Genomic DNA, 141,693 nt, shown 5'->3' on the forward strand with positions numbered 1-141,693 from the left:
TGTTTTGACGTTTCACAGTTTGTTTACATATGCCCATTTTGCCCCAGGGCTATGCCCATTTTACCCCGCGTGTCAAAATAGCTTCTCGTAAAACATCAACTTTTATTTTACTCTGTTTTCATGATTTTAAGTTGTTTTCATTCTATGTGGCAATTTAAATCCATAGATAAATAGTGGAGGCATACAATAATGCATGAATAATTGTGTTTTGTGGCATATTCAATGGAATATTCAGTAAACTGCTAAACATGCCCATTTTGCCCCGCTTTCCCCTAATTTCAATGCACGATCGACACACTGGGAGTTAATTTTTGGAAATTCTATTTCAACATTCATTGTCTTAGTGGAGTTTGCGACAAAGATAAGATGGAACTGAACTGAAATCTAGATGATAGTCACAATGTTTTTTTTTCAGAATTTCATAAAAAGGAATAATTATTATTAATAATAATTATTAGGCGATCAATGAAATTAATCGAAAATTTAATGAATTAAAACCAAGATTTGCATGAATATTTAAAAAAAACAATGAAAAGGCACAAATGAGATGTAAAATATCTGAAAATAGTAATTAAGATTATGAAACATAATAAGACTTGAGTTACGCTGTTTGTTATACTTATTGGTGATAACAAACAGTTTGGAATATGTTTATTGATACTGTAAATAATTCAAATAGTAGAACCATTATAAAATGTGTGGCAAGCAGTCACGAATGTTGGGGATTGTTTGTACAATACATAATTTTGTGCTTCTGCATGTTAAAATATTTTTTTGCCATCTAAATCAATTGTAGAGAAACGTTAATCAATGCTACGGTTGCTCAAAATAATTGATAATTCTTTCGAAATGTAAATTGTAACATTACATGTAAATGTAATTGTGTACAATTACACCAATTTTCAAATCAAATAAAAATCAATGGAACAGTGCGATTTCAAAATTATGCTTACGTATTTGAAATTATGCTAACAACTTGAAGCTGGGACTTACACAGCCAACAACAAAAAAATAGATGTGTTGATACTATAATTTGAAGTACAAAACCACAACTTTTCGCTGCTGATTGTATGATTTGATGTTAAACCAAAGCGTTACAGAAAACAAAACAAAACATCTCCTTGAAGAAATACCACTTTCATTTAAAATTAAAAAATATGAACTATCATGCCATAAAAGAAGCCAATGAAGAAATACTTCCAATATATAATAACGGTCCCCACTATCTCGTCTGATTCAGTAAGCCTCGTATTGAATTGATGAGAAAAGAAAAAAAACTTGTTGCGGTGAATCTATTATCATACCCTATTGTTTATAATTGTGTTGTCTTTACATAACTCTCGAAAACATCAAAAGTTACTCACTTCAATAGGCTAATTGAGTGTAGTGACAATTCTACAATATATTACGATAGGAGGCTAGTTGAAAAATTGTTCTCCCATCTCACATTACAAAACCACACATCATCACTAATTTCCGGTTTGTTTGTCCAACTGTTTGCTTCTAGTTGTTTTAGTATGCGTGTTTATTGTAGCGCTATGATTGGTATGTTTATTATAACTTTGTGATCTAGCTTTGTTTTGTACTCTTCGTATTTTTTTCATATGATAATTTGTGTTACTATCGTTACTAGAGCTATCATTTTTGCTATCAACGTTACTACTAAAGCTACTGCTATTGTTTTTGCTATCACTATTCTGAATCAAAGTTTCATTATTATTAGATTGGTGAATGGCTTTTGTGTTACTAAAAAACGGATTTTCAGAGGCGATGGGTAAGCTTGTTCCATTAGAACCAACGTCATGGTTTGTGCTAGAACAACTTTGCATTTCACTCATCTGATCCAGTCCCTCTGCACTACTATACTCTAATCCGACATTGCCGGACTTTTCAGTAGTACTAATTCCGCTTTTGTCCTTTAGTTGGTTTGTAGTCGATATAAGCAAATTTCCATCAGTTGATTGAGATGGCGTTACCAATGCATGCATTGCTGATGGCAACGATGATGATGAATATGACGCTGTGAGTGATGCGGATGCAAACGGAGGATTAAGACAAGCTAGTCCGTCTAGTTGGACTGGTTCATTACCGCAAGCACCATCACTATTGCTGCTATCTGTCCCCACAGTTACGCATTCTAATTTTCTCTTCAGCACTGGCTTTGTCAAGATTGCAGGAGGAGAATCGGCAGATTCTATTAGCACCGAAGAATCTCCGGCTAATTTAACCAATTGTAAATTGTGTTCTACTTTTTCCTTGCTGTGTCCGGAATCGTCCTTTTTCCTAGTTTCCTCTGTATTTGCGTTACGAGTAATTCCCATGGATAACAATTCAATGTCATACGGTACCGTACTTTGATTTCCCAGATTCTGTCCCAGATCATACGAAGACACAATTTGACCGTATGGACTGCAGATCGTTGTTGCTGGACTTTTAGAACGCCAATATTGTAGTTCTGTTTTACATTTATTCAATTCCTGCGGGTTTAAAAAACGATCAAATTAATTTCAAAGAGGAAAGTATTAAACGATTTCTACGCACTAACACTCTAAATCCCAATGCAAATTCAATGAGAAGTGAAGTACTGTTTGAATGACTCACAAAGCAAGTAAAAACAAAGGGTTTGGATTTAGCTATAAATTATTTTTAATATTGCTATATACATAATAGTTGTAGATTACAGTGTGTTAAGAATAGTTAAGATAACAGTAATTAATTACTTTATTACGTCTTCAATATTGAATTGAAACAGAGACTCTATAAATACAACATTCATCTATAATACATTACCTGTAGAACAGTAGAAAATTTTCTAGATAGTTCATCATTCTTTTTATCCGTTTCATCAAGGCGATTAGCAAATTCAAGTGTCTGTTTTTGTTGCTCTGCCAAAAGCTTTTGTTGTTCCGTTATTGTTTTGGCCTGCTCGGTCGCCTTCCGTTTAAATGTTCGCAATTCACTACGTAAAACAGTTAGCTGATTATTGTACCTAGAATGACAAAATAATTTTACAATATCAGTTAAACTACAATTCTAGTTTCAACACGTTTTCAGTCTTACCGTTTCATGCCTTGCTTTATTTTACGTATGCCCTTACGCAGCACCATATTGCTTTGAGGGGGAGACGAAGAAGAAGAATGTGATGTATCGCGGGAAAGGATAGACGATGATGTTTCCAGGGCCGCAAATGACTTTGTACTGTTAGCTAAAATTTCGAATATAACGTTTAGATTTCCGATTTATACTGAATTAACAAAAACTTACTAAAATACGCAATATCAGGTAAATTAGGTTCTATATGTTCCTTAAAATATTCCATAGCCATTGTAGACAGATCAAATAACTCGTCGGTCACTTTGAAGGGTCGATCCAAGGACGGTGACGTGCGGATATAGTTTAACACTGAATATACCTCATCCAGGATCTATAATATTACAAAAACGATTATGTTTAGTGTGATATTATACATAACAACATAAATGATAGACATGATTAACTTACCCCTCCTGGAAAAAAACAGCAGTGTTTCCTTTCGATATGTTTGCCAAATGTCATCTGTAATAATGATAGGCGCATGTAACACGTCTCTAGGATATCACATTCACAAGCTAAAGGATGATTCCGGCGGGCAGATTCTCTGTAAAAAAGAATTTAAAATTTGTATTGCAGTGAAAGAAAACGAATCAATAACATTTACACCATTTTGTTCTTTTTTGAAAATCGTTAAAATATACATGGAGTATTATCTAATTCAGTGCTCTCCAACAGGACGACGTACCACTCGTGTTTGAAAATACATTTCCCGTGGCCCAGGGCATATATATTTTTAGACTAAATTCAAAGCTTTTTGGCAATAATATGTTTTAATATTATTTTAGACATAACTGTTGTAAATTTAATCAGGATTTTGAGAAAATTTTCAATATACGTGTTGTAATAAGCTTTACTAAAAAAAAATTAAATCTTTCGAGGACTACGCCTGTCCACACCACGGATTTGAGACCACTGATATAATTCAATAAGCATCCATGAATCATGCGTATTATACACATCCCACAAAAATACTATGGCGACCCGATGAATATGGACTCGGTGGCAGTCATAAGAAGGACGTTTGTGAGTGTTAGGCCTGGGTCTATGTACATGTTGCGGCAACATTCGTTCAATGGCAACATTTCCGGATTTTCCTATTTATTTAAAAAAAAACAGTGCACATATTCACTCACAAAAAACATTTTAAAATTAAGTTTCAATTATTTTTTATCCGTTTTGGTGTACAAACAAGTCCAAAAATGTTCATGCAATGTTCATGCAACAAATCGATTTGTTTCTCCCGCAACATGAGTTTGACAATTCGTCCATACGATTTGGCAACAAATGTTCCGGCAACATTTTCATATACCCGGGCTTTAGGCATGTTGCTCCGTATTTTACGGTTTGTTCATATTGTCAGTCGATGCTCTCAAGTTCAGTAACACAAAATGCAACCTATTCTTGAACCAATTCTTCAGCATATCTGGCAATAGCTCCTACTGGTTAACAAAGACAGCTAGCCACAGATAGACCAAAATATGATACTCTGACCTTTCCATATATCTGGCCTTTCCAAGGCTGTTACATGCCAAATTATGAATATCCGGAGAGGAGGAGGCTATATTATGGTGCGCATTCAGAGAAAAAGATGATTATGAGAATAATTTTCAACACGTTCCGTTACACATGAGCTGGCTGTTTTTGTCATGGGAATTGTAAGTTAAGTGATAACGTTTTCCATATGCATGCGTTAATTCTCCAAAAGTATAATTATAAAACTTCGTTACAAATGCACGATTGGTCTTCTCACCTGCGGGGCATTTTAGCTTTTACAGTTTGAAACCTTGAGTGCATCTGATTTTGTAGTTTTTGAAAAGTTGAGTTTAGTATAGAAGAGCACACTTTATTCATTTGACGAGATATCTGAAATTTAAAAATATATATCAGAATATAATAATTCAATAACCATCCTACACCGCTAGACTAATGTTTATACTTTCAATATAACATTTGCGATGCGATACTTACCACCCTCATATGGGCAATTTTTTTATAGCCTACATAGGAAAATATGTGCCCCAATAGCTCAGTTGGCAGATCCATAAGGTTTATTTCTTGATGCTGATGTTCCTGTTGATCACTCATCACCATTCCCAAAGAGATGTCATCCGCTCTTAATACAAAATTACTTGAAACATTTCCAGATAACGTTGGTAGCGATCCACCGGGCGATGATGCAGAATGTAATCCAGTCGCTGTTTTAGTGCTGATAGATGACGAAATGGATACAACGTTCGAGGATGTGTAAGAAGTCGTAGATGACGAAGTTGGTACGGCACGGCAAACGTTTAGATTTGCTTCTTCGGACGTAGCACCAGTCATCTGACGAGTCGACACCATTTTACAATGTTGTCTGTCATTCAAAAGAAATTAAAGATCATGTTAGTTAAGAAAATTAGTTAAAATGGATTGCTATTAAATTTATAAATAAAACAGAATATATGTTCTGACTAAAAAGACTGAATAAACATGACACTGTACTACTGTTTGCCGTTCCGGTTCGAACCTGGTAAAATAGTTTCAATAACAGAGCCAATTTGATCCTTTTTTTTAATTTGCTATGTTTCTATACCATCGTTCCGATCGGATTAAATTCTTCGGACCCGTTACTTTAACAGATTTGATCCGATCCGATCAGTTTCGTTTGGTATTCTTTTGTTCCGATGGTAAAAGTAAGGCTCAGCCCTCTACGTTACGCTAGCGTTACGCGTAACGTCTGTTTATCGCAAACCCAAGCAGCTTATTTGAACGCCTGTTTTTACCGCCGTGGGTGAGCAAATTGATAAATAATCATGCCTTAATATTGATTATCTTTACATGATAATTATAAAAGACATAATTTTTAGAATAATTATATAAAAAGTACAGCAATCGCAAATAAACATAAAATTTATTGATAATTCATGAGTATAAAACAGTTATAATATTATTATTACGCTATTATTTTTAACAGCAATCAGAGTTGTAACAACTTGAAGAATTACTGTTATAACAATTTTAAACAAAAAAAAAAGGTTTTATAATAAAAAAAGATTATTTATTTACCCAGCTACAGGTGTCCCCCGACACACGACTGTATTTGGGACCGAAAAAATGCCCTAAAGTAAGGCGTAAGTCGAAATAGTCGTATGTCGAATATTTGTGAACATAGAGTTTATAACCGAAATTGATGACTCTAAAAATGTCGAAATCTATGAAATCGTGTATTTTATTTAAAGTAATACATGGTAATGTATTACCTATCCTCCAGAAGCCGTTTAAACAATATAGATATTCAAGACTAGGTAGTTGTGGAATTTGAGGAAATGTGTTTGAAACGGTTATGAGCTCAGAAATTCAAAAAAAAAAATACATCAATTTCTTCTCAATGACATTTTAAATTGTCAAAATTAAAATCGTATCTGCGAATCGTCGTAACTCGAGGGGGTCGTAACTCGGGGGACGCCTGTATTGGTAAAACAGGATAACGAAATGTATAAAAGTATTTATTAACCTCATTAATCGCTTTAAAACAGAACCATGAACCGTTCAGGTAATTTTTATTCATAATGGCCGGAAACATATATTGAATAGGTAATAATTATACTTCATATATTTCATTTATTTATAATTTTTTTCAGTATTTTATGTTTTACACATATTGGAAATGTTATTCTAATTGAATGCTTTAAGGGTGTTTAAGAACGTCATACTTTCAGACAATTTTTCATAAACCATAGTGCAACAATGACAAATATTAAATTAATATGCTGTTTGGGAATATTTTAAGGAATGTAACGCTTCTCCAATGTAACGTAGAGGGCTGAACCTTACTTTTACCAAATTTTATACAGCTATCTAGTGTCTAGCGATATTTTCGATCTTCATTTTTGTCCATGAACAGTTGGTAAACTTATAGCTATTAATTAAAATAAGTTACTACTAGTGATTTGTTAGTAAAACTAGTGATTAGTTTTATATGACGATTAGACCGGCTAATGGTACAGTCGTCAACTCGAACGACTTAACAACTCGCCCGTCATGGGTTCAAGCCCCGAATAGACCGTGCCCCCATACGTAGGACTGACTATCCTGTTATGGTAACAATAAGTCATTGAAAGCTAAGCTCACCTCACTAGTGGGTACTGGCAGGCCTTGACCGGCAGCGGTTGTTGTGCCAAAAAGAAGAAGAAGATATGACAATGTCATTTCTTGGTCCAAATCTTCGATTAACTGGCAACCGTCCGGTTCCAACTTTCCCTGATAATCGACGTTTTACTGTATGCGTAAACACGGTTGTTGCCCCAAAGTAGAAGAAGCATAACAAACTAATATTGCAATGATTTAATAAACCAAACAGATGTCTGACCAAATATATACTAACAAATTTGGAAGAAATACACCCATCAGTGGATATGGTGTCCACCTAAATGGTGTACCAAGATTGACCTGGGTAAGTTTTGCATGTTTATTTCGTAATAACTTAGCGTGAAGACGTCGTCCACTTCAAAACTTGAATGCCTCAGAAAATTATCTTGAAAAACTTGAATGTGTTTTTTAATGATCTGCAAAAAATATCCAAATGCCTGCTAGGCCGTAACTTGTGAGTGGATAATTGTGTCATTTTCAATTGTTTTACGCACTTATTTTCCCTCAAACGTTGTATGGCAGTAAAATTATATCGATATTTGTATACAACTTAACAACATGCCCGTCATGGGTTCAAGCCCCGAATGGACCATGCCTGAACCCCTGAGGACTGAATATACTGCTATTAATAATCAATAAGTCACTGATAGGTAAGCCCATTGCACTATGGGGCGACCTCGAACAAACCGCGGTCATAAGTCATTTTTGTACTAATTACAATATATATCACATCGATTCTTGTCTAAACTTGTCAATTTACTTGTAAAACATTATTTTAGGCGTTGGAAATCCAGATGGCGCCAGTGTACAGCGTTTTTACAGGGATTTTCACATGTTAGAAATACTTTGGCACACAATATATAGACATTTGGCCCAATAACGATTGCTTCATACTCTTGAGAAAGTCTTTATTACTTACTTACTTATCCAGCGCTACAACCGCTTTGCGGTCTTGGCCTGCCTCAGGAGTGTCCGAAACCGCTCACGGTCTCGCGCCTTCGTCTGCCAGTCCGTTATCCCGGCCTTAATGGCGGACGCCTCCACGCCATCTTGCCACCTCAATTTGGGCCTACCACGCCTCCTCTGTCCTTGTGGACGGCCTAAAAAGACTTTACGGGCTGGGAAAGTCTTTATATTGGGTGCCAAAGTCTTTCTAACGAGCGAAAACCGTGTATCCCTTTGCTGTACATCGCCACAGACACATATTTCAATCGATGACTACAATCGTCACCAACATAGTTTTATATTTGAGAATAATTGTATTGGGTTTAATAATAAAACATTCAAAATAACCTACACCAAATTTTAAAAATATAAACCAGATAATTTAAAATAAATTGGTATTATCTATTTTCTAAGTGCTCATAGTACCCTACATAAGACAATTCATTATGTAAAAAATAAAAGAAAATAATGATTTAGGCAACTAGTTGATCTTGGTCGGTATTTTTAAAGAAAACAAAATATTAGAAGTACCTGCTTTATTTTACATTAAAGCATAATTTTCCGAGATCTATTTGTAGTCTGTTCTCGAGATAATCCGCACTTTTGACAATCAAATTCATGAGGTAAACAGTGTTCGGTCAAAAGTAGTGAACTATGCTTAAAAAGATAAATATCTTTCTATTTTTTTAAATATAAACTTTCTTTGAAGAACTTTTAATGTATCAATTAACTCATGAACCGCGACAAAAATAAGAAAACATATCAAAATGTCACTCAATAATACTGTATTTGTAACTACAGATTTCGCAGTCGAGGTTGGGTTATTTCACGAACGTTAAAAATCATAGTTTACATGTGTTGTTGCGTCATAAAAATGTAAAATCATTGGAAAAATAAATAAGACACAAATATACAGTGGGACGCCGTTTATCCGTGCATCTTTTAACCGGCTGTCGGTTTATTTGTGCTGCTGACTGCTGATTAATTTAACTGTCATTTAAATTCAAATTTAAATAAAGAGGACATTGTGTGCTGAGGAAGATATTTGAAAAAATCGTCAGAGCACATTGTCACAACAAAAAACGCTAAAAGTCATGGCAAATTCGAAATATTCTCATTGAAAAAACATGAAGTTAATAAAACTGGCTAGGTTTAACCAAAATATAATAAAAATTAAAAAAAAAAAACTTCAAGAATTGGGACTGACAGCGTCACAGTGGCGGCATGTGGAAAAGTTTAGAGTTTGTGTGAAAGTCCCCGCTTATGCTTTCTCGCACCTACTGATTATCCCGGACGACCCATACTCACTGCAACCACGGGCCATAATGAACCTTCCTTGGCCCGACCGTCGTTGCACCAACGGGTCGCTTATGTTTTCTTGCATCTACCGGAATCGTTGCATCTACTTGTACTTTTCGGATAGACCTCAAGCACTTCTGGTCGCCTGCTGATGGCTCCGACCTGGTAGGTTCGGGTCGACACTCCCATCACTACTCCTTGTGAAGATATTGAAATCACTAGCGACCAGAACAAAAAGTTTAACAGTGGTAACTAAGGTCCGTGTCTATGCTTAGTTAGATGCGATTTAATCGGACGTGCTGTACAAATTGTACATGGAACTTGACAGATATCGTCGGACGTGTGACTTCGTTGTATGATGGAATAAAAAATGAGTTGATCTGTCAATGTAATTATGTAGGATTTGTGCGAACAATCTCAAATTTTATTGTTTTTTTTTATTAAAAAACTATAACTAATCGAAATAATCTCAATTTCTATCGAAATAGCTAAATAGCGCAATTTAAATCGAAATTGTCAATCGAAATAGTCCATCGATAATCGATTGAGAGCTCGTCCAATAAAATCGCAGTCGATGGAACACTGTCACAGCCTTAAGTGGCCGCGTGGAGCCCCTAGAAAAGGAACTCACCACCGCTCAGAATAAAATGTGCATCTCAATACTTCGTTGACTTAGAATCCCTAGTACAATTTTCAGATCGACACTTGAGAAAGTCCTACATTCGTGTGACCGCTATGAACCCAATCTTAAACTATTAAAACAGTGGTTTTCAACCTTTTGCTGCTTTTCCGCCCATGTAATGTTTATGTAGGAATTCATTCCCCACTCACAAGTTCAAGAGCGGGGGGAGAGCGTGGCATCCCATGGTATTTAGCGAAATTTTTATTAAAATTTTCCCCTTAAAAAGTCAAGGTTCTCCTTGGGGGGGGGTTGAAACCCGCTGCATTATACAAATAAAGGAAGCATTTTCTCGTGATATATACGGCTTTCGACACTAGATTTCAACAATTTACCAAATTTTCAAACACTTGAAATTCATAAAATCCTGCTTGATTGTTCATAAACACAATGCAAATTTTTAAAACAATATAAACTAATAATTAATTAAATTAATAAATAAACCTAGTATCACACAATTTTGTTATAACATGCTCGTCCTGAGTTTAAACCTTGTATGCACCCCCTCCCCCCGCCTCGACACAATATCACGAGCACCTATTACTCGTGTTATCAGAATATTTGTTCAAGGTTTTCTAAATTCATGTATTTATTTCTGTCCATATTTTCCTGTTGCCTGACATACCGAACTATTGCGAGATGTCAATTAGAAAGTAACCCAACCAAACAATGCGGTCCGACTGTAATTTCCCATTTTAAGAATGCTTTCAATGCTTAGCAAAATTATCTATCGAGTGTCATGAGTGGCTGTATTAAGCAGAGAAAATCAAAGGGTCGAAAATCAAAGGAACCTGCTGTACCAACAATTTCGTGAGCCACTGTATACACACATGTATGGTACAGCAATTATCCGATATACGCAATTGAATCGGATCACAGAGTATTTAGTTTTAATATGCGTCAGTGAGTATTTTAAAATACAAAATAACTTATTACAATACAGCAACAATAGCACATGTTTTTAAATATTACTCTTTAAAGTTGTGCACTGCTATCATTATGAGCAAGATTGTCTGCAGACGCTATTACGTATTGATTCACTATTCATGAAAAAAATTAAAAAAACATAATAAGTATCTGAAAATACACTCCAAGAACAGCAATTACTACAGCGATTGAAGGAAATAACAACGGTAATGGTGTATCAAGAGCCATTATAATTCGTTTGAATTTGTTTGTTATGAGAAATAAGAAAAACAATCACAGAGCTGAAGCAGTTTCGTTACGCTTTTTTCAACGGTGCAAGTGAAAAATGTTTAATTTAAAATATAGCAGTAATAACAGTAAACAAAAGAAACAGACAAAATGAAGTAAAACCTGCGGACAACAAACACCACACACAGTTCTTCCTGTAGTTGAAATTTAAATGAGTTGGACTAGCACGAGCTATAACTAATTGTAAGAATTGTACGTATTGTAAGAAACAGGCACAATCTAACTGGCTTGGTGTGTTGCAATTGATCGTTCTCTGCAACTTGTTTCCCTCTCTCCTCTAATGTGTAATTTCTCCTGGACATCTTATCCATTCCTTTGCAAAGTATGCCTTGCTGAATTAAGTGAGATACAATGCTGGGATATTTTTTTATTCCTAAAACGATGATCCAATAATGCTACAAGCGTTCATTTCACAAAGTTTTCTTGAATTGTAAGACCACTTTGAAGAACACTTTAAAACGGAACAAAGTTCTATCGTTCCATCGCGTTAATATTGGTTGCGTTCTGTTGCTGCTAAATGCACCGAAGATAGTAGCACTTGCTTTCAATTTGCACTGTATTTTCTTTAATAAGTTGCTCAAACAACAACTGAAGAATCCAACAAAAAACACATTGTTAATTCAGCAGTAATTGGAATGGACTTGGGCAAGATACCTATCGTTGGCGAGTGTGGGTAACACTTTTGGTACACGTACGATGAGCGTGTAAAGAATGCATGTAAAGGGAATAACTACAATTATTAATTCACTTCCGCATTTCGCAGATCGTTTTGTTAACATTAGACAAAAAAAAACTCTTCTATCTGTGAAACTATTACCAAACAAACAACCATTGCTTAACTTGACTATTGTATGGCTCTTTGTGGTCGTCACGGAAAATAAACGATAGCAAAACTTACAGCAAAGCGAACCTTGGCGATATCTGCTGCAAAGGGGCACCGTCCGGGAAGGAGTTGGAAATGATTTGGCAAACCCGTAGTTGGATTGGAAAACCGATGTACGGATGCCCAGCAATTGTAGCAACGAATTTTCCGGATTTCACGCACGGCGATTAGATCCACTGCGAATTGGTTGCCACACGTATGGAAAAATTGTCCCGATCCAAAATTTTGTTTCTTGTCTATTTCCCCGTTCAATCGCGTAAGAAAAAAAAATAACTCAACAGTTTGACAGTTCCATCTGCCAAATACACTGAAGGCTGCAGAAATGAAAATGACATTCGATTCGACTGGCTTTCTCAGTTTGCTTTCAGTTTGAAATTATTTAGCTAGCACATTTTTATTTCAATAAGATTTGAAGTACTACAGTTCTATTGAAATTCCATTAGATTATGCAAAAGAGAAACTAATTCATTGGCCTTTTTCGTTTTTCGCTGCTTGTCTTCTTGCGGATTTCTGTCGGTGATATGGATAATAACTTTACATCAAAATGTGTAGCATAATTCCCTTTTTCTTATTATATTTTGATGTTTTATCAGAAAAAAGTACTTATTACGTTCCAACGATGTAATAGAAAACTTTTGAGCGTTGCTTTTGACTTGAGGTGACAGTAATGCTTCTCCAAGATTCAAACTGAAGTCTTTCAAAATCAATCAACCAATATGGAGTTTGAATACAAAAGTACACACGTCCCTCATTTTTATGCAAAATCTGTACGTTTCGCCACGCTAATTTTAAGTCAAAACTAAATGTATATTTATATTAACGTCCGAGTTTCATTAGGCCCAACATTGCGGCCAAATAACAAGGGGGCAGTCCCGTGGTACAGTCGTCAACTCGTACGACTTAATAACATGCCCATTAATGGGTTCAAGCCTAGAATCGACCGTCCTCCCGTAGCAAGGATTGACTATTATCTGGCTGCGTGGTAAGGAATTAAGTCTCGAAAGCCTGTAAAAGCAAGCATGTTCCGCGTAGGACGTTACGCCAAATAAAAGAAGAAAGAAACAGATGAGTAGATATATTTTGTGTTACACATAATTTTATTTACTATAATTTCACATACGCAAGCATGCAAAGCGATCTTTACAACTCAAATTTACTTTAAGCTAAACTCTAATATGGTTTTGTTTCAATTAAAGACTAATCAAATGTTTCTCCCTTTGCTTATTAGTTTAACCTAGGTACCGCTGCATGAACGTTCCTACAACTCGCACGACAATGGCACTATCGCACTTTCACTGTTGAAGGATTTTTTTTTTGTCTAAACTACTTCAATTTGTAAACTACTATTTTACACTGAGAGCCACTAGCGTGTTGTTTCCATGTTTTCTTTTCCGGCACGATTCAAAATTGTAGATAGAAAAAATAGAACGGGCAACACATATACGCTGTTGATGGTGGCTTTTAGTTTTGTTATTTTTATTAATATTGTTTATGGGACGTATTAAATGAGTTTATTTTATCATCATAATTTAATGTAAGAAAATCTTATTTGAAATAAGATAAAAAATCTAGGAAACTCAAACAGTATTTTTGTATTACGATGGAATACGATTAGTTTTCCGTGTTGAAAGCAAATTCCTTAATCTCTAATAAACAGCGACCATATTCTTCCAAAATCATTAGTTCTGAGGTACGCATACTGCAGCCACGTTTCAAGCATTCGTCTGCTTGGGCTACCATGCACTGGACAGTAGCTTCTATCACGTCCATCGTCATAAAATTGTGAGGTTGCTTAGCCGGCGGTAATTGGGACAAATCTGCATCCAGAATGGATGATGACCGTTTCAGTCCAACGGAGTTCATGCTAGAATGTGCTACTCCTGTATCAGAATCAATTTTGTCCGGTACGATCAAAGAAACATGTCTGTGTCCATCATCAATTGATTTTCTCGATGCATCATTTGAGGAGTAGTAGTCATAATCCAAAGTAAATTGGTCGGTGTTGCGGCATCCTGTAGAAGGACGAAAAATTGGAAATATTGACAGCATTGAGTTTCCATGAAATATGAAATAGGTGACTTTTTAAAAGATGAAAAGACGGCGTACCAACACATTTACAATTGCTAGAGCAAGCAATTTTACCCTCGTAACACTCGCAGTAATTTTTTAAGCATCCAGACCGCTTACAATTGCACCCCTTTGTGTGTAGCCTTGTACCATCGTCTGTCGAGCCGATTGAACCAATCTTTGGCCTTGAGTATAAAAAGAGAGGATTTTTTTAAATAAATATTTACCATATCAAGGGATAGAGAATGAACTTGTGCATACTTAAAGGCATTTGGATTGCGCTCCAGAGTTGAACGAATTGCTTTCTGTCGCTCGTTGTCATGATCAAACGTGTTGAAGCAATCTTTGCAGTTACAGTTGTAGCAATACTCGCCATTGGCAAAACAATCGCAATAAAGTTTTAAGCACTGCGACTTTGTGCAGTTGCATGGACGCTTTTTATACGCTTCGTCGGGAAATCCATACACAGTAGTCGTTAGTGCCCTCGGTGAATCCTTGGAAGTATCTGCTCCCTTTATGTTACTACCGCTCGAGCTCCCAGAATTATTCGAATTTGCTTTGACAGTTTCGATAACATATTGATCTTGTTTGCGCACATCCGCTTTCACAACGACCTTTTCAGGCGCAGCACCACCGTTTGACACTGCTAGTGGCTTCTGAGAGACAAGTTGAAGATTATCCTTGCTGTCCATGTGTTTACTATCTTCCTTCGATAGCACAATGCGTGCTGTTCCACTATTGCTGTCGGAGTTTAGGATAATTTTCCTGTTTGTTGATACCACTGATGGTTTACCGAGACTTGACGTCGTTGGCATCGCCGCTAAATTTCCAGCACCATTCCGCACAACGAACGTTCTATTATTTTGCATTATAATTTTAGGTGAACTGGTTTGAATGGCGCCACTGATTCCAGTTGAGGAAACTGCAGTGCCTGTGGTAGCAGCGACAGAGCTGGAAGCGCTGTTGTGTATTTTGCTTGGTGATTTCAATACAATTTTCTGTACTGTGCCACCGCTAGTCGTTGGTCTCTGATTTAACAATCGTACATATTGTACCCCTTTGCCACCGGGTAAGGTGACCGCGTGTAATCCACTTGACGGAGCGATTATTTTTTTCGTCGCCGTATTTCCAACACCTGGCTTAAGAATAACTTTCTGTACGTCGGTTCCTCCAATGGTAACATTTTGCTTCGTTACACTCGACGTTCCTGCCAGTGGACCTGGTTGAGCTACAGCCGGTTTTGCCACACGTACCACTGTTCCTGATGTTAATGGCGTTGTTTGCGATGCCATTTTTATGGCACCACCAGCAATCGTTTTCATTGTGATTGTTTTACCAACAGTCATCGTTTTCAATCCCGCTCCTGTCGATGCGGACATGTTTTGAGGCTGAATATGCATCACTCGTGCATTTGTATTCAGCACCACTCTGTTAGTTTGATTTGGCGGATTTGCCACAGGACTAGAGACAGAGATTACTTTCTTCGTCGGTCCTGATTTGTTAGACACGTTCACGATCATCGTACCGTCCGAATTCAACAACCGATAGGATGTAGTTGCCGCCGTTGAAGGTAGGGAGGGCCGTGCAGCGTTCAGTAATTTCATTGGCGCAGTCGTTGCAGTAGATGATTGTGGTACCATCATTACTTTGGACGTAGATCGTTCTATCCCAGAGTTGTTGCCGACTTTTTGAAGCCCCGAAAGCGATACCACATGTTGAAACGTTTGCACTGTATTGCTGTTATCGGGCAATAGAGTCCGGCTTGGTTTTTCATCATCTTCGTAATTTTCGTATTCCTTTCAAATAGAAAAACAAACATGAAAATATCAGTTAGTATTAGATGGTGAAGTGATCTATAAAAATGAAAAATAAAACTTTTTTTCCGAAATTACTAACCTCATCAGTGGACACTTCGGGGTGATTAGTTTCTTCTACTAAATCTTCTAAATCAACATCCATAGTACCATGTTCCACCTCTTCCTGCTCGTCCTCCTGTTCCTCTGATGTATATTCCACCATGTCCTGCGAGTCAGCATAGGACTCGTCCTCGATGTCTCTTAAATCCTCCATATTCTGCAATGGTTAGACCACAAACTATATCAAAACAATAACAAAAAAAGACCATCATAATGTCAGTCGGCTATAGTGTCCATGTGCAAATTTATAATGGTGTAATCTTTGTTACAGTTTCCATGAAGGCAGGCAACCACACGTTTCACATTGCAGAAGTGTGCCCCACACTTATGTTCTGTTTTTTTCTCGGACGGATGTAAATAGGAACATTTCGCCCAACATCCACACCAAGATCCATTTTGAATCTTTGAATTCAAATTCAAAACAAAAACAGCTTCTTTGCCCTGTGTCGTCGAAGCAGGGAGCTGTCCAAATGTATGATTGAAAGTTTACGGGTACCATTATTTTTGAGTGCGTCGTTGTGCGATTTTGCGATGGTGATTAAAATGATAATTTGTACTTACCATCAAACGAGAGATTGCTTAAAATCTGTAAATGTAGCACGGATTTCAATACACGCGGTAAGCTGTATCCACCATATATAAACCTGTATCCGTCAACTTTATCAATAGCACGTACCCGTGCAATGTTTTTCTCTACACTCGATTATGCAGTATCAATGTCCAAACTTACGCCAAACCTATTAATACACAACCATTTTTAAATGTGCACAATATCAACAACGTCAACTTATTGTAATAATGTGCATAATCATCACACGGAAGGAAATGTTTCGATTAAGAGCACTGCTTTTGCGCTTAGTCGGTTTTTCTTCGCGATTTCTCACCCAAAACGACGCGTATTTATTTACGAACGAATCGGTTTATTTCACGCACTATTCGGACACGTTCGATGATGTGCCGTGCTTAGTACAAGTTACAGTTTACTCCTCTGGCTCAAAAGTGTGTTTATAATTCAATAGGCGAAATAATTTTTAAAAATAAATTTGTTTTCTCCGTTTTTATTCACTCTGTATCATTTTCTTCCGATGCTGTGTGTCGTGATGTCAAAATGCTCCGTCGAATTCGATCACTGGTTCGAGCACGACGCTGCTGCTGCCATCGAGCTGCCGTTGTCAAGATTGTTAGATGTGATGTAGTCCATAGCCTCACCATTTTCTTGTAAAGCATTATTTGTTTCGCTTGTTTTTAATACAATTGTTGGGATAATTTAATACATGTTCAAATTTCCAAACCCCTCACCGTTACCATAAACAGATATTACTTGTAAATGTTTGCATTTTGCATTTGTAAACAGCCATGGTGATGTTTCTATGTTTGTGTGTGTATGTTTTTTTACAATAGTCCTATTGTGATTAATTAAGTCCCGTCGAGTGCACATATTTTGGATATGACAGGCGGAACAAACAAAAAATCGCTACTTGAAATACCAGGCAGAAAAGCAGCTCGAAAGCTCGAATTTTAAAATTAAACATGTATAAACCTTGAATTAAATATTCAATTTTGCGACCACAGCCCATAGTCTTCACTGTTCGAGCAGATCGACTTATTTAGACGGAAGTCGATCTAATTCAAACCCCGTTTCTGAGAAAATTATGGTACGATATGTCGAACAGATTTGAATTTTTTTAGTTTTAATTAGAAGCTGCATTTGTGTCCACCTATTCTTGAAACACAAATACCCCAAACCACCGTATAATTCTCGAATGAATGTTCAATTTCAAGTGCATTCGATTTCTCATTTGTTTATTGCTTACCTCACATATCCATCAAAATCTTCTTTTTTTTGCGTAACGACCTACGCGGATATGCCGGCCTATATGCATACAGGCTTTTGGAATTCAAAAGTACCACGCATCCGGATAGTCAGTCCAGCGAGGGAAGCTCCATGCGAGACTTTAACCCACGACGGGCATGATGTTAAGCCACACGAGATAACGAATGTACCACGGGATCACCCCCATCCTTTCTAACTTTGTGCACAAATAATTGGACCAGTCAAAAAAATACATAAATATAGACTAAAATATACGATTTCCGAAAAACTTAGCTCAGCACGCATGCGCAAGTCAATTACCAATTAGATGTCAACATTGTTGCATCATTAGCAAAAAGTTTGCTCTGGTGTGAAGATCAACTTGGCCACACGTGGATAGGAAATTAGTAAATTGATTAAAGTGTAATACGGACCATCCGTAAGATATGGAAGCTAATTGTGGATATTGTGGTGTACCAGCGAAGTTAAAATGTGCTGGTTGCCAACAAGTGTATTATTGTAATCCTGATCATCAAAAGAAACATTGGAAAGCTAAACATAAGCATGAATGCGTAAAACCATATGAGGTGATTTATATTTTACGTTTGCTGTCCATATCAGAACAACAATATTTTCTCATTGCTCGATAACTAATATACACATTGCGACCAGCCACTTTGAGATACGAACGATATTGATGGGAATCGTAAAAATTCGTTCCATCCATCTATGCAGCATGTGGCATTTTTTTAACTAAGTTTAAAAATAGAATGACCGGTTCTTTTAACCTAGTTCGTATGAATGTATTGCCATGTATATGAGAACCTTTAATAATGTGCATCATAGATATCCGGCAGTTGGGCTTCGCATTAAACGCGACAAGAAATGAATAGAAGTGAAATTTATAAATAATTTAAATTATTTCTTGCTACGTATGATGCTATTTTTAATAACTACTGCCTACAAAATACAACCATTATTCGGTATTATTTGTCTAGATTGGTTACTGTTATAAATCTATATCCAATAAATGTTCAATATCGAAGCAGTTCCTTCGGAATAAAAAGAGAATCTAATTAACTGTTTCTATTTCATGTATGCTCTTCTCTTTCATTGAGTTGACAGTTGACTAAGAGTGATGAAATCGGACGACACTTTGTGGCGACCAAGACAATTGAAAAGGATACCATACTCTTTTCCGAGAATCCGCTAGTTATAGGTCCGAAATGGAATTTGGCCGACTACGAACAACGATCGACGGTAGTACCATGCGTTGGATGTTTTACGGACTGTCCGCTGGGCCAGTTCTACTGTGAATTTTGCCGCTGGCCAGCCTGCAAACCAGACTGTCCCGGATTAGGAAACTCCAACTTGCATGGGCTCGAGTGCGGTGTGTTACGTTTTGGTCGACCTCCAAATCCTGGGGATGATCCGGAAATGTTCTTCGATTATTATAGGTATGATGCATTATTGGTGCTGAAATGTTTGGCCCTACAAATTCGTAATGCAGACTTATTCGACCAGCTAATCAACCTTGAGAGTCATTACAATGCGCGTAAAAATTCCCGCTATTACGCGGATACTGACGAGCGTGTCGTTTCGTATCTGTTTCGAAATTTTCTCGATCCCCTGCAAAAGCTGGAGCGTAAAGAGGGCAAAGTTGTTCTCAAAATGTGCGATCGCAAAACGCTGCACATGATTGGAGGCATACTAGAAGTTAATGCCATGATTATTCCACTGTCAAATGGAAGAGAAATTTGTGGCCTATACCCGATGGGTTGCCTGCTCGAGCACAATTGTATGCCAAACTCGTTTTACACGTTTGATTGCTCTAAAGGAATGAAACTAACCTTCAAAGCTGGTAGGGACATACAAAAAGGTAAAATATAACACACTATCGTATGTTTTAGGTGTTCAATGATTGGCTGTTGTTTTTGTTTACAGGTGAACATATAACCACTACCTATACCCATTCGCTATGGGGAACGCAGCTTCGCAGAGAGCATCTGAAAACGAACAAATACTTTGCTTGCAAATGCAGCCGGTGCTCTGATCCGACTGAATTTGGCACTTTCTTGAGTGCGTTGCGGTGCATGGGTATAGAGAATGAGCCATGCGGAGGCTTTCAACTGCCAATTAATCCACTTGCTGAGGACAGCGACTGGAAGTGCAACAGATGTCCGGTACAAATTACACACGATCAAGTTAACTTCCTGATGTCCAAGATAGGCGAGGAGGTAGATGACGTGATGAGTCGTAAGTCTTCTGTAAAAGAGTTTGAGAATCTAATCCATAAATTGCAAAACTTCCTGCATCCAAATCACTTTCATCTACAAACACTGAAACATTCATTGATCCAAATGTATGGACGCTTTCCCGGGCATCGTTTGAGCGAGCTTTCCGATGAGATATTACGCACAAAATTAAAAATGTGTCATGAAATGTTAACAATAATCGAAGTGCTCGATCCAGAATCTTTCCGATTAAGTCTATACGCCAGTGTGATTTTACTAGAACAACATGCAGCCCTCATTGAGCTACACAAGCGCCAAAATTCTCTCACTGCGTCTAATGTGAAGGATGCGCTCAGTGAAGCTTTGCAGAGTCTGGTACGTGCTAAAAATATTTTGCGGAACGAAATGGGAACATTGCAAGGTAAAAAATTAATGGAACAAATAGAGAGCGCTTTAGAAAATGTAAAGGCGCAATCTGGCACTAAATAAGCGTTTCTTTAAATTCATTTCTTTTTATAAAATCTAAAACACGACCCATTTCAATAAACGCGTTAAAATGCTATTATTAAACGTTGTTTTGGATTCATTCTAATTTTAAAATTTTAATCTAATTTTTTTCATTTCTAATTTGGATTCATTATAATTTCTAATTTTTTCTAATTCTAATTTCTAATTCATTTCTAATTTTAATTTTTTTATTAGTCCATTTTATTCATTTTCCTTCGTTACAAATATCGGTTCATTCAGTTTCGCCCACAACAATGCACTATTTTGCATTTATGCTATTATAAATGAGAAAGATTACTTGAATTGATTGATTTCCTGTCTACACTCTCATACATACAGTAGCGGAATAATATCCGTAATATGTTAGGTGAAAAATTAATGAAAAATGTACGGAATACATTTATGCTTTTGTTTTAAATATTGTCGATGGCGGTAAGTAATTCTTTTATAAAAACTCATCAGGTTCGCGAGGAGCATCTAGATCCCGATAATGAATTACTGGTCGGTAGTCAGGACCTCCCATCCTAAAACAAAAAGAAAAAAAAATAGTTGTTTGTGCTCATTAGAAAGAAATAGAGGAATATATGTTAGATTTGTGTCTGTGTGTGTGTGGGAGAGAGAGCGAGGAGGAAATGCCTTGAAGGTAATTAGGGGAAAAGTATTGCTTTAGTTGTATGAGAATCTAGTTGTATCTATCTGTATTCTAGTTGTATGAGTAACTTTATGTTAATCAGTTGTACTCTCAATACAGTACAACAAAGCAGAAAAGGTGGTGAGAATTGCACTTCCTGTTTGATTTTTGTTCAATTTATCGTTTTTATATTTATTGCATGAATACCTTCTCACAGGAAGACATGAGAATAAACACAAACAACAACAGTTTATTGTATGTTGGAAAGTATCGCTTGCTTACCTAGCGAATTCGGACCATATTACATGGGATCATCAAAAAGAGTCTTATTCAGCTGCAATGTATAATTAGTGTGTTGGATGAATTCTACACATCAATCATGTCTAGAAAAAGCTGTCATTGAAATTCGGCATATCCAAGTCACTATATGCTACGATCGGTCGTCGAGGGTCCGCTCCCGTGTCTCTGTGAGCAAGCCGCAAAATCAATGTCAACCACAAGAGCAGCGCAAAAAAGGTGGCAAGTTGGCCGTTGGTAGAAGGTTTTATGACCAATGGAACAATTGTCATTTTACGTATCGTAATCCAAAAAGGGGAAAAGAATAAAAAGAAAAAAAAAACGTATATGCACAATCAGTGATGATGGCGGAAAAGCTTAATTTTAAGATGTTTTTAAATTAAATTAGGATGTGCCGATGATACTCCCTAAGATTGAAAAAAAAATGCAAAAAAGCAATTTAAACTAACCTTCCTCCACGGCCAAATCCTGCTCGTCCACGAGGATTTGGGGCCATCATTGATGCGGCAGCGTATGAAGCATACATGGGTGCATAGCTATGGGACATTCCAAAGGGTTGGTTGCGATATCTATAAAAGGAGGATGTATTTTAGAAAGCCAGTGACAAATAACAACTAACATATGTTTACACTTCAAAACACTACTTACCCTCCTGCACCGACGCTTGCATTAGCAGTAGCCGATGTTGCACCCTCAGATCCAGGTTTCTTGGCATTACCTGGATGTTCTGGCAGCTGAGGTCGCTTTGAATCTTTGAGATAGTTGTTGAAGTATTCTACTTCCTTGCGCACTTCTTCTACCTTTTCCGCGTGTTTGTTGAAAATGTGTTTACGTACAAAATCTGGACCTTTGAATTTTTTCCCTGACAAAGGACATAACCACTTATCCTTCGCTAACTCCTGAGTGTTTGCAGTGATAAACTTTTCCACTTCCGCTTCGGCATCCTTTGCACCGAGCTTTTTCATATCGGTCTCGTCTATATCGACCATTCTGGTAAGGAAGGAAGCCATTTTACCTTCAAATGTGCGAATATATTCCTGAATTTCGTTGCTCATCACTTTGCTCTGTGAGGGTGGTCCACGGGCGTGAATAATTCCGCATCGATTAGGCATTTCGTCTTCGTACGGATATTCACAATGGTTGTAGAAATCGACCGAATGCACAATCCGCAAATACAAGATCAATCGATCGAGCACTTCTATCAACTGAGGATCGCGCTCAATTAACTCGCCCTCCGAAACCTTTTTGCTGTCTTCCGACAAACCTAGCAGCTCCTCTTCTTCTGCCGATGCTTCTTCGATCAAATAATCGGTAATGTTTTGCAGTACTGGATTTTTTGATTGCAAACCAAATGATTCTTCAGGCTGAACTTCTGATCCATTTTTATCTCCAGCTTCTCCAGTGCCAGATGCAGCTGTCGGAGTTTCTTTCCACAATCCCCATTTGTCGTCCAGGTTGTGAGCTATCTTTGCACCGAGCTTAATATCACTGCGCACAACAGTTTTGTGACAGGTGATACCGTTTACCGGGCGCACTCGTCGACTTAGATCTTTGTTGACTATTGCGCCCAGTTCACAATCTCTTAGACGAATGTTGTTCAAGTTCCAACAAATTTCCTTGATGTTTACTTCGCGCTTGAACGTTACCCAACCTCGTCGGAACCAGCGACGTTCCAGCAGAGGATCTGCGATTGCTACGCGAAGAAATCCGTTGTAGCGACGACACATAGCCTCCACTTCCGCCTTCGTGATGGACGGAGCCAAATTTCGTAGGAAAATTGAACTCGTGCGATGCAGTGCTCGCGATCCACCATCTGCAGGATCTTTCGCCAAATCAATAGTTTCTGCTTTAGAATCGCCTTCCTGTTGTGATTTTTTATCACTATTCTCTTTGTTTTCATCGTTTACGGGGTCAGAACTATTCTTGTCTTTCGTGGTTTCTTCAAACTCATTCTGTTCCTTGTTCTGGTCGGCATTATCATCTCTATCATCAGCCGTGTTTAGATCTTCCGCGTCGCATACTGGTTTGCCTTCATCTACTTCCTTATCTCGATTAATGTTATCCATCGTATCTGCCGAATCTGATTTTTTTTCCTCTTCTGGGATTCGCATAATTTCTTCATCTTCATTATCCTCTTTGTTCATACGCTCATCTTTTTCTTCCTCCGATTCACTGGAAGACGATGAAGACGATGATGATGAACTTGAACCAGAATCAGACCGACTTCGTTTCTTACGATCTTCAGATTCATGTTTGTGTGCTTCATGTTCCACTTCGTCAATTTCTTTCTCGCTTTTTTGTGCATCATTCGATTTGCTCTTGTCACCATTTTCATTTCCATCGTCCATGGATTTGGATAGTTCCTCTTTGATTTTAGAATTGCCATTTCTTGCATCTTCTTCAGACTGTGGCACACTGAGCTCATCTGTTTCTGTCTCTTGTTTAGAAGAGTCTTCCTCCATTTTGACGGCTAATTCTTTAGCCGTTGCATCCACCTTCGATTCGGTTTTAACTTTTTCCTCGTTTAGTGTAGCGGGCGTTCGAGCTGCCGCTTCAACTACCGAAGGCTTTATATCCAGCACTTTTAAATCTTCTTCAGTGCCTCCCTCCAGTTTAATAACCACCGTATCAAGCAAACGAAGCAACGCGTCGGTATTGGAAGCATCGACAGAAACTTTTCCGATTTCTTTAGACTTGAGTAATTCTAAGAATACTTCACACCGACGCTGATGAGTAAACATAATCGTTAGTGTTATGAATTCCATCATACGGTACAAGAATAAAATTACCTTCAAAAATGACAGCTGTTCTTCCTTTCGCTTTTGCGATTCTTCTGGATGATATTTGATCTTAAACCTGTAAAAAGTCGTGATATAAACATATAAATATAAGCGCAATTCCAAGATCATCAATATACATAAAATATAGTTCCAGAATAGAAATGCATTTGTAGATATACTGTAAATGCAAATGCTATTATGTATAACGACAAAAATACCTAAATCTCAGCGAAAAACGTCATACTAAAAATATCCTAGTTGACGTATCTCACGCATGTATCTCATTTCAATATTCAAAAGTGAAAAAGAATAAATATATTGAAATTTAAGTGCTATCACCATAATGAGATTCGCGATATTTTGAACGAAACAATCAAAACACGCCCTGAACCGCAGTGGATACATATCAATGTTTTTTTTTCGCGAAATTCATTCAAGCAAGATGCTGATTGTGTTTATTTAATTATCGTTTGTAGAAATAGAAGATGCATAATAAAGCCAACTCTTCCTTATTTTTCTTCTTTTTAGTACGGGTTTCCAGCATTTCATTGCTGGGTATGAGTTATTAATGAAGTAGCTGTTTGTTTCATACACATAATGTTAAAATAGTAAATACCTCTTTTCGTTCGAATTTGTTTTGCTTATATCATTTGTTTGCAGTTATCCACGTAGCAGTAGAATTATTGAACGCGTAGTTATTCGGCGTTATACATATATTGATTTCGAGATTTGCATTGTAATTCGCGGAGGTATGAAGCTAATGTAGTCAAAAAAGAACACCGGCATTGCTCGCCTGTGTTAGATCGCATATTTCGGAACCCTATATCATATCGAAAGCCATACTTTGACGAGTTTAAATCATTCGCGGCGGCGGAACAAACGTAATCTACTTGCTGAACTGATAACTAGAGCATTCGCACTTGCGATTTAGGTTGAAGGATGAAGACAACGATTACGCTGGTCGAAAGTTATGTGCAATACAAGCCACTGCATAGTTTCCCGAGATTGAGCATTACTTTGGATAGATTGCTGCATGCAATCCACAAAGAAGATTGTTAAATTATTGCCTCATTCAAGTAATGGCCAATTCCTTACAGAAAACTATGCATTGCATGCCTGATGCACTCACTATCGATGACCAATAATCAACGCTGTTAAGGAAAAAATATGATTAGAAATATATATATCCATGTATATATATACAAGTAAATATTACAAACATTTAATATTTAGCAGCACATAATTAACACATTAATGCAATTGACATTTTTCATCATGGTAAATCGTATGGAGCATAACACGCCGATTGTAAAAATGTATGAAGCAATCGAAGGTTACACTACCAATTGATCAAATATGAGACACCTGAAAGTATAGCATACCATTCTTCGTCCTTGTGTGCAACGAAAAATTCGTTCATCTGCTGTCGCCTAAACTCAAGTTTATACTCGTTGTACTTTGTTATTGCGTCAGAGTCGGAGATCGAATCATCCTGTGTGGCGAGGAACTGCTTCAACGTCATCATGCACGGCTGTGTTTGCATATCTCCTGATACTACCGGTTCCCTGCAATTTAATACACATTACTGTACACATTTTGCAAAACTGGTCGAATTTGCACGATTACCTTTGATGTGTAGCATGTTGATGGCCATAAGGACCGACAGTTGGATGCATTCCAAAGTGATCATGTGCGTAACCGTACATTCCATAGCCGTCATGTGCTAAAATAAAATAGAAAATAACAACAAGAACAATTGCTCAAGTCAGTTGTGTCCGTCGAAACAAATCGTTTGATAGCACACAATACTACACAGATCTAATGATATTAAATTGATAGGATAATCAATACATGGTTTGAATATTTAACTAAGTGGGAAGGTTATTAGACGAATCTTCCTAGACTGTTGGTTAGATCCGTGCTGCCGTAACGATTGTGGATGATAATCGTTTCTTCATATGCCATGAGCATAATCTTTTCTTTTAGCCAGCTTTAATATTTTGATTTTTTTTTCTTCTACATATTAGCAAATATGCCTCACGATTCGCGAAATTTTAATTTTACCTCCAAATCTATGTCGACCTTCGTCACCCCATGTATCGCCACGCATACGTTTTACCGTGGGCCCTTCTCGAGCTGGCGAATAACCCCTATCTCTAGGTGGAGGTCTGTAGTCCCGGTAATCCTGTCGGGGCCGAACACTAAAAAAAGGCAAGTAGGTAATAATTGATTCTGTAACCAATGCGACAGTTTACTATACCGATCAGGCCAATCGTCTCTGCCTCTTGAACGATCTGGTCGGTCGGCACCGCGTCCGTAGCTATCTCCGCCACCACCAGCGCTGCGTTCGCCGCGAAACTTGTCACGACGTTTCCGGTCGTATTCATCATCTGAGTCTCCCATTTTGTTGAGATGATGTAGTTGTTACACCGAGTTGGCTTTCGCTACAGCGAAATTGGGCGCAAATGCTGTAAAGATAGTATAGAAGGTTCAAGAACACAACACATAACCTCAAAAACAATGCATTACACCATGTATTTATAGCTCGCACACAAAGATAGACAATTGGCATTTTAATTTCATCTAAATCGTGTTTGCCAGATGCGATAAAAAAACGTAAACATTATCAACAAAGACTGAGCATTTATAAATTCTGTTCAGTATATAGAATCAAATAGAAAGTGTATGTCAAACACAGCGTCGCTAAGTTGGGCTTCAACTCTCCATTTTTCCGACTCTACGGTTCAACATGTTAATCAAGGAAAAAACTTACACAAGAAATTCTTCACACCGTTGGTCGATTTTTTAAAACAAAAAAACGAGTTATACGCGGGCTTGGATAAAAAATTAATATTCCCAAAGTGAGTCAAAATTCACCGGCGTCACCACATACCACAAAATACACAGACAGATGGAATGACAGGGCATTGAAGCAGGTATTTTCCAAATAACAAAAAAAAAACTCTTTTTGACCAAGATAAACAGGGTACGCGGTACCGTCTCTACAGGCAGAGTGACCAGAACTTAATATTTTTTTGTCTAACACTTCATACACTTTGGAATATCAGGTGGTCTCGTCCAAGGTGTTATAAATGACAACATTATCTAAATACATTATCCTTGGTCTCGTCCCATACAAATTGACAACTAATTTCGAAATCAAAAAAATCTCCTTTTGACAGAATGGGTGAAGTGAATTTCCATAGGAACCGTTCGCTTTGTTCTTAGCAATACATACGTAGTACACATTGGTGTCCTCATCGACGGCATTATTTTGATCCAAAAATGGAGTTTAATTAGTTCAGATTTGGTTTAGCTTACAGTAACATATATTTTGAGTGCTTTTTAAGGTATTTCAGTGCAAATAACGAAGGTTCTAAGATTGTTTGTGTGTAAGGCAAGTCGTCAGAAAGCTTGTTTGGGGAAATGTTTTCACCCATGCTGTCAAAAAGTGACGTTCAACTTTTGCTATAAAAAACAGGCTATGAGACCACCTGATATTCATACACTTTGCTCTGCTCCATCGGCTGCGATTTTATCCAAGGTGGATTTAAAAATACCAGGTGGTGGACACTAGTGCATTTTGACAAATCGTCACTTGACGTAAGGTCCCCAGGATTCAAACTTTGTTTACATTTAATAAATTTGTTCAAATAATTTATCTACCCCATTTTTCGATTAAATACCCAAGTGCCACAAATCCACTAAACGACCACTAAACGGCTTCTAAACGACTCAAGCACTCTACCTAAATATAGAAAGACTTCGTTTAGCAGACGGCAAACGACTCATGCATTCTAAAAATAGCAAAAAAGCTGGTGGCGCCATCTGTTTGTGGGATACCCAACCAGTTGAGCTTCATCGCTTGGAGGAAAGCTTTCTCATTTCCTCTGTACTGTTGTATGGTTTCGCATTTAAGTTATGCATCGCTAGAACTAGAACGGCGATACGATTGTTTAAATACTAAACTCCAACGGAAACCACCAGCACTGTAGCAAGTGAGATTTGAGTAATGGTCGTTGGTGTTGATACCCACGTATCTGACCACACGACCATTCATATAGATTTTTGCTCAGAAAGTTAGAAGGCTCATAATAGGTCATAATAAGAAGAAACTTGTCGAAACATATTGCAAGAAAAGGATAGCAATATAATGATTAGTTTTAATACGCCATCTATTGATCAAACCAATGAAGCTGTAGAGCTTTCATTTTTTTTCTATGGATATTCAATTTTCCAGTCGTTTAAGCTTAATCTGTGGCGCTTGGGTACTCACATGATTTTACATTTTGTGCATAAACAAATCATCAAATCTTTTGTTCATATATCTCAATTTTTCGATAAAATCAATAGACACACAAAAATGCACATAATAACAAAGAAATCTGTTCTATTTGTTAAGCTTTGTGTGCGGAAACCAACGGTTTTAAAATGACGTAAAGTCCCTCAACTATAGCGACCCCCCAAAGGCCCTTATCCACCACCTGATATTTTTATTCCACCTTGGATTTTATCGGAAGGCCTGTCAAAATTTTATATGAGATTTGACAGATAACGTCGGACGTGCGATTTCGTCGTACGACGGAATCAAAATTTTTTGATATTGTCGGACGCCGCATCCGATTTTATATGTCAAACTAAATGTGTGGTGTTTTGTAGGAACAATCTTAACCTAATTTTTCACAATCGTTATATTATTAAAATCATTCAAATAATTGCAATACTATACGAAAAAGTGTTTGACAGCACGTGCGATAAAATCGCATGCGATGAAGCACAGACACGGCCCTAAAGCGTAAAATATAGCCAACATGGGTGAAAATTTTAATGTCTAACCGTTGACATAGACATAGAGCGACAACGTCACGCGACAAAAAATTGCTAAATTTAGCAAACAGAGCTTTTTGTTTCGCGCGATATTTCTGCTTGTTCCGAAACAATCGAATTATCCAGTTTGTTTATGAGCCAGACTTATTCAAAACTCTAATAAGTAAATATGAACACATTTTAACTTGTTTTTTTGTTTTTAAACATTTTTAAGCATGTAGGTTGACTGACTCGAATTGAGCTACAGCAGAACGTCGATTATCCTGGCAGTTCGGGACCGGGCGGATGCCGGTTAATCGATTTTTACGGATAATGGTTCAAGAAATGTCAAATTCATATAAAATTGTAAAATTTACTGGTTTTACTAAAAAATCACCTTAAATCAATCAATTGATCACTGATAGAATAGTTTTTAAATCAATAACAATAGATTTAACAATTGGTTTTCATCAAAAATGAAATTAAAAAATATCACTAGACTCTAGATAGCTCCATAACACATGTTTTTACAAAGCTGATCATCGCAGAAAAAGTTCGCCACGATTGGCCAACTGTCAAATTCATGCGCACGGTTAAGCCGCCCGTCGGTTAATCCATCCCCGGATAATCGACGTTCTACTGTACTTTGTTCTACACAGAGAGAAATTTGATAGCGTTTTTTACGCTATCATACAATGCCGTCTCTATTGAACCGTTGGCATGTTTAAATGCTAAACCACAATGGGAACCACCGGTACACAAGCAAGTGAGAATAGAGTATCGGTCGATAATGTTGATACCTACGCATCTGATCACAGGATCACTCTTATAGATTTTTGCTTGAAAAGTTAGAAGGGGATATATATCAACTTTAGATGAAGCTATTCGACACACACTGCAAGAAAAGGGCAACTGACAACAGTTATAAAACGCCATCTATTGAGCAAATCAGCCAAGCTATGGAGCTTTCTTTTTTCTATGGATACAGGCAGAATTCAATAGTTGTCGATTAAACGGGTTTTGAACGGTTCAAGCTCTTAACCTAAAAGGAATATAAATCCAAAAATACATGAAGCGCGTTTCTGCAGACGCGTGCAAACGCGTATAACAGTTCCGCAAAGATTCCCAGCATGAGCATCTCTGCGTTTCCGCAGTAGCGCGTTCGAATGACATTTCATTTTTATGGCTAGATTGTTATGGCCGAAAATACACGACGCGAGGTTTCCTCGAAACCACGATCAAACTCGTATAACTCGGTAGTCAATCCAGTATATAAATCAAACGTCATTCGATCTCGCTATCGAGGAAACTCAGAAATGCTCGTGGTGGGTATCTCTGCTGAATGGCGAGCGAGATTGCAGGCAGATATGAAAACTGAAATGTTCTACTGTTATACGAGGCTACCGCGGCCGAGGAAACCTCGCGTCATGTATTTTCGGCCTAACATAACGATTTACTGGTTTGAAAATCGGTATTCGACATGCTCGTTTCCGATTTGCTCTGGAGAGGTTTTTTTTTCTGTCAAATTGTATGCAGCGATTTTAATTTATTGCTTCTTTATTGACTTAACAACTGTTGTCCGTCAAGGCCTTTACCACTATTGGACTTGATTTTCAGTGACTTTCGTGAACGTGAAATTTTGTTTTTTTGCTATATTTGATTGAATATTAATCGGAATATTACTCATCGTACACCAACACATAGGAAATTGAATTACCCAGCTATTGAAACTATAAAACAAGCTTTATTATTTATTATTTTAAATTAAATGCGTTTTTATCATTCCCCGATCACCATTATTTTTCACTGCGAACAAAGCTTGAAATTCTGAGTGGAGCGAAATGCATGTCATATTATTGAAGCGGTTCAAGTTTACCGTTTCAATCGGGCAAAAAATTTAACGTTTTACTCTCTGAACCCGCCATGCAATTGACATTGATTTGCGAGGGCGCGCGAGGGCTCGCACGCCATACAAGTTCACCGCCCCAGAGCCCTCGCATTAAAGAGCTTGCGAGCCTTGGTAGTTTTTTCACACCTAGTTTTAGCAGTTATAATTATAGCACCTCGAGAGCAGGTATAACAGTGCGATTTGTAGCATACTAAACACCTGAATTTTGACATTTTAGTTTTCAAAAATCCACAAAAATTTAAATGGTAATCTTTTCGCCAAATAGTACCGCACAAAATATAATTCTTGAATAAAAATCAACGATTTTTTAAAAATACCATAAGATTTCGAGTACATGAAATCTTTCGCAACCCTCGCATTGTTTGACGGGATTGTTTGACGGGAATGTTCTGTCTTTTCGGAAAATTATTTCACCGTGAAAAATGTCAACGGATTAAATCCATATAGTTAAACGATAAGTTTCTTACATTATTTTGAAACAAATCAATATAATGTGAATAATACAATTTAAATATATTTTTAATAATATGCTACAATAAAATTTTACGTTATTATTTAACATTTTTTTTATTCAATTAATTAATAAATAAATTAATAATTAAATAATATTTATCTGCTATTATATTGCATAAGTTTATTAATACATTTTTGAATGATGTAACATTAATTAAATGGAAATTAATTTAAATGATCCTCCAGAGTCCTACGTATGGATGATATGGTCCTAACGTGTCTTGTTTGAATTCCTGTATTGTTTTTTTATTTAAGCTTTAATTTCTCGCCGAAAGAGCGACTAAATTCGCCAGATTTTAATGTAATAATAACTTTTCAACGTTTCACTAGGCGATTTCACGTTCACTTCGTCTGTAAAGCGGCCTTTAAGACGTGACTTTTCTTTCGCCTACATCAGCGGTTGGCAAACTTTGCGACCGAAAGAGCCAAATTCTACAAAAATATAGGAAGGGTTTCACGTGAAGAGTCAAATATATAAACCAAGAGCATAATTGTGTGATATTTCTATGAAATATATGAACGTTCAGGCACCGCTATTTCGAAATCAATGAGCCGCATGTGACTCGCGAGCCGTACTTTGCCGATCGCTGACTTACACTATTAATTGTTGAGAAAATTCTTTCCACTGGAGCAGCGCTACCAGGAAGACAAATTTAATTATGTACATCGGAATATAATGAGTTAATCCATTCCAGTGATTCTCTCGTTATACGAAAAACTCGTAAAGCGGGAGGCTTTTTTCTATACAAATTGTAAAAAATTGTTCGAACACCACAAATACGCTGGTATAAATGACATTCACGCATTTTCAAATATGAATAATGTATTTATAATACTAGTTATTGAGATATATTTTTAGTTCAGTATTTCTTTGGCATTATCATTGATTCATTTGCTTGATTTGTGATCGCTTGTTTAGTTTTTTTTCTTTGAAAAACTCATTTCAAAATGATTTTTTATTAGCTTGTGCCCGTACCTAATAGATTTGTTTCCTAAAATATGCCAATTTCACAACTTTAAACAAAACAATTATTTGTAAATATTTTGCAGCACAACTATGATCATTAAGGATTGTTATAAATCTATTGGCATCAAATTTAACGAAACTCCTCCAAGTGGCAGAAATTGGGAGGAGAAACTCTCGCCTACATGAACAAGGATATTAAGAAAATAATCGTGCAAAAAACACTCGTCAACATCACACTATCGCACTCGACACACTTTTGAGAGTGACACGTTTTCTTCATAGTTTTATATGAAATGATTAGTATCGAATCTCTCTTTTGCCAAACTAAAAATCAAAAGTAAAGAAATGCTCAATGCTAACCGATCGTGATCTTAATTTCACATCGGCTCCGATGAACTTACCAGAAACACAAATGGTATTGCTCGTTATGCGAGATTTTATTCGTTGAAGGAGGTAGTGGTAGATTTATTCGGTTTGCAAAAAACTGTTTACAAGGGGTGCTCGTTATGAAGGATACCTCTGTAAATGAATAATTTCATTCTAGTAGCAAGGCATTCTAGTGACATAATTTTGATTTCCTTAAAAACGTGCACCCAACGTTTTACTACTGGAATTAATTCCTTGTTTAGTTTAGTTTAGTGTTTATTAATCGATAAAGTATAAAGCCCTCTCGAGTAAAGTTTTGTTTACAATATACATTAGATAACGAAAAGAACATTTATATATTGTTATTGTTGGACGCGATGGACACTTAAACGTGAAGTCAGTTCTGCTATCGTCATTCCAGGCTCATAGAGATCGACAGCTGAATTTAGTAGACGGCACATACAAAGAAAGGTGTTTATGGGCGAGAGATTTAATGGTTGTTCGGATTTCAGCGACTGCCAGCATTGCCCGGCGACGAAGTATTCTGGCAGGAACATAGAGGTGAATCATCGAAAGCAGCTCGGGACAGTCGATGGATGTGAGAAATGCCAGCCTGGCGTGCTCAACACGTTCGGCGAGGGGCGGGATCCCAAGCAGCAAACACCTAGTCCTGTAGTCGAGATGACACGGCCAATCACGAAGGGCGAAGCATGTGTTCCAATTCTAATACGCTTAACAATAATTTGTTTTACCAACGTCGATTGATCAAACAACTGATATTCCTCAAATTTAACTATTGTAGGTAACTTACAGGGCTTTACAGTCCAATAAACAAATGTTCTTCTCTCTTAATGATCTCAATTTGGAAAACACACGTTTGTTCAATCGAATTGTTTGACGTTTGTTTTTTTGAAGTCGACAATTATTTAAATCATGTGGAGAGTGTAAAAAACGGGATTGGATACAACACCCAGGAAAATCATTTTATAAGTTTACAAATCAATGCAAAAGATGTGAGAAGTACATAAAACAATACGCATTGGAATTTGCGAAGAAAAACAAACAGGGGATTTAGCAGTTTCGTCTCTGTGTCAGTGTAGTAAGCGAATCGTTATAGAGATGGCGCTAGTGTTTAACGTATTTTCATTTGAAATAAGGAGGCAACTTTTGAAGCTCATTTTGTTCGAAGTGTCACGTTGGTTTGTCGGTGCTCTAATGGCTTTTTGTTGTCATGTTCGACAAGTGTATGACAATTTAATTTTAATCGAACTAGCCCAGAACATAAAAAACGGGACAAAACGATATTTTTACGGATTCGTCGGGACATAAAATTTCCGGTAAAAACGGGACTGTCCCTTTAAAGGCAGTACGTCTGGTCGGCCTATCCAGTAACTAACATTGTTTCTACTCAACGAGATTTAACGATAAGGGAAATTATTTTGCATTTATCAATTTACACGGCAAATCAGTACAATTCGCTCAAAGAACTGTCAATTGGGTATCTCGGAGACTACCTGTATTCGGGATTCCGGACTAGTGATAGGAAAAATGAAGTTTTTGTCGGAATCGTTCTCGGAAAGTCGTTTTGGAAAGTTTTCTGGAATCGATTCCCGATAGTAGGTCCGGAATCAGTTTCCGAAATCGATCCCGGAATCTACTCTGGAAGCGGCTCTGGAATCGGAATCGGCTCCGGAATCAGAATCGGCTCTGGAGTCAACTCTGGAATTGGCTCCGAAGTCAACTCCAGAATTGGCTCCGGAATCGGCACCGGAATCGGCACCGGAATCGAATCAGGATTCGGAATCGATTCCAACATCGGAATCAGATGCGGAATTGATTGAAATCTGGTACCGAACGAGTTCAGTTCCTGATGGGGCCGGTTTAAACGGCGCTCCGATATATTTGGTAGAGAGCCTCACGCATGACAAGTTTTTCGTATAACGAGTGTGTTACTGGAACGAAATAAATTCGTTATGTTAGGGTCCACTGTAATTATTTCCAATACTTTACACCGATACTACACGATATACAGAGTAGGTGAGCGTAAGTTCGTTCACCTCGACTGGGCTGAGGCACGCTACGTTTCTATAGATTATTTTGTTTTCTGAATAAAAAAACAAGTTTTAATTTATATTTTAGATCAGCTTCGACCTAGAGTTTCCGAGATTTTGCGTTATTGCACATCACCGCTGATATTGAGATGATGGTTTAGGCAGTTCCGCTAGCTACGTAAACAATATGTTCGGGAGTTCAACCTCCCTGCCTTCTACGCTGCGTCTACGTTGCTCCATCCGGCTTAAAATATAATACACTAATGCTAACGCTGATTGTTGTTGTGCTATAATACTGATTGTCTAACTAACATTTCGGTGTATTTACACAAGGGGGGAACACCCTGATACAAAATTCACGTCCTTTTTTAATTCGCAATGTAGATCCAATCAATATTAATTTCTTCTATAAATCATTGCAAATGTACTTCGAAAGCAAAACTACTAGCATTCATGACACACAAAGTTGTGCGTGATTCATTTCACATTCGGTAATGAACTTTTGTTGCATTGATTGATTATCAAATTGTGTGTGTAGTGAAATAAGACTAAACACATCAAGTCCATTTATTCTAGTTTGAAATTAATTGTATGAACTGAAAATAGAGCGTTAGTTCAATAATAAGCTTAGCTCAGTAGTGCATCGCAAGCAATACGGTGATTGAATTATTGACTGAAAACTTCAGCAATCAATCAATCCATCAAACCCTTATAATAATGAAAAGCTTGGTAAGGCTCCTTACTTCCATCCTAGCACACACACTGTTGAAGGTCATTATGCCGGAAGTACAATGAATGTATGGGGAAGAGGTAAACAAGCTATAGGATTTTGTGTGGCACTAAGGCGACATGAAAACAGATCCGCGAATGAATCACCTGCTAATGCTTAGTTTGACTCTTTGCTTGTTCTACTGATGACGGGCCTGTATAGAGCATTGCTCGTAAATTGTCTTTACATCGCAGCCACTGCAGGGAAAGCGGATCAACACTTCCAGTTTCCACTCCATCGATATCGTCAGTAAATCAGTATCGTCAGTCAAATGATTTAAATGCAGCTGCTGAAATTAATTACACACGATGGCATTTAATATTGTGTGATAAGAATCTGCCATACACGAATGAACTATGTACGGTGATCAGATTCCCTTCCATAGAGACGAGCAAGACTTTCCATGCGAAACAACGTTTATATTGAAGGAACCTTTAATGTATACCACAAAATAGCATTTATAAAATTTATAAATAACAAATATCACTTAATAGGGTCATGTAACAAAGTTCGTCTGGTAAAATGTATCATACTATTTTAAACATTTTCATACCATGTTTATTAAAAAAAGCGAATTTATTCATGACTTAAAATATTTATTTCATAACTTAGATTTATTTTTAGATTTTAATAATCTTTATAACTTAGATTTTCAATACGAACTCAAATAATTTCACAAGCACATCTATTTAATTTTCTTTAATTTTCGTGTTGTTGTGCTAGAATAGAAAACCGTCCCTTGTTAATTATCATGTGGCAGCTTAATACAAAAAAGCTCTTCCGGTAGTGATCGTCTAACATCGTCGTCTATATGACTGAGCGGAGCTGCGCTGAATTCTTAGCAAAGGAGAATTTGAACAAGAAAACGTCAGCATACTACCCCCACCAATTCAAAAAAAAAAAAAAACAACGTGAGCGTAACCCATCTGCGAGTCGCGAAGATCAACTTTGCGATCGCGTAGGCACGAGCAGCAGTGAGCGTAGAGCTCAGATTGAGAAGCAGCGAATCTTGTTTATATTGTATTACTTGTTCGGCCGTGTTTGTTAGTTAAAGCTGGAGACCCGTTTCACCAGGACGCGTCGAGAGCGAGTGTTCTCGAGAACGGAAACTGTTCGACCGTGTTTTATTACAAGGTGTTCTTGATTGCGCCGAATCAAATTAGTGTGTTGTATTTAACTGTGAATAAAACCACCAAAAAGCTATACGTCGGTACAGTGCAACGATCTATCCAGTCTCAAAATGCGTGACCCAAGGTCGTGCTTTCGAAAATTCCAAATTTGGAGTATAGCGGTGCTGCTGTTACACATATGCTCCGCTCAACAGTATACTGGAGTTAAATGTAAAGTGTTGTTTAAGTCGTTTGTAAACGCTTACTCATAAAAATTAAGGTTTATTAACAATTAGATTTTTACTTCATTCATTTTTACTTTTGGCAAAGTGTAAAGTTTATTAAATATCTTACAATGTTTGTTGTGTGTCTTTAAAGTGTCTGTTAAAAAAGCTGAAAAAGTAAAAATGGTTGTAAAAAAATTACACTGTAACCACCTCGATCGTGAACAGCGCCGATGCGTTTCATCAAGGTCACGTTGGGCTCCCCTCCTTCAAAATAAAGCTTTGATGCTGCTTTTACGCAATATTTCCAAATAATACCCTTTGTCGCGATTGGAAGAGTTTAACTATCCAGTTGGGTTCGTCGCTTAGCCGGTAATTTAGCTTCTGTGTTCACCCGGTGTAGGTATCGAGCTGGCTTTGAACGATGTTCACAAATTCATACCGTGTTCAGAGATGCTCTCTGTCTGCATATGATTTGCCGGATGCGTCACACAAATGGCTATATTGTATCATACAATTTTGAAACTATCATGATCGATGCAAGGACGACAAGTATAACTGTGAACCGGTTACAGATGGCAGTACCAGCATGACACAATACCATATCTCAGAATGTCCCGAGTTCACTGGAAAGGCAGTGCTCATTAAGCTTGTTTCGCAGGTCAGAAAAAAAACATAAAAAGGGTATAAAAAGGGTATGCGGAAAGTCCTGTGATTCATTCAGTCACAGTGGGATGCGTTGTGAACGTACCACTTTGGTTGACTCGATCAGTGCCTTTTATCGTGAAAGTGATGCTCGTTTACTATACGAATCTTGCAAAAGAAGGTTACGACACCTGCGACTCGTGGTGGACTTTGACATTCAAATGATGTTGAGTTGATGTAAGGTTGATGATTTTTTGTAGTATATCTAACCATGCCATCACTGAATATGGTCAACTAACAACAAAGATGATATCTAAATAACCGTACATGTTGCATGCGGTTTACTCATAAAATGTCCTCTGTTTTGGCAGTAAAATCCTGTATCGTTGTGTTGCAAAAGAGATTATAAATCGACAGACATGTCGTATTTACTCTCTTTCATGATAGCTTTTTCATATCTACTGTAGGTTCGCGATAATTGCCCACATTCTTATCTGTATCCTTTTGCCTACACGCTACTATCCACGGAAGGTAATAAATTTTTGATAAAGCGTTGCAACATGTCTTTGTTTTTAGAAAACCTATTGACGCCGCACACTAATAAACATGATGATGAATGAATGGATAGATGATTGTTTGCTGAAGAAATGTGATAAGATAATTACTCCAAGCAATACATCAATACCATCTTCCTCTTTGCTTGAATTATTTTTCTTTTCGCATGAAAATACAGTCCGTTAAACTGCCATGGAGTAACGAAAAAAAAACCCTCACCACATAGGAAACTATGCAGATCGCACCTAATGTAACGCAAAGGGAATTACTATTCCGCGCTGTAGCACGGCTGCTGACCAAAAATCAAGTACCTTTTGATAAGATAAACTTCAAGAGCGATGGGCTTGTTTTTGTATTGAAAAGGAATGTGCGGTAAGTAGCTAGACGTATGAGTGATGTTACGGTGTGAAAAAGTCCATATGTCGTAAATGTCAAGTGGTTATAATTGTGAAGTGAAAAGTGGTAGTTTTACATGAAATAGTTGATGTACGAATCTTTGAAAAACAAATCTTACTATGCTTATTACTTTTGTTTGATTTATAGGATGGTTTAGTGATGGTGCGATTGATATTTAGTTACAAAGATGGTTATAATATTATGCTAATATTTTAATTTATATTATTATTTAGAAGCAATTGTTTCTGTAGAGTTCGGACATAACGGGTTTAATAAAATTAACGACTTATATTAAAACTTTAACTTAAATTATATAAAAAGATCATTTTTTAAATTTACTATACGTATTACTTAATAAATCAAGAGTGTATCCATTACTCATTTCGGGAGTTCCAAGAGGCTCAATTGTTTCAAGAGCTGATTATCATTCTACTTAAAACGTCGTTCATAAATTCAGCATGTGCGGAATCTGCCCTTGGCATCATACGTATCTATCCTCGAAGTGGGTGGTTCTTGATACAGCAGATGCAGTGGAGGAAAGTTTAATAAGTATGTTTTTATCAGCTCGTAAAGCCGTTATCAGTCTCCGACGATTACGGCTCTGCACCCTTTTCGAGGGATTACTGCTTTTAACTTGATAGCATACTCATCAGTATTGCTCAGTCTGCCAATACACCTTGTACAGAAAGTGTGTTACAATTATTCTTGCCAGAGCTTGCCATCGATAGATCATCTGACTAAGTGTTAGAATGATTTATTAAAAGTATTTAATAGGTGTTTGGTTTTGATTGTTAAAACAAAAATTTCAAGAAGATGGTCGATACATCTAAAGGTTTGTGTGAAATGTGTTGGAGTGAATCTTTAAAAGTTAGTTACACTTTAGTTGATTGGGATTAGACGGCAATTTGTACATAACAACAGGACAGTAGAAACATGTAGCTTCTATAGAAAATCAAATCTGCCAAGTAGTCTTTAAATCTATTCCATTGCTCGTATGAAACGACACGAACATTCACCCATCATTTACTATCTCAGTTGTTAACAGACACGAGAACATGAACCATTTAATTGCCCAACAAAAGATAACTTTCGTCGAGCAGTTGGAGTACAGGAACGGTTGAAACATTTGAGCAGTACGAATCTTGAGTTTACCTATTTAATATAGAGCTGAATGTATTGGAGACACAAATGAAAGCAAAGTGTAGAATAGAGGAATCGTTGTCAACAGACACAGTAGCTACATGTGAACAGATTGCGAGATACGTAACACTAGGTAGGATTGAAATTTGTAAAGTGCGACACACCCAAATGCAAAATAGTTGAGATGTGCTGTACTTGAGATCGATGAACAATGTTCCGATAAGTGCTGCAGACATATGAGAGTATTGACCGGCCAGTGAACCTTGCTTGTGCAATGATCTCAGAAATCTGAATATCTTTCGAAAGGCTGGATATGTTTTTATTAGTGGGAAGCTTGTACCAACGGCAGGAAAAATCTTGCAGAACTGGTTCATCTCAGTAAAAAGCAATAATTATGGTAATGTTTACTTTACGCTACAGTTGGCGAGCACAGGATGTATCTGATCGATTCACGTGATTGAGCGATATTAATAGGATGTTCTTGCCGATGCCCACACTCGATTGTCTCATTGACGCAGAGCATGGTGGAAACAGTTTATACATCACTTCAATGATACTGCTTTAACAATCATTAACATTGCTAAACTACGACCACACATCGTTGAGTAGTATGGAATCATAGCGAACATGTGTTCTACCAGGAGTGTAGTGTATAGCGTGTAGTGTGGATATAAAAGAAGTACTTGAAAAAGTTTTATAGAGACATTTCTTATTTCGATATTCTATTGCGACGGTCTCGTGGTACAGTCGTAAACTCGAACGACTCAATAACATGCCCGTCATGGGTTCAAACCGAGAATGCGCCGTTCCTCCGTTGCATGAACTGACTATCCGGGTGCGTGGTACTGAATAAGCCTCGAAAGCCTATATGGGCCGGTATGGCAGCGCAGGACGTTACGCCAAACAGAAGAAGAAGAAGATTGTCTCGTTGTATAAATAGGATCTGAATAAGACAACAGATAATAACACCAATAGTAAGTTAAACTAGTCACCTGTGACGCTCTAGTTAGTATGTGATTCAATTATCAATGAGTTCGTACATATGAACGCCGATAAGAACGTTATCACCAGATCTCACTTGTTGGGTCCATTGTCTTTATCAATAGTACCTTATTAAACGATAAGATCCATCGGAATTTTTACAGTATTTTTTGTTCAACCCCTACTCAAAGGTCGGTTCATTGTTTATGATGACAGTGAATTAGGTAATTGTGATCGTATTGTAAAGCTAATGATCAATCTATACACGGGTAACACGTCAATCGATCACTGTCAGAGGCTAGGTTGAAGCGATAATTGCAACCAATAGGACGCCTGAATAACAGTTTATGTTGTACAGTCTGCTCGACGCTTTGTCTGTGGCATTTATTGTTGGTTTTTTGTTTATAAACCATTTAGCAGTGAACTTATCATCTCCTTTACAGAAGAAGCACCAGCTGCTACGCAAGAGGTTGGGGATATCGAAGGAGAACCTAAGGTGATTAAGCAAACAAAACCGGCATCAAAGCTTTTGCATCTGTTTTCGTAGTGCATTATTTAAAATGTTGTGTACAAATTTCAGAAGCTCAAGTATCCCCGAGCCATTCCGTTTATCATCAGCAATGAGTTCTGCGAACGGTTTAACTATTATGGCATGCGAAGTAAGTAACGATCGAGGGCGTTAGAAAACGGTTGCACTAACTAGATGGTTGGATTTTCTTCGGCAGCTGTGCTTGTGCTCTATCTCACCAGGAAGTTGGACTTCGACGATGACACGGCGACGGTGCTGTATCACACTTTCACCACATTGGTGTATTTTATGTGTGTGATCGGTGCGATCATTGCTGACAGTTGGTTGGGCAAATTTCGTACAATACTGTACCTATCGATTGTGTATACGATCGGGAGTGGATGCATCACACTGGGAGCTATCCCTACCTGGGATCTGGATGCACGTGCGATGACCATTGCTGGATTGCTGCTGATCGCTTTCGGCTCTGGTGGCATTAAACCATGTGTTGCCGCGTTCGGGGGCGAGCAATTTAAGCTACCAGAACAGGCGAAATATCTGGCACTATTTTTTTCAATGTTTTACTTTGCGGTAAATTCTGGCTCGTTCGTGTCGACCATGGTAACGCCAATTCTACGGGAAGATGTGAAATGCTTCGACGACGATGATTGTTTCCCTTTAGCATTCGGAGTGCCCGGAGTACTGATGGTGATATCCATTATCATATTCATCATTGGCAAACCACTCTACAAAATATCCGCACCCGCGGGCAATATGTTTGTGAAGGTTTCTAAATGTATTTGGGTTAGTATAACGAGTTTTATGACCTTTTTGTCGTTGTTTGTTTGTCATCCGTTGGTTGTTGTTGTCTTTCCATTTTTGTGTTGTGTCTTGCTGTTGAGTGTTGCTCATTTTATGTTAATTCTTTTTCAACACGTTCAACAGACGGCCATCCGGACGAGATCACGTGAGAAATCCATCAACCCTCGTGAACATTGGTTGGATTACTCTGAAAAGCGCTGGGGACGCCAGCTGGTCGATGAAACACGCATTTTGCTCAACGTACTGAAGTTGTATATTCCGCTGCCAGTGTTTTGGGCGCTTTTCGACCAACAGGGATCACGTTGGACTTTCCAAGCAACCCGCATGGATGGCGATCTGGGTTTTTGGACGATCAAGCCGGATCAAATGCAAGTGATTAATCCTCTGTTGATTTTGGTATTTATTCCACTGTATGAGGTCGCTTTCTACCCGCTGCTGAGTCTAATCGGAATTCGGCGACCGCTACAGAAGCTAACTCTCGGTGGAATATTTGCTGGCTTAGCCTTTGTTATATCGACCATTGTGGAGATTCAGCTGGAATCGACGTATGCCGTGATGCCGAAAGCGGGCGAAGCTCAGTTGCGAATATTCAACGGCATGCCCTGTGACTATCGCATTCAGTCCAACATTCCCGAACACGCCGACTTTACGCTGAAGAGTATGAGCATGTTCGAAGAGAAGTACCTAAATGTGAAAGGAAGCGCTACATACACGTACACACTTTCATCCACTGGCCCTGGACCAAATTGCGCGGTGGCAGAGGAACAGCGCACCTTTGTGGTGGACGAAGAAAAACAGTTGTCGTACTTTATACGCAAACAAGATTCGGGCATCAGTCTTTTGAGATATGAAGATGATACCGAAAAGTCTTCCAAGGGTTACCCCGTGTTCCGCGTGCTCGGGAATACAGCCACTAACCGGACGGTGGTGTTCCGAGACATTGACTCATCCGATGCGTTCGATAGACACAAGAACGGGTCGTATGTATACGATCGGGTGGAATCCTATCCTTCTGATTACGAAATATATGTAGATGGAGAGCTTACATTGACCTACACAATGCGACTTGGCGGTGTGTATGCATTCATCGTAAGCGATACCGATGGCATGGTAAGTAAACTTAGAGGACGAATCCCTTTTTTTAGTAGGTCTTAATATGACACAAAAACTGACGTAAAATGATAATTTCAGAGCACTACCCCTATCATCGTCACCGAACCGAACTCGGTCAACATGCTTTGGCTCATCCCCCAGTATGTGGTAATGACGCTTGGAGAGGTTATGTACTCTATAACGGGACTGGAATTCTCATTCACACAAGCTCCGGAGAGCATGAAATCCGTCCTGCAAGGATGTTGGCAATTAACAGTCGCTGTGGGTAATCTGATTGTGGTTATCGTAGCAGAAGCAAAAATCTTCGATGAACAGAAATGGGAGTTTGTACTGTTTGCTGTGTTGATGTTTGTCGACATGGGTCTGTTTTCTATATTGGCATGGCGTTATAAACAAATTCCACTGAAAAACTATGACGAAGAAGATGATCCAAATGCTACGCTACCCATCGACCAGAAGGAAGAGAGTGGGCTCGATAATCCTGTATTTAAGAAATCAGATGAGTAGAGATGATACATCACTATGATGCCGAAACTATGCAATAGTGTGCGACATAAACCTTATCAAAACGAAAGGCATAACAGTTGCGAGTCAAAATCAAGCTAAGGCGTAGCAACATCGAGGGGGGAGAGAGAGAGATTGAGAGAGAGAAAGAGAGAGAGAGAGAGAGAGAGAGAGCGAGAAGAGAGAGAGAGAGAGAGATTTGATTAATGATTTGGGGTGAAATAATAAATTTTCTATGAAAATTTTTGCTTAATAAATAATTTGTCCGTGCAATGAGTTTTCCTTTGACATCATCATGATTATTATTAATTTTTTATTCTACGCTTGTCTTGATGTTCTTTAAAACAAAGTTCCTTGTACAAAAAAATAAGTTTTACACCATGGCAAAATATATTGCTGGTTTCATGGTGTCTAACAGAAAACGGCGATGGAATTTAACGTTAAATCTTGCGGAATAATGAAAAAATGATTCACTTCTAAAAAAGGCCTAACAATCCATCAAACCTAAAGCTTTTCTAACAAAATTGTGGTTGACGCGTTTATTACTCACAAAGTAAGAATGGTGTAACAATTATATCCTTCTTCCATTACAGCTGTTTTGTCCCCTGCTGAAGCGAATAAACAATCTGGTATGAATGCAGTATACTTATTCCTACCTCTTGCCCACACTAATCACGTCTTTTATTTCTATCTGTCCAGCACACTCAGCTCGCTCTGTGGATGGTGGCGTACCTTCGGCGGACAGCAATATTATAAATCTCGCAATCACACCATTTGCACGTGGCCAAGGATTTTCCGCAGCTAAAGGAAGAAATCTAGGTTTTGCGAACGATGCTTCTCTAAACGCAATTCCCGCGGGCATTAACAATGAGCTTACAAATGTAGATGCGCGAGGATCAACGCCGCAACCGAACACAGTGCTGCGGGATAGCTACGGAAATCCTGTGACACCGTTTACTGACCTAGCAAAACCGGAACTGGATTCAGTTGGTTTTCGAACAAATGTGAATCGAGACTCAAACCTTCAGCCATCATCAAGTCAAGTCGCCAAAGTTGGGCAATATAACTTCAAAGTTCCTAGTTACGCGTCTGGCATAATAGAGCCTGTTGCGCAACCAAACTATGGGCTACTGCCACCAAACCCGGTTCCTAGTACGGTACAGGCAGTGCCACCGAGTGGAACGAAGGGCGCAGGGCCTCTTAACACGCAGCAACAGTTTTTACCAAATGCAAAGATCCCTAATATCGAGGAAGGAAAGATTCTCTTCGCCCAGAAACCAGTCAATGGACTATTGCCCCCTTTGTTTCCGGATCAATTACCGCCGGTGTATGATGTCAAGGTAGGCACGGAACGGTCGCCAATTTTTGCACGCGATCCATTCGATGGTTCATTGACACCGTCATCTCTGCCATCTACGCGAAAACCAAACACACCGATAGCATCCGATAATGCAGTAGGATTCAAAACCGACGTCAATCAGCAGACAAACTTTCCGCAACCAGGCTTGCCGACAGGAATTCGATTTTCGGGATCTACCACTACTGCTTCTTCCATCTTTCCTACTGTCTCTACTGGAAAACCTGTGGTACAAAAGTACAACGGAGGATTCGGTGGACCAGCCGGATTTCTTGGTAACCAGCAGAATATTGGTACAGCTTATACATCAACTGTGAGACCGATTCTGTCTCAACCTGTCCCCTCCGCTGCACAACCACAGCCACCACGTCCACAGCCCGTATTTACGACCCAAAACAGCTTCCCAACAACAGCAAGGCCAGATACGAAACCTACAATTCAAAAATATATGGGCAGCTTTGGGGGAGCTCCTGGATTCTTGGGCAATCAAGCGAACATAGGCACAGCTTACACAAAAGATCCACAAACGTTCCCCGTTTCCAGTACCGTTGCTCCCGTTCAGCAGTTTCCGCCTGTGCAGCACGTTGGATCCACTCATCCTGCTCCAGTTGCTTCTACCCCTGTCAACAGCGTTCCGGGACGACCTCAAGCTCCGATTGTGCCACCAACGCCTAGCACATTCAATGTGCCATTCAATGCAAATCCCGCTAGCCAAGGATCAGGCGTTAGACCGGTGGTGCCCTCGACATTTATCGCGAATCAGCATCCGGTGAAACCAATACCCGTAACGAACAGCTTTAACGGTGGAAATAAGTTTACGGGAAGCTTCGGTGGTGCACCGGGTATTTTGGGTAATCAGCAACGTCCTGGAACTAATGTTAATCCGGACGGTACCGTATTTTCACCCGTCCAATCACAAACAGGCCAAAAACATCAGCATCAACAGCAACCTTTAAATCAGCAGTTCCAACAATCGAAACCAATCACAGAGACATTTACCGGTAGCTTTGGTGGACCACCCGGCGTACTGCGTCCGTTTGATAATACTAAGGGGTAATGTGGTTATCTATTATCAAGAGGATCGAAAATGTAGTTTTCCAAAATGGTAAGCTGGTAAAATTTGATAATTGCTTATTGCTGAAAGTATTACATGAGCAGATCTTCAATGATCGTTTTCTACAAGAAAAGTCGCATCATTTTACTATAGTACGTACTATATTCTCTAAGAGTAAAGAATGATTATATCATTATTGAACCCTGCATTTAAAAGGTGCAAATTTTCATCATATTACTCCACGAAATTATTATAAAATAAATAAAAGTAATAGTCAAAAAATTAAATACCATAGTAATTGAATTGTTGGACCATTGTACAGGTAAACTAGTTTTATAAACCATCGGTAATATGACTAGATAAAAACTTATAAAAGTATTAGCAAATCGTATTTCAAATATAGTAGAGACTGTGGTCGTTTATCTGGAGGGTGTGGATTTTTGTGTTTATTTATAGGCTGCGAGGCTTCATAATGTAAGGATTCATTAAATTTTCAATAACCTTCTGAGACTTTAACATAAACATTTACGTATCAAAATAAATTAACCGACTTATCGGATCGGATGCGATTCCATCCCAAGGACATTGCTTGGGGGACTGTTAATCGGATGCTATTTCTTGTTAATGGACACCCAGCTTATTTCAAATTTATTGTTTATTATTCAAATTTCATGTTATTCAAACTTATTTATTTCAAATTGAAACGTTATTTTTTAGAATATTGTTTCTTAAAAACTTTAATTTGAAATAATAAACGATCTAGATTTTAAAAATTAAGGAAACCTTAACTTTTGACATGTAATATATGTTTCGAGGTTCTAGATGTCCTAGGGAAGGTACAGGAAGTACATAACTTTTTGCGATCGCGGGCCACTTGGTTGCCAGTCAATCCATTTTCACGGATAATGACTATGAAATGTGAAATTCATATAAAAATTTTAAATTTCATCGGTTTTACTCACAATTCTCCATGTTGTGGACATGTTTTTTTGTAAACTTTGTTCAATTATTTCCAATGTAATTTAAAAAATATGAGCTTAATTTATAATGAGTTCACATTTTGCTTTCCTCATTAATTATGTTTAATAGCTATTTGCTGAGTTTTAGATCTGATGTTTAGATCTTTATTCTCCAGGATGTTCGGTCCCTGGCTGCAGCCTCCCATCCATGTAGATCCACCCAATCTCCGACAGGTCTCGTTTCACCTGATCCAGCCATCGAGTTCGCTGTGCTTCCCTGCGCCTTATACCAAGAATCCGGCATCCTCATGACATGCACCAGCCATGGTATCCTGCCAGCCTTCGCTACCATCAGGATGCTCGGTTCGCCGCACAGCTCAGCAAGCTCGTGGATCATCCTTCTCCTAAACGCTCCATGCTCGAACACACCGCCAAAGATGGTCCGGAGGATGTATCGCTCAAACACGCCCAGAGCGTTTGCATCCTCCGCTCGAATGGTCCAAGACTCATGTCCATAGAGAACCAGCGGGCGATATATCTCACATTTCGTACGAGTTCGAAGTCTTCTCGATCTCAGCAGTCGTTAAGCCCATAGTATTCACCATTCCCCTGCACAATGCGTCTCCGGAATTCGCTGCTGTTGTCGTTGTCCGAAGTAACGACCGTCCCAAAATAGCAGAACTCTTTAACTACCTCGAGATTGTTGCCGTCAAATAATACACTCTTTTCTAGATGGTTTATGTCTCCGGCAAGCAGGTTCTTCGTCGCATTGATTCTTAATCGTAAGTCGGGTGTACGTCTCACACACCTTCGCTGTCGTCTTACCGATGATTTCGATGTTATCCGCGAAGCCAACAAATTGGAGAGACCGGTAGAGGATCGTGCCCCAATGCTGCTTTGATGCTTTAACATTCTGCCACCTTTCAATGTTGTTTTGATGCTTTAACATTCTGCCACCTAAAATTCCTAGACTTTTACATTTACTTTTCACACGTCATTGATGTCCTGGTAGCAAGCACATTTTTACTATAGGCCGGATTATTTCTTTTCCCTTCGCTATTTTAATACATAGTTGCTACTCGTTTTCTTCCATCGCTTTCTGGATGAACGTTGATAATTTGTCCCAATGGCCATTTCATCGGAGGTATATTTTTTTCTTTGATTACAAAAATTCGTGATTGTTCTTCATCCATTTCGTTCTGCCTTGTAATTGTTATAAATATTCAGTATGCTAAAGATCCCAAAAATGTTGTACACGTTCTTGCCCTTCACGCCAGTCATTCTTTCGATTTTCTGGTACATTACGCCAATCCAAGCTAGGAATTCCTTGTAAATGTGATTCAGTTAAAAAATGTCCCGGTGTAAGGGCTTCTTCATATGTGGGCTCATCAGAAATTTCAATTTGATCGATATTATTCGATTTCATTTGTGGCCAATCTACTTCTTGCTGTATTGTCCTTTCAGGACCCTGCAACCATAGAGAATCGCCGATGAGTTCTTCTACTGAACACTCACGAGATATCGAGTCCGCATGATTTTGTACTCCTGGTACGTGTCTCCAATGGCATCCTAATGTTGATTGCTGAACTGATGAAACGCGATTTGACACGAATGTTTTCCACCGTTGTGTTGATGATTGGAGCCAATGGAAAGCAATAATTGAATCCGTCCAAAAAGTTGTTTCAGCCTTGATGTTAATAGACTTTACGACGTTGGAATACAATTGACTGGTTAAAACAGCTCCCCATAATTGCAATCGTGCTATAGAATGCTTTGTAGAAATGGGAGCAACCTTTAATATTGATATCTTTAATCTTGTAAACTGTCCTCATATAACAACATGCTCTATATCCATGTTCAGAGGCATCACAAAAGAAACGTAATTGTACAATTTTTGCCTTTTCTCCTACAACTACTCAAGGAATCCGAATCTTCTGCGCATCCGTCAGTTGACTTTAAAAAGTTGCTCATTTTTATACCTTCGGTATTTGGCCTTCTACCAACGGTATTTTTCTAACAATAGGGCCCTTCACGATTCTAGTCAGTTTTTTGTATGGAGTTTGACAGTTGAAGGCTGAAATCATGTAAACACTCACATACAAAACCACACATAAAACTAGCCTGGCAAATGGAAAAACAAGGTGGTGTTTACATTTATCCCAAAGTGCATTAAAGAGAGCTGGTGATGGAATCCAGAATCAAAGTGTATGTAGTCCAGCTGGTAACATAGCATGTTTTTTTGTAAACAAATTTGAATATCAGTTTTTGACAGGATGGGTGAAAACTTTTGTTCAAACAAGCTTTCTGGAGGCTTGTTGACAAATACACAAAACACTCTTAAAATCTTCCTTCAGAAACAGCAGGGATAAAAATCAGCCTTCTAAATTCATATATCTTGGGATAAGCCCACCTGTATATTATACCGACTTAGATAGCTGCTCGAAAACTGCTATACAATGCAAACAGCTGACATGCTGAAATTTCAGCCTACGAACTTAAAACGGAAAGGGCCCCACTATTGGTACTACCACCACTATAGGTACGTTTACCCTAAGTGCTTTCTTCAAATTGTGAAGCTTTACTGCGTCTGAATTATTAATCCGTCCAAGGCGCGAGCGGTTTCGGAGCCTCCTGAGACAGGGCCAAGGCCGCAAAGTGGTTGTAGCGCCAGATAAGTAAGTAAGTAAGACTTCTGTTTCTTCTTTTATTTGGCGTAACGTCCTACGCGGACATGCCGGCCTATACAGGCTTTCGAGACTTAATACATTATCACGCAGCCGGATAGGCAAGTCAATTCTTGCTCCGAGGTGACGCTCCATTCTTGGCTTGAACCCATGACGAGCATGTTAGTGAGTCGTTCGAGTTCACGACTGTACCACCGGACCGCCCAGTAAGTAAGACATCATTGTTACATACCAACTTAGCAAACCATTTCGCCGAGATTTAGCTTAAAACTAAAGTCAACTGTAGTTTCGGTTATTAGTAAAACTCATTGTCAGCAATCGTTAAATTTTAACTGAGCTTGTGAAATATTTTTAGTGTGTACATACAATATTTGCCATCTGTTGAAAAACATCATGCCAGCAATGTTGTGGACATTGGAAATTGTCTCGGTAATCCCTACGTGTCGAAAAAGACTTAGGTAATAGCCAGAAAGTCGCCGCATACGACTTAGCCAAATGCGGCAAGAAATGAATATTCTCAATGTTTCTATCTTTTTTTTAGTACTATCATGATATATTGTTGTCTCTCCATAAACATAATCATTGTTTGATATGATTGTAAACATTTGACATCTGAAATAAAATCGCAAAAGATTTTGATTTTGCCGCATCGCCGCTTGTGGCAGATTCGCAGATTTGTTTTTGATTCGTCCCACGAGCTTGGAGCGTTCAAAATTTGCATTAATTTTTAGCTTATGATACAAATGATAGAATGATAAAACAGGTGAAACCCTGTAAGAAGATTTTTAGTTAGATAATCTATTCGGAAACTTTAGCATCTGTTGCATGGAACGGATGCGTTAAATATTTACGGTGTAAAATAAACTAATATGCAAGTGCATTAGAATTAAGCATATATTGAAAGTTGTAGTGATAACTGAAATACATTTGGATGTACCAATAAAACTATGAGGAAAACAATAAATTAGGAAAACTAAAATCCCGTTTTTTTAAAGATGCGTACAGTCAGGCTGAGAGGTTAGTAGACTTCACCTAAATCCCAGTTAGCCCAGGATACCACGTTACGGCTGTGAATAACAGTGTGATAGTTAAAAGGTAGATAAAAACAAATGCACTTAATACAATAATGTATAATTTTTACATTAACAATCCGTAACTGTCAAATTTCCATCGTAAAAAAATAGATAAGTTGTAAAATATAAAAAAGCCTTTTTAAATGCACTAAAAACTGAAAAATAATTCATGAGTTATTTAATATAGTAGTATATTCAATTATATGAAATATTGTAATTGTAGGAAACGCTAAGTATATATATTTCTTTCTTCCTACAATTTCGCTTAAAGTTCCAAAGAACTATGATTTAGCTACATAATGTTAAACGCTTTATTGCTTCACTGCAGCAGATGTCTGAAAAAAATGCGTTTTAGCCGTAGTATCGACTAAATATTAGTTTCTAGATTGAGACAGATTCAGTCATAGTTCCAGAATAAGAGCGCTAGCTATCTTCATGTAAGGCCAGACAGATTCGTTAGCACCATAGCAAGGAAAAAACTGTCCCATTGCGTGGAACCAAATGAAAAATGAAATGAAATGAAATACAATCACCGCATGTCCAGCTCGATATACTGATGTACACGAAGAAGAAGTTTCACATTTTTAAAGGTAAAGATAATTATCATTGCTAAATCATTAAATGACTTCGTTTTTATTATTTTTATTTCAGTTTTAAATACTATACATCATACTCCAGCCGAATATTACGGCAATAGGCACTAGTACAAAAGACACACACAAACACAATTATATACGCTAGCCAAACTTGTACCGTTTTCAAGTAGAAAGATGGTGAGTGGCGAAATTGAATTGCTTCCATGGGTACGAACTGTTTTTTTTTATCGACAGAATGTTGAATTCTGTATATTTGCTGAAGGTTGGCTGTAGAACACATTTGCGATAATTAACCTGTTTTTAGTTCTTTTTGTTGCTGGTATGAGTTGTCACTTTGCCGTCCTTGTCGATATGATGGGTCATCTGAGTAACGTGGCCATTTTGAGAGGAGAATGTGTTAATCGTTGTTGCTGGAGCAGATTGTCCGTGTTCATCGAAGCGGTTGTTCAAGCCACTTGGTCTATAAATAATAACATAACAAAAAATATTTCCAAAATATGCATATAAATGGTTGGCTAAAGTAGACTAACTAAAAATAATTATCATGAGGAACATGTTTACATCATTGAAGCAATTTTATTGTAAGGTTCACCGTTCATCAACCGCCTAGGTGATTCAGGTAAATCTTCATCGGATCATCAAGTGAGCACATAGAAATAGCTCCGTAGAGCTTATCGTGTAATTAACTGGCGGCTAGTAAAGGTACGAACGTCAACCTGGATAAACGTACCACGAAGAATTCAAGAATACACTTCCAAGACAATAAATGATGGGGGTAAGTTTCGGAGAGCTAGGAACAACAATGCTGAACGATATGCCATGCTCCCCTCTCCCATCCACTGGGATAAAGTACGAAGATAATCACTTTAAACCGGATTCTTGCATTACCTCACACTCAAAACGCTCATCTTCAAGAAGGGAGGTGCATAGCTGGGTTACAGATCAGTGTTTAAAAATAGCCTGCATCACAATAGGTAATACTTGCAAGTGGTGGGTAGGATGTAAGACATCCCTGATAACTAATGTAATGATAGGATGTGTAGGAAATTATGTGCAAGAGAAGGAAGGCGAAAACAAATGGAAGGATTGTAATAATCGGGATCTTAAAGAATATAACGCACCATATGCTTATAAAAGTTTATATTTAAACAAAAAACATATGCTTACCCTCCGCTGGTGATGGATACTGACTGGAAGTTGCCACCCTGTGCGGGGTTAGGAAACTGGAATGCCGGAAAATTTACTGGGAAACCAAAGTTGGGAACTGTTGAAGAAGAATATTAGTAAGATAATTGTGTGCGCTCGCTGGCAGCAGATCGTCTTAACACTCACCTGGAGGAAGTTGGGCAGATCGTCTAGTGCGTTGGAAAATTTGCTGGAAACGATAGGAATGAAACGGTTTACAATTATAATTCGATAAGCTCCTACTGTCTGTCCCCGACCGATCGCACTGTCCCACAATACTCACCGGAATATTGTCAATGTAGATGAGCGGGGATTTATAGCCATGTTCGTCAATTGTGTAGTATGCTTTGGGCACGTAAAAACCAGTTTCTGTAAACAAACAGAGCATTTATCGTAAACAAAGACCATTCCGAGGTTGTCTGAGCAAGTCGTTTTTGTACTTGTGTTGGAAATAAAAGGTTTAAAATAACTTATCATACAAATAAAATTAAATAAATTAGACGTATATTGAAAACAACCCTTATCGATTGTTATTTTCAAGAAGAGAAAAAGGAAACAAAACAATGCTGCAGATGCTTGCCAGGCACTCGCTGTGATAGGGGTACGCTGTTCTTAATTTTCAATATAAGCCATTTTCAGCCAAGGTAAGCGACAAGATGACCGGTTTATAAACTGGATATTGTAAGATGTGTCGATTTCTTTCTTTTGTCTGATTTTTCTTATTATGATATGGACTAAAAACAGTCATGTGACTAAATGTAAATATGAAATACAAGCACCACGGCATTGGAATAATTCGGCATTTTGTTATGCAACTAGTGTTCAAAAAAGCATGACGCAACTGGAAAAATCATTCAAATGATTGAATAATTTTAGCAACCAGCTACTTGCAATATGTTTGTGATGCCACATGTTGAAATAATAAATAAGCAAAATCGTACAAATGTTTCGTTAAAATAAAGATCGAAAATCTCTCGATCGAAAACTAACCATCACTTAAAGCTCATCTAGCGATATGAGTTGTTTTGTTCCTCTTGAGCGACTATGCGTCATCAAATAAAATTAGCTTAACGTTTAAACCGGAAACCGGATTCTTGGGCATTTCCTATAGCACGATTTTGCGATTAGGTTGCGAACATGAATCGACATCACAAAATTAGTCTTCTTTTTTAAATAATATAAAACAGACTAAGCTCTTAACTGCCAACGTTACTAACGTAAGCATAAAGACTCATTTTAATTAGAAAATATCGTAAAGTTCGATCGGGTAGCCACCGATGATGTCCATTGCGCCTTACCGACATAGACGCAACAAAAAAGAGCTCACAAAGTCAAAGCCTGAGGTAAATATTTGTGTATACATTATGAATCGCCAAAACCGGTTTTTCTGCTTTTTGACTCAAGATGATTATTATTCCACTTCCGGACGAAACTAACCGACCTACGAATATCACAGCGTGAGTTGATCGTTTTGGAGTTGAGAAACTTATTAAGGTTTCACTTACGTTAAAACAGAAAAGACTTTTATCCCCATTTTTCCCCAACCTTGTGCAAAGGGTGGAAAAAACGCTAACATATCACCAAATTAACGGTTATTTCCTTTTTTTTTAAAGATTAGAGCTTTTTGCTATAAATCATGGAAATGCTCTTCACAGCGAGGATCACTTACCTGCCTCTGAAGAAACCACAGCAAACAGCAGACATAGCGCAAACGTTAAACAGTACACATTCATCTTTAAGCACCTTTAATTGTTATTTCAAATTTGTAAAGTTAACTAATCTTATTCACTTGTCGCGAAGAGCGCTCACACGTATGGGCAAAAGAAGACTGAAGGCAAACAGCGTATACGATTGGTCAGGTTCACGGTAAGATCCCTCCCTTTTGGACACACTGGCTATAACATATAACAACGGGTCTGTCGAACGTGCGATCTTCTTCCGGCCGCGAGCTTGGTATAAATGTTGTGCTCGGGGAATCTGCAAGAAACTTTATACATTTTAACACAACGATACATTGCCAAGACGCTGCCGGATAGCGGTGTTTGCCAGTGATACTGAGCCAATGTTCAAAGCCATCGCTTCGGGGGCCGTCTTCGGGAGCATGAGCGTCTGGTCAACGTTACATGTGGTTCTTTCGAGCCGCATCGCCATCGTTAAGATGTGTTGCTCTTTGACTCATTTCCACCACCGACGTGTCATGTGGTGGAGGCTTTTAATGGGTTTCCTCCATTCCATGGTGGACGGTGGGGCAGCAGCGATCGTTGGCAGTGTGTTTGCGTTGCGACTGTTTGCAATTCGTTTTCGTATCCACTCTTTCTCATGTGCGAGAGATCTTCTTTGCAGGTTTTTTTGCAACAGTCGCTTAGCTCTGTTAACTCGCAGCGGGTTGTTGTGTGTGGATCTTTCAACATTCTGGGTCTCTTCTTCGATATCCCAGACGTTAAGGGTTAAGGCAACCATCAGGGGCACAATCCCTTCTCATTCTTGCAGATGCGTGATAGTATTCTCAATTCCTATGTTTACTTTACGGTATGAGGGAATTCCGTTCATTGCAGGTACAGTTCACGTTCATTAGCATAACTGTTTTGACTGATGTTCGTTCTCGTAGGTTTTTTGCGTCAATCCACTGTAATCTGCAGCAAAACAATTTCATATGATGTGCTACCGCAAAGTAGATAAATAATGCTTAAGGAATGGATTACATTTCGTTTATCGAATTAATTGTAATTCTCTAAATTAAATAAAACAACTACATTTTTTACTCTTTTTCAACATAACAAACATATGTGACCTTAAACTAGTTTCGTAAACGGAAGCTTGACTCACTGTACCCTAAGGAGCTGATTTGTTATGGACACTTTGAAGAAGGTTTTTGATTGAATTTCAATCACTTCAGAGTTTGTTGGTACTGGCAAACTTATCCAACAAACTTATTTCCCGATGCCAAATAAAAAACTTCCGTGAAACTACCGTTCCCGCGGTATAGTCTCAGCTTGCAGGGCTTAAACATGCCCGTCGTGGGTTCAACCCTCACATGGACCATCCTCCCATGGCGCATGGATTTGACTATTCTATTCGGCTATGGTGTGGTACTAAGAAGTCTCGAAAAACGTGTATGGGTTGGCATCAGGTCATTACGTTAAATAATAGAAATAAATAAATGGGAGTAAATTACACATAAAAACACCTGAAATTGATTGAAAACTGATCGTTGTAGCGATAACACAAGTCGGATTGCAGAAGAAAAGTACATTCTAAAAGGTTGTTTTGTAATTTATCAGCATAAACACTGACTAACGCCTTCCGCTGAGAGACAGATAGATTCATCTATCTCCTTCACTTTGCTACAGAAATATTTGTTTTAATGCTAAATAAACATGGCAAAACCAAAACACAGCGATCGGTATAAACTGGGGGAAACCTTTGACATGAAATAACTGATAATGAAGAGCACGGATTGAATTTGGTTCGGTCATTTACTGTCAACATCATGTGGGGATTTCGGTATCAACAAGCATTCGGTCAAGGAGGACTGTAACAACGCATCGATCGTCATAGTACGGGTACATTAGTCCATTTTTAAAAATTGGGTAGCATAGGTGTTTTTGCATTCGTGTCATGAAGTGTTCACTCGTGGTATTATTGTTGGGGGTCGGTTGTCTAGGAGCTTTCGGGGATGCAAGACAAGGTAACGAACGGAACGACGAAAGAGTGCAATGTGTAAAATGAATCTCATAAATCGGCTTTCACACAGATGAATTTCGGAATGGACCGTTGCTCGATAGATTGGTGCGTTCTCGAAGGCAAAGCGGGGGAGTAAACTATGGCTTTCCCACGTTTCCCGACTTTACCAAACAGGGTCAGTTTGCTCATTTTGGACAACAAGGGCACGGGGGAGGATTATTCTCTCGTAGTGACTTTTCCGATTTTATGCCAGGTAATGGGAAATCAGAATATGTTCACAATACACTTACGTCAACTAATACACCATTTGGTGGCCTCAGATCCTTCACAGTTCAAGGGCAACCAAGGATGGACTACAAGAAGCTGTGTATATGATGAGAAAGGAAAAGCAAAGTGCGTAGAGCAACATGGTGATAAGCCCAAGCACTAGACGTGAAAGGAGATAACCTAGGGAGAAATACGTTTACCCGAATATGTTTTTTCAATACCTGTTAGTTTAAATATTATTTTCGAATTTCTTCGTTCCTAGGATTGATTTTTGAAATAATATTTCAATTATTTTTGTAATACACCAGATAGTCCTAACAACGAACCAATACGCTATACTTTCGTGATTTTTCGGATGACATTGTAGGCGGTGAATAGTTCAATGATGAAGAAAATAAACATTCGTAGAAAGTTTGTTAGCAATTGTTATTATTTGTATAAGAATGGACAAAAATTATTTTCAGAAAAATACCTGGGTAGCACTTAAGTGGGAGCGGCAGAATCAGAATAATACCTCCAAGACTTTAACCTGCAAGCGCGAACCTCTCTGTACTAAACTTTATCTTTTAGATAAATGCATTTCCGGTTGCGAGCCAAAAAGCAGAACAAAACAAAACAATGTTCAAAAAAGTCTTCACATAAATATTTTACCTTTGCCGCACAAACGTAAAACATGTCGACATGTCGATCCGACACAACGTAAATTTATTCGCGACTGCATTCACGGGTAGCTCGTACAACATTCGTACAACAGCCAAGCTATAACATGCCATATTTTCTGTGCTGCTTTCAAATGAGCTCGTTTCACTATTAATTGTTGCTATACTGTATCTTTCTTCGAAGGAAACAATGCGACCAGTAAAAATGGATGGAAAAAAAACTGGCTAATTTTACGGCTCGGTAGAGTTTTACTTTACTTTCGCCTTGCGTACGTTATTGCCAGCAGCTTTGGGAGAGGATTGGGCTGAGTTTTGATCGGCTTCCGGAAGATCGCTTTCCTTTTTCTTTTGTTTCTTCGATTTTTCAGTCTTATTCGCGCTGACCACTATTTTAGCGCGCTCTTCTGAGGAGCTTTCCCGCTTAGAGCGAAGAAAATTGGAAATGAAATCGAAAAACAAATATCCTTGTAAACCGAACACCATCGACAGCATCAAAACACGCGTAGATTGGGAAATGTTGTCTATACTGTAAAATAGCGTGAGCACCGACAGGACCATTGTCGCGAAACGGGTAAGAATGAACAGTCCACTGTGTACGAGGCGCACTGTAGAAGGAAAGGAGCATTGATTATACGAAAAACGTTAATTTACGCTTTGCTTACTTACATTTAGCGAACTTGCCCTCCTTATCGACTATATCGACCAACTGGAAGGCATGGGCGACAAATTCACAGAAATAGTGCAAGGTCAGGAGAACGAGAGCGATACGTTGGAATCTGAAAGTGGTTAGTCCAGTTAAGCGCTGCTCTTGGTGCTGTTTATAGGCATCGTCTTACATACCCAAGGAAGTAGGCTACGCCGATCATGAACAGGCCGCCCACTGCATGCTGAATCTTGGGTTTTTGTTCGTCTTTCTTCACCTTTTGGAAGTACAGTTCGGGCAACATATGCGCATAGTAGGCCAGTTGAATAATGAAAAACATCTTATGTAGGAAAATCATCGGGTGATCAGGATATCCTTCCCACATTCTTTGTAGGTTTCCAATGTACTGTTCGCGCACAATGAGATCCAATCCCCATAGAAAGGACATTGCGTAGAAGACTACCAGCTGACCGGACTCATTGAAGCGCGACAGTTTGAACTTGGATAAGTGCAGCTTTTTGGATATTTTCTGAAAGTATAAAAAATGTGTTATTAGCTTCATAAATGTAAAGCTCTAGTCTAGCAAGCTCTACTTACATCCAGAACATATTCCTGTAAAATAGCGTGCATGATGATGCAGATAAGGGTGTAGAAAAACACCGCACACGCATCTTTCCAGCCGGCCGTGTACAGATATTGCACACCCATAGGGTTTTCCTGGTTTGGATCGGCTCCGGATACATTGTGTCGTAAGGCAACGAAGGTGCTAGCTAGTGATTGTGTCGGCTGGAAATAGCATGATTGGAAAATATTGTAAGCTTAGCGGTACGGTTTTGTAATTGCCAACCCTTATCCCCAATGCCATGCTACACTTCAAGCTTGCCACTGTGGCTCCTACGTGGCAGATTAAACCGTGGCTCACTGATATCGCCGGCGTTTTCAAACCATAGGGATCGCGAATTGTGCGTTCGTTGTATAAACTTGTACGTTGTTTGTATCACGGATTACACCATATATCTAGGGGCTGGCTGTTTTCAATAATAGTGCAGACATTTGAATACCGCTTACCTGAAGCATTATTCCTACGACGAAAATCATCGCAATGCACGACACAATATCTGCATGGTTTTGAATAACAAACTCATGGCTGAAAAACGGAGGATTTTTATTGGAAGATTTTCTTCCCATTCCAGCTTTGATAGCCATTGGGAAATATGCAAGAGTCCGGAGTTTGAATCGACACTTTTAGCTTTCCAGCGAGAAGGCAGATTAATATTTAGGAGTTGTACTATCGGGCGAAACACCGCACCGTGTAGTGAAAGGAAATGCTAACTATAAATTACTATCACGTATCGATTGAGCGGTTAGTTTGTGCGTTGGTACAGACTCAACTCACGCAGCATCCGAATGCAGCGGCTTGTAAAGTTATGTGTTGTTATTTCGATGCCGACGTATTCGGAAAGTGTTTCCCTACAGCAAATAAGCGAAACGAGATAGCAGTATATGAGAAGCCATGTGCGAATGAAATAGAAGATCAACAACTTCTACGTGGTGAAAAGATGTCATTTAACTGTCATGAAACGATTCCACGTATCGACCAAGATTAATACATACAAATACCAGAAACCAGAGATATCAAGGCAGCCCTGATTCCCGATGAGCAAAATTCTGCTACATTAGGCTCGAGGCCACGGGCGTGATAAAATGCTGATTTTTTCTCAAAACGTGTGCTTTTGTCACTTTTTTGAGCTTTTCTTAAAATTTCGTAACCTGGAGTAGCCAGAAAATCAAGTTGCAAAACTTGAAGTTCGTGAAAAAGGGTAAACAAACAGCCCAAATAACCAAGATACCGAAAACGCCACCAATTTCTTGTACTAAAAATTAAGTTCCATCAAACAAAGCCAAAACACAATCAGTTTGGTGGGTTAAGCCATACGGCCACATAAGCGGCCACTTCAATGTAGTAGGAAGTCTGTTTTTTTGCACGGGCTATTTATTTTCTCAATATGTTTCACCTGTGCTAAAATGTGATTTAATTATGCAAAGATAGCATTTACACGTGTGTGTTTAAGTTGGTTTGTTGTGAAACATCCATGTGTAATATGTGTATATGTGTGTTTGTTTACTTGCGAATGGACTCTTTCGTTTCGCTGGTCAGTGCATAGTTTAAACACTAATAGTATTGTGGAAGTTTAAGCACCGACAAACCGACGTGACACTTCGAACAAAATGAGCTTCAAAAGTTGTCTCCTTATTTCAAATGAAAATACGTTAAACACTAGCGCCATCTCTGTAATGATTCGCTTACTACACTGACACAGAAAAAAAACTGCTAAATCCCCTTTTTGTTTTTCTTCGCAAATTCCAATGCGTATTGTTTTATGTACTTCTCACATCTTTTGCATTGATTTGGAAACTTATAAAATGATTTTCCTGGGTGTTTTGTCCAATAATTCTCACAAAATCGTGCCTCACACTTCCTTCGCAATTTGTATTTAGAAAAGTTGTTTACATCGAAGCAGCAGTGAACAGAGCTTACTTTGACAGAAGTGATCGCCTCACTGGTAAATGACAGTACTTTCGTGTGGGACACTTTTGTAACGCCAGTGTCACGTCGGTTTGTCGGTGGTTTAAGTGCAGTGATGTAAGTGAATGAATGTAATCAATCGAAGAGTTAAAATCCTGTTCAGCATATTGACCTTAACCAACCCTTGACCAAACTATTCCACAAAGCATTTTTGGAAAAGGTGGGTAAGGGTAGGCAAGATAAATACATCGGATCGGAACTGGCAGCTCCAATTGTTCTAAAATTTGGTGAGTTAACGACTGAATCGACCACCACTAACCCACGTGGGTTTGAAGTGGCTTTACAGTGGGTTAAGGCCGATTTGGTTATTTGGGAGTAATCTGCCCAAGCGCCACAGATTAAGCTTAAACGACTGGAAAATTGAATATCCATAGAAAAAAATGAAAGCTCCACAGCTTCATTGGTTTGATCAATAGATGGCGTATTACAAACTCATCATTATATTGCTATCCTTTTCTTGCAATGTGTTTCGACAAGTTTCATCTTATTATGACCTATATAGCCTTCTAACTTTCCGAGCAAAAATCTATTTGAATGGTCGTGTGGTCAGATACGTGGGTATCAACACCAACGACCATTACTCAAATCTCACTTGCTTCAGTGCTGGTGGTTTCCATTGGAGTTTAGTATTTAAACAATCGTATCGCCGTTCTAGCTCTAGCGATGCATAACTTCAATGCGAAACCATACAACAGTACAGAGGAAATGAGAAAGCTCTCCTCCAAGCGAGGAAGCTCAACTGGTTGGGTATCTCACAAACAGATGGCGCCACCAGCTTTTTTGCTATTTTTAGAATGCATGAGTCGTTTGCCGTCTGCTAAACGAAGTCTTTCTATATTCCGTTTAGGTAGAGTGCTTGAGTCGTTTAGAAGCCGTTTAGGCACTGATCTAATCTTGTTGCGCGCAACATTGTTGCTGGCAAAATGTATGGATTTTGACAGCTAGCGCAACTTTATTGCCGACCAAAATCAAACCAATTTGATTTTTGTCTGGCAACATTTTCTATTTACCTTGGTCATGGTAATCGGGTGTATGAAATGACACAGCAGCAGTGTGCGTTATGTTGGATTAATTTGGATTTTAAGCATTTATAATAAATTTTTTGGTGTACATTTTATTTTTCAAAACTTTATTCAACAAGTGAATGATAAAAAATAAACTCTGAGCTGTTAATTGGTTAATTTTTGACGCTAAACAATGTCAAAGTGAAATGTTGCCAGCAACATTCATAGACCACCTCAGCAATATGTTTCCGAGCAACAATGTTGCGCGCAACAACATTAGACCGCTGTCTTAGTGGTCGTTTAGTGGATTTGTGGCACTTGGGTGGTGCAGTTGTGATCCATTGCCAAGGTAATATTGGTAAAATTTTTGTTTTTAATTGATTAATCCCAAATAACCAAATCGGCCTTAACCCACTGTAAAGCCACTTCAAACCCACGTGGGTTTGTGGTGGTCGATTCAGTCGTTAACGACTTGTTATTTGGGAGTAATCTGGTGCAGTTGTGATCCATTGCCAAGGTAATATTGGTAAAATGTTTGTTTCTAATTGATTAATCCCAAATAACCAAATCGGCCTTAACCCACTTTAAATTGTTTAATTGTTTATTACTCGTTCAATGGATAACAATGGATCCGTGTGAATGTTCATAAGTCTAATATTAGTTTAAAATAAGTAGTAAGATGATCTTAATAATTCGCTTCTAAGGCTGTTTTTAAAGGATTGCACTGAGGTTCCAAAATCAAACAAATGACGAACTTCGTTAAACACCCTAATCATGGAGTTGAGGGGGTCTCTAGATCCATATCCAGTTCGACTACGGTTCAGGGCAAGTAACGGACGAGAGCGAAGCTGAACAGCAGGCGCGTAAAAGTTTAACTGCTGGAGTAGGGAAGGACAGTCGATGTTACTTTGCAGTAAACCAGCCACAAATAGTTGTTGTGCGGTACGGCGTCGGATGTGGAGCGGTTGCAGTCCGAGGAGCAGAAGTCGCGTTTCATAAGGTGGTAACTGACTGCCAGGTGGCCAAGGTAACAAGCGTGTTGCGTATCGGGATAAGCGACGCTGTATCGATTCCATTCTCTCAGAAAGTCTTTGGGTTGAGGGCTTCCAGACGACACAGGCGTATTCGAGTACCGGGCGGATAATACCACAGTATAACGCTTTGATGCAGACTGGGTCTTTGAAATCTCTTGTTATCCGAAACAACATGCCAAGAAATTGATTACCTCGGGTAATCACCTCCTCTGTTTGCTGGTCAAATGACAGCTTTGAATCCAGTATGACTCCGAGATCCTTCATAGCATTAGTGCGTTCTATTGGTAAACCGTTAACTGTGTAGCTGGTGTTCTTAATTTCTCGTGCTCGTGTGAATGAAATGACTCGGCATTTTTCAATGCAGAGGCTCAGGCGGTTTTGATTGCACCATTGGTGAAAATCGAGAAGGTATTGTTGTAGCTCGGAGTGGTCTGTGTCATTTTTTATCGTCATGTAGATTTTAATGTCATCTGCATACATTAAATGATTCGCTGCTGGTACTACATACGATAGGTCGTTGATGAACAGTACGAACAGTAGTGGACCCAGGTTGCTACCTTGTGGCACACCAGATGGTGCAATGAAAGACCTTGAATGGCACCGTGAGAAAGATACAGCATACGATCGATTGACAAGGTACGATTCTAACCAGCATATTAAATTTCGCCCAAGTCCCAACTTATTCGTCTTGGCTAAAAGGATGTTGTGATCGATGCTATCAAAAGCGGCCTTTAAATCCATATAAACTACATCTGTTTGCATCCTGCTATCCATGTTACGGAGACATTGTGATGTAAAGTCAACAAGGTTAGTAATCGTCGACCGCTTTGGAACGAAACCGTGTTGTTGAGGGCTAATATAGTGATATGAAGCCGTGAGTAAACTTGTTTGGATCACTTTCTCAAAAACTTTGGCTCCAGCACTGAGTGATGTTATGCCTCTATAGTTGGCTGCATCTTCCTTGTCACCTTTTTTAAATATGGGGACAATCCATGAACTCTTCCAAATAGAGGGGAATTCTCCTTGTTGCAGCGAAAAATTAAAAATTTTGGTGAAGATCGGCGCAATGGCCACCCCAAATAACCAAATCGGCCTTAACCCACTGTAAAGCCACTTCAAACCCACGTGGGTTAGTGGTGGTCGATTCAGTCGTTAACCCACCAAATTTTAGAACAATCGGAGCTATCAGTTCTAATAAGATGTATTGACCTTGCCCACGCTTGGCCCACTTTTTCCAAACATATTGATGAGAAAAAGATGGATCAAGTGCGGGCTAAGATCAATATGCTGAACCTGATTTTAACACATCGATTACTTTAACTCATTCACTTACATCACAGCATAACTTCGGCAATATTATTAATAAATAAACTGTGCACTGACCAGCGAAATGAAAGAGTCCATTTGCAAGTAAACAAACACACACAAATATGTTTTACAACAAACGAAATTAAGCCCGCACGTTTAATAGCTTCCTTAATTCATCGCATTTTGGGGTGATACATGTTGAGCAAAAAACTTACTTTAACAACATTGAAGTGGCCGCTTCTGTGGCCGTGTGGTTTAACCCAAGGTGTATGGATATTAGGAGGTGAAGTGCTTCAGAGCAAATTGACATTTCACGACTTGACATAACAATACTGGGGGCTCCGGTATTAAAATCGGTGAGGGCTGGAGGGGGGTACAGAAAATTGTATGCGATTTGACATAACAATACTCAATGATGGCGCCCGGAAAACGCGCTAACAATTCACCTCCTTAATAAAGACACCTTGGTTTAACCCACCAAACTGACAGTGCTTTAGCTTTGTCTGATGCAACTTGATTTTTAGTACAGGAAATTGGTGGCGTTTTCGGTATCTTGGTTATTTGGAGCCTTTCTTCCGATAAGGTAGCCGTAATCGATCATGCGGGGAGGGAGGGGGGGGGTCTGGTGGGGGAGTGCGTGCTTGCGTTCGCGTTTTCGTGGGTGCGTGCTTGCGTGCGCGCTTTCGTGGATGCATGCTCGCGTGCGCGCGTACGTGCATGTGTGCGTACGTGCATGTGTGCGTACGTATGTGTGTGTGTGTGTGTGTGTGTGTGTGTGTGTGTGTGTGTGTGTGTGTGTGTGTGTGTGTGTGTGTGTGTGTGTGTGTGTGTGTGTGTGTGTGTGTGTGTGTGTGTGTGTGTGTGTGTGTGTGTGTGTGTGTGTGTGTGTGTGTGTGTGTGTGTGTGTGTGTGTGTGTGTGTGTGTGTGTGTGTGTGTGTGTGTGTGTGTGTGTGTGCATGCGTGCGTGCGTGTGTGTGCGTATACGAGCGTGCGGAAAAGATGAAAATTTACGCATCAGAATCAAAGTACAGTCGTCAACTCGTACGACTTAACAACATGCCCGTCATGGGTTCAAGCCCCAAATGGACCGTGCCGCCGTACGTAGGACTGACTATCCTGCTATGGGGGGATCAATAAGTCACTGAAAGCCAATCACAGGCAGGCCTTGACCGACAACGGTTGTTGAGCCAAAAAAAAAGAATAACAACTAAAAATGCCAGCGAAAAAGTTTCCCAGACTACCAAATCTCGCAACAGATGACATTACTGTCTTTTTCTATGTTTAAAATACTTTAGTGAGACAAGCCTGTTTAACGAATTCGTTTTGAATTCCATAAGACTGAGTTTTTTGAGTCGTTTAAGATTTGTGTGCCGCTAGGGGCCATCTGTTTGTGGACAGCCTGGCAATGGAGCTTTCATTGCTTTGAAAACCTGCACCTATCCTCTGTACCGTTGGTTGGTGTCGCATTGATGTTATGCATCGGTAGAAGTAGAACAGCGATTGATTGATTAAATATTAAAACATCATATATTGTCCATCAGTATTGAAACTAACGAGAAATGGTTGATGGTAGATGGTGTTGATAACCGTGTATATGAACACACGCAGAGGTGATTTTAAGCACTAAACATTGTACACAAACTAAACGGTCTGAACGGGACTTCTAGAAAATGAGCGCACATCCCACTCACATATTTGAATGCGCTACTGAGATCCTTCTCTTGTTTCGAATCGATCATATAAACATCTGCTCCGCTAGTATACAACAGCAAGGCCTACATTTGTGTTACCGCTTAATTTGCCATTGACCATACAATCATTTTAATTAATTTTGCTTGTAAAGTTAGAAGGCTTGTACATAACTGTAACTTAAGCTATGACAGGTAGGAGACTCGCGAAATATAATGCATGATAAGGGTAGCAATATAAATATGAGTAAAACTTGGCTGCAACTTGTGAGCGAACCAGTAAAGCTTTGTAGCTTTCAGTTTTTCTGTGGTGTTTGTTGCAGTAATATTTTCGGATGCATTTGCAAATTCAAATGGTATATAAAAAAGTCTTGGTTTAATTACTAGTTTTTTTGTGTTTTTGCGATTGTACAGATTTTGCTACAACATGTTTATAGATCTGGGCTGTAGTGTAGGTTTCACTTTAAATTAGAAAAACATTAAAGCATAACTAACTGATGAATGATCCGATCTTATGGTATAGGGGAAGGTAGGTAAAGACGGGCACGTTAAGGGAAATGGTAAAAATCTAGTGATATATAAGCGCAACGACCATGAAAATGTGTATACATTACACTCATGTTTTATCAGAAAATGTGTTGAAACTTTTAAGTTTCCATCGATTTTTGCGTTTTTTCGTGAATGAAAAACATGATTTTTTCGTGCAGTTTTGAAATGTTCGGGTAAGATGGACACCTGATATGGGAAAGATGGACACCATGAAGGGTAAGATAGACACCTATAAAAAAACGTTAGAAATTGAATAAATTTATAGTATATTAACATATCCTATTGCTTTCCACATCATGCTACGTACATAAACCAATTCTAGGCCAATTGCAACGACGGTTCATTCAGCCATGAATTTAAAAAATGTAATCGGCGCTTGTAATATATCGTAGAATGCAGCATCTAAAGCATCATTCAAATATCGCACATTAGCAGCTGACTTTGCTCCCGCTTACAGAACAACAGTCTAGAACTTCCTTTATGGAGATTACTCCGCGAAAAGACCACGACCCCAGCTTGTTTGAGGGACTTGTTAATAGTTCAATCCATTTTTCACCATGTCAAAATTCAACATTTGATATTTGTAATCCCATAGAATTTCTCATCTATTCCTGAACAATGTCTTATCAATGCCTCATCCTTTTATTGCTTAAAGTTGTCCAAGTCGTGACAAGATATTGTATTTCGTGAAACGCCTCATCAGCGTCGAGCGAGTAATAGCATAACGAAAGGCTACTATTTTGACCGGTGTTTCATTTCTCGCTTATTTCAATACTTTCTCTAGTTCCTGTTTGGTTTATAGCTTCGGAATACCCTTATTTAAGGTATTTGAAGAAATCTATTCATCACCAATTAATAAAAGAAGAAAAAAAAAAATCAATAAATTCGGTGTCCATCTTTCCCTACAACAAAGTGTCCGTCTTTCCCGCTTTGGTGTCAGGATGTTTAAAACACTAGAAAACAATATTTTGTATTGCTTTAATTCTAGTTCTTTCGCCAGTTTTTTCATTAATGATCACGACAACTCATTCATGAAATAAAACTTCCGGAAATATATTCAATACAAGTTGTAGTAGTAGTCAAAGTATCCATAAGGGTGCACACGATTGATAATTTATTTTGTTCGTATATTTAACCAATTTTGCATATATTATGCCAAAAATGTTCTCAAATGTGTTGTTTAACTTTAAGTTAGAATGCTGCATTGTTGATTTTTTTCGAAAATTACCTGCTTCATGCATTTATGAGAAGTGTCCATCTTACCCGCATTGTTCGTCTTTACCTACCTTACCCTAGTACTAAAGCTTAATAGAGACTAAGACGACTATGGCGTGCCATAAAATGTTATTAACTACCTCAGTTTGGAGATTTAAAAAAAAACAACAATATCATGATATTCATTCATTTCTGTAACAAAATAATTTATTCTTCAAAAAGTAATCTTACTTACAAAACTGTCTGGTTAGTGGGCATGTTACCGTTCATGATAGCTTCGACAAGCAAATTGAGATGATCCGTTTTGCAATTCTAGCGCAATTAGTAGAATCTATGTATTTCTTAAAAGCCCTACTTTTAGCATACATATGCTAAGTCTGGCAGGACTCAAAGCGGCAATAATACATTGATGCATTGTTTAAGTTTCATCTAGTGAAATCCATTACTTTCCTCGAAAATATAGTCGGGATGCGTGGCTTTGAGTGATTCCTTAAAGCCATATAGATAGAATTGTATTTTTTGTATCGTTGAGCATTCGCCCATAATACCCACACGCCATGCTTTTCCAAACGTAGGTCCAAGTCCTCCTTGTACTTCTAACGAAAAACTACAAAGAAACGGTAAAACAGAAAAAGATGATGGCTGATTGCAATGTCTCAATGCATTTTTACTTACTTGTTCATGGCGTATTGTGAAACTTTCCACCAGTCAACACCTTTCGGAATCATAATACCAGTTACGGTGGGCAGGCGATGTCTGGGGTCTTTCACGAAAATATCGAGTCCCATCTTACCAAGCCCTTCGTACAAGATTTGGGCACATTCGATGCGGCGTTTGATCTGATTTTCCAGTCCTTCTTCCGCAATTTGAGCCAATGCTTCCCTCAGAGCAAATATTAAGTTCGATGCGACAGTATGGTGATAACTGTAGAGTGGCATGATTTGGGAAACGTTATGAGGGAACTTTGAAGCTTCAAGCGGAATTGTTAATTCTCACCGTTTTGGTTCATCATAACAGCCCCAATAGTTGCCGAGCAGGAGTAAATCCCAGTAAAATACTTTCGATTTTGTACGACGATTTCGAATAACATCCCTAAGGGTAAAAACAATTGTGTTGAATGTTGACGAACTTGATCGTACATAATATATGTTGTAATACTAACAGTGCTTTCGGGCTTATAGAAATGGGAGTGATACCAGGAGGCGCACCTAGCACCTTTTGCGCTCCAGTATAGACGGCATCGATCTCCCATTTATCCATATAAAATGGCACACCGCACAGCGAAGCCACGGCATCAACGATGAGCAAACAGTCGTGCTGGTGACAAATCTGGCCTACACCTTCCAGCGGCTGCAGCAGACCACTTGATGAGTCACCGTGCGTCAGGAACAGACACTTGGGTTGATGCAGTTCGATGGCTCTGGCCAATGTTTCCAAACTGAACGGGCGGTCCGGAGGGCCCTCAATCGTTCGAACATCGGCACCGTATCGCTCAGACATTTCGACGGCACGCTCTGCCCAAATTCCGTTAACCGCGATCAGCACTCGATCGCCCTCTTCGAGCAGATTGCTCAGCATAGCTTCCATTCCCGCGTGTGCGGAACCGCTTACGCACATAGTGGCCCGGTTTTCTGTCTGAAAAATGTACCGCAAGCCATCCTTGACCTCGTCCATCGTTCGGAACAATTCAGCGTGGAAGTTGCTCAGCACGGTGTTAGTCATGGCAGTCAGCACCCGCTTTGAGCAGTTGGACGGTCCAGGGCCCATCATTATCTTTTCCGGAATGATTAAAGGATTGCGTAGCGATGCAGGGGGCGGCGTGAACTTCATTGTATCAGCTGCAGAATTATGTAAGTGATAACGTAGAAAAAGAAATGTTATTGAAACCGACAGCTTTTGATAAAGATGCCCATGCTGTACCTAATTTCATTGAAATACATAAAACACTAGGGGCAACCTCTTTTTCAGATTGCATCGAGCCTATCTCTAATTTAAAAAAAGGTTGTTCAAAATTCTATGATTACTTTTACTATCAGTGATCCAAGTCCAAGCATAATGATGAATTCATTGTCACGGAAGGATCCGAATACACACCGAAAGGTAATGTTTACGTTTGCCCATGCCATTTACCCAGCAAGACAAAATGCGAAGCAATACTATCGCCAATTAAAATCCTTTCAAATTGATGAGCCATGATATTTTCTCGTTAATTAAAATAATCTCTGCACTGTGTACCAAAACTCGGTTTAATTAATGCGGATGTTTCCTTTAAATTTTTCGGTATGTCAGTCCAGAGCCATAATAAGCGTATTGCTTATTGGAGCTGTAAGCACGATTGATGTATAATTTCCATAATACGTACACACTGCTTCTTCTTTTTTCATATTTTACAAATTATCCTTAAATAAACTCTACCTAAATCATGTAATACCAAAACGAAAAGTGTATGCAGCTTGGGCTGAATTCGCACTTTTACCCTACCGACTGGCCACTTTTATAATCGCACCAGCGAAATCACTACAACCTGTATCATTAATGTAAAACGTAATGTAAAAGGCAAATTATCTGGCAAAATCAGAGTGCAAATTGTATGTTGCTTTGCTCGGTTCTCTGTTAATTATTTGTGTGCTAGCAATCCAATCACGGTTCATCCGGACACGGGGGAAATTTTAAACTACAGACAAAACACACATTCGAGTGACACCACTTGAAGCGGATTACCATAGAAGTGCTACTAGTACGTTGGGGGTTTTTTGAGTGGAAATTTTGCCTTCCAGTGGCTACAATAATACTTCACATATTTGTCTGCAGTATGGCACACTTCACACATGCACATGCTGATATTTGCAATAAATGCTGGGGTTTTGCAAACACTAGATCTGTTTGCCTAAAGTAAGGCCCTACTGTCGCACATGCACCACACAACAGCAAAAAAACTCCCCAGATTATCCTGAGCGATTGTGCACAATGTTTGAGCCTTTGGTTTGTGTATTTGTAGCGACGTTTACGTGTCTCTGAAACTTATTCAAACATATTTTCTGCTCAAACAAATCAAATAACATTCAAGATTAATATTTCGAATATGTTGCTTGCAACACAATACAAGCACGGCATAAATTAACAATGTAACAATTCACTGTTTTTCACCATAATGCATTTAACAGGATGATATCAGCTTCCACATATTAATGGGTAAATACGTAAACTAATAATTACCACTAATTAATTTGCCGTTTGCGACTAAACACTGCTTCTCCTCAGTTATTCTGGATTTTGGAATTGCTAGCGGAATAAAATCTAGCGAAAGACACTGAACTGAACCGACTCGTTCGACGATTGGAATGAAAATGATGGATCGATCGTACCGAGCGGTCTCCCGTCCCTGGGATGAGCCTAATAATCATGATGGGAAAGAATCCTTTTTTTATACATATATCACCAGCTTATGTCGGTGCCCACCTAGCTAGAGCCTGTAGCGGACAGCCACGCGGGTGCAGGTCAAAAATGAAATTGTCATCTATTATCAGCATACGGTTCAGACAAAAAAAAAAAGCTGTCTTAATGAAAGTAGTATCTGCTTTCCTGGTTTTTTTAATGTTTCATTTTCTAAACCCCAACATGTTTGTGTATTGGTATGCGATTGTAGAATTTTTTGCAGCGTGCTGTCTACGTTTTACGTTGGAGCTAAGCTCTTTTGTCTAGCACTGTTTAGGAACGCATGAATAAGACCTATGGAAACCTTTCGTTGCATTTCAAACACCAATCACGAAACAAGAAAGAAAATAAATATTAACCTTTTACTATCGAAAATTATTGAAAATTTGCTGTTATTAAAACAGCAATAACACTAACCACTTTCAGTAAGTTAATACAATACGGGACAATTCGCACAATGTCACTGAGGTGTTTCGTTTACGTTATTCCCCTGTTTCCAACTTTAGGGCAGCGTTAGTTATACCCTCACTCTAGAACACCAAGCTGACAACACTTCGGCAAACAGGTACCGCTACTGTTACAGGGTAGGCATCTAGCAAATACTGTGACTTGATTATCAGTTGCAGTGGTTTTAAATAACAAGTGGCCGAGTCAAACCCCTGCTATCCTATTTATTGCGTTCTTAGGTTGATGCGACCGGCCGATCGCGACAGGAGATTAGCAGGATGTCATTTTTTCCCCCTATTTTGGTGATATTTTTTGTTGTTGCTTGTTTCTGTCTCATCGTATTTTCACGTTCCCACGGCTGAGGCACTCGACGACACACATCAACGATTTCGTGTCGTGTTGAACGCAGTGGCATATTATTGATAATCAAAAATAGCAAAAACGTGCTGTTTGCGATGAAGTGTATCACTATCGAGTAAAGATCGCTCCGCACTTATGATACTGGTAGTGAAGCAGTCGAGTAGCAGTGATATGAACGCTTAGTTTGGCTCAATCTCCGTGCGTAAATCGGTGTGCGCGACTGTTGCTGTGAGTTTGATGAACTCGTTGATTGTATTGCGAAATTTTCGATCAAATAATCTTTAGGTTTGGCGTTTCCCGGGGGGGATTTATTGACAGTACAATTTCCGCCTGCATCTTGACAACACTATCAGAGATTCCCGAATGATCTTGCAAGCGATACGTGTCGGATGTATCAAAGCTTTATCAGATAAAGGACAATGGATTCGAGCAACGACAAGAAAAGACAATAGAAAGGATTGAATAACATAATTACGAGAAACACGATGACACAATAGAGAAAATATTACAAATATCACAAATATAAAAAAAACAGATTTGAAAACCTTATTCAGTAGAAATTTATTCACATTTTTGTCTAAAGCTTCATAATACCATGCATTAATCACATCTGATTTAATTACGCTATCGACTGAACGAAAACGTGAAAGCCCTAGTGGCCTTTATCGCCCTTCTTGTACCCATGCTCGCTGCCGCCAGATTTTCCGCCTTTTTTGCCAAAATCATCCTTGTGCGAAAAGTGCGACTCGTGCCCGTGCTTGTGTTTCCAGCCTTTGTGCTCATCATCGAAGTGTCCCTTATCCGTGTGGCCCTTTTTGGCATATTTGTCCTCTTTGTGGGCCGACTCGTGATGGCCCCCCTTTTTGTGTTCGCCTCCGTTCTTCTTGTGGAACTCGTTGAAATCGCCAAACTTCTTATGATGGCCCTCCTTGTGATGATCATCGTAGAACTTGTGCTCCTTATGATAGTCATCTTTGTGTGATTTGTGATGATATCCAGTCGTCTTGGAGCCCTTCTTATGGCCCTTCTTGTGCCCCTTTTTACCGTGCTTAGAGCCCTTCTTTTCCTCATGGTGCTTCTTGTAGTGATCACCCTCGTCGTGGCTCTCCTTCTTATGGCCACCTTCTTCGCCGTAGTGCGATTCGTGATCTTCCTTGCCCTTGCTGCCCTTTTCCGACTTTTCTAATCCGTGCTTCTTTTCGTACCCCTTATCACCTTTGTCGCCTTTTTTCGAGTGATGATCGGCACCGTGCTCGCTGCCACCGCTTTCCTCAAAAGAGCTTTCCTTCTTCTTTCCATCGCCGTTAACCACCGTTACAAGCAGTGCCAGAGCAAGCAGGCTTAATAAGAACACTTTCCCCATTTTCCACAATTATTTCCACTGGCACATAGAACAAGGAACGTCTGCACGTACGCGATCTCGTGGATGTGGCTTTACGAGCCACACGATCAATGGCTGTTATGGCTAGCGTCCTATTACAATTTCCAACACACACACGCACAGGATATATGCGTGAGCACTAACACCGTTTTACTATGCGTTTGGCATACGCTATAAAAGCGTACATACAGCACCGGTTCAAAGCTACGGTTTGTATGACACTTTGCACAAATGTACGCATATTTATATCGAACGCCAAGCGAAAGGTAACATAGTTTCGCCCTATACTCCTACTCCAAGCGCGTTTTACACTTGATTATTCGCTTCATTTGATACGAACTTCGATTTGCTGCATGTACTGTCTTAATGTTGGCGTGTTTTAAAAAGAAAGAAATGTAGTGGGACAGTATAAATACGAAGCTTTGACATCGTACAAACGTGATAAACTACTAACGTAGTTGATACCTATCGATTCTTATATTTTGTTATTGCTACTTTGTAAATATAGATAAAAATAGCAACAGCGTTGTAAAATATCCTGTTGCGAATGATTTATAAATCACACATAAAGTATTCGGCCTAGCACGTCCATCGTATGCGTAGCTTGATCAATAGTTAAATTTTTTTAAATTCGGTTTGTATCGTAATATCTGTAATAGCAAATAAAGAACAAAAAAAATCATTGTTTTCTTGAACGTTTATTTTAACTTTGATGCAAACGCCCAAATAACTTAAAAAAATATGTTAGGCTGCCAATTGAAAACTCTATCAATAGATGTTAAACGTATTTACTTATCATTATTTAAAAAATAAAATAGAAGACCCGTAGTACACTATATAATCGAATTATGGCAGCCATGAACTGCTTAAAAATGTAAACAAATTTACACGTTTTCGGTTGAATTTGCAAAACAATTGAGCTACTTCAGAAGTCATATCTAGTATTATTAATGGCGGATAGTAGGCAAAGGAGGCCCCAAGCGATGATATTTGACGGAACACTTAAAAAGTATTTGAATTGCAGATTTTAATAATGTTATTACATGTTATTTCATATTTTAGCATAATTTTAGAGTAACCTACAAGATTTTAAGATTCATTCATTTAATTTAATTTAAATTTAAAGATTCATTCCCCTTAATTAAATTGTTCCTTAATTTTGCAATTATAAAAAATCTACTAAGTTCTTCCGGCCAAGATTGCCGTTAAGCATAGAATTCAATGAGGAGAGAACATAGTTTCGTACCCAGTAACGCGTAAGATTTCAAACTATTTTACATACTAATGAAATTTAAAAATGGAAATAAAAGAACTAACTAAATAGCTAACTAAGATTCATTGATGATACTATTTATTGTGTGTACTATTTCATTTCAAATAATGTGGTTGGGAGGGATTCTTGCCTATAGTAAACTGCATAAATAAAACATTTTCTTTAAAATCATAAAACCAAAGTAAATTATTTTGTTCTATACCCTAATTCTGCGGTTAATTTACAATTGTTTGTTGCTAACTGAATTTATAAGCATTTAATCATAATACTTTGTGCAAATTGCACTGTTGACTTCAATTAATTAGTTTTATGATTTATCCTTTTCTCTAAAACTACTCTAAACTAAACTCAGCTAATCTATCCGTTGAGCTCAGGGCTTCAACTGCCCGATTAGTCCACTCTAAAGCCTGCGTTACAGCTCCAGTGAAATTGAACGTGAAATTTGGGTTTTGTTTTGCTATATTTCATTAAATATTTCTCAGAATATGGCTTATCGTACTCCAAAAGAAATTATATTCCATTCCACAACTATTGGGACTATACAACAACAAAAAATGGACTTTCAACATATTGAAATAATACATTAAATGCATTTCCTTGCATTTCCCGCTTTGTTCACGGTGAAAACTTCACATTTTGTATGTGTTACCCAATTTTACAGTAAAGCTTGCCATGGGAGCAGTATGTTTTAACAAAGCTTTAATGGATGATTTTTTATGTTATAAGTTGATTTAAATGCATGTATTACAAATTAATAACGAATTAAATATATTAATCAACACGTAGGTAACAGCTCAACTTTAATTAAACTGTAGTCCACGAAGTAATTGAATCTTTTTAAACAAGAAAAGCATATTATTTTGCTATACAAACTATGTTTAAAAAATAAAGTATACATTACTAAAAATTCGATGAACATGCTTTAAACAAAGTACAAAAAATGCCGATGTGCTGATTTCCAAACATTCAACTATTGAATTAAATTTGCGAAAATCACACATAAGGATAACTGAGAATATATGAGAATTAGTTGAACATAATTAGTAATGAAGTTATAGCATTAACTATTTCTCTGTTACTTTTTAAAACTTAATTTTACATTCTAATTTGGTGACTACCTTCACCCTTCCCTACTTTGAATATTTTACCAAAAGGCTTTAATTTTGGAACACAGTGTATGTAGAACTGTAGTAAATTAAAAAAAGCATTTTCGGATTAGTTTTATTTCTATTAGTTGAGTTTTATCAAACTTTGGGAAAAATAAATAAATGTTTTAAGCCGTAAAATACAATAGTAGGAAAGATTAGTACCATTTTCTGATGTTCTCGGTTTTTCGGACATTTTCGAATCCATATAATAGCCATTGGCGTGATGTTATGGATGTTGATTTCAGTAATCTAATAAAAAAAAAAAAACAAAGCAAAGCTACTTTCATCATCAAACCGTGCTTACGCCTGCCGGCTGTCGGTTTTACCAAACTTTGGTGGTTGATTTGGTTTGATTAGATTTCACGCTACACCAAGCATAGTAACGATTGTTTTCATTGTGATCACTCACTAACACAAAATTAAGCAAGCAAAAAAACTCTATAGGCCCCTCTATAGGTTACGGCCACCTCAAAGAGTGAACTGCCAGATCGCAAATGAACATAGATCTTGTGGCTAGTGCTGTAGTCAATTGATTGAGTAAAGTTTTCGGTGCAGCTTCGCAATCTATCCATACAAAAGCTTGCACAAGATTTCTTTGGAAAAAAAACAAACGTTCAAGTGTATCAAGTGTGAAGGTAGAAATGTGAAATATGAAATAGGGATTTTTTCTAGATGGATTGCTTAATGGCCTATTTTTTTCGGATTTTTTACATTTGAGTTGAGGATGAAGCTAAAACATAGTTAGAAATCAATAATGTATTTATTTTTGTTTTCATTTTGTTTTTGTTTTCGTACGTCAACAATGTACAAATAATTGGAATTGTTATTTTATCTTCAATTCCTTTTATCTATTTTGCATATCCTATCACTTTTCTTGTTCGCGCTTGTTCAAACTATGTCGCAATCAAACGAAACACTTGTCACCCACCGCTTCTTGTGTGTTTACATTTGAATTTGTTGGGATGGAGACTTTGCTTGCATGGGATGTAAATGTACACGAGTGACGATTGTTTTTGATTTTCTTTTGCTTAAAAGCGTTGTGTGGTTCAATAGCAGAGAGTATTATGTACCTTACGATGCCATTTATTTTATTTTTTGCTACGTACTGTTGCTTGTCTCGCATGATATGATACTTTTTTCTTGTTGGTGTCTTAAACCAACTGATTAGAACGCCGACAAACTAAGTTGAAGCGCTCGGCTAGCTAGACTGACGCGTGTCACTATAAGAACCTTCCCATTCGACGAGGTTCAGCATCGTTGAACATAAAAAAATGCAACCTACCACTTTCTTTTTGTGTCTTCGTACTACTTTCGGTGGCTAGAACCAGAATTTACAAACAAAAAGGCACACGCGTCGTCATTGTCGCTACAAGGAAATAGAAGATTTCACTCATTCAAATCTTTATATACTGTTGACTACTGATGGCTGGCAAGATCATCATCGATCTAGCTATAAAAAATTACTATCACCACATTGACTTTTGGGTTTTGGTTGTGATGGTATGATGCTCATTATGACGATGGCAAGAGAGCTTCCATTTAAAACGTTCCACATTTGTATTTGTAAAGGAAAAAACGACCGCTGATAGCACAAACCAGTGACATTTTTTTATCGGCGTCCCGTCTTTAGTCGGAAGATGAAGAAAACTCTTGTAGATTATGTCGTTGATTAATATTGATTATTGACGCTGTACCATATTTGTGGTTCGGCGTGTTCAGTACAAATTACTTGTGTAGATGTTTAACCGTTTCCTGTCAAATATAGATAGAGCCCGTATGCGTTATCAAACAATACCAACTGTTTGGTGACTAACTAATGGATCTGCAACAATACTATTTTTGTTAAAATATCTAACATATGAGACACACAGCGAAATCGATATTATTTAACAGAATTTGTGTTCGTTTGTTTTACAATGGGCCAGTCGTGTTCATTGACAATTGTTGCTTTTACTGTTCGACGCATTGTACAATTTTGTCTTGTTTTGTTACTACATTAGCTCGATGATTAGGATGACGACACCCTTAAAATAGAATGAAATCCACCGCGCAATGGACAACACAAGAAAAAATAGGATCCTCCAATGAACTGATAAGGAGTGAAACACTATGAACGGAAAAAACCTGTTGGTTTTATCAGTTCTGGTTAATTAACTTGCTCAGCATGATTTCCTGTTGTTAGAATACATCCGATCGACCTTTGATTAAGTAAATTTGGGCAATTATACACATAGAGCAAATGAATTCATTAGCTGTAATAGTTTGTTGTTTTATGTACAATCGGTTAAGTCTTCTCCATTAAACCTGCCATGTTGCAAAATGAAAAAAGTGAATCGGTGTAAGTGTATGTATTTATGAAAGACAATATTTAAGGATAAGTAAACTAGACATAGGAAAATGATAGTGAAACGATCGTTGGTCACGTGCATCAGCACTATATGGGAGCATAATGATGAGCCATGAGGTAGATCGGTAAGTTAGTTAAGTTTAATTGATATTGGATGTCTTAAAAAAGATCAAAATATTAACCATAACATGGAAACAATTGTCGAACATCTTTAATAGAGTAATTGCCATATCCCTTTTCATAGGATATACTAAATTCATGGTGAAAAATAAATTATATTAAAACGTTTATTTTAGCAACATTAGTTTGAATTCAAAGAGAACTTAGTGAAAGAAACAATTTATTTTGTTGTTGTTTTGTTTTACTTTTTCCACGACGGTTAGACAGGTTATAGCCAGATAATTGAGATAATTGATATTTGTAGCGTTCACTGTTTAACAAACTAACAAATAATAATAATATACATTTCAATGGGGCAATACAATGCCAAAAAAATGTGTTCGATCAAATGATGAAAGCAAAAATGTGTTCGAACAAATAATTGTTCATCATCACACTTTCCTGTTGTATTTGTTTTATCTTTAAAATCCTAGTATTGCTGAATTTTCTTTACTGGCATCGTAAATGGCATTCCTAGATATGGCTTCGTGGTTTCCCATAATTCATTGAACTTTCTAGAAGTTTAGTGTTATGATCGTAGATTTAATTGATTTGTTTCCCTTTGCTTGTCTGTTTTGGACCATTTGCTGGATATGATATAACAAATTATTCGCCTATTTTACTGAGTACACGCATTCTATGTCAGTGTGATGATTTAATCATACAATTGATGTACCATGCTAATCGCTAATGTGCTACCGCACTTATAGAAGCGATTACACATTTTGAATTATTGAGTTTTGCTTGTTTCGATGCAAGATTTCATTTCAAAATATGTTTCAATAAATTTATTGTGCCGCTTTTAATTCAAATTAAAACAAAAAAATCATATCAGCAAAATGAGCGAAATTGCTTTTTTACGCTGCCACAGTTTACGTAATCGGTTTTTACACATGGTTAGTTCATACAACTGTAACCAGCAAAACAATATAGTACAACTATTTCAGATGAAGCGCAAAACACCTTGTTTCCCATCATTATGGTCACTGTGCATGTGTGAAATACATTTAATTAGCATCCTTTTTATGTTTTCAGTGTTCATGAACATGCATATTAAAAAAAAAACAATATCTATTCGTGAATGTCGCAACATTCTGCTTTTCCGAAACTATTCCGCGCATTAGCAGCAACTGGCTCAAACATGCCTAAAGCTCATTTTTCTAAACATGCGCGTATTTTCGATTATTACATTCAACAAATTTCTATACACTTTTCTACTTATTCGCTTATATATTCAGCCGCTCACCATCCTTGACGAGTTAACTTATTTGCTTAGTAATTATTTGCTACTATGTAATGCCAACAATTGCTGCTGTGTATTTTCATGGTTTTTACATGCTGCGTTAATCGACACATCGCTTTATTTTTTTCTATATTTTTATTTTTTCTTTAAAAATATCTGTGAGACATGAAGAACATGTTGTGCATTTTAGTATCTACTTTCGACTAGTTCAACAAATTAAAATCAAACGTTGCGATGCAATATCGCAAGTAATTATTGTTATCCTGTGTTTTAATTTTTATTTTTTTGATTGATGATCACTTATGCTCACATTGTTCCTACTGTAATTGAAATAATATTACTTAGCCAGTTTGCTTTACTTTTGATGCGAAGCACTGAAAACTAAACCATTAAACCCTTTCAGAGGGTTAGTTAAAAACAAACTATTTGAACAACACGACAGTTAAATCCTTGTATTACGAGGATTTAATTTAATGAAGGTTGTATATAAATGATGTTCGATGTTATTTGAATATGACATGTAACCTAATTTAATAAATATACAAAAATCGCTAGCTACCGACCAGCTCGATCTGTCGGTATTTTTTCCTCAAATTTGATACCGAATCTCGATACAAAACAGGATCCAGTCGCAGGTTCGACCTAAGTAAAGGCATATAACTGAACAGAGAATAACATTTGTGACGTTAGCTGATGGATAAACACTTACTAGCAGCAAACAATATACTTACCCAAAAACTGCGGCAAAAGTATTTAGACAACTCTGACGCTGTATAAAATGATCAGGATCATTCCAAGGAGATCTACAATGAAGTACATGGTTGATATAAGTATTTTAGTAACTTTAGTAGTGTTTGCATTAGAGTATTAGAGCTGGAAATGCAATGGAAATTTCCACCTCGGTGGATCGGCGGAGCGAAATGAGAAGACATGTTTTTTGCGAGTTTTTGCGAGTTACACGGATTCGCACTTTATCCCAAAATCGTAGGAATCTTTCCTGTATCAATAATAAGCAATGCCAAGACTGCAGCATGATGGTTGAAAACGTTGACGATACCCCTATTCATTTATAGGCCGCAAGGCAAGATCCATGGTTCCTTTTCCCGAACACACACTTGCACGCCAGGACATGCAGTTTGACATATCTTTTCAACTATATAGCATTTGCTTGCCTTATATAAAACAAAAACATAATTCTCTCAAAGAACAAAAAAGTCGTTTAAAATTAAATTCAGGAAACCATTTAGCTACAAGGACCGAAGCTACATTAAGACTTATTAGTTTTTTTTCTATTTGGAACAATAATGTCCAATTTGTTAGTCAAATGTTCACCTTCAACAAATCAATCATCAATATGGCAGATTGATCAAACAATCAGCCTATTGATTCATCATACAAACACAAAAATACAACAACAAATAATAATTAGGATAACATAATCAACAAACAATAAAGTTAAATGCACTGGATTTATAATCTGCATAATTCAAATTATGGAATAACATTGTTGCATTATTATATGTTACTAATTACTTAAGTTGATAGGTTATTGGCCTCACTCACCTTCCACTTTCTCGATCTTTGTAGCCTTTTCGCTGCGTCACCTTAATGGGAGGTTTACGAGTGACATGCGATACAAGAAGATTCATGAGAATGTCTTCACAGTTGGACGATTGTTGTACCGTCTTTAACAACAGGTACGACAACCAGTTAGTGTAAAGATAATTATAGTAACGATGATAAAATGCGGCGCCAGTTAAAACGATCGAATAATAGTTTGTCCATTTGGATGTATAACCCCATGCGTTCTGTTTAAGGTGTAAAATGAATCGTTAGATAGAGTAGGTTTCATCTAAGCTGCATAAATAAATTTCATCTTGCCTTGGAATCATCCCAAAAATGTGCCCGCGCCGGATAGCCGACGATGCGATCTGGAAAATCGCGCCACACCTGATAGGCAAAATCCAGCTCGTCGGTGTTTAATATAGCATCTTCATCCAGTGACAAAACGGCATCAGTCTCGATTTGATCGTGGGGGTAGAATCTTTGGGATATGCTTGGCCGGTCTTCGCTCGTGCTGCCCGATATGATGTGCAGTGGAATGTGACCTGTAGATGGCCAACGTTTCTTCGGCGGAACAGATCTATCAGTTGCCCACAGAATTAAAATCTATAATGAAAATGAGGAAGTTACATTATTTCATTCTCGCGTAGCTATACACTTTTCTCCCCTACTAACCTTATCTATGTATTGGCTTTTGGTAATACTTTTGACTAGCTTGTATAAAGCTGAGTTTGGTGTAAGCTGCGTACCGATCTGTACAAATATTACGGCGGTATAGTTCAGTCCGGGTGTGTGACCAAGTTTGTCTAGCAGAAACGGAAATCGGCGATGAGTATCGGAAAAGGTCGGAATAGTCAATAGTGCCCCTGGGGATGTATTCCAAGTCAGTCCATTCCGATGAGGATAGTCTGGCAGTCTCTCACGGATAATCTAAAAACGGTTATTACACAATTTTTATCATCAGATGTTCATCAATTTTGTTTGAAGAATGATTTTGAATGTCCAAACGAGTATTATCGACTTCTCATTCGGCTCACAGCCCAAAATCACAAAGAATGATAAATAATTGAAATAGAATTTGAATACCTGCTATGGATAAAATGTCAAATTATCCATCTCAATTCATACTAACCTCAAATGTTGTAAAAATTATTTTTTCAATAGAACTAAAATAACGCTCCCAAAGCACTTGTGTCTGCTGACGTAAAGCTAGAATACGGCTTGTAGAGATGGAACGTACGATGTCTGGAACCTTCGATTGATTTATACAAAGAAAAAAGAACCAGGATTTACATTTTAGACTATACATGTAAAATAGCAAACCACCATCCATTACTCACTTGCAGCAACAGTCTTTCATCTGCCCAAATAGCAGCTTGCTTCCAGTCAATTTTGGACTGAAACGGTAACACCCATGAATTTGAAAGCAACACTGGTATGCAACCCGCTTGAAGCACTTCCAGAAACCTATAATAGGACAACAATTGGTTAGTAAAAAAAAACTGTCCAAACACTCGAGCCATTTGCTTATTTACCTAAATGATCCTAAACGACGACCTCTGGGCACAAGGCAGAACGTTGAATTCTGCAACAATGTTTCGTAGTCATACCTGTGAACAGATGAACACATTATTTAGCAGTGTTGTATACATACATAAACGCATTGTCGAGATAAGGATCGAACATTATACGTTGTTTTGGTGCAGTTTACTAGACTGTCTACTATACAATTTAAATTACACACCTATCGTATTCTCGATTATCTTCGTCACATCGAGCATCCTGCAAATCTCGCCAACTTTTTCCATGCTTGCAAGTTGTCACTAATACAAAATCTCTGGCGTTATGTAAGTGAAACAACGAGTTTCGTGTTTCAGAACCAATACCATGGACGTACCTATAACAATACAATATAGAAAGTATTAGGCTTTGAGATATTCTGAAAATCGTTCAAACAAGAACAAACGAGTTGTATCTAATATAAAAGGGAAAAAATTCTGTTTGGCTTAGTTTGGAGAGTATCGTAGTTTTAATATTACTATTAAGTGGTGGCGGTAAGGCTGTATTGCGTATATGGCTTAGATCGTAGACAAATTGGTTTAAGTAACAGTTAAATAAAAATAAATAAATAAACGCCCTGTTTAAAAATAAACTCCACATGCATTCTACAATGTATATAAACTTAAACAAGTGTTGTGGTATGGTTTTGCCTGATATAAAAAATGATGAAAGAAAAAAATTAAGTTAAAAGATAGCCTGTCGCAGGAAAGATAAAAACAATCCTCTGGCCCCACGATCGCGTTTTGTATCATTAACGATATAATAAATAAGGTTTGAGGATTCTGAATAGGTCAAGCCTTCATAAACCATAATCTGAAAAAAAGCATTATAAATGTTGGTGGTCGAACCCGTACGACATTGTAGCTGTTGGAATGATATTCTAAATTAAGTTTAAAGTCCAAACCATCTCTATAAACAATTTGACTGAAAGTAATTTTAAACTAATGACTGATCGATGTAAAAATTCTCTCAGTTCGGCTCAATTATTGTTCGATGCAAAAGCAGCGAAATAACGCTAGTTCTGATTCAAATGCGAAATCGATGGGATCTAGCTTGATGCTTAATTGGCTCGTTGCTAAAATTTTGATCAGCAGTCGATGCATCAACATAATACCGGAGTGGTGTGAACAGCCATAATTAGGAAATTTATTATCTGATTAGTATTCCAGGCAGCTAGACACGAATTGTTTTCAAATCACTTGGAAGCAAATACGGCTATAATTTCAAGGTTACGATAAACACACTAACGATGAGTATGTGGCATGATTATTGTAAGCTATCACTACCGAATACCTACCTTTTACCTTTGAAGGCAAGTAGATACTTCTTGTTGGCTGGGAAGTTGTTACTGATTACGAAACCTGTATTGCCGCCACGCAACGGGAACTGCTTGTGAAAAAGAGGAATACTAACGTCAAAGCCGGGTCGCAGTGATTGGATGCTCATGCTGGCTTTAGCTAGGATTGCCTGTCCCGGATCGAATCCGAGCCCATTCTCGTTGTAGTCTGGCCACGTGCCCGAATAAAGGTTAAAGATGATATGATTACGCCCATTATTCCAGTGTGGTAGCCGTTGCAGGCGAGACGGCACGTTACGCACAAAATCCTCACTGAGCGAGTCGCGATCAAGTGTATCAATGCCGAGCACGAACAGACAGGCCTGCTCGGGATCAGTCGTATAGTAGCGGCTTTCTTGAATGGCCGATATGATTTTTTGATAGTTTTGACTAATTGGCGGTGGTGCACCAAGCGAATTCAATGGCTCCGGTGGGTACACGTAAACGTAAAAGTTCTTATCGCTACATTTGCTAAAATCGAAGCAAGTTTCCATGCGACAGGATTTGAACATCGCACCTCCTTCATCAGTCACACGCCGTATAGCACCACCTCGTTGGAAAGACGGCTGAGGGGCTACATCGCGGAATCGGGATTCGTATGTGGGAGCGGTAAATAGATCATCGTCCGGTAATGCTTGCGCCTGATTTGATGAATCCGTACTTTCAGCGTATTGGTAGTGCAGCTGGTGATAGCATGGTAGATTGTCCGGATTTTTACGCACACGTATCCGAAACAGCGCTTGCAATCCTTTCAGCCGATAGCCTCCCAGGTAACAGTACGCTAGGAAAGCGCAACAGATTATCACTAGAATGTAGCGTTTTTTTGCCTGCATTTTGCGCGTTCGCAGCCACTGATGACGCTTGATGCCAACAGTCGAAGGCTATTTCGGCAGGCCGAATGCCCAATGCGGCTAACGATTGTGGTGTTTGCTACTTCGACTAACATCAACGGATATCCTATCATTCGTACGGTCGTTCTTCTTTCGCTGTTCGTATCCGACTGACAACATGTTTGGAATGGAAGAAAATTTCTACTACAGATGCTGGTAGATTGTTAACGAGATTCTACCAAGACGTTTGATGCGCACAAGATCAGCCTAAAATAGATATAAAATGACAAAGAGCATATTAGTTCAGTAATAATAGGCATAATGGTTAACATAGATTAAAATGGTACGGAAGTGATGTTTGTTTATTTGAAGCAAAAAACCCATGGAAGGCAGGCGACATATTTTTGAGAATATCTCTAAAATGAGAACGGTTCGTAATTTGATTTCATTGTATTTTTCTCTGGGTAATAAAAAGTGTACTCGCTGGTTTTGCTATTTCAAATTGCCATGTTTGATTCGCGCCTCGGTTCGCATATGTTCAATTCTTATTTCTATGATGACATTTTACATAGATTTGTTAGCATATCTTCTCCATATCGTTGCATTAATCACTGCAACATCAAGAGTTTAAGCGCTAATCAATTAAATCAGTAAACTGTTAAACATTGATTGGAAATATCGAAAATACATACATGAGTGCAAATATATTTGGTTGAAACATAGATTGGCATTGTTTTCCCTAAGAGACGAATGAGCTAGACCTCAAAGTCTCTATAAAAACAAACCATTGTTTTCCCTCCCTTCATCTTTTTTTGCTTTGGGACGATATTTGCAATAACAAACTAACAATAGTACTATTTCTTAGATCACGGAATTTAGTAAGAAAGAACTATTATACTTCAGATTATTTGCCAAAAGAAAAGTATAATATTTTGGGAAAATGTGCTGCTTGCTTTAGATTCATGGCTAAAACAACACTCAAAATCTCAGTATTTATTTCCAATCGGCCCGCCGGACCAAGAAAACACATGACCTTTAGCAATAGTTTGAACAACAAATATGAACTATTCATTAACTTCTGAAATGTGTTAATGAGCCACCAAAAACAACATTTGCAGGGGAATATTTGGTCAGCAATACACCTAAATTAGCTGTTTTACAAATTATCGTCTGTGTGTAACCAAAGGCCTCGCAACTCGCGTCTTGAAGAAATCAGCAAACGAATTTTGCAGATTGCATAAAACAAACTAAATGCACAGCCGCTCATAGAGATTTCGCCTATTTAGCAACTGCCACCGCGAAGACACACTGCTAGCGCAAACATTCTCTGGGAGATCGATTTTTCCACACCTACTTCCGCCCTAGGAACCGAATGCACTTTTGTAAATGTTTGGACCATTTCCACCATTCACTCGCATTCCTTTTTTCACATTTGTATCCACTCGTGTTTGCAAGGCGTAGGTATTGATTTTCTCACTTACTATTGCCAACGGAGCCCTATGTACCATGGGGAGGCTCCACGTTAAACAAAAACATGTTGTTTACACTAAAGAATTGCACTTGCTTCAGCTTGGCCGGTACCGTTTTTGTCGAATGCCATTGGACCAGATGCGTGGCACCGTGTGATGTGAACTATAATTGTTTTCGGGAGGAACGCACAATTTGTTTGGTTTTTGCTCAATAGCACATCACGAATGGCGGTGCGAGCACAGCACCAGCGACAGTGATACGATGTTGATGTAAGGTCAGCAGAGCTATAGAGTACACTTTTTTCTTTACAACTCTCTAACATGAATCGAAATGTTTCAATGTTGTTGAAGGCTAGTTTAAGCATTAATCCATAAACGTGATAATTTTCAGGCAATGATGACGAACCCGTTGAGAAAACTAAATCGCTTCGCGTAGAACGTTTTGACAGTGTGTATGACCCCGCAGTGCAAGTGACAGCGATTTGCGAGGGCGCGCGAGGGCTCGCACGCCATACAAGTTCACTGCTCCAGAGCCCTCGCATTAAAGAGCTTGCGAGCCTTGGAAGTGTCATATGAGCGAGACAGCTGTATGTCAAGTGTATGGCTATCTCTTTCGGGCAAGAAAAAAGCTCCGAAATGCAACGGTGTTGGTGGACAAAATTTAAATGGCCAAAAATTTTGACCACACACACTCTCTCCCGGTGCCTTCCCCTGTCCTCTCTTCCTTCAGGCCCCTTCCTCTTATTTGCGCGCGCCGCTCGCTTGTATGCGATAGCTCATCAGCTGGTACTGGTATATGGTAGGGTTGTAGTTGTATCTTGAATTGGCGATTGGTACATATATATGTAGTGTATTTGGTTTTACCTGTGACCTTGACGATGCGAGAGCCGATCAATTCTGGTTTTGAAGCAATATTTGTGCTATGCTGGTGGGTTGCCGTTCCGTGCCGTTTCCGATGTGGCCATTTGATCGCCATGTCGATCAACGGTTATGAAGCCAATTTCAAACGAGCGAAAGTGAAGGAATAATTCCGTACCGGAAATTTGATTTTTTATCAAGTGTTGATCTCCAATGTTGATCTCAACCCGATGTAAGCTGGTTTTAACGGCCATATGAGATAATGTACTCATGTGTTAAAAAATGTCGCATTTTTTTCTTTCCTGATTTTCCTGAAAATTGACCCACAATTCAATACGATTTGACTATTTTCATTGATTCCTCATACAACGCATGGAAAGAGGTAAACTGGCTTCGCCAATTCATTTATCTCCGCTCCCAACCATTCATCACCCGAACCACCCACAACCTCATCATTCCATCCACATGCAACGACATTTCCCTCTTCTTTAACAGCAAAGGTCCCAACCGAAGCTTCTACAGACTGCTGCTTTCCATTTTCCTGTTTCTTCTTCTTCTATTTGTCGTATACCTGGTCATGCCAGCCAATGCAAGCTTTAGCGTCTTTTAGTACCACACACCCGGCTGGCCAGTCCTTACTACGAAGGGACGGTCTATATGAGGCTTGAACCAATGACGGGCATGATATTATCATCCTTTATGTATCCACATTAATACAAAATGTGCGACAAAACAACACATAAACGTCGTTCAACAGCTCTTTGGTTTATTTCTTTTAAAACATGATTATATAGCCACCTACATAAGGAAGAAGAAGAAGAAAGCCACATACAAAAACACACGCATTTCCGGTGGGAGGGGGGAAGGTGGGAAGGGGGAGGAGGAGGAGGGAGACAACGGCCACACTCTGTTCCGTGTCAAGATTCTCTATGAGGACATCACACGCTGACAGTGCCTCTTTCAACGGTGAGCCCTCAGGATCGGGCCGTGATCTGCGCACATCCTTTTGAACGTGTCACCAACTGATAATAAAACGTTAGAAACGGACTCTCTCACCCGCAGGTACCCATCTTCTACCATCTGTTACACATTTTTGACACACCATGAACAGCTTCCTTTTGTCTGTCTTTTGCGAACGACTATGGGCTGGATCGTTCAGTACCAGGGATAGGACATGGCCTACCCATCGCGAGTATGGTGCGCTACAAGTTGGTGGATCTGATACCAGCTTAATTCAATGTAATGATGGCAGCATCCTTGCTGTTGGGATTGTAAAACACAAGACGAGGCAAAACGACATGCGCAATCGAAATGCAGTCCGCAAACATCCAGACAAAATCAACTAGTGAACGTGCATACAAACCTTCAAACAAACTAAATATATGTCATCATGTTTATTCCCCCTTTAAAAATGCGTAGTGATTTATGAGAATATAATCTAGATTTATTTATCTTAAATGATGTGTAAAAGCCGCACATACAATAAATATATAAATAAATATAATATATAAGTACAAATAAATAAATAAATAAATGTAGGCTTGGTTTAAGCGTCTAGCAGGGAAATATTCTAAACTAGAGAAGGATTGAGTAGCAATTTATCTTGCGAGCGAGGGGGGAGGGGGGGGGGTTCCTTTTTTGGGGCCCCTCAAGACCACGGGGCCCGACGCGGCCGCTTAATTTGCTTAGCGCTTATTCCGCCCCTTGACACACACGCGCTTGTCAAAACACTTAACTTAAAATTAGGCATATCGATTTATGCCTTAAATCGTACTTAAGTCTAATCTTAACCCACTTGCGCACATCTACACGACATCACCATAATAGTCTTATCTTGTTAATTCAAATTTTTAATGTTAACACTTCGACGGTCGCGCACACCACTGAACACTAAGAACATCGTAGGCCGCTGGGGATGAATGTTTGTCGCCTTTTCGAATTTTCGTCAGCAGCCTGTTCGATCGCAGTTGACCTGAGGAAAGATAAAACATTAGGTTTAGAGACAACAGATTTAGATGTAGCGATAGTGCATCTAGAAGGAACTCACTCGTGGGGTTTTTTTCTCCTGCCAGGACCGCAATCAGTATTTGACCGCAATCAGTAGTGCGGTCGGTTCAGTCCTGTTGCTGCTGCAGCTATTGTGAGGCAGAGGATAATGATTCGAAGGGTTGAATTTCTGTCCCGAACGTTGTGAACGAGCGCTCGACACCGTCTCACGGCGCAATCGGGGCACCCGGTGCCGGCTGGGTGTTGTGCTGGTAGAGCCCGACTCTTCGCCGTACAGCTTCCGGAGGATGTTCTTAAATGGTTCCTCGTTCCAGGATAGAGTAAAATTGGCTGCAAAAAGGAATAAACACCGTGATTAGCATCCTAACCCCTAGCTTCACCCAACAATCTTCTTCTTCTTTCGTGGCCCACTTACAACTTACCGAATCATACACGATCATACACAACGCACAGTCGCAAACACCTGCGGCAGGCCCATATTGTTTCTGCATTATATCTGCAAATAAAAAAGAGGCCATAGTCTGTTCAAAAGTGTTTCTTTATCACGATAATCGCTGGATAACACTTACCCGCTGTCTTGTGCTGTGTTATTCACCACACCACTTTCCTACGCCGGTACATGCACGAACCGCTTCCGACGGAGCCAGCACGCATTGGGCAGGACTTCTACCACTTACTAAAATGGCACTTACTTACGTAAAATTAAGAACTTAATTATTAAAAAACTTACCAAAATTGATCAGCCAACAACACTGTTTACGTTTTTTTACACACACAACTTGACATCTTCAGTGACAGCAGCCGCAGAGCACCAACACAACGAAAGGTGTCAGGCGAGACGTCAGACGATCTTAGGCGAGGGGTAGGAAGGAGATCGGTGGTGAGGGACGTGAAAGCTCAGCTCGACAGAATCACTATAGGAGGAAGCGAGGCAACTAGACTAGACTAGAGAAATTAGAGCGAGAGGTACCTCACCAACCCTCGCATTGTTTGCCGGGTTTTTTAATAATTAAGTTCTTAATTTTACGTAAGTAAGTGCCATTTTAGTAAGTGGTAGAAGTCCTGCCCAATGCGTGCTGGCTCCGTCGGAAGCGGTTCGTGCATGTACCGGCGTAGGAAAGTGGTGTGGTGAATAACACAGCACAAGACAGCGGGTAAGTGTTATCCAGCGATTATCGTGATAAAGAAACACTTTTGAACAGACTATGGCCTCTTTTTTATTTGCAGATATAATGCAGAAACAATATGGGCCTGCCGCAGGTGTTTGCGACTGTGCGTTGTGTATGATCGTGTATGATTCGGTAAGTTGTAAGTGGGCCACGAAAGAAGAAGAAGATTGTTGGGTGAAGCTAGGGGTTAGGATGCTAATCACGGTGTTTATTCCTTTTGCAGCCAATTTTACTCTATCCTGGAACGAGGAACCATTTAAGAACATCCTCCGGAAGCTGTACGGCGAAGAGTCGGGCTCTACCAGCACAACACCCAGCCGGCACCGGGTGCCCCGATTGCGCCGTGAGACGGTGTCGAGCGCTCGTTCACAACGTTCGGGACAGAAATTCAACCCTTCGAATCATTATCCTCTGCCTCACAATAGCTGCAGCAGCAACAGGACTGAACCGACCGCACTACTGATTGCGGTCAAATACTGATTGCGGTCCTGGCAGGAGAAAAAACCCCACGAGTGAGTTCCTTCTAGATGCACTATCGCTACATCTAAATCTGTTGTCTCTAAACCTAATGTTTTATCTTTCCTCAGGTCAACTGCGATCGAACAGGCTGCTGACGAAAATTCGAAAAGGCGACAAACATTCATCCCCAGCGGCCTACGATGTTCTTAGTGTTCAGTGGTGTGCGCGACCGTCGAAGTGTTAACATTAAAAATTTGAATTAACAAGATAAGACTATTATGGTGATGTCGTGTAGATGTGCGCAAGTGGGTTAAGATTAGACTTAAGTACGATTTAAGGCATAAATCGATATGCCTAATTTTAAGTTAAGTGTTTTGACAAGCGCGTGTGTGTCAAGGGGCGGAATAAGCGCTAAGCAAATTAAGCGGCCGCGTCGGGCCCCGTGGTCTTGAGGGCGAACCCCCCCTCTCCCCCTCGCTCGCAAGTTAAATTGCTACTAAATCCTTCTCTAGTTTAGAATATTTCCCTGCTAGACGCTTAAACCAAGCCTACATTTATTTATTTATTTATTTGTACTTATATATTATATTTATTTATATATTTATTGTATGTGCGGCTTTTACACATCATTTAAGATAAATAAATCTAGATTATATTCTCATAAATCACTACGCATTTTTAAAGGGGAATAAACATGATGACATATATTTAGTTTGTTTGAAGGTTTGTATGCACGTTCACTAGTTGATTTTGTCTGGATGTTTGCGGACTGCATTTCGATTGCGCATGTCGTTTTGCCTCGTCTTGTGTTTTACAATCCCAACAGCAAGGATGCTGCCATCATTACATTGAATTAAGCTGGTATCAGATCCACCAACTTGTAGCGCACCATACTCGCGATGGGTAGGCCATGTCCTATCCCTGGTACTGAACGATCCAGCCCATAGTCGTTCGCAAAGACAGACAAAAGGAAGCTGTTCATGGTGTGTCAAAAAATGTGTAACAGATGGTAGAAGATGGGTACCTGCGGGTGAGAGAGTCCGTTTCTAACGTTTTATTATCAGTTGGTGACACGTTCAAAAGGATGTGCGCAGATCACGGCCCGATCCTGAGGGCTCACCGTTGAAAGAGGCACTGTCAGCGTGTGATGTCCTCATAGAGAATCTTGACACGGAACAGAGTGTGGCCGTTGTCTCCCTCCTCCTCCTCCCCCCTTCCCACCTTCCCCCCTCCCACCGGAAATGCGTGTGTTTTTGTATGTGGCTTTCTTCTTCTTCTTCCTTATGTAGGTGGCTATATAATCATGTTTTAAAAGAAATAAACCAAAGAGCTGTTGAACGACGTTTATGTGTTGTTTTGTCGCACATTTTGTATTAATGTGGATACATAAAGGATGATAATATCATGCCCGTCATTGGTTCAAGCCTCATATAGACCGTCCCTTCGTAGTAAGGACTGGCCAGCCGGGTGTGTGGTACTAAAAAGACGCTAAAGCTTGCATTGGCTGGCATGACCAGGTATACGACAAATAGAAGAAGAAGAAACAGGAAAATGGAAAGCAGCAGTCTGTAGAAGCTTCGGTTGGGACCTTTGCTGTTAAAGAAGAGGGAAATGTCGTTGCATGTGGATGGAATGATGAGGTTGTGGGTGGTTCGGGTGATGGATGGTTGGGAGCGGAGATAAATGAATTGGCGAAGCCAGTTTACCTCTTTCCATGCGTTGTATGAGGAATCAATGAAAATAGTCAAATCGTATTGAATTGTGGGTCAATTTTCAGGAAAATCAGGAAAGAAAAAAAATGCGACATTTTTTAACACATGAGTACATTATCTCATATGGCCGTTAAAACCAGCTTACATCGGGTTGAGATCAACATTGGAGATCAACACTTGATAAAAAATCAAATTTCCGGTACGGAATTATTCCTTCACTTTCGCTCGTTTGAAATTGGCTTCATAACCGTTGATCGACATGGCGATCAAATGGCCACATCGGAAACGGCACGGAACGGCAACCCACCAGCATAGCACAAATATTGCTTCAAAACCAGAATTGATCGGCTCTCGCATCGTCAAGGTCACAGGTAAAACCAAATACACTACATATATATGTACCAATCGCCAATTCAAGATACAACTACAACCCTACCATATACCAGTACCAGCTGATGAGCTATCGCATACAAGCGAGCGGCGCGCGCAAATAAGAGGAAGGGGCCTGAAGGAAGAGAGGACAGGGGAAGGCACCGGGAGAGAGTGTGTGTGGTCAAAATTTTTGGCCATTTAAATTTTGTCCACCAACACCGTTGCATTTCGGAGCTTTTTTCTTGCCCGAAAGAGATAGCCATACACTTGACATACAGCTGTCTCGCTCATATGACACTTCCAAGGCTCGCAAGCTCTTTAATGCGAGGGCTCTGGAGCAGTGAACTTGTATGGCGTGCGAGCCCTCGCGCGCCCTCGCAAATCGCTGTCACTTGCACTGCGGGGAGTCCTGGGGTTAGTATGACAGAAACAGACACACGAGACCCTCGACATACGATCCACGTGAGTACAGTATGTCTCCGAGTTACGCGATTCTCTACTTTTCAGGTTCGGAGACAAAGTTACGAAGTTTTATAAATTTCACAGTTTATATGTCAAACCAGATAAAATTGCTCAAAGAATCTTCAAATACAAAATCAATTGACGTTTAGCTTAAATTTATGACCAATTAAAAGCCACAAATTTCATATTTTTTTGCACGAATCATGTTAAATCTTCTTCTATTTGGCGTCCTACGCGGACATCCCGGCCATATAGGCTTTCGAGACTGAATTCATCACCACGCCGCCGAATAGTCAATCCTTGCTATCGGGGGACGGTCCATTCTAGGCTTAAACCCATGACGGGCATGTTATTTACGACTGTATCATGGGACTGCCCCCATCCAAGGACTGTGTAGGAAAGAGCATTCCCCAAAATCGGTGTGGCCATCTTGGATGTCATTTGACAGCAGAAAGCCCTGGCAAACTCATCCAACACTCAACACATTATTATTAAAAGAGACATCAATACATTTGGTGAAACATTAAATGACTAACTTACAATATACTTCTGATCAGACCGATTAATCATTTTTATCATAATAAAAATTTGAATCGTAAAGGACTCTTAGATGTCAAACTGCCTGTAACGAACTTTTGGCTACTTATCAAGTCGTTCTATATTACTTGACCTCGTTCGTACACAGTCCTTGGCCCCCATCATGTTAAATCAATAAATAATAATGGTAAAGTACAGTCGGTCTCCGAGATACATGGTTAATGCAGACCAAAAACTGCCAGAAAATACAGGCGGTCCCCGAGATACACCCCAAGCGCCACAAACCCACTAAACGACCACTAAACGGGTTCTAAACAACTCAAGCTCTCTATCTAAACGGAATATAGACAGACTTCGTTTAGCAAACGGCAAACGACTCATGCATTCTAAAAATAGCAAAAACCTGGTGGCACCACCTGTTTGTGGGATACCCAACCAGTGGAGCTTCCTCGCTTTGAGAGCATTCTCATTCCCTCTGTACTGTTGTATGGTTTCGCATTGAAGTTATGCATCGCTAGAGCTAAAACGGCGATACGATAGTTTAAATACAAAACTCCAAAGTAAACCATCAGCACTGAAGCTGGTGTTTCAGTCCAGCACTGAAGCTGGTGTTAAATTGTTTCGATTAATTAAAATGTTTGCAACACTCGAAAACAATTGTATGTAATACATTATAACATTTTTTGTTAGGACAAAAGTCATTTGAACTCGCAAGTTCGTCGAGAGTTCGTGCCTATACAGGTTTAATGAGCTACGTTCGTCGCTCGCGCGAATTGCCACATTTGTCTGGTGTGAAAGGGCTTTAACCCCCTGTTTACATTAGCCCTCTCGAACCTTTCGAAACTGAGCAGCTGGATACCCGCAAGTGATGGAAAACCCATCCATCGAACCCATCGTACTCTCAACTCCATATAATTTTGACAGGATGTCGATGGGTTCGCTACTGGCGATTGGCATGTGTAAACAAGGGGTAACAATACTGGAGTCTCTGGTATAAAAATCGGTGATGACTGGAGGTGGTATGGAAAATTATATACATTTCGACCTACAAATTGTCCATTATGGAGATTATGCAAACGCAACAAGGCTCGCACCTTGGTTGACAAGCAGTTTTGAGAAATTTGAATTTTTTTTCAACATTTTGTCACCTCCGTGACCACGCACCAATAGGCGTTTTAAAAATTGGTAGGAATCAAGGTGGATTTAAAAATATCAGATGGTGGAATCTAGAGCATTTTGACAATTCGTCATTTGACGTAAGGTCCCCAGGATTCAAACATTGTTTACATTTTTATAAATGGTTCATTTAATTTATGTACTACATTTTTTCGATTAAATATTCTTTAAAAATATATTTTGGGCTTTGCGAGTTCGTATTTAACATTAAAACATAGATTTAAGGGAGTTCTTTCGTGTTATTCCGTAAATTTATTGTATAATTCATTGCGTTTTCAACATTTTTGCGAATAAAAACTAAGAAATTATTGAAATTTGCAATTTTCACATTAAATCCTTATTATCTACGAGCCACATGGATAATTTACGTCAGATTCGAAATCTTACTCACATGATTTTACATTTCGTGCATAAACAAATCATCAAAACTTTTGTTCATATATCTCATTTTTTCGATAAAATCAATAGAAACAAAAAATTGCACGAAGTAACAAAGAAATCTTTTCTATTTGCTATGCTTTGTGTGCGGAAACCATTACAGTCCCTCAACTATGGCGACTCCCCAAAGGCCCTTATTCACCACCTGATATTTTTAATCCACCTTGGTAGGAATACAGATAAATAGGTATTTCTGGTCAATCTGCCACATGTCGTTGAATCTGCTAAATAACATGTATCGCGTATCGCGGGAACTGCCTGTATTGTTATGATTTTCTGTGTGCAATGAAACAGCAAATCGATTGATTGTGAGAGCACAGCCTAAGTAATTTGAGGCAACGTCAAACAATGTTTTTTTTAATGTACCCGGCAAACAATGCGAGGGTTGGCGAGGTACCTCTCGCTCTAATTTCTCTAGTCTAGTCTAGTTGCCTGGCTTCCTCCTATAGCGATTCTGTCGAGCTGAGCTTTCACGTCCCTCACCACCGATCTCCTTCCTACCCCTCGCCTAAGATCGTCTGACGTCTTGCCTGACACCATTCGTTGTGTTGGTGCTCTGCGGCTGCTGTCACTGAAGATGTCAAGTTGTGTGTGTAAAAAAACGTAAACAGTGTTGTTGGCTGATCAATTTTGGTAAGTTTTTTAATAATTAAGTTCTTAATTTTACGTAAGTAAGTGCCATTTTAGTAAGTGGTAGAAGTCCTGCCCAATGCGTGCTGGCTCCGTCGGAAGCGGTTCGTGCATGTACCGGCGTAGGAAAGTGGTGTGGTGAATAACACAGCACAAGACAGCGGGTAAGTGTTATCCAGCGATTATCGTGATAAAGAAACACTTTTTGAACAGACTATGGCCTCTTTTTTATTTGCAGATATAATGCAGAAACAATATGGGCCTGCCGCAGGTGTTTGCGACTGTGCGTTGTGTATGATCGTGTATGATTCGGTAAGTTGTAAGTGGGCCACGAAAGAAGAAGAAGATTGTTGGGTGAAGCTAGGGGTTAGGATGCTAATCACGGTGTTTATTCCTTTTTGCAGCCAATTTTACTCTATCCTGGAACGAGGAACCATTTAAGAACATCCTCCGGAAGCTGTACGGCGAAGAGTCGGGCTCTACCAGCACAACACCCAGCCGGCACCGGGTGCCCCGATTGCGCCGTGAGACGGTGTCGAGCGCTCGTTCACAACGTTCGGGACAGAAATTCAACCCTTCGAATCATTATCCTCTGCCTCACAATAGCTGCAGCAGCAACAGGACTGAACCGACCGCACTACTGATTGCGGTCAAATACTGATTGCGGTCCTGGCAGGAGAAAAAAACCCCACGAGTGAGTTCCTTCTAGATGCACTATCGCTACATCTAAATCTGTTGTCTCTAAACCTAATGTTTTATCTTTCCTCAGGTCAACTGCGATCGAACAGGCTGCTGACGAAAATTCGAAAAGGCGACAAACATTCATCCCCAGCGGCCTACGATGTTCTTAGTGTTCAGTGGTGTGCGCGACCGTCGAAGTGTTAACATTAAAAATTTGAATTAACAAGATAAGACTATTATGGTGATGTCGTGTAGATGTGCGCAAGTGGGTTAAGATTAGACTTAAGTACGATTTAAGGCATAAATCGATATGCCTAATTTTAAGTTAAGTGTTTTGACAAGCGCGTGTGTGTCAAGGGGCGGAATAAGCGCTAAGCAAATTAAGCGGCCGCGTCGGGCCCCGTGGTCTTGAGGGGCCCCAAAAAGGAACCCCCCCTCTCCCCCCTCGCTCGCAAGTTAAATTGCTACTAAATCCTTCTCTAGTTTAGAATATTTCCCTGCTAGACGCTTAAACCAAGCCTACATTTATTTATTTATTTATTTGTACTTATATATTATATTTATTTATATATTTATTGTATGTGCGGCTTTTACACATCATTTAAGATAAATAAATCTAGATTATATTCTCATAAATCACTACGCATTTTTAAAGGGGGAATAAACATGATGACATATATTTAGTTTGTTTGAAGGTTTGTATGCACGTTCACTAGTTGATTTTGTCTGGATGTTTGCGGACTGCATTTCGATTGCGCATGTCGTTTTGCCTCGTCTTGTGTTTTACAATCCCAACAGCAAGGATGCTGCCATCATTACATTGAATTAAGCTGGTATCAGATCCACCAACTTGTAGCGCACCATACTCGCGATGGGTAGGCCATGTCCTATCCCTGGTACTGAACGATCCAGCCCATAGTCGTTCGCAAAGACAGACAAAAGGAAGCTGTTCATGGTGTGTCAAAAAATGTGTAACAGATGGTAGAAGATGGGTACCTGCGGGTGAGAGAGTCCGTTTCTAACGTTTTATTATCAGTTGGTGACACGTTCAAAAGGATGTGCGCAGATCACGGCCCGATCCTGAGGGCTCACCGTTGAAAGAGGCACTGTCAGCGTGTGATGTCCTCATAGAGAATCTTGACACGGAACAGAGTGTGGCCGTTGTCTCCCTCCTCCTCCTCCCCCCTTCCCACCTTCCCCCCTCCCACCGGAAATGCGTGTGTTTTTGTATGTGGCTTTCTTCTTCTTCTTCCTTATGTAGGTGGCTATATAATCATGTTTTAAAAGAAATAAACCAAAGAGCTGTTGAACGACGTTTATGTGTTGTTTTGTCGCACATTTTGTATTAATGTGGATACATAAAGGATGATAATATCATGCCCGTCATTGGTTCAAGCCTCATATAGACCGTCCCTTCGTAGTAAGGACTGGCCAGCCGGGTGTGTGGTACTAAAAAGACGCTAAAGCTTGCATTGGCTGGCATGACCAGGTATACGACAAATAGAAGAAGAAGAAACAGGAAAATGGAAAGCAGCAGTCTGTAGAAGCTTCGGTTGGGACCTTTGCTGTTAAAGAAGAGGGAAATGTCGTTGCATGTGGATGGAATGATGAGGTTGTGGGTGGTTCGGGTGATGGATGGTTGGGAGCGGAGATAAATGAATTGGCGAAGCCAGTTTACCTCTTTCCATGCGTTGTATGAGGAATCAATGAAAATAGTCAAATCGTATTGAATTGTGGGTCAATTTTCAGGAAAATCAGGAAAGAAAAAAAATGCGACATTTTTTAACACATGAGTACATTATCTCATATGGCCGTTAAAACCAGCTTACATCGGGTTGAGATCAACATTGGAGATCAACACTTGATAAAAATCAAATTTCCGGTACGGAATTATTCCTTCACTTTCGCTCGTTTGAAATTGGCTTCATAACCGTTGATCGACATGGCGATCAAATGGCCACATCGGAAACGGCACGGAACGGCAACCCACCAGCATAGCACAAATATTGCTTCAAAACCAGAATTGATCGGCTCTCGCATCGTCAAGGTCACAGGTAAAACCAAATACACTACATATATATGTACCAATCGCCAATTCAAGATACAACTACAACCCTACCATATACCAGTACCAGCTGATGAGCTATCGCATACAAGCGAGCGGCGCGCGCAAATAAGAGGAAGGGGCCTGAAGGAAGAGAGGACAGGGGAAGGCACCGGGAGAGAGAGTGTGTGTGGTCAAAATTTTTGGCCATTTAAATTTTGTCCACCAACACCGTTGCATTTCGGAGCTTTTTTCTTGCCCGAAAGAGATAGCCATACACTTGACATACAGCTGTCTCGCTCATATGACACTTCCAAGGCTCGCAAGCTCTTTAATGCGAGGGCTCTGGAGCAGTGAACTTGTATGGCGTGCGAGCCCTCGCGCGCCCTCGCAAATCGCTGTCACTTGCACTGCGGGGCAGCCAACAACACTGTTTACGTTTTTTTACACACACAACTTGACATCTTCAGTGACAGCAGCCGCAGAGCACCAACACAACGAAAGGTGTCAGGCGAGACGTCAGACGATCTTAGGCGAGGGGTAGGAAGGAGATCGGTGGTGAGGGACGTGAAAGCTCAGCTCGACAGAATCGCTATAGGAGGAAGCGAGGCAACTAGACTAGACTAGAGAAATTAGAGCGAGAGGTACCTCACCAACCCTCGCATTGTTTGCCGGGATTAAGGTCATACATTGTCAAGGATGTTAAGGAACGATCTAGAAATGCTTGGCATGCAAGAATTGAAGCCTAAGCATAAAAAAAAAGATTTTATTTCGAACGATTTTTCGGATTTCATTCAGTAGCGAATAAGAGAACGTCTCGATGTTCTTTTGAATTTTTCTTCGTCTTTCCTAGAATTTGTTTAGATTTCACTTGTTTCGGGTCACTTATGCAAAAAGTTGTAATTTCGATACTGTACTCTGACGGCCTGTGATTACGTGTTGAGTGGTTTTTGATATATGTTACAGAAGCTTTGATTCATAGGAGTTCTTTCGCTGTGAGTGGTGAATCAGATATTTTATTTGTATACTGGTATTCCCTGATATGGCCGGTCTCGTAGTACAGTCGTCAACTCGTACGACTTAACAACATGCCCGTCATGGGTTCAATCCCCAAATAGACCGCGCCGCCATACGTAGGATTGACTATCCTGCTATGGGGGGGAATCAATTAGTCACTGAAAGCCAAGCCCACAAGTGGGTACAGGCAGGCCTTGACCGACAAAGGTTGTTGAGCCAAAGAAAAAAAAAAAAAAAAAAAAATTCCCTGATATACGCGCTATACGTGATATACGCATCTTCGAAAATATACGCTATTTTCTAAATTTGACAATGTTTTGAGCAATTCGTACTGATTTGACACATCGAATGTCAAATTTAAAATAAATTCCGTTTTGGTCGAACAAATAACTAATTTAGTGTCCAAAACCTACCACTTCAAATAATTATACGAAAATTTGCTATAATATGGCTGAAAACCTCAAAATTCGACTTACGCTAATATTAATAACAATATAGATACGCTATTGCCACCGACAAACCGACGTGACACTAGCGTTACATAAGTGTCTCACACTAAAGTACTGTCGTTTGCTAGTGAGGCGACTGTCAAAGTAAGCTTAGTTGTAAACAACTTTTCGAAATACAGTAGAGCGTCGATTATCCGGGCAGCTCGGGACCGGACGGTTGCCGGTTAATCGATTTGCACGGATAATGGTCCAAAAAATGTCAAACGCATATAAAACATATGAAATTCACTAGTTTTATTATTAATTTACCTAGAATCAATCGATTAATCATTAGTAGAATATTATTTTAATCAATAACTGTAGGTCTACCAACTGTTCATGAACAAAAATGAATTTCGAAAATACCCCTAGACACTACAGAGCTGCACAAGAAACTGGTTACCCAATTGATTATCGCTGCAAACTTTCGCCGTACGTATGAACAGCTGTCAGATATATGCGCACGGTTAAGCCGCCCGCCGGTTAATCCGTCCCCGGATAATCGACGTTCTACTGTATAAATTGCAAAGGAAGTGTGAGGCAAGATTGTGTTAGAATTATTGGACAAAACACCTAGAAAAATCATTTTATAAGTTTCCAAATCAAAACAAAAGATGTGAGAAGTGAAAAAAACAATGCGCATTGGAATTTGGGAAGAAAAACAAAAAGGAAGTTCAACAGTTTCTCGTCTGTGTCAGTGTAGTAAGCGAATCATTATAGAGATGGCGAAAGTGTGAAACGTATTTTCATTTGAAATAAGGATACAACTTTTGAAGCTCATTTTGTTCGAAGTATCACGTCGGTGTGTCAGTGGTATTGCCTCTGTAACACCTGTATATTGATTTGATAAACAAATTGAATAGAATAACGCGAATCGAAATCAAACAGAATAACGTGAAAGGACCAAGGATACATATATACTTACGTGTTAAATTGTTCTAAGGATTGGTATGAAATTGATTACATTAAAAATATTTAAAAAAGGATACATGTTTATTGTGAGCTTCATGTCTTTGTGTAATGTTTGTCCTTACTTTCTGGCTAGCTTTTGTACAATCAATACACGTAAATAACTCATTTATACCGTCAAAAAAACGATGCTTATACCCGGCTAAAATAGTCGAGACTCTAGAAAGCCCGTGAGGTTTTACCTGTTCGTAAGGGGATTGCTTATCCTGATTCATCAAGAATATTGCCTATGTAATCAATCTTCGAAACACCAGAATGAAGTACTTGTTGCTTTTTCGTAAACCTAGGAGCAAAGATAAGTATTCTCTGTTAGGAGGAATCTGAGTAACGGTGGTGTTGGTGCAAACTTATCACATGATTTGTTTGATACCTAAGTCACTTATTCCAATCGCTTAGTGCTTCGATTTGTTCGTAGAAGGCACTTGAAATTTTGCATTACATTATATTAAGTCATTTTTACAAACACACGCTACACAGATGAATCATTTCCCCGAGTGAAGATAACAGCGTCATGTATGGTGGGGAAAATGTTAAAGCCTCCTTCTCCTATCGATTCCGCATGCAGCAATGCATCATATACGCAGTCGGCTGGAGTGGCCAAAAGCAGCATTATGCTCAGATTTTCCAAATTGGTTTTAACTTCTGTTAACATTTTACACGCAGCAGTATCAACATGTGGTACGCTACTCAGATCGATAATGACTGTTTTGGTGGACTGTAGACCTGTGGTTTCGCCATTATATCGAGGGACCAGAGAAACATTGGCACGTTGATGAACTTTGGTTTCCTTGTATAGAGCTTTCTTGAAATTAGTCTTGTTCGCAAAGTTAATCGAGCCAGTGTACTTGAATATTTTGATATGTGGAAGCTCTTCCGCTTTTTGGTGGCTTCCAATGTCAACGTAGATGGCAGTGTCTGGAACAGTACCGAGGAGGCTGTAGTACGTTTTCCAGCCTTTGACGTATAAAGAAATCAGAGAAATCACTACCCCTATCAGTAAACCAATGTCAATGTCGATAATGACCACGGAAAGAAAGGTAACACACCAAACGAATAGCTCAAGGCTACCTTCACGGTGGAATTTCTTGATGTGGTATACCTGTATCAGCATGCCTTTCAGGGCAACAACAATAATACCTGCCAGTACACATCTTGGCAAACTTTCGAAATACGGGCCAACCCAAAGTAAGACTACTAGTATTATCATTGAAGAAAAGACGGCCGCTATTTGCGTCTTGCCTCCTGTTTGGTGCTGGATCAGCGATCGAGACAGCGAGCAAGCGGTAGGTATGCAGGAGAATATGGATCCCACAATGTTGGTAAAGCCGAGTGCAACTAGCTCCTGATTGGGGCGCACTTCATAGTTGTCCTTCTGTGCAAAGATCATCCCCATTGACATGACGATCGAGTAACCGACGATAGTTACTGCTATACTATCAACTGCGACGGCCTTTATAAGCGCGAGTGGCGGAAATTCCGGTGCTGGAAGGCTGCAAATAATGAAACAAAAGTTAACAAATATGCAATGCTAGCAGTGGTGCAGTTGTATGCAAATAGAATTTTAATTACCCGGTCGGTATGGAACCAACTAAACCAACATCGAAGTTCGGACCAAGCCCAATAAAGTATGAGGCCACTGTGCCTCCGACCACGGCCATCAATTCCGCTGGCACCGGGAATCGACACTTGGTAGAAAGCCACGGTTTGAAATATTCGTTCATAAATATCATGAACAGAATAACAACCAACGAAGTATAAACGGCCGTAAGGTTTGCGTTCGGTGTTTGATCGATGATGTCGCGTACGGAAAGTATAACTTTGAAGGTACCTTTATATCGTGGTATAGAAACACCTAGCAGATCCTTCAATTGGCTAACCATCACATGGACAGCAGCAGCCGTTGTGAAACCACTCACCAATGGTTCACTCAAGAGCGACGACAGCATTCCCAACCGAGCTGCACTCATGATAAACTAGTAGAAGATATAACGATGACGAGTTAGTTATGGTAGTTCAAACATTTCACAGTAAAAATACTTACATAAAATATACCTGCCACGAAAGATGTGGCTGTTGCTACTTGTATCGGTGTATATATAGCACCAAGCTCCGTCGGAATTAGATCTGGCACTGGTACATCAGTTCCATTGGACTAGAATTATAGTTAAATTGATTGATTAATTGGTACACAAAAACATTGCTCACATTGAATGATATACGTACAGCCAGCGTTGGTATAACGGTTGAGTAGGTCGCTACAATTTTGGCAGTCATTAAACTGGTGACTGCGAACGTTCCCATCGATATATGACGCGACGTGCCGAACACAGCATAAACAAGACTGTGAAAGAAAGCCATGTAGAGTCCTACATTAGCGGCAACGCCCGCCAAGATTCCATACGCCATTCCCTGAGGTATTTGAAGTACAGCGACCGTAAGTCCCGCCGTCATGTCGCTTAGTAGATCGTTCTTGATCGAATACTTCGGAAACCATTGTAATATTGGAAAAAATCCTTTGACTGACGCAAGGCATTTTACGTTTCGTACTGAGGCTCCTATTGAATCAAGAGCTGTGGAATAAAATGAAGCTAGTGCATTAGTGTATTGATCATTACTGCTGCTTGGATTAAGCAATAGGGCAAAGCCGTCCCTACAGAATATTAAAAAAAAAAACTGGTGTTTGGCCTATAATTCTAATCAGTTGGAAATTGAAATAATAGCTTATGTGTTTTGATACATGAAGGGGCGTTTGAGCGGTTTCATGTTTTGCTATTGAAAAAATTGCCCCTTCATTTTACAGAAAGGTCATAATAATTTCAAGAAACACGTAACATGCGATTTTTCTGATTACAAACTAAAGTTGTTTTTTAAAATCATTATTATGTTAATGACACCGCTCTGTCGCTCTTACTAAACGTTATAAGAGCGACTGAATCAGCGATAAAACTCTACAATATAAATGTATATAATGTCCCGAGTAGGAATCGGATGGAGAGAATATGCCACGTTCAATCATGTACGACATTCTAATTATTCGAAAAATTCGAAAATGTTAGTGACTCTTACCATACAATTTCTATGAAAAGTGAAACAGTGGCAATTTCAGGCCCGATGTAACGGTCGTACAAATTGATCGTATATTCTATTTTGGAATTCGAAAATATAAAACATGTCTTTAAAACGTTTATTGGTCGAATCGTTACGTTATAAGAAAATTATCCTTAATTCAACCATTTTACTGGTGCATTCCACAGGCTACATCAAATCAGTTTGTGTTTTTTTTGCTCATATTTCGATAATATGTTTTGATTTTTCTATACTTTTTGCTGTCTTCGATATTGCTTTTCTTATTTCCAACCTTAATCAACATAAATTAATAAGGTAATTAATAACATAAATTAATAATTAAACATATAAAAGTTCATCTATGTACCATGCACTTACAACATTGTATTGTATTGATTTTAGGACCGAGTTAATCTACATTATTGTTTGTAAAAATAAGAAATGTTAGATTTCTACTCAAAATCCATGTTTCTCCAAAAAAAAATTCCATGGTGGTCTGTTACACATACGCGTATAATGGATAGAAAATTACTAAGACCGATATAGCAGCAAACTAAAAATGAAGAAAATGTGGAATAAAATATTAAGCTTAAAGGAAAATGGAAGAAAAATAACCTAGCAAAAATGGCTGGCGATCCTAAAGCATTCTTCGATGCTATTGAAGTGAGAATTCTCACACACCTTTGTTAATGGTTGAACAATATCATGCAATACAATAAATTAACACAACTTAACAAAACTCTATGTGAAATACTGGAAAATGCAATAATTTGTTGGTAATCCATTTAGATTGTGCTGCTGCTTCACTTCAAGCTATCGTGAACGTGTAGCAGCATCGACCGCTGCTGTGCGTTTGCCATTGATTGTGAATGTGTTATACGCCACATAATATAATTTAATTTTAACTAGGCTCCGTTGAGATTTGAGATGTAACGCTAAAGTTTGAGTGTTAACAGAAAGCGAGTCAAAATGTACTTTATCATGTGTTGCTATCGTCATCCAGCACGATCGTAACACAGTTTCATTTACGTTTTCATGGTATTGAACATGTTGTGCAATTTAAACCGGCCAAATTTAAGCCATTTCAGTATGAAAATAATTGTAAACAAATCTTGTTATGGTATGTCTTTAAGGTTTTGACTATTTCTTTTGCGCCAGCAATTATGTATTCGCTGCCATGACCAAACATCTTTATGCGCACCAGGAATATGTCATTAAGAAACTGTTTATTTGCTCTTATCTTAGGCCACACGTTTAAAAGTACACTTACCAGTAGGCTTTAGCCTTTCGTACTGTGAAAGCTGATTAAAGTCTTCTCTCTGAAGACATTGCCGAGTGACGAGATACGACAGCTCACTGTATTGCGGCTTTTCTTTGGATGTTCTTTCGAAACCACGATTGTTTGGCGGATACATGCAGAAGAACGAAAAGAAAGTAAACAATTAATACATCACATTCGCCTACCGGACGCTCGTTTTCGTACGAGAGTTTTTACTTCGATAAGCACTGGCAGTCCCTGAGAGTTAACAAAATGTTCTACAAACCTGCCATCTTCCAGCGGGGCTTTTTGATTGATCATACTGTTGCCAACTGGTCGCGATGTACTGTAGCTGTTTGGTGTTGGCGATTTTTTTTTCACGACAGAAATCACCGCACCACCGCTGCACGATATCCGTCAGTGATGACGCGACCTCGATTGGCAACGATTTTCTTTTCACTAGCGTCACGCGAGCCAGTCGAAATCAACAACGAAAAATGCTTCACTTTTTCACACTTGCATAACGTTTCAAAGGGAAGTAACACTTGTAGTTCGTCAACCCAATGCGATCATCATCCACACGATTAGATGTTGATAATAAAGGTTCGATCGAGTTTGGTTTCAGTACTACTTTGATTTCGACTTCGTTTATATTCGCTTTGTGTCACATATTTCGGTCCAGCAAGAGATGTGATTGAACTTTATCAATTAAAATGCGATGGCGGTTAATTGGAGCCAAACTGAGCAGTTCTTGCTCAGTCGGCGAGGTAGCGATGTTCCAGTTAAAATTCTGATTTCTGACGACGATCAGCTGGCTACTGACACAGCAACTGTTAGAAACGTTCTGAAAAACGAAATGAAATCGCGTTGTATACAATCATTTGTTGAGAGGCCCATGTCGAGAGGCACAGTGAGGTCACCAATCTCTCTCCCCAGCTCTCTCTCTCTCTCTCTCTCTCTGTATGCGATAACGTGCTAAAAGATAATGCTACAACGGAATACAGTGGTGGCGAACCTATTTAATGTTACATTTAGAGCAAGGACGAGCAACGCTTCCAAACTGCGGGCCAAGTCTGTAAAAATCTTCTTGGACGGGCCATATTTATTAGCAAATTCTGATATCACTAATTAAACATTGATTGCCTACCAAATTTTATTGGCTCATTGTTTCATACGAGAAACCTTGCTCTTTGGGAAGCGTTTAACTATTGCGTGCCATCTGCACATGTGGACGCAAGACATGTATGCTCATTCAAACGCTAAAGCTATTTTATGTTAGAAAACATCAATGCTACAATGTCTATGTTTTATGTTTCTTCTGTCTTCTACCATGATCTCTTGAACGTCGTGCAACTAGGCTTGAAAACATGTCCACCTTCTGGTCAAATCTCTTTCGAATAGAGTCCATATCATGTATACCCGTTACATCTTCCAGGCAATGCGATGTTTTAATAGCAAAAATTTGATTTCACTTCACTTGTTTACATAATTTTTTAAAACGGTTTATATTTCGTTAGTTTCATATTCTCTGTGTAATCAAATAATCGATGATAAGTGTTCAAAAGCTTTAAACATCTCATTTATTTGTCATTTGCAGCATTAAGTGTTTCAAAAAAGGATGGTTTAAAATTTAAATGTTTGACATCGCTGAGCTAGGACGGAAAGAGATCGTGCTGGTGCTTGAATCTATTAACTGATCGCACCACTCTTCTCTCAGTAGTCGCTTTTCAGTGCGAACCGCTTCACCACACACAGGTCAATGATTAGACGCTCCGGTACATTCGAGCTCCGATAGAACCGACAATCAAAGAAATTTAACGGATGATACGAAACGCTTTGTCGTGTTACTTTAATAGGTTCCTGCTTATAGAAGTCACAGAGAAATAACTTCTCGTATTAATCGTTTTTTTTTTTATTTTGATGGTCACTTAGTTGGACTGTCGATGAAATTATTGATAATCCTTCAAATCGACGTATACACGGTACGTATAGGCAACGAAACAGTGTAACGAACTTCCTTCACGCTCAAGGCATTCATCGTTTGCGGCCATTGATGCTGAAGTTTTGTTCTTGTTGCTTGCTAATGGGAAACACCTGAGTGGATAGTTAAGCGGTAAATAGTCTGGTTTGTCCTTTGCAAATAACCATGCAAATTCAATGATTTACGTATGCTTCGTGATAAGATCTTCGATTTTGAAACAATAAATTCTTTTATGAGGTGATACGATATGGTGATGCTATTGCATGGCATTTAGTAACATGCTGTTGTACCGCTTACTATCATGTGTTTTGAGGCTAATTTTAACAATGAAAATTTGAATAAATAGCACAGTATTTTGGATAGCATGATTAATAATAAGGCTGGAAAAAACCTATATGTATCGAATATGTATAAAATTATTATTTTAATATTTAATTAAACTCTAGAACCATTCGTTTGAACAAACAATAACGAAAGTTTTCTTCAATTAGTTCTAATATGATATATGATAATATGATAGTTTCACTAGACAAAAAATATTGGTCAATTGTTTAATTGTAATAAAATGCTAAACGTATTAATGATATTATTAATGAACAATTATATAACAAAATAAGTAGTAGCTGAAATGTTTTTCACACGACTTATTCTTTAAATTTTACATTTACAACTATATAAATTGTAGTAGTGAAAGGTATGTGTGTAATAAATTTTTGAAATGGGTTGCTACACAATAGACAGTACCTTCTATATGGTTCAGTGCTCTACATGATTATTTTTAAAGGAAAAATAAATTTCAGGAAAACAATTTAAGAACACAGTAATGTAGCGAAACGAAGTTAAAAATCATTGCTAAGTAAGCAATGAAAAAATTAGCAATATGGTAAAAAGTTATAAAATTTTACATCGTCAATGTTAATTAATTTCAATAATTAATGTTTAATTTTTATTCATTAATATATTAATCTTAAAAAGATTGTTTGGATTAAATGTAAATGGCATGATTTGTATGTTTCGAAATCAACGAGGTATTATTTTTTTAACGTACGTATGGAGGTACGGTCCAATCGGGACTTGAACCCATGACGGACATGTTATTAAATCGTACGAATTGACGACTGTACCACGAGACTGGAAAATTCCATTCATCAACAAGTGCAAAAAATTGTTGTGTTATGCGTTATCTTGAATCACGTAGTTGAAATATTTGTCTTTATGACGGAAAATGATAAAATTAATGCTTTCTTCATAATTTTCGAACAGCAAAATGCGAATTTTATAAGTGGCAGTTTTTGATACTGATGCAATACAAAAGCTTGAAAGATAATACGATGAGGATATGAATGTTAATTTATCAGCTATTTTATTTGCTCTTAATGCTTAAATAAGCCGAATAAAACCATTAACACCAAAGTTTATACCAACTAATAATTAACAAACAAATAACTGGTGAATGTAAATTAGTTTGGATAAATTTTTTGACATTTTGGTAACTTTCTTTCAAAACTCTAAACAATTACTACACCCTAACAAACAGCTAGACGAAACTGCCACAGATTAATTGACCTTAATCAATTGTCAATCTCCGAAGACCGTATGAATGAAGGCCAAACATGATTCTATTACTATATCTTTTTGTATTTAGATACGGCGAAAGTTAAAAAAAACACAGACTTCTTATAATTGGTTCTAATCAATAGTCAATTGAATTAAATTGTATGATGCCATGTAGACAACCTTGAAGCTCCACAATTAATACGCTTTTCGATAAGGAAATAAAGTGAGAGTGTAAGGTTTACAAACTAAAGAATTTCGTGTGTATAACAGATCTGTTTTAATCTAAAAATTATCAAACTCAAATCAAAGTCCAAAAATAACTAACAGAAACGAATGACTTATTGTTATATGTGCAGTTTTGTGTTTAAAGTGGTTAGCAAACAGGAAACTGTTTATCACAATATGTATCAACAGATACATACAGGAAATTTAAACATTACATGTGTATGGAAAGATAAATTTCTTTATGGTATGACATTGAAAGGGTTATGTTGGTAAGTGCTACAAGAAAATATGATGTGTTTGGTCATCGTAGACTATGATGCTATACCAATTAAACCGAGAGCCATACATAAGCGAAATCTGCTTCAGAAGATGTGACAAAAATTAATTCGAACGAGTGGCAATGTGGATTATTTTATGTGTCGTTATCTAATGAGTCGTTATCTAATCTCTAGAAACTAGTGAATAAAAAATGACGCAAAAGATATTGAAGCAATCAACATCAACGTTCAAATTAAATGAAGACAAGTGTCAACCTGAACTGACAAAAATGACAGTTTTGTGATATGGTATAAGGCAACAGGTGATAGATAAGGAATAAACGAGCAATACTCATAATATGATACGATGTACCTTGTCTGGTATGTTATATAATCATACAAATGTAGTATCTAGATGAAAAAATTTGTTCACGATTCCAAGTTTACCTTTGAATGTATAAACGGTTATATTGCCGGCGATGAAATAATAATCCCGATGTCCGGCCCTTGCACGATTGAACTTATGTCAAAACTTAACAACATGAGTTGTAGCATTTGTTTGCTCTAACTTTACTACATAATTATTTGTATAACACACATTCATTGATCACACACCACACTGGACAATGTCTCAAAGTCACAAAGGAAATTCCATGCCGACTTGCATCGCAAATGACGAACTGGCCGCGATAGGTTAGGTATACTTTTGTCTCAGCTGTTTGGTGATTACTGTGCGTTTGTTTACCGAGACTCGGATCAGTGGCAAGAATGAATTAAACAGAGACCGATAATGGAGCAAGAGAGCGTACATGTGCACCGCAAGTTGTTCGCAGAGAAATGGTCGCCCGAAAATGTGCGCTTGCGTAGAAGCCATAGGAAGGAATAAAGAAGCCAGAGAAACAAACGTATTAATTGCACCCTAAAGAAGAGAATGCACATGTGTCAAGCTCTTGAGTATCGTTGTTTAAAAGCAAACTCTCAAAAGAGCTCTCCTATTTCTCAACAATACACGATTTAACGCGTTGCCGGAACGTGTGTAACTGCTGAAAATTTTATAAAAATTATGCATTGTTTATAATATATAATACATTGTTATTGTTTAAAATTATACATTATACCACAAAACTGTAAATAAACAACAAATCATTCCTATTGAAGTTTGGTTTATGCAAAAATAGCTAGCAGCAAAAACAATAGCTTCTCGATCGTATTCTACCGCTTCCATGCAGCCATGCATTTTTGATTTATGATAGTATGAGTTATGATAGTATTTTATATACAAAAGTCGACACTTAGACATAAATGGAAATCTATATACATATATGCATATGCATCATCCATTCAATTAATTGTTTCTGATTAAAATATTTTTAGAGAGTTTAAAATATGTCTGTACAACAATTATCTAGAAATGTCAACCTTTAGGAAAAATCATTGTGTTTTTGAAAGCTAAATTTTTTTTTTTGTGAAAGTAAATTAGCGAAACTCTTGTATCCAAACATTCAGCCATTTTTGTTATTCTATCAAATATATATTAAATATAGAAAATTATCGGTTTTTAAATCCGTGTTAGCAGTGAGTTGAATAACTTGGACATTTACTCGTGAAAGCCTTATTTCCCACATCCTTTTCAAGACGTAAACATTTACTACTTGGCCCAACGTCCTACACGGACTTGCTAGCCTATACAGGCTTTCGGGGCTTATTGAGCACCACGCACTTAGCCGGTGAAACAGTCCATGCTTCCGGGAGATAGTCTAAACTTAAATAGGGAGTAAATTCTAGACTTAAACCCACGACGGGCATGTTTTTCTTTATGAACAAAATAATTATTGTGTGATCCACGAGGTGTGATTTTGATGATGCGTTGAGCTTGGGGATAGTGATGTGCGATTCCACCCGAACATTCTCGGATCGGAGTCTTCTGTAAGCAACCCAGAGTCTTTTGGGTCAGCCCGTAAGGTACAAGAAGGTTCAGTAGGACCAACGATCGGGGTAGGTGAAAGAAAGCATAAAATATTCATGCCAAACATGTCGCTCCAACGGGTCAGAATCTCTTATGCCTTCTTGAACGAACTGATACTGGGGATACTGGGATTAAAGTTTTTTATCTGGAGTTTGACAGTCGGAGGCAGAAATCATCTAACCACTCCATTCAGAACCGCACAGAAAACTAGCATGCAATTTTCAGTCTAGATTATTCTAGCTTCAAAGCTAGAATTAGATTAGAGTACCTGCTCGAAAAATGGCAAAACAAGGTGGTGTTTACATTTATCCCAAGGTGCATTAAAGAGATCTGGTGATGGAATCCACAATCAAAGTATATGTCGTGCAAGTGGTCTCATAACATGTTTTTTATAACCAAAATTAAATATCATCTTTTGACAGAACGGGTGATAACTTTTGCTCAAACAAGTTTGACGAATACACAAAACACTCTTAAAATCTTCATTCAGAAACAGAAGCGATAAAAATCAGCCTTCTAAAATCTTACACCTTGGGATAAGCCCACCTGTATATTATATCCACTTAGATAGCTGCTCGAAACGAAAACTTTTATACAATGCAAACAGCTGACAGGCTGAAATTTCAGCGAACTTAAAACGGAAAGAGCCCCACTATTGGTTTCCCTAAACTCGTTACACCTACGGGTCGGCCTCGATTCCGATAAGCTTGCACCCGACATCGAATGATCCTATACACAGCTACTCTCTTCAGATATAAACCTTAAATTCGGTTTTATTTACTTGTTAATTAAAAAGGAAAATATACATTTGTTAAATGTACATTAATGTTTCTAGTTAAATTAATTGATGAATTCATATCTTATCATTCATTCAGTGATAGAACATTCATTTTATTATTCAAGTTTATTATTGAGAAAACGCAATTGGATTTTTTTGGAATTTGACTATCTCATCGAATAGGCTATCCTATCGATTAGTAACTTTTGTGCACGATCGGGCCTATTGTCTGTTCCGAAAAAAGGTGTTTTATGTCTCCTTCCTTACTTCTTTTTTGACAAAAGTAAGGATAAGCTCATTACGTTACATTGGAGATACGTTATGTACCTTATTTATTCGCAAGCAACATTTTGAGTCATCCGCGCGACCGACCGACCGAAATAATTTTAAACTATTAAAGTAAAAAAAAGTTAAACTGTGATGTAAATATGAGCTGATTATTTCAAAATAAATCGAAATCAACGAGATAAAGTTTTACATTATTAGCAGTGTTACTTCGGTAACAATTTTTTCCGGTTGTTATGTAATAAGTAAATGATCTTAAATTTAGATAAAATTTTCTATATTTAGAACATGTCGGGTCATACTCGCGTTTGATGCTATTGAAACGGGATGAAGAAAGAGTTATTTATTTTTTATGAGGAGTTCTAGCATTTGCCTCGTTGCCTTTGAGGGAACATGATAGTCAATGTGGTAAATAAAACCATGCTCCCTTACACCACGATACTCCCTGGCACAGTTCTGCTATCGGGCCATAATAACAAAATTTGGGAATAAACCAAAATGTGTAAGTGCAATTATGAAGCACAGAAGAGATAACAACCTGATCAATAAAATGGACAAGGAATGGGAAATGAGTATGAATAGTGTTTTCGATAGAAACTGTGGTCAGAATAACAGGTTGTCCTATGAAGTGAATAATAACTGTACAAACAATTGATACAAAAAATCTAAATAGATTCATAACCGTGCTTGCAACTCTGTGACAAGTATGAATAATACTTTATACCAGGGGTCTGCAACCTACGGCCCACGGGCCGAATACACCCCTCAAAAGCCTTTAATGCGGCCCGCGATGTCTTTGTAAAGGTTAAAATAAATAGCATATTTTTTCTGACTAATTAATCAAAATCTTTTTTCTTTTGAAAGTTGAAGATTCAATAGAATATTTTTGCAGCAATTTGATATATTTAGTTAGTATTTTGTAATTAAAAAGAGATGTGAAATTTCACTCATTCTAAAGGAAGCGTATAAACAAGGACCCCCAACGACGTTAATTATGAAATAATGCGACCCGTGAACTGAAAAAAATTGGGGACCCCTGATCTACACGAAAGAAAAATATCGCATGCCTTGGTGTATGCATATGGCTTGGAGATACGATATGGAAATACGATATGGATTTAAATACTATTCTACTAATGATAAATCGTTTGATTCAAAGTGAATTGGCTGTAAAATCGGTGATTTTTATAATTTTTATACAAATTTGGGAATATTTTTATACATTTCTGGGAATATTATCCGTGGAAATCGATTAAACGGCAACCGTTCGGTCCCAAGTTCTACTGTATCAGATTATTTTTAAAAACTTGCCCTATTTTAAAATGTCTTATAAAGGTATTCCCCGATATACGCTATACGTTATCTACGCAATTTTGCTATACACGATTTTCTAAATTTGACAGTTCTTTTAGCAAATTGTACTGATTTGGCATGTCAATTGACAACTGCTAAATAAATTCTCTTTTGGTTGAATTATAAACATCATTTTGAAACTAACAAAACTGCAATATTCAGTTAAAATCAGATGAATTAACTAAATTAGTGGTTACTTAGCCACAGCCATTAAAGTTCCCACTTCAAGAAAAATTACACGAAATTTAGCATTAATTTGACTTGAAACCTCTGAAAACCTTCGACTTACGCTAATATCCGGGATACGCTTGCTTCCGGTCCGCATTAATAGCGTTTATCAGAAAAGCTGCAGTTTTCGTCAAGTTTTCAAATTCATAATACTGCAGCATCTCATACATAGATGGCGCTATTTTATAAATGCAGGGCTAGCATCCCGAAGAGCAAATCGAGCAGTTTTAAATTTGAAAATCCCGCGAACATTGCGATTTTTATTCATTAAAATTTGCTGGTTTCGGACGAATCATCAATTATATCATCCTTGTCATTCTTTCCTATATAAATTGTATTGCATTACAATTCATAAGTGACTACCCGTGTATAACGACTTACTTAATCAGATTTTGGTCTTTTTTGGGGTCTTTATTCATTGCCAAAATCCAAAGAAATATGAATGTTGAACTGAACTGAAATTATTAGACTTTCCACTTTAGCTCAGAAAGCATTAAAGCATATTGTAATTATTGATTAATGGTGAAATGAAAACATTATACGGAAAAATCTCCATATTAATAATAAACGATTTCACACACAACTTTAGACATCTATTCATTACAGGTTTTCCCACGATTTATTGGTCGTTTCTCATAATGTTTTCGGCTCGTTTCACGATTTATTCATCGTATCTCATAGATTTTTGATTCGTTACCATAACTTATTGGTATCGTCCGATTGAATACCAATACAATTGAACCAAAAAATTCTGGAAAGCGACCAAAAATTCGTGGGAACACACCAAAAAAATATGGGAAACAACCAAACAATTAGGGGAACCAAACAAAAAATCGTGGCAAACCCTGTATCATCACATTTGATCTGTAAAATTCAACAGATTAGATGAAAAATTATTTATTTTGTAACTGTTTGTTAGAGAAATCATCATGTGCTAAAATCACTGTCCGTTGAGTTTTCTCATATTCTTTTACGTAAACGTAAACGTAAAACGTTTTACTGTTCACATTTCGAATGGGGGTTTCAAATCACTTGTTTCGTATACATTTGATTAGTACACGTCTAGTATTACTTCAAATGGGATTTTGATTGATAAAATGAATAAAAGCCTAAAAGGATAATACTAAAAATAATTAACAAGTGATTCACGGTCAGACCCATGACTGACCATATAAACTAATGCAATATATTGGGAACAGATACACTTTCCGTATACAGAACAACTTTTCCCATACGAAGAAAAAATACGGTTTTCATTGTGTTTACTGGAACTGGAATAAGGGGTCTCAACTGAAGATCATTCACTTTAGCTGAGAGCTCCTATTAATGTTAATGCTGCAAAAAGAATAGCATATTCAAATCGAATTGCTACTTCCCTTGGGCTAATGTAGGTATATTGAACGTTATGTTTAGGGAAAGTCAATTTTAGATCAATATTCTGCTGCTTTATGTGATTCAAATAAACCATAAACTATTTTATTCACTTTGCGTATAACAAATCCATACAAGAGCAAATACGATTTTATAAATAAATACAACTGCCATGTACTGTGTTAATGCATGATCTTCATCGAGCATCCTTCAAATTTTCATGGCGTTCGGGAATGATTTTCGCCATGAATAAAAATTAACGCTTTTAAACCTTACAAACCACTTTTGAATAGTCGCTTCAGCTAGACCCAGATAACCATAAACTTTGATTACAAAACGATGGCTTTTGGTATACGATTCCTCCATATTGTCATGACACACCCAAAAAATACACTTTTTGCTATCAAAATTGCCATGCTTTTAGCTTATACAAACAATATTGCAAACCAAAATTCCTAATAAATCCACTTAATTAGAGGATAGATATGATCAGTATGTTTTCTCCCAAATATTGAAAACCTCGAATTTTATTATGTCTTATATTTAATGCATGCTTTGCATTTGTTAAGTGCTGTGTTTAAAACCGTCCCAACTTAATCAAATGTATTTAAATATCTAATCATTCGAACTGTGATCGTAATAGGAACTATCGACTTCCCTTTAGACCATTTAAGTACATTTTAATACTTTTACAACATTTTCACTATTCTACATCTGTACGCTCTTGATTTGCTCAAAGTTGCTGTTGTTGCCTTTGTCGCCGAGTGTTAATATTTGGTGTAAAATGACTTGCAGACAATTGATAACGCCAATTGCTGACTTCAAGATCTTCATCTAAATCGGTCAAAATAGCAATAGGCCGCTCAGTTGTCATCGTGTAAGGAGATCGATGTTTCCCTAATACATTTCGATTGCTTGCACTGACACCTGTGCTATCTCCTGTGCTTGAGCTAAGGGTTTCGCTAAGTTTGCGAAAATTGTCTCCATAGAGTGGGTTAGTCCTCACTACACGCTCCGCTGTTTTGATTCGATGATGGCTGATAGCTGTTACGTTAATTTCTTCCTCATCACCCATGCTGCTTACGTCAGGTTTTTTACGTCGATTCTTCCGATCAAATAGATTTGTTCGGAAGAAAAGTTTGTGTCATAATATACTCGACAAACTGGTGTTGGTGTTTTTCTTTAAAATGTAGACGCAAATACAAAGAACTGCCAATAGCATACATACTAATGTAAGCATAGAAAAAAAGGCATGCTTATATTTGGAAGCCGCTGCTGTTTCTCGGAATATATCTTGCTCTTCCTCAAGTGTTAGATCAATTCGGCGATTACGCAGTTTCTCTTGGTTTGTTTCATTCATAATTTGGCTGAGCTTTGGAAGAAATTGGTCCCAAAAACTGTCCATTCTCTGCAGATAGTAAAAATACTCTGAATCTCTTGCACCAGCTAGATAGATAGCATTTTTAGACGTTCTCGCGTTTTCTTGGTCTGCCTGAACGTTAGGATTAAGATTGTAGGGGTTTTTGGAGTTATTTATGCTAGAAGATGGCTCTTCCAATCCTGTTATACCAATAACGTTTTCTTCAATTTCTTGTAAATTATCTTCAAATGTGTTTTCTAATGATGAGTGATCATTTCGATGAAATGACTCCGGTTTTGCGGAGATCAACTTGATGTATTTGAGTTCAACGCTATATGGTGTCCAGGAATCAAATTGCCGACCGGGTGTTGGATTGCTAAAAACAACATATTTTGAAATGTACCATTTGCAGTTAACATTCATCAAAGCAATAAACTTACCCGCCTTTAATGAATTCCGTAAATAAAGATCGCATTTTCTTGCACAATTTGTCTTCAACCAGCGATAAGCGCCTGCGCCCAATTTCTCTGTAAAGGCTTGGTCCCATGAGGAAAGGTAAATCCGATGAATGAGATGCTCCTCCAAAAAAGTTAATTCTTCCCCTCATGTCCATCGAATTGGGGTGATGGAAAAGATATGCATAAACGTAACTGGCGTTATGTTGCGTTGCAGCTTTGCTCTCGCCCTGTATATTTGCTATATCGTCCTCTACCGTTCCGACGGGCAGTTGTCTATTAGATTGTTTTTTGGTTCCGAGGGCTTTGAGAGTTTTATAGAAAGGTATTTCGTGTCGTGTTTCCGACATAATTTTAATGATAGCGTGTATATGATGCGCTGTTGTTTGGGGTATTTGTTCAAAGTAACGCCAATGTATGGTTTCACGTATCTAAAAGAAAGTATAATAACCAGTTAAAAGAGTATGGCATATGATATGTTGCCAAGATTGTAACATACTTGATCTTGGCCCGCTCCTTGAAACTTGTACCGTTCGATGATATTAGGTAGAAGCGTTTCATTAATGTACTTCTTTAGCGAATCAATACTTTGACGTGCTAACTCAATCCATTTGCTGTACAAAAATCCGCCTTCGTTGCTAGTTATACCAAAAAGAATGGGCATGTCTTCCATGATGAGAGCTTTCGCTGTGAACAATTTTTGAGGATCATCAACAATATACCGTTTTTCAACAGGTAGGTAGTGATCTATAATTGGTCCGAGATTGATAGTGTAGTTTCCGTTACGATAGATGTACTCATAAGCACGTAGAAGATCGTGAATGCTCTTCTGCTGTAGGCATTTCAATACATTTTTTCCAACGTCATAGTTGCAGGCCAGTATTTTAATGATTTCTTGAGAAAGTTTGTTGTCAGCGTTCACTTCGGAATACGGAGAATAGATTGTGCCAGACATTATGATAGCCCGCGCAAATAGGCCTCTTGCTTGCGGGCTAACCATGTGAATCATTACATTTGGTCCACCGGTTGTACCATGTCCAAGTAGTGTTAATCGATTCGTATCACCACCAAATTTTTGTATATTATCCTTTATCCAGACAAGTGCCAATTGTTGATCGAGTAGACCAAGGTTTCCTGGAGCATATTTTTGACCGAGCGATAACCACCCGAACACATTGCTTCGGTACTGTACAGTTACTACGATAATACCATCTGCCGCAAGATCGAGACCGCTTGCCCGATTAGTGTTCCAGTCGAATGCCATTTCCTCACCTGTTATCATTACCAATACCGGGAAGCCTCCGTAACGTATTGATGTCTCGGGAATCCATATGTTCAAGTACAGACAATCTTCGCTAGTTTCACGCGATCGAAACTGATTTTCAATTCCCAAATCTTCGTAGCTGCTGTTTTCGATTTGTGGACAAATCGGTTTAAAGTCACGAGCATACAAAGTTCTATTCCATCCTGGACTCGGTACGGGGGGAGCAAATCGTAGCTCATTGACGGGAGGCTTTGCATATGGAATCCCAAGGTACGCATATATGGGTATGCGTGATGTCTCGGGAAAGACTTTAAGCTGTTGTTAAATGAAAAAAATTAGGAATGTTCTTGACATATTTTAAATATACAATCTCACCCCAATAAGAGTTCCTTGACTTAGTACGATGGTTGCATCTTGCATTTGGCTTCCAGATAGTCCAATTGATAAAATCCAAAACAATAGTACGTTGTTAAGAAGCTTTTTAATTGTTGCCATTATATTATCTTACTACTTGATCACAAAACAACAAAGCCTAAATCCAATGATTTTAAAAGCAAACAAGAAAACAAAGAATAAGATTTCAAGAGAAAAAGAAAAAGGAAAATGAATCATATATGTTCGAACTAGCGGTTTAACGTTCCTCTGGCCAGCGTATGGTGACATCAGAGGACTGTATTTAATATAATGACACTTCTACCCATTAGCTCTACATGTGTGAAAAGTGTTACATGTTCACACAAATACATTGAAGCAAGGCAATTCCGGATTAATCATTAGCATGAAAATAAACGGCTATGCCTCGATTGGGTAGGAAGAAACCAGAAAACATGTTTTGAGCCATGCTAAGCTTAGCTCTGTTTTCAGTTTTGGTCCAATTTATAGCTACAGCGTGACAATGAATGTCCCTGCCGCAATGGTTCGTTCGGTTGAGTGGTTCTGACTTTTTTTAACCATTGTTATTATCAAAGGGGTGACAATGACGTTGAAGCTGTAGCGTTGTATGACTTTTATAATAAAATTTATATTTTTCAAAAACCTTGCAAACAAAATTCCTCAAATTACAATTAAAATGATTTCTTTAAATAATAATTATTAAACAACATAACATAACAACATAACAACAACATAAAATAATTATTATACAATTATCAGTATTACACTAATTACACTTTTATCACTTGCCTTCTTCATCGTTATTTTAAAATAAAGTTTAGCACACACTTTGTGTAGAAGAAATTCACAATAATTTACAATAGTCAACAGTTTCCACTGGTTGCAATGTAATATTGAAAATCGTTCTGCTCTAATAACTATCGCGTATATCTTTGCAGCACTTATCAGATTTGTTCGACCGGGATACAATTTTGCACTGATATAAATTTAGGGAACATAACAAAAACAAATTAGTTTTCAATTTATTCTTTTGGTAGCAAGCAATACTTGATAAGAACGAACCGGCGCTATATCAAAATATGGTAAAAATGTATCCATTATATTTAAAAATATTTTCCGGACGTCATCAGACAGTAAACTGAACTGATGGACTTGCAGAATAAAACTGACCCTTCTAGCTCAACAAATATAGTTACATGGCATTTTTACTCATGTGGTGAGGGTCGACATGAACAAATAAATAGCGTTCACTTTCATGACGAGTAGTGCGCGCACTCATCTGGGGCCTTAGTTCAAGCATGCAAAAGAGAGCTCAAATTGGGGATCTGTTCAGAACAAAAGAAAGCTTGTTGCGCTGATGAATGAGTGCGCTACACATGACTTATTGGGTTGATGTCGAGTTCGTGACTGTGTTATGGTTGTACTTCCGGTTGCATTAGGAACTATAGCGTAGGGTGATTCAGTAAGCTACGTGTGTGAGTATTGTTTTTTTCACGAGTTGCTCATTTTAGGTGGAAAGTGTGCTTGTATGTGGATTTTGTTTTTGACCACTAATTAGGTTTATATCGAGTTCCAGCTGTCAGCGATAAACATTTGAGAGTTATTTACGCGAAGTGCCGAGGCGGAAGTAAAATATGAAACGTTTTCAGTGAATAGGTTTTTTTTTAATGAAATACATACAGTCGTTCTCCGAGTTACGCGAATAATGCGTTCCGGAGACATTCGCGTAACTCGGATTCTCGCGTAAGTCGAATATCACGTTTTACAGCTAAAATATACTTGATTAATAACTAATTTTGATTAAATTTAGTTTATTTATGCAATTTATTACGTATTATATGTCATTGGTGTAGAAAAATTGGTTATTTATGCTTTTTTTTTTAATTTTTTTTGTTTTAAAACTTTCGAAAAAAAAAATGCAAATTATTTTTCTTTTGACAATTGAGAAAGAAAATTGTACTGATTTGACATCTGAACTGTTTAAAATAAAAAAAAATCCCGTAACTCGTGGAAAGACTGTATATTTAAACTTTTATGGCAGTATCAATCACCTTTTTAAGTATTTGAAATAATAAAGCTCAACAACAAATGGTACGAATTAGTTAACAACCATGCAAACATAATTCATGTTCTTTAAACGTGTTATCTAAACCTGTGAGGGGGGTTAGAAAATTGTGCAGGGAAATATGTTAACAGTATCAATCTTTAAGTTCTAATTATAATTAAGTTCCTCAAGAGAGAGTGCTTGGTTTAATGCTATTTATTATGTAAATCAAGGACATGAAAAAATATGTCGAGTTATTGAAATTTAAATATTTTAGCTGATGATACAGTAAATCCTTTTCTCTGAGCCCCTTCGATACCTCGGGGTACCACGCGGCTGCTTAGTTTGCGTAGTGGTTAATTCGGCCTTGATTCTAATGATAAAAAAAAAATCAAATTTATGCAGTGCGGTGTGTATTAAAACACCATAAATGTTACATAGATGTTTCGAAGATTTTTTGTGAATCAATTGGATCAATTGAAATCCTAAGTATATTGTAATTTAAATTTTCACTAGCGCATCTGGTGGCGGTTAAAGGAAACTATTCCGAGTCGTGAATGGAATTGTCGTGCCGTATCCTAAATTTAAGTAGTTTTGTTTTCTGAATATTTGTATAGTTATCACTAAATCGACGGACCTCATAAGCCCACTCGGTATATGCAGGATTCACAGATTTAAATATCACAATATTTTGTTTACATAGCCTCACACTTACGCACAACAATTACAAGGAGGCTAAACATTTAGAAGCAAAGAAGGAAGAAAATTAATACGATACGATAAGATTATTGTTTTTTGACGCGGAATCTGCAGATATTTCTGCAGGACATCTGACTATTACAAAACTTTTCCAGTCCGTATTAAGTAAAAAACACAGAAAATTACCATATTTTCCGAAGCGGTCCAGCATTTTAAGGCAACATACTTTGAAAACCACCACCAGATGCGCTAATGAAAATCAAAATTACGCTTGCGAGTACGATCAATGTAGCCCGGCCTTTAGAGCTAGTTTATTTGTACTCTATTCAGATGCTGTAGTTGGGACCTTAATCTTTTTACTGATGTAAATACGGATTTTGCCTCTTTGCTTTGACACTCCATTTTTTTCCATTCCATTCCATTTTCGCGATGCAAAAATCTTTAATGACATTTGATAATGATTTTCAATTTTCAATTCTAGAATAGAATTCAAAGGTATGCTATTTTTATATTTCAAGTTTAGTAGCATCGATTGCTGTCTACACATACGTATTAAATAATATAATCAATAACATACTCATGGGTTATATATTAACTTCGATTAAAAATTTTAATGAGTACTTTTGTACGTTTCAAAAAAGCCAAGAGTAAGGGACTTCAATAAAAAAAATGTAATCATAATAAAAATAATAGTACATAGGTATATACAAAATCACAGAGTTGAGACTCGCGCGCATAATTTGTGTTTCTGAGTTGTGATGCTGTTCAAGTGAATTCAGGTTTCCTAGCAACATCACCACTAGTGGGTTTAACTATCAGGGATTTATTGAGTTACTCATAGCATAATATCCTACGTATTGGGAACACGTTTAATGCGTTGGTTGGAACCCATTACGGCCATAATTCTATCATAACAATAAAGTGCAGAGAATGTTTCAAGTTGGAAGGTAAGAGATTTTGGTGTTGTATATTTATTAAGTTGTTGTATATTATTAAGCAATTTTAATTGAAACTTAGTTAATCTATAAAACTATGATTTGCTGGAGAAGTAGCTTTGAATCATTTGCAGAGTATTTGGGTGTATCTATCTTGTTCATACATTATGATGTTTAACATTAGTGAGTAATTTCTTATGCAGGTTTCGAATGACTTTTGGCAGAGAATGTTTCAAGTTGGAAGTCATTCGGCAATGCAGTGGTCACCAGTTGCTAAATTTCGTGCTGGGAGATGCTGCATACCGCAATCGCAATTCAATTCCGCATTCGATGCTTTTCGAAGCATTGTCGCTAGTGCCTTGCTGTCGGCGTTTTCATCGTGCTCGAGCGAGGAAACATATGCATGCTGCAGAAGCCTTATTAAGTATTCACGCTTTGTAGATTTTCGCTTGACCGGGCAAACGTTTGATACGATATTTATGAGCTGTTTTGCTGTGTTCTTAAAATTGGTGAATAAAACATTAGCACTCTCCTTTCCGTTTTCTTAAAAGGTCTCAACCCGCCAAGTACTTGGAGGTTCCAGTGAACACTTGAAAACCAGATTCTTTAACGCCATCGATAACTGAAGAAGCAGCTTGTTGGATATGTATGGTATGCACTAGTGTTATATTTTGTTTTTATGTTAGCAGCAATTGCATTGACGTTCTATCCAAGCTAATCAAATGGTATGTATTTGTTGAATTTACGAAGTGAAACGAGTGATTGTGGAAATTTATTTCTATTGAATGTAAATATTTTCAAGGAGGAACCTAACTAGATGAACCTTAGTAGAAATAAAAATAAGCAAATTACCAATAACTTAATTTGGCCACTGTAATGTATCGATTTACACTTTTATGTTATAAAAGTGGTGAAAAGCAACTTTGTTTTATTATTCTTGTTCTATGGCACAAAAATCATTGTCTGTCAAGACCTGCCCTTACAATTAGTGGGCTTAGCTTTCAGTCGCTCTTTGATAACCCATAGCGGAATAAGCAGTCCTACGTATGGGGGTAAGGTCCATCCGGGACTTGAACCCATGATGGACATGTTGTTAAGTTGTGCGAATTGACGACTGTACCAAAGGACCGGCCCGTTTATTAATACATGTTTTTAGTTCTTAGAAATTCTCTGTCTGCAAGCGATTTAGCCACTATTGGGCTTCGAGGCTATCATCGACTTGATTGTATAAGTCAATGCAGGGTAGTCAGTTCTGCTTGGTCCATAGGGCTTTGAGCCCATGACGGGTATGTAATTAGATCGTTACGCCTTTACATTGACCTACAAAAACAAGCAAACGTGCCCTTTAAGAGATTTACAATAATCAATTAATACAGTAACAACAGTCTGAATTTGATTATTTCAAAAACTAGCTATCAAGTTCATTTTGTCTTTCCATATTCATGGAGCTATGAAGTGGTTTCTACCGATTCTCAAGTGAGATTCGCACATATTGCATCTGTACACATATCTGTAGACATCATCAACATGTACTTATTTCCATTATATCTGTCACTGAAAAGCCCCGGCAGAGTGTGTAATCATAGTTGTTCATTGTGATTCGCTTGCTTGGGGAAAGAAAAGCTGTAAGAAAAGCATTGTTCTTTTGGTGTATTACAGTAAGCGTGCTTAGCACAGCAACTAACTAACGACAGGAACATTATTTTATTGTAGTTTCATTGCCATATATCATTACGCAAAACAGTAGGACATCAGTAAAACGCTGAATACCCGTGAAGTATGCGGGTAACGAAAGCAAATGTATGTTTGGAAGGATGCTGGGCGAGTTGCTGAGTCTGACATCTGAAAAGACTAAGCTATGAATAATTTCTTTTGATTCACGGCTTGTGGATGATACATTTGTCCATTGATGCATATAGCTCCTTTTCATGCATAATAAATGTGACACGGTTACTTCACGATTTTTACTCGATCATGTTATATTCTATGCATATGTTGCTCTTGATGTATAGCATTTACATGCATGCAACATTTTGCATTTTACAAAGTTATTGTATAATGGTAAAAGTATAGCGCAATGAAAAATAGCCATAAATTGTATTAGTTTATTTTTCCTTATGTAGTTATTGCTGTATAATGATTATTTAACTTGTTTCTTCAAATACGCCTACACTTTTGCTGATAGATTTAAGATACAATCAATCAATTGAAGCAAACTTTTACTAGCAAAATTTTAAAGTAATAAGCTGCAACTTATATCAACCTTGTTGATTTTTGTTCATAAACAAATATACGAATGCCTTTGGAAAAAAGCTGGTCTAAATAATTTATACAGATTGAAGAATGAGAATGTTGCGCTACTAACAGCATTTTTACGCAATAATGTAACATCTGTAACAGGTGCTTCGGCTCGTCTGGTTTCTTTGCGTAGCTTTTCTACTGTACATCTGCACATAGCACAGGAAAACACTAAACGAGCACATCACACAATGTATTTCCGGATTATTGATAAAAGTTTAAAATTTGAATTACGATGATGAAGTAGTACGATGTTAACGATGTTACATTTCACTGGAAAGCAAGGATGAAATTTGAATATGTATGACTGATTACATAGAATTAATTTTGGACACTTCTCTGAATGCAACAGTTGGCAACCACAACATGTGAAGGAGTTTTCCTGTAAGTTAAGCAAGATAATGAAAATATATTGATATTACATATAAAATGTCAAATGTAAATGTAAACGTAAACATTTATATTAAATCGTATTTTAGACATGCCTGATGAAAATTAAATCTTGATTGTGGGGAAATAAACATAATATGTATTGTTACAACCTTTTCTTTAAAACATCAATTCTTCTTCAAAACATCAATTTCCGCGGATCTGCTGACACTACATACCACAGGCTGCAAATCACTGATCCACATTTTTCTTTCATTGTTTTGAATCCTTTTGATTATTTTTTGCACTTAACCTAAAATATTGGTTGATTTTTTGTTATATAAAATGCTTGAGTGCACTGGTTAAAATGTGCTTGCTATGTTTTTTGGTATGCAAAAAAAGAAAGAAAAATACCATAACCATACATTTATTTCAATTAACTGGAAAAGGAAAGCATATGTTTCATTATTAAGTAAAAGTATGTTTATATTAAACTATTTCAAAACATGTTCTCAAATTTCCTTAGTCTTTTAGAATTACTGCAAATAGACGCCTAAAGACCATTAATGTAAAAAAAAGACGCTTGGTAATTTTCGATAGCACGCGGACTATCACAGGGTATACTGCACGTTTTGATTAGGGAAATTTTTAAACAAACTGCAGAAGCAATGGTATGTTTTACTATTGAGCGGAGTTAGAAAAAGGAACCCATAGCTTTCTGAAATAAATCGATTGTATCAACACTTATTTTAAAAAATACATAAGGCTATTACTACCCTAAAACAATAAGACAAACATACAGCATATAACAGTAAAAAAGAAAGGGATAACATCATTTTCGTAAGCCAATTTATGGCATTTTTACATTAAATCGAGGGACAGAATCATGTGTGAGGAATAAAAGTGTCAATGATGGAATTCCATATGATACATCAGTTTATATATAATTCGCTTAGTCGAGTGATGGCTTTTACACACGCTACATGTTGCATGGCGTTCATACTTTGGAACGAAAAGAATAGAAAACAGGTTTATAAACTATAGATTTTATGTTTTTATCATTTTTTAGGTTCAGCATTGATAGAAACAGCGTTAATAATAAGCTTGTAATGAAAGTTATTCTAAGTGTGCTGATAGATGTACGAGAAATGTGAATGTGCTAGCGCGTTATTTATGGCATCTCTATAGGTTATAGCACCTGGTTTGGTCACCAAAGCAAAACACTACAGTCGTAAAATAAGAATACAACCTGGAAGGATCCACCTTCCTAGCACGGCCGGTCACAGAGCAATGTTGTAATCATAATCGAATTCACGATGGAACGAGGGGTCAGCGGAATATATTACCTACATCTTGAACGTGGCCGAATCGAAAGAAAGGCGTTCTGATTTACAGACCTGCTGCTTCTATAAATAATGTAAAAGATTTCAATAAATCTAATTGACCACCATAGTTTTTTATGTTTTGGTTGCATCTGTACGGTGGTTAGGATGATAGTTTGATGTCTGCGCTCAACTATCCTAACCACGTCTTTGGTATATTTGGAAAAAGAAAAACATAGCGTGATGTTAGCAGAACAAGCAGTAACATAGGTAATAAAAATCTAAAATGAAATAAAATCATGAGGCTTGCGAATGATGCACGAGCATTGGTGAGGATGCTTTTGTGGTAAGACTTTGCTGGTATTAGCTTATACTGTACAGGATCCTTGAAGCATTTTTTCGATTGTTTGGATGAGTAAACGTGTATAATCATAATAGACAAAAGAAATGGTGAGCCCCAAGTGAGCACAGTCTGTTGTGTCCGATGGTCGAAGATGTTTTCTACGTATGAACACCAGCTTGTAAAAGCTCGTAGTATCCAGAAAGCAAAATACCAAATGGAATTGGTCATGCATTATTTAACGGTGAATTTTTATAACCATCCACTGCCGTCCAATACTATTTGGCGGTAAGAAATGTCTTAGCTTGTACCAGTATGGGTGGTATTGCTTCTGATTGTCTGAATGTTTGTGTTTTAAGCTTTTTGTTATTTGTACCGTAGCTGGTGGCGGTTTGGAGTATTGCTTTTTAGGAAATGATCCGGTAAATCGACAAGCTTAAATAATTTAAAGGGTGATCTTCATTTTTGTACCACCTTTGAATCATTTGTTACATGAATGATGTACAATCGTCTACCAAAGATCTGGAAAGGATTGCCATTTTAACAGAGATTTATATGAACTCTTATCGGCAAGGAATCAGGCTGATTGCAAAATCTTTCTAAATGACATTTTACACCAATGAAACCAAATGGTGAGTCATAGATGCACTTGTTGAACAGATATACAAGATTGATGAAGTCTCTCTAAGATGTACCATGAAGGGAGTTACGATTTTGGGAAAGATATTCCGCTGAAATAATCCTTGAGCTACATTGTTCAATGGAAGAAGGTTTACCAGAATGTACTGGTCAAACGGTGTGTAACTGGGTGTAAGAAATGTGTCACATATTCAGCATTGCATCCTATGAATTCAGGTATCATTAACGTCAAGCACCATGCCGTAGTCTTGGCATTGTTTAAAGACAATTTAGCAAAGTGTCCCACGGTCTTGAGATAAAGTGTGAAACCCTGTAAGTTTTCTCTTCTCTCTCTCTCCCTCTAGTTGGCCTGCTCACGATGGGTGCTGGTGAAGCAAGATGGGTCGTCGCCCGGAGTCTTTCGGAGTCGTCCGGAGTCGCCTGGAGTCGCCCGGAGTCGTCCGGAATCGTCCGGAGTCGTTCGGAGTCGTCCGGAGTCTTCCGAAGTCGTCCGAAGTTGGAGTCTTCCGGAGTCGTTCGGAGTCGTCCGGAGTCGTTCGGAGTCATCTGGATTCATCTAGAATCTGCTGCAGACGGAGTCATATGCAGTTATACAGTATTTGGAAGTTGGAGTCGTCCGGAGTCGTTCGGAGTCGTTCGGAGTCGTTCGGAGTCGGAGTCGTCCGGAGTCATCTGGATTCATCTAGAATCTGCTGCAGACGGAGTCATCTGCAGTTATCTGGAGTCGGCCGAGGTCGGCTTGTATATGAAGTGCACGCGCAAAGTGAAAGACAAAAAAACACAACGAAAGGAAATGTCTGATCACAAGCACATTAAACCACACGGCTCCTGTTGACTCCGACCAACTCTGATTCCGAACGACTCCGAACGACTTCGACTCCGGGCCACTCCGAACGACTCCGAACGACTTCGACTCCGGGCGATTCTGGACGACTCCGAACGACTCCGGACGATTCCGATTCTGGGCGACTCCGGACGACTCCAAACGACTCCGGACGCCTCCGACTCCGGGCGGATCTAGTGGTTCCATTTTGCCGGAGTCGGAATCGAACCAACAATAGTCGGAGTCGGATTGGAGTCGTGGGTGTAACGTCTTTTCCAATATAACAGAGCTCCTCTGCTACCTCGAGGTTGTTGCCGTCAACTAATATGCTGCATTCCAGTTGTGCCTTATTGCTGACTGAACCACATGGAAGCAGGTATTTCTTCTTGATTGCATTGACCGTCAGTCCAATTATTGCTGTTTCGTCTTGAAGTGTGCACCTTATACTTTCGCTGTCGTTTTTCCGACATCAATGTTACTCGTGTAGCCAAGAAATTTGAGAGACTGGTAGAGAAGCCTACCACTTGTGTCGTTATATGTCCTCGCGTTTCATATAACACTTTTCAAGGCGATATCGAAGAGTAGACAGGAGAGTGTATTGTGTCCTTGCGTCCGAACTCTGCGAGGCTCGAACAAGTATGACTACATGTGCATTTCCGACTCCATGTGGAAGAGTTCATCCTTTATACTATACCCATCGCTGCTAGCAGACTTGTGGCCCTTACAGAGTAACCAAAAATGCAACATATGTCGGACAGCTCCCAAGAAATTTATAGAACCACGGATTATATGTTTATGACATAAGGTAAGGATACTAGTTGTTATTTTGCAGAGCTATCTGACTAGCTAATGGACAGAGACTGCTTCCAAAACCAATCAAGCAGCTTTGAAAAAAGTGTACAAAATATATGTCTTCAATATAGCCGAGGAAATTGTATATGCAATGCTATGCGGTCCGTGATCCTAAAAAGGTGGAGAGCACTGCATTACTCAACATAAGGTCTCGTCGTTCCTCCGATGTTCTTATTATTTCCAGAAATCTATATTCTTCCCTCGCTAAGACAGACTTTCTCGCTTGAATAATGCGTGTCTGATGTCAGAAAACTGACCTACGTAATCGCATATCGACGACTGTCACCGATGCACGCAAGCGCTATCATTTTACAACAGCAACATGTCTGTCTAAACAGAGATTGCATCTCTAATATTATTTGAACCACATTGATAAATGACGTTAGTTCAAACTGCATGATACTTGCGATATTAGCTGGTAAGCAGTAAAATCAATTTGTACTTCTTATTCTAAGTCATTTTGCACGATGACTCATAATCATTTGTCATTTCATATCTTGATTTACAGCATGTTTTACCTAGGACTTGTTAAGTCATTTGTTTCACTGGATATTTTTATACTTGTTTGTAATTGTTGTATTTGTGTTTATTCAATTTTCATAATAGCGGTTATCTATTTTTTAAGTTAAAAGGTTTCTCTCTCAGACAGTTCTATACCAAAATTACATTTTTACTTTGTATAGAAATTACAGTTTAGTATATTTACTTAGTTTCAATTTTCTAAGAATGTAAGTAAAAAAATCTTGTTTTTTAGTCTAACGACTTATTAATATCACATATTAATAGTGATATTAATAAGTCGTTAGACTAAAGAACAAGATTTTTTTACTTACATGTTTAGAAAATTGAAACTAACTAAATATACTAAACTAACGTTGCAATGGAGAAACGGTCTCAATGATGAGAATGGATTGCGCACCCCTACCAGCCAAAATCGAAATAAAAAGGCAACGGATCCCAATAACTGTCTCTTAATTGACAGCTCATGTGTAACTAGACGACTCGTCGAATTGTTGTCTTTTTGGTGTCTAATAAGATTTATAAGACTTCTTGTCTAATAGTCGTCTAAAAAGTATCTAATAAGCCTTATTAGACTTACTGTCATAAACCTGTCTCATAATTGTCTAATAGATGTTATAAGATGATAAATCCCAACAAGTGTCTAAATTCATTCTTTAAGCAATTTTGTTAGAAAGTTTGCCATTTACATCGATGAAATTTTCTAATTTTATGAAGAGTAACATTTAAGAAAGAAGCGAAATATTACGCTAAGTATTCAAAGACTCTGCTAAACACACAGCAACACATGAATATTGTTTAAGAAAACAATAGCAGTTCTGATTATTATTGGCATATTCAATGAGCCTTCACAACACAAACAATTTGTATGTATAAAACATTTGTATCACAATTATCACAATTATCATTATCAATTATAAATTATCATAAACCTGCAGCATTGTATCTGTTTTTAGCGTTCCAATGTGAATAATTCTCTTTATCCCTCACTGCAGATGTACGAGTTTTCATCATCACTGGACTGAGTTCGAAACGCGGCTACACACACAACAATGATCTGGAATAAACACGAAAAAAGTTCTTCACATCAAACATATCCACAAAGCGCAACAAATGTGATGGCGTAGAACCCTACATTTTTTTTTCTGCTGGTGGTTTTGATATTTACTGTCTAATAATTACTTCCATTCGTGGACCTAATAGATGCCTAATAGACAGACAGTCTTTAATAGACATCTATTCACGATTTTGGCTTGTAGGGACAGACTTGTACTATCAGGCGCGTAAAACGAATTGATCAATGTGTGCGGGCACTTAATGTTGGACACATCATATTTGCATCTATTTTTCTGTCCTAGAAAGTTCCTTCTACCACTTATCAGAATACTGTCTTCAAGCATTTATGAAGATATTTTTAAGCTATGATTTAAAAAAATCTAAAAAAAGTCTGAATAAATGCCTACTACGGCGTGAAATTAATGGGGTGAAAGTGCTAAATATCGATTCATTAAAAAAAAAGAGCATGTATCTAACAAATATTTCCCAATATGGGTTAAATTCGATTTATATCAGTTATGTTTTTATATATTTATTAATATGTATTTGTTTTCTGATTATATTTTATTGATCAAGTAAGTATGTCTTAAGATAAGTAGTTCTACTAGAAATATCTGAATTAAAGTAAAGTTAACAGCTATTTATACAACTTTGAATCAGTGTATAACGAAGGCTTCGATAACTACCATCCACGTGAGTGGATACGTTATTATCGAATACAATTTCCTTTATGTGAATATATATTTAATATCGAATATAATTGCCTTTACAATGCATTTTATTCATTCTGTTACCGTGACCCGTACATAATCCCGTTTAGCCATTTATTAAAATAAAAAAGACCGTTTCAGTATGCATTGAAAGTGCAGTGAAATACCGCTTAGATATCATTCAGATATTAGGTTATATATCCCGAACTATCTTCCTCAGTTTAACTTTCTGCAATGTATTCCTTTTGGAGATAACATCTTTCACTACATCTGCATCTTTCTTTGGATGGTCGTTTTAATTAATCTTCATTATAGCTAAAAGCTTCTTCAGCTTGTGGCCGTTAGGTGGATAGTGTATGATTCTGCAAAGGATTTTGCCTGTCTTGGAATCGGTTTAGAAAATTAAGTACATTGAATGATTGTCAAGTTTATCATAATTATATCGGTACAACCGGATTCCCAGCATGTAGTGAAAGCGTTGTGCAGAACATGAACATCTTTTCATTGGCAGACAATTTTCTTTTAAGCTCAGAGCAAGAATATTTGTCTAGAAACTTTGGTTTGACTAGAGAACCACATGCTAAAGAATTTTGGGGTTAGATAAAAGGTTTTTATTGAGCTGGCTAAAGCCGTTATATTGTCTATCGTCTTGTTTTTGATTGTCCTGTGAATTCATAAAAATCAGAGCGGCGTCACTAACAAATGTGTTTGACGTAAAAGAAAAACTGCATTTTTGAATTATTGAATTATCTTCACTATTTTGAAAATACATCGGTATCGGTATATACATACATTTGATAATAAAACTGCAGCTTTACATCTGTTTCCGTCCAAATTTGTTATACAAATTAGTATTGTTTGTTACTAATTGAATTATACGCTCCACCATTATTTAACAGCGCTCGCACGTAAACAAATAATCATTCATATCAAAACAGTGTAGTCTACCATTTTATGATTTGGAATATTTGTAGAATATGTATTGTAGTTGCTTTAAATGAAAATACTAATGTTTAGAGCTGATGCTTACATTGAATGCATTGATTTTTCTCGAACCTTTTATCTATCCTGGCTATGGTAAAATACAAAATCTTTGCTTGCACTGCCAACATGCAGATTGGTAGATTTTTTTTTTTATTTTCAAAAACTTTAGAATCCATCTCAAGCTCGTTAGTTGACTCTTCAAATTGTTGATAAAAAAACTCCTTCAGACGAACTACCGGCCTTTAGAAGTCTGTTGTACAAAGCACACAGACAAATCGCAGAAAATAAGGAGAGGTCAATTTGATTTGTGTAATTGACCGGATAATTTTAGTCAATTTATTCGATTGTTGCATTCCTTTTAACATTTTCCAACTGGTTTGGTCTTCATTCATTCTTAACTGTAAAGGTTCATCGAAAATCCTACTGATCCTTCTGTGGGGTGTTGATGCTTTATTTATTGTGAATATATTTCAATATTGTTTATGTATGGAACAGTGAGGAATAGTAAGCAGAGACCAGTGCGATGTTTTTTTGAAATTTGATGGTTAAATAAAACAGTCAAAATATCTTTCGCTTGAAGCAATCTTTCAAAAATCAATCAGCTATAATAAATAGTCAACAATTATCCTAAGTCACTATATGCCACTTATCTGTTGGCTTACTTACTTATTCGGCGCTACAACCGCTTCGCGGTCTTGGCCTGCCTCAGGGGTGTCCGAAACCACTCACGGTCTCGCGCCTCCGTCTGCCAGTCCGTTATCCCAGCATAAATGGTGGACGCCTCTACACCTTCTTGCCACCTCAGTTTGGGCCTACCACGCCTCCTCTGTCCTTGTGGACGGCCTAAAAACTTCCACTGCTCCACAAATTCTTCTTTTAACGCCCTTGATATTTTTTTTATCTCTCTAAGATGTAGTATCTTCTAGATGAATTGTTTCTTTAAGATGAACATTTTGACGGTCCCGTCATATACCATATATGTTATGTATTTTCAAGATGAAAGTCTTCCTAACTTCATGAGTTGCATATGCATGTCTTCCTGAGTCACTGAACCTTGACAGTTTAAATTCTCTAAGACAGCGGTCGGCAAACTTTTGAGGCACGGGCCAGGAGAATGCGGTTTTTCTATTATTGTGATTTAATTATTACATTATATAATTTTAGAAACAAAATAATTGGTTAAAGATATCAAGCAATGCGATTGGTATTATTGCTGTTTTCCTTTAATTGTGTCATCCAAGTATGGTTCAAAATTGATAATACCTACTTAATTTTTTTTAATATGCAAACATATAAATCATAAAATTTCGTATGCGACCTTCATTTCGATAGTCTTATTGTGGTGTTAAAATAATGTTAATATTACATAACGGTTGCATTAAAAAAAGGACAAAAATTTTCGATTTTTCATGGGTTTGTCTTAACCCGCACTAACAAAACGTTAATTGCACTTTGAGTAGTAGTATCCCATTATTTAGCAGACAAATTTGACCTCTATCAGTCGAACTCTAACCATGATGGCCAAAACAGTGAATCAAAAGCGTGTGCGATCAAATAATGGCACCCCGTAGCGTCCAAAATGGACTCCGTGCGGAAGTTTGTGTTGACGTCGTATATACCCGTTTTGGCATTTTGGTCGCCAACATCTTGGCACTATTAGGCAACAATCAAAGCATCGAAAGAAAGTCCAGGTTCATTTTTGAGGTTTCAAAAGAAGCTGAAATGAAGACAGAGGGATAAGTGGCTACATTACTGCGTTAGCTGGACCGGGATATCGATGCAACCCACCAAACAGTAAAATAATACCTGGGAAACATGAAGAAACAGATCAGGAATTAGAAATCGCATCCACTGGCTTCGCAGTGGCAAACAATTACGCGAAAACTCAATGCAATCATTTCAGGTGAATTTCAACAGAATTTCGATATAACACCCTAGTCTGCAAACTGGTCCAACATCCGTCACCTGTGTTCCATCGATTTTTTTTCTACACCAACGTGATGCAAAAACTATACTCTAACAATTTTGTAGCGAAAACTTAGGAGGAATTGATGAAAATCGAACATAGAACTTAAATCATGCATATCTTTGTCCACCATGGCACACATTCCTAATAACTGACGAAAGGCAATTCAAAAAGTCTTTAGCTTATTTGTGCAAGTAATCTGAAATAATTCCCTTTCAACAGATGTAAATGTAAAGAAATTATCTTTCCTAGTATTTTTTCTACAGCTAGTCAAAAAAGGCATGTTTTATCATGCAAAAGTTACGGTGATATGGTTTAATATGGTATACTAAAAGATCTTCAGTAATTTGTGTACGAATCGTTTCTTCCCATCTTTCAAAATCAGTCAAATCCTTTCGCGGGCCGGATTGAATGTTGGGGCGGGCCGCATTTGGCCCGCGGGCCGGACTTTGCTGACCGCTGCTCTAAGATGATTTTTTGAATGACAGTTTAAAAAAATCAGGACCAATGTCCAATGATGCCCGGTTTTTTACATGGTTTCTTGTATACTTCATAGCAACAATTTCATTCATTTTCACTTACATGAAAATATCTGTATTTTCTATAGTATTTTCTAATAAAAACGGGATATGAATTTTAGCAGCACTGTTCACAGCCAAGGGCCTGATAGTACAGTAGTCTGTAGTAGTCACAGCCTGATAGTACAGTAGTCAACTCGTACGACGTAACAACATGCCCGTCATGGGTTCAAGTCCCGAATAGACCGCGTCCCCATACGTAGGACTGACTATCCTGCTATGGTAACAATAAGTCACTGAAAGCCAAGCTCACTTCACTAGTGGGGGTACAGGCAGGCCTTAACCGACAGCGGTTGTTGTGCCAAAGAAGAAGAAGAAGTTCACAGCCAGAAAAAATCATGATTATGCTTGCACCGGCGTTATGCCCAGCTTGTCAGTCAGATTTTACTGAAGCACTCGCACATCGCGTTCGGCTTGTCATGACTCATGACGCACTTACATTGGGGGACGGTACAGTCTAGACTTGACCCCACGAAGGGCATGTTGTTAAGTCGTGCGAGGTGACGATTGTATCACGAAACCATTGGCTAGTCCTACTATGTAAATAGACGTAAACCGATATTTCGCTCCGTAAAATAATCAAAAGTAGCTCTATTTTGTAAACAGAGGCAATTTTCTTGCGCGAAATTTCTACTTCATTAAGAACAGTCGAATTATCCAGTTTGTTAAAAAGCCAGAGTGTTCTGTGTAAGTATGTTAATAAAGCCGAACTCTAAAAGTTAAACTTACACTATTTTTTTTGTTTATGTGTATAAACAAAAGAGAACCTGCCTCTCTGAATTCAGCCGGGAGAATTCAGCCACCACAATATACGCGATGTGATATTCGTCATTGCAATTCATCGAAAACTCATCATATTTCATCGAAAACCAGCGTGAAATTCCGCCACGAATTTCGCTATATGTCTATATGATCGGGTAAGTGTCCCGCGGTATTGTGATGAATCGCAAAATGTTGGAACATCTGCATGACCACGAAGGTTGTTATACCAATAACAAAATGGTTGATTTTACTTTCGTTAGACACTTTGGTATAGATTTTTTAAAAAGTTCAAATTTATTACATCAATGATGACCATTTGATTTGAATGCTTAAACCATAAACATTTTATGAGTTTACCTTGAAATATATTGTAAATACGCACTATAAGAGCAATTCGTGTCATGAGCAATTGTTTTATTAGATCGTTATGATGATTTATAAGCTAAAGTGAATCATTCTTGATGTAGAACCTGTTTCGTTCATTCTAGAATCACGTTGCAAACAAAGATACAGCTGTACGTACAGGTGTGGTAAATTTGTGTGTTGCGCGAGTATTGCGCGATGGCATATTTTATATGTTGCCTCGAAAATACGGATTATGTTGTATCAATTTTTGATTAATTGACTTTATATATGAAATGCATTTGCCCATTTTAAAACAACGCGCTTTTTGAAAAATTGATAAAACCTTACCAGAGAATAAAAAACATAAATATCCGTTTACCGCATAGAAAACGAAGCTAACAAACACAATGTTTGTTTTTTTTTATTAGAAGTAGTGGGGACATTTATGACAATTAGTGATTGGTTTGCTTTTCTAAGGAAGCTGATTAGAAAAGAATGGCGGTGAAACGAAAGAGATAGCAAATACGGAATGCAAACTAATTAGTAAGCTTGTCAAAAACGATGTCACCGTACGAATATAACGTCTTTCCAGATGCAAAATTACGATGCAAAAGGAACCTCCTGCTTGTCAAGAAACCGTAAGCTGCATTTCCGGTTTATTCTACTTGCATTATTCCACGATGCGACTGTGCTGGTGAATTGCTGGTTAGGTTAACAACGGTTGAGTAACAGAGACGTTCGATGGACATCACAACAAAACAGATCATACGGGCTGTGCTCTCTCTATCATACTGTGCTCAAACTTTCCCCTGGAGGGTATTAGAAGCATTAGACCGTTCCGGCCGTCTTATCGGTGCACATAATTATCAATAATATTAATAATTGAAGACCGCATTGCGGTTCACTTCAATGAAGGCATTGAGGCATTGGGCATTACCTGAATGCAACATTCGTCAGGGTATTTAGTGGAATGAGCTGGCGGAAGTAAACTGGGCAGATAGTGACGTAAATACCAAATGAGTAGAGACTGAGCAAGAACACCAATACATACAGCAAGAAAATCCCCCAGTCACCGGTATTTATAAATCAAAGCACTGCCTGCGGGATAATTTAATCTAATTAACTCCTTTGTTTCTGTGCTGGGCTTTATCATTGATATAATTAAACAATATCAATAACAGATACCTATCACTCACACGCACTAGAAGAAAACAGCAACTGGTTAAAGGAAATTCCAAGTCAGTGTCGACTAACGATTAACTACATATGAGCAGCGAAATAGAGCACAGTGGTTTCATCATAATTAGTACAACCACTCATATGAGTACATATGAGCTCTCATCGAAATAATTGTAATAACAAGGCTTTTCAGCTGTGTTTGTTTTAACAATGTACTAGATGTACCGAACATCTAAAGAACAGTCGAACAGAATGGTCAAACATAATGGCGAAAAGAAAAGAAAAAGAAAATCGAGCATAATTGTAAATTTGTTCAATTGATTCTAATGTTTCACGCATTATGGTATTGGGGTATTTCCAATTGGCTGCGGTGCCTGCAGCTAATTGAAATGCAATTAGTTTAAAGAACGATACGACAACATTTTTTGACAAATTAAATTTACTATGTCGATAAACAAAATACAATGGATGCTATTTGCAACCGTGAATAATGTCCGAATAGGAATTTTACGAATGTTTAATAAGTTGGTGCATTGTTATAAATTCAAGCGAATTTTTTATTTTTGTTTTGTTCAGAAAGAACGGTTTTGGCCGCATTGCTTATAGCGAAAAATTGTATTAACACTGCAAGATTTCGATATTTCTAATGAGACACCTTCTGATGGGTTCTGAAGGTGCTGATGGGACACCTTCTGATGGGTTCGTATGAGCATGATATTCCATATTAAGGAACATGTCAGTTAAGAAACAAGGGGTGAAACAAGGAAACACTGGGAAGAAACCTTTTCTTCGATGCTATATGTTATACCGGATATTAGAAAACAATAAGCCATCGGAAGTGACTTTGAGCAGGAAAAGAAGTGAATGTATAATCGGTTAGAAATATCGAAGATTTCATTCATTAAAATTTAATTAAGTCGTGGTTTCGAGAGGAAATTAATTTTCTGCTATTGAATTTGGAATTATTAGTGTATCGTTATGTTAGCAAGAACATTTTGCTTATGACAAAATATTTGCGGTGTTTTGTTCACTTTTCTATACTCACCTTGTTTGTTCAGTGACTCAACGAAGTGCATAACTTCAATTACGTGAAACGTGGTTTGAAAGTGTTTTAAAAACTTTATAGTTTGAATATACATTGCAGACCGTTCGAGGCGCTCATAAGCCTTTTGGTACCAAGCTCGTGTGGTGGCAAATTAGACCAAAACGGGTTGGAATAAGTAGATATAAATTATTGTGCCTTTGGGAAGAGTAAACAGTACTTCGGGTCCGGCTTTATAGGGAAAATGTACGGTGTTGGATTTAGGATTTTTAAAACATTTAGACACAAGGCGAGCTCTTGAAACTGAAACCAAATGCTTTCGAAGTAGAAACTTTCCAACACGTATGCCCCTTGAGCATGCACTCATTTGGCTATCCAATTTAAATTTTTGGTAAGCATTATTTTGTACAAATGAATCTAAAAGAAGAAGAAGTTTCGCCTTGTGCAAGTGTGAAATGGTATATTATTAATGTCATGGATGTGCAAGGTTTTTTGTCATGTGTGTGTACAGCAATGTTTATTTTCTGAAAGAGAGTGAGGAGTGAAAAACAATATTTTAGTTTAATATGTTTTATTCTGTAACAGTCTATGTAGCATCATGATTAGCGCTTCATACCTAATTTAATTTGGCATGCAATGACCACAAGTAAATATGCAATAAAACATACACCTCAAGGAAATACATTTTTGAGGTCGGCTTCATACGATGAACTGTAAAGCAAACAGCATAATACTACAAAGCATACCAATATGAAATACACTTTTGTTTAGTAAATTAAAATATATCTTATTTTTGTTTGTTTATTGCAAATGGACTGGAGTGTTGTATACTACTTCATGATGCAGTGTGTATGTAAAAGCCGAAACAAATAAGATTTGTGGCATTATCAAATTTAGAATTAACGCTTTGGTTGTTTGCAGCAGGGAGCGTATGCTGTCTATCATTAAATGCCCACGGCTGTTTTGCAGTCGTACAATCGGAAGTAAAGGATTCCAAGGCGGTTATTTCAAACATAGCAGTACGTTTGCACATGCCTTCAGTTTCTGCATTAATTATGAAGAAAATGCTTTGTAAATATTTAACCAAGCACAAACCTAGTTAAGCCCTTTTGGATTTTCACTTTCTTAAGAACATATGCTTTCTGCTGACCAAACACTTCTACATTGCTCCTTTTTGAACCCTTCGGAATAGATATTAATTATTCCCATAAAAGTCTTTGCTTAGGTTATTGTTAAACCGTTCGTTACATCTGCCCAACATCTTGGAAAATGTTTTATGATCACCGATTGCTTAATAGGTTTTCGCAGCTTTACTACTGCTTATCCATACTATTTTCCATGTGTAAATATACTACTTTTGGATTGATTTAGTTTATTCTAAAGGATATTCTAAATTAATCCTATTAAGATGGTTTCTTATTTGCATAGAATATATGCATAGAGTAATTCATTAATACTGACTGAATATATTCAAATGAAGGACTGTTCCTTGATAATTTGTATTGAAAATACATTGAAACAGTCAAATCCGCGTTAATAAATATTACATCATGTTGATGACATGTTAGATACAAATTTAATGACATTGAAATACATGTTGCAATTTCACTGAGTGAAATAATCAGTGTGAAAATATTTGAAGAACATATATGTTTATTATTTCAATTATTAACATTATACAAATTATATCGCATCTTTTGTTCTTTATCGTTTGTTTTACGGTTTGGATTTAAGCTTGCATTTTGGGAATGTTGTACGAAAAAAAGTCATATAGAAACAGTGTCTTTATTGCCTACATCAAAGTATATGGATATCGTTTTGGTCAAAACTGTTAGCGTCATCGATTGTGGCTCACCGCATGGTTTCTTAGAGAGAAGCAAGGTAATAAATTTAGCTAGCAGTTTTGCGAGAAAATTAAACTGCAGAAATCATAAATTTTAAATTATTATTGATAGAAACTGCAAAGGAGGATTTTTACTTGTTTTTTATGCAATCAATGTTATGCTATAAGTATAACTTGGTGATTTATGGATAAGGAGTGATAATGTGATATGGCATTATCAATATAAGTTTAAAGAAGAGTAGCTCAATTAGGACGTTGTATATCACCTTATTACTTGTTTTATTGGGTTAAGTTTTTTTAGATCAGAAATGCTGTAATATGTCTTTTAATCAACATGTTCGAATAAGTATTTTACAACTATTGTTTTAAATTTATCTCGTTTACGAATATGTCGTAAATGTCATTTACGTGAACGTAACCAAAAGGACTATTTGTGTCATGCATCAACCGACTGTAATTCACTTAAAATGAAGAAGCGGTCCGTAGTACAGTCGTTAACTCAAACGACTTTACAACATTCCCTTCGCGGGTTCAAATCTCATATGAGCCGTCGGCCCGTAGCAAGGACTGAATTTCCAACTGCGTAGTACTGAATAAGTTTCGAAAGCCGTAGATCGTTAAATCAAAAAGAGTTATGAAAAAGAATATACTCATAATATTAGAAAAAATAAGAATTTGAAAAGATTGCTTTGTAATTCACATGTTGTTGTCACAACACATTCAGAACAAGTGTCATTTCTTTCAAAATCATAGACTTGATTATGTTAAGGAATAAATACTTATGCTATTTTTTTACATAAAGTTGTGTATTATATGACGGAAAGATGTGTTATCGTTCTTCAAATATTTATGCTTTAGTACATTTTTTTATTCAGAAAGAACGGCTTCGGCCGTATTGCTTAGTGCAATTTATGAATAAAACCAATATCTGACAAACAAAAACATCTCATACAAATACATCAATAAAATTTACTTCCTGTAAACGGTCAACACAATTCATTTCTATCGGTAGCTTGGTGTCTGTGAGCTTATCAGTATACAATGACTTTGGCAGTAGACGTGAAACAGATAAGAAAAAAACGATTAGAATTGGCGATAACGATGGGCATTGATTTTTGAGTAACCAAATTGGCTCATGTCATTCATCCCAGTACCGCAGGGCAGTTAACTTGACGATTTGCAATTGATCACACTTGGCGTGTATACCTTGTAAACATTGTTTTCTCCTAACCCATCAGTTGTTCGCTTTGAGAAGATAATGCGATCTTGATTGTAAGTGAAGAATATACCGAGATTTGTACAGTGCTTTACAGTGAAATTTAGTTTTTATCATTGAAACAATGATTATTACCCTTCTGTATTAATAGTTAAAACAATCATTGTAGGTTTGTGTTAGAGAGAATACTTCAAACAATGTTTCTGTAAACGGATTGATGATTATATACTAATATGTTTAAAATGTAAATACGACATACGAAAATTTGAGATGGATACACAAAGGGTAAAATGTCTTCTTGTTTAGTAAAAAATATAATGTGTGATGTTAATACACTAATAACATTTTTTTTTCTCGTAGCGGCGTTACAAGAAAAATCCTGGATCTGGTACT

The 141,693-nt window shown here is 38.0% G+C and overlaps 14 protein-coding genes and 3 long non-coding RNA genes across 30 annotated transcripts in view; 6 read left to right on the forward strand and 11 right to left on the reverse strand.

Annotated features, from left to right (window-relative positions):
* Positions 1–601: 601 nt before the first annotated feature.
* LOC120899853 lies at positions 602–12,514 on the reverse strand. Its single transcript, XM_040306134.1, has 8 exons — positions 12,258–12,514; positions 5,062–5,446; positions 4,844–4,956; positions 3,502–3,637; positions 3,265–3,424; positions 3,061–3,205; positions 2,791–2,989; positions 602–2,477 (listed from the first exon to the last, which is right to left on the reverse strand). The coding sequence occupies exons 2-8, from the start codon at positions 5,431–5,433 to the stop codon at positions 1,470–1,472; spliced, it is 2,133 nt and encodes a 710-aa protein (XP_040162068.1). The 5' UTR covers positions 5,434–5,446; positions 12,258–12,514; the 3' UTR covers positions 602–1,469.
* An 804-nt stretch (positions 12,515–13,318) lies between these two features.
* LOC120900314 (protein lin-54 homolog) lies at positions 13,319–17,429 on the reverse strand. 3 transcript variants are annotated; one of them, XM_040307137.1, is made up of 6 exons: positions 17,110–17,426; positions 16,787–16,962; positions 16,206–16,382; positions 14,571–16,105; positions 14,349–14,494; positions 13,319–14,254 (listed from the first exon to the last, which is right to left on the reverse strand). In XM_040307137.1, the coding sequence occupies exons 2-6, from the start codon at positions 16,787–16,789 to the stop codon at positions 13,854–13,856; spliced, it is 2,262 nt and encodes a 753-aa protein (XP_040163071.1). In that variant the 5' UTR covers positions 16,790–16,962; positions 17,110–17,426; the 3' UTR covers positions 13,319–13,853. The 3 variants fall into 3 exon arrangements, with proteins under 3 accessions (XP_040163071.1, XP_040163072.1, XP_040163070.1); XM_040307138.1 differs by having other exon boundaries at positions 16,206–16,403; positions 16,787–17,429; XM_040307136.1 differs by having other exon boundaries at positions 16,787–17,426.
* Positions 17,430–18,350: 921 nt separating this feature from the next.
* Positions 18,351–20,842, forward strand: LOC120900315 (SET domain-containing protein SmydA-8). The gene is made up of 3 exons (XM_040307140.1): positions 18,351–18,625; positions 19,164–19,917; positions 19,983–20,842. The coding sequence occupies exons 1-3, from the start codon at positions 18,485–18,487 to the stop codon at positions 20,759–20,761; spliced, it is 1,674 nt and encodes a 557-aa protein (XP_040163074.1). The 5' UTR covers positions 18,351–18,484; the 3' UTR covers positions 20,762–20,842.
* Positions 20,843–20,967: 125 nt separating this feature from the next.
* LOC120900313 (serrate RNA effector molecule homolog) lies at positions 20,968–27,416 on the reverse strand. Of its 3 annotated transcripts, none has more exons than XR_005739184.1 (10): positions 27,261–27,416; positions 26,748–26,931; positions 26,552–26,688; positions 26,114–26,210; positions 25,870–26,052; positions 24,497–24,563; positions 22,356–24,433; positions 22,157–22,276; positions 21,693–21,875; positions 20,968–21,303 (listed from the first exon to the last, which is right to left on the reverse strand). XR_005739184.1 is itself a non-coding variant. In XM_040307135.1 (9 exons), the coding sequence occupies exons 2-9, from the start codon at positions 26,888–26,890 to the stop codon at positions 21,225–21,227; spliced, it is 2,904 nt and encodes a 967-aa protein (XP_040163069.1). In that variant the 5' UTR covers positions 26,891–26,957; positions 27,261–27,416; the 3' UTR covers positions 20,968–21,224. The 3 variants fall into 3 exon arrangements, 1 of the variants encoding a protein (XP_040163069.1); XR_005739183.1 differs by having other exon boundaries at positions 26,748–26,955; XM_040307135.1 differs by lacking the exon at positions 21,693–21,875 and having other exon boundaries at positions 26,748–26,957.
* A 9,479-nt stretch (positions 27,417–36,895) lies between these two features.
* LOC120901383 (peptide transporter family 1-like) lies at positions 36,896–46,704 on the forward strand. Of its 4 annotated transcripts, XM_040309289.1 has the most exons (7): positions 37,099–37,208; positions 38,580–38,773; positions 41,362–41,414; positions 41,499–41,577; positions 41,644–42,230; positions 42,372–43,358; positions 43,440–44,158. In XM_040309289.1, the coding sequence occupies exons 2-7, from the start codon at positions 38,767–38,769 to the stop codon at positions 43,866–43,868; spliced, it is 2,142 nt and encodes a 713-aa protein (XP_040165223.1). In that variant the 5' UTR covers positions 37,099–37,208; positions 38,580–38,766; the 3' UTR covers positions 43,869–44,158. The 4 variants fall into 4 exon arrangements, with proteins under 4 accessions (XP_040165224.1, XP_040165223.1, XP_040165225.1 ...); XM_040309288.1 differs by lacking the exons at positions 37,099–37,208; positions 38,580–38,773 and adding an exon at positions 39,162–39,629 and having other exon boundaries at positions 43,440–44,016; XM_040309291.1 differs by lacking the exons at positions 41,362–41,414; positions 41,499–41,577; positions 41,644–42,230; positions 42,372–43,358; positions 43,440–44,158 and adding exons at positions 44,459–44,494; positions 44,565–46,704.
* A 4,888-nt stretch (positions 46,705–51,592) lies between these two features.
* Positions 51,593–54,786, reverse strand: LOC120903725. The gene is made up of 5 exons (XM_040313324.1): positions 54,443–54,786; positions 53,057–53,142; positions 52,921–52,963; positions 52,756–52,852; positions 51,593–52,048 (listed from the first exon to the last, which is right to left on the reverse strand). Exons 1-5 carry the CDS (start codon positions 54,504–54,506, stop codon positions 51,889–51,891), a joined length of 450 nt encoding a protein of 149 aa, XP_040169258.1. The 5' UTR covers positions 54,507–54,786; the 3' UTR covers positions 51,593–51,888.
* Positions 54,787–56,262: 1,476 nt separating this feature from the next.
* On the forward strand, positions 56,263–57,138 carry LOC120902965. The gene is made up of 3 exons (XM_040312078.1): positions 56,263–56,461; positions 56,528–56,710; positions 56,778–57,138. The coding sequence occupies exons 1-3, from the start codon at positions 56,392–56,394 to the stop codon at positions 56,885–56,887; spliced, it is 363 nt and encodes a 120-aa protein (XP_040168012.1). The 5' UTR covers positions 56,263–56,391; the 3' UTR covers positions 56,888–57,138.
* LOC120902964 (translocating chain-associated membrane protein 1) lies at positions 57,130–59,232 on the reverse strand. Its single transcript, XM_040312077.1, has 5 exons — positions 59,095–59,232; positions 58,624–58,812; positions 58,224–58,555; positions 58,050–58,159; positions 57,130–57,988 (listed from the first exon to the last, which is right to left on the reverse strand). Exons 1-5 carry the CDS (start codon positions 59,230–59,232, stop codon positions 57,633–57,635), a joined length of 1,125 nt encoding a protein of 374 aa, XP_040168011.1. The 3' UTR covers positions 57,130–57,632.
* An 8,361-nt stretch (positions 59,233–67,593) lies between these two features.
* Positions 67,594–71,812, reverse strand: LOC120903496 (serine--pyruvate aminotransferase, mitochondrial-like). Of its 4 annotated transcripts, none has more exons than XM_040312963.1 (5): positions 71,207–71,812; positions 68,575–69,250; positions 68,409–68,504; positions 68,088–68,336; positions 67,594–68,019 (listed from the first exon to the last, which is right to left on the reverse strand). In XM_040312963.1, exons 2-5 carry the CDS (start codon positions 69,240–69,242, stop codon positions 67,842–67,844), a joined length of 1,191 nt encoding a protein of 396 aa, XP_040168897.1. In that variant the 5' UTR covers positions 69,243–69,250; positions 71,207–71,812; the 3' UTR covers positions 67,594–67,841. The 4 variants fall into 4 exon arrangements, with proteins under 4 accessions (XP_040168897.1, XP_040168896.1, XP_040168898.1 ...); XM_040312962.1 differs by having other exon boundaries at positions 71,265–71,811; XM_040312964.1 differs by lacking the exon at positions 71,207–71,812 and adding an exon at positions 70,629–70,773.
* A 378-nt stretch (positions 71,813–72,190) lies between these two features.
* On the reverse strand, positions 72,191–73,217 carry LOC120903497 (putative eggshell protein). The gene has a single exon (XM_040312965.1). It carries the CDS (start codon positions 73,015–73,017, stop codon positions 72,307–72,309), a length of 711 nt encoding a protein of 236 aa, XP_040168899.1. The 5' UTR covers positions 73,018–73,217; the 3' UTR covers positions 72,191–72,306.
* A 4,375-nt stretch (positions 73,218–77,592) lies between these two features.
* Positions 77,593–86,420, reverse strand: LOC120901724 (exostosin-1). Of its 2 annotated transcripts, none has more exons than XM_040309878.1 (11): positions 85,976–86,420; positions 83,626–84,761; positions 82,513–82,665; positions 82,304–82,378; positions 82,109–82,235; positions 81,901–82,020; positions 81,444–81,698; positions 81,087–81,374; positions 80,769–81,013; positions 79,937–80,008; positions 77,593–79,865 (listed from the first exon to the last, which is right to left on the reverse strand). In XM_040309878.1, the coding sequence occupies exons 2-11, from the start codon at positions 84,495–84,497 to the stop codon at positions 79,757–79,759; spliced, it is 2,316 nt and encodes a 771-aa protein (XP_040165812.1). In that variant the 5' UTR covers positions 84,498–84,761; positions 85,976–86,420; the 3' UTR covers positions 77,593–79,756. The 2 variants fall into 2 exon arrangements, with proteins under 2 accessions (XP_040165812.1, XP_040165814.1); XM_040309880.1 differs by having other exon boundaries at positions 86,370–86,399.
* Positions 86,421–88,270: 1,850 nt separating this feature from the next.
* On the reverse strand, positions 88,271–89,798 carry LOC120903722. The gene is made up of 4 exons (XR_005739641.1): positions 89,398–89,798; positions 89,251–89,324; positions 88,869–89,158; positions 88,271–88,793 (listed from the first exon to the last, which is right to left on the reverse strand). It is a non-coding gene; the product is annotated as an uncharacterized LOC120903722 (long non-coding RNA).
* A 13-nt stretch (positions 89,799–89,811) lies between these two features.
* On the forward strand, positions 89,812–90,904 carry LOC120903721. Its single transcript, XR_005739640.1, has 4 exons — positions 89,812–89,982; positions 90,056–90,129; positions 90,221–90,509; positions 90,585–90,904. It is a non-coding gene; the product is annotated as an uncharacterized LOC120903721 (long non-coding RNA).
* Positions 90,905–95,704: 4,800 nt separating this feature from the next.
* Positions 95,705–96,889, forward strand: LOC120903723. Its single transcript, XR_005739642.1, has 4 exons — positions 95,705–95,947; positions 96,022–96,095; positions 96,188–96,477; positions 96,553–96,889. It is a non-coding gene; the product is annotated as an uncharacterized LOC120903723 (long non-coding RNA).
* Positions 96,890–100,985: 4,096 nt separating this feature from the next.
* Positions 100,986–110,149, reverse strand: LOC120903698 (sulfate transporter). The gene is made up of 7 exons (XM_040313286.1): positions 109,774–110,149; positions 105,593–106,150; positions 105,319–105,431; positions 103,206–103,552; positions 103,024–103,134; positions 102,552–102,955; positions 100,986–102,472 (listed from the first exon to the last, which is right to left on the reverse strand). The coding sequence occupies exons 2-7, from the start codon at positions 105,625–105,627 to the stop codon at positions 101,452–101,454; spliced, it is 2,031 nt and encodes a 676-aa protein (XP_040169220.1). The 5' UTR covers positions 105,628–106,150; positions 109,774–110,149; the 3' UTR covers positions 100,986–101,451.
* A 6,176-nt stretch (positions 110,150–116,325) lies between these two features.
* On the reverse strand, positions 116,326–119,923 carry LOC120903695 (carboxylesterase 1F). Of its 2 annotated transcripts, none has more exons than XM_040313274.1 (6): positions 119,842–119,923; positions 119,569–119,755; positions 118,762–118,918; positions 117,622–118,701; positions 117,108–117,553; positions 116,326–117,043 (listed from the first exon to the last, which is right to left on the reverse strand). In XM_040313274.1, the coding sequence occupies exons 3-6, from the start codon at positions 118,879–118,881 to the stop codon at positions 116,452–116,454; spliced, it is 2,238 nt and encodes a 745-aa protein (XP_040169208.1). In that variant the 5' UTR covers positions 118,882–118,918; positions 119,569–119,755; positions 119,842–119,923; the 3' UTR covers positions 116,326–116,451. The 2 variants fall into 2 exon arrangements, with proteins under 2 accessions (XP_040169208.1, XP_040169209.1); XM_040313275.1 differs by having other exon boundaries at positions 117,622–117,809; positions 118,395–118,701; positions 119,569–119,922.
* A 21,295-nt stretch (positions 119,924–141,218) lies between these two features.
* Positions 141,219–141,693, forward strand: part of LOC120903691 — a 7,501-nt gene continuing 7,026 nt past the window's right edge. The window contains exons 1-3 of one of the 2 annotated variants that reach the window (XM_040313269.1): positions 141,219–141,356; positions 141,452–141,585; positions 141,661–141,693. The exon at positions 141,661–141,693 is cut by the window's right edge and continues 7,026 nt beyond it. In XM_040313269.1, coding sequence (XP_040169203.1) covers positions 141,571–141,585; positions 141,661–141,693 — 48 coding nt within the window. In that variant the 5' untranslated portion in view covers positions 141,219–141,356; positions 141,452–141,570. The remainder of the gene's footprint in view (positions 141,357–141,451; positions 141,586–141,660) is intronic. The other variant, XM_040313268.1, reaches the window with a different exon arrangement.

The sequence above is a fragment of the Anopheles arabiensis genome, chromosome 3 (genome assembly GCF_016920715.1).
Source record: "Anopheles arabiensis isolate DONGOLA chromosome 3, AaraD3, whole genome shotgun sequence".
In the NCBI taxonomy this organism is placed as follows: domain Eukaryota; kingdom Metazoa; phylum Arthropoda; class Insecta; order Diptera; family Culicidae; genus Anopheles; species Anopheles arabiensis.

Bases quoted from the DNA above. Each gene is read 5' to 3' on its own strand.
- LOC120902964 (XM_040312077.1), bottom strand. From the start codon at position 59,232: ATGGCTATCAAAGCTGGAATGGGAAGAAAATCTTCCAATAAAAATCCT. The intron at 58,556-58,623 runs GTAAGTAGAGCT...TTATACTTTCAG, and splicing joins TACAGGAATATGTTCTGGAT to AAAATATCCAAAAAGCTGCA. The intron at 57,989-58,049 runs GTAAGTAAGCAA...TTCCTTCTACAG, and splicing joins GGAGGGCAAGTTCGCTAAAT to TGCGCCTCGTACACAGTGGA.
- LOC120903497 (XM_040312965.1), bottom strand. From the start codon at position 73,017: ATGGGGAAAGTGTTCTTATTAAGCCTGCTTGCTCTGGCACTGCTTGTA.
- LOC120900313 (XM_040307135.1), bottom strand. From the start codon at position 26,890: ATGGGAGACTCAGATGATGAATACGACCGGAAACGTCGTGACAAGTTT. The intron at 24,434-24,496 runs GTAATTTTATTC...TTTACTCATCAG, and splicing joins AACAGCTGTCATTTTTGAAG to CGTCGGTGTGAAGTATTCTT. The intron at 21,304-22,156 runs GTTAGTTTAAAT...TTTTTGTTTTAG, and splicing joins GGATTTGGCCGTGGAGGAAG to GATGGGAGGTCCTGACTACC.
- LOC120902965 (XM_040312078.1), top strand. From the start codon at position 56,392: ATGAAGTGTTCACTCGTGGTATTATTGTTGGGGGTCGGTTGTCTAGGA. The intron at 56,462-56,527 runs GTAACGAACGGA...GCTTTCACACAG, and splicing joins TTTCGGGGATGCAAGACAAG to ATGAATTTCGGAATGGACCG. The intron at 56,711-56,777 runs GTAATGGGAAAT...TGGTGGCCTCAG, and splicing joins CTTTTCCGATTTTATGCCAG to ATCCTTCACAGTTCAAGGGC.
- LOC120903725 (XM_040313324.1), bottom strand. From the start codon at position 54,506: ATGAATGTGTACTGTTTAACGTTTGCGCTATGTCTGCTGTTTGCTGTG. The intron at 53,143-54,442 runs GTAAGTGATCCT...GTTTGTTTACAG, and splicing joins TGTGGTTTCTTCAGAGGCAG to AAACTGGTTTTTACGTGCCC. The intron at 52,049-52,755 runs GTAAGCATATGT...TATTATTTATAG, and splicing joins GTATCCATCACCAGCGGAGG to ACCAAGTGGCTTGAACAACC.
- LOC120900314 (XM_040307137.1), bottom strand. The intron at 14,495-14,570 runs GTATGCACAAGT...TTTATACTCAAG, and splicing joins CGCAATCCAAATGCCTTTAA to GCCAAAGATTGGTTCAATCG. The intron at 14,255-14,348 runs GTACGCCGTCTT...GTCCTTCTACAG, and splicing joins TAGCAATTGTAAATGTGTTG to GATGCCGCAACACCGACCAA.
- LOC120903695 (XM_040313274.1), bottom strand. From the start codon at position 118,881: ATGGCAACAATTAAAAAGCTTCTTAACAACGTACTATTGTTTTGGATT. The intron at 117,554-117,621 runs GTATGTTACAAT...ACTTTCTTTTAG, and splicing joins AAGGAGCGGGCCAAGATCAA to ATACGTGAAACCATACATTG. The intron at 117,044-117,107 runs GTAAGTTTATTG...TGTTGTTTTTAG, and splicing joins ACGGAATTCATTAAAGGCGG to CAATCCAACACCCGGTCGGC.
- LOC120900315 (XM_040307140.1), top strand. From the start codon at position 18,485: ATGGAAGCTAATTGTGGATATTGTGGTGTACCAGCGAAGTTAAAATGT. The intron at 18,626-19,163 runs GTGATTTATATT...TTGAGTTGACAG, and splicing joins AATGCGTAAAACCATATGAG to TTGACTAAGAGTGATGAAAT. The intron at 19,918-19,982 runs GTAAAATATAAC...TTTTGTTTACAG, and splicing joins TGGTAGGGACATACAAAAAG to GTGAACATATAACCACTACC.
- LOC120903496 (XM_040312961.1), bottom strand. From the start codon at position 69,387: ATGCAATCTGAAAAAGAGGTTGCCCCTAGTGTTTTATGTATTTCAATG. The intron at 69,251-69,332 runs GTACAGCATGGG...ATAATTCTGCAG, and splicing joins ATGTATTTCAATGAAATTAG to CTGATACAATGAAGTTCACG. The intron at 68,337-68,408 runs GTGAGAATTAAC...GCCACTCTACAG, and splicing joins TGTTATGATGAACCAAAACG to TTATCACCATACTGTCGCAT.
- LOC120903698 (XM_040313286.1), bottom strand. From the start codon at position 105,627: ATGATCAATCAAAAAGCCCCGCTGGAAGATGGCAG. The intron at 103,553-105,318 runs GTAAGTGTACTT...TTTATTCCACAG, and splicing joins CGAAAGGCTAAAGCCTACTG to CTCTTGATTCAATAGGAGCC. The intron at 103,135-103,205 runs GTACGTATATCA...CTATAATTCTAG, and splicing joins CCGTTATACCAACGCTGGCT to TCCAATGGAACTGATGTACC.
- LOC120899853 (XM_040306134.1), bottom strand. From the start codon at position 5,433: ATGGTGTCGACTCGTCAGATGACTGGTGCTACGTCCGAAGAAGCAAAT. The intron at 3,638-4,843 runs GTGAGAAGACCA...TCTTTTTTACAG, and splicing joins AAAGCTAAAATGCCCCGCAG to AGAATCTGCCCGCCGGAATC. The intron at 2,478-2,790 runs GTAATGTATTAT...TTAAACCCGCAG, and splicing joins AATTTTCTACTGTTCTACAG to GAATTGAATAAATGTAAAAC.
- LOC120901383 (XM_040309288.1), top strand. The intron at 41,578-41,643 runs GTAAGTAACGAT...TTTCTTCGGCAG, and splicing joins TAACTATTATGGCATGCGAA to CTGTGCTTGTGCTCTATCTC. The intron at 42,231-42,371 runs GTTAGTATAACG...CACGTTCAACAG, and splicing joins AGGTTTCTAAATGTATTTGG to ACGGCCATCCGGACGAGATC.
- LOC120901724 (XM_040309878.1), bottom strand. From the start codon at position 84,497: ATGCAGGCAAAAAAACGCTACATTCTAGTGATAATCTGTTGCGCTTTC. The intron at 82,379-82,512 runs GTGTGTAATTTA...ATCTGTTCACAG, and splicing joins GATAATCGAGAATACGATAG to GTATGACTACGAAACATTGT. The intron at 82,021-82,108 runs GTGAGTAATGGA...AATCAATCGAAG, and splicing joins ATGAAAGACTGTTGCTGCAA to GTTCCAGACATCGTACGTTC.